At 53.5% G+C, this 132654-nt stretch overlaps 10 protein-coding genes and 1 non-coding gene across 27 annotated transcripts; 7 read left to right on the forward strand and 4 right to left on the reverse strand.

Annotated features, from left to right (window-relative positions):
* Nucleotides 1–601: 601 nt before the first annotated feature.
* Nucleotides 602–6819, reverse strand: BEST2 (bestrophin 2). Its single transcript, XM_030821867.1, has 9 exons — nucleotides 6668–6819; nucleotides 6026–6120; nucleotides 4307–4540; nucleotides 4061–4215; nucleotides 3636–3713; nucleotides 3327–3479; nucleotides 3159–3239; nucleotides 2799–2953; nucleotides 602–1410 (listed from the first exon to the last, which is right to left on the reverse strand). The coding sequence occupies exons 1-9, from the start codon at nucleotides 6817–6819 to the stop codon at nucleotides 984–986; spliced, it is 1530 nt and encodes a 509-aa protein (XP_030677727.1). The 3' UTR covers nucleotides 602–983.
* A 4282-nt stretch (nucleotides 6820–11101) lies between these two features.
* Nucleotides 11102–22306, reverse strand: GET3 (guided entry of tail-anchored proteins factor 3, ATPase). Its single transcript, XM_030820718.1, has 8 exons — nucleotides 22221–22306; nucleotides 21748–21955; nucleotides 20754–20901; nucleotides 14202–14350; nucleotides 13969–14119; nucleotides 12118–12225; nucleotides 11830–12027; nucleotides 11102–11451 (listed from the first exon to the last, which is right to left on the reverse strand). Exons 2-8 carry the CDS (start codon nucleotides 21906–21908, stop codon nucleotides 11320–11322), a joined length of 1047 nt encoding a protein of 348 aa, XP_030676578.1. The 5' UTR covers nucleotides 21909–21955; nucleotides 22221–22306; the 3' UTR covers nucleotides 11102–11319.
* Nucleotides 22307–24958: 2652 nt separating this feature from the next.
* TRIR (telomerase RNA component interacting RNase) lies at nucleotides 24959–29394 on the forward strand. The gene is made up of 3 exons (XM_030820719.1): nucleotides 24959–25416; nucleotides 28612–28689; nucleotides 28965–29394. Exons 1-3 carry the CDS (start codon nucleotides 25072–25074, stop codon nucleotides 29070–29072), a joined length of 531 nt encoding a protein of 176 aa, XP_030676579.1. The 5' UTR covers nucleotides 24959–25071; the 3' UTR covers nucleotides 29073–29394.
* Nucleotides 29395–36635: 7241 nt separating this feature from the next.
* TNPO2 (transportin 2) lies at nucleotides 36636–61006 on the forward strand. Of its 9 annotated transcripts, none has more exons than XM_030820724.1 (26): nucleotides 36636–36878; nucleotides 37281–37397; nucleotides 39635–39746; nucleotides 41282–41357; nucleotides 41441–41590; nucleotides 44875–44981; nucleotides 45069–45202; nucleotides 45283–45364; nucleotides 45438–45560; nucleotides 45668–45786; nucleotides 48696–48756; nucleotides 48848–49013; nucleotides 49530–49682; nucleotides 53566–53791; nucleotides 53995–54166; nucleotides 54594–54680; nucleotides 54763–54870; nucleotides 54963–55121; nucleotides 56390–56477; nucleotides 56665–56763; nucleotides 57282–57377; nucleotides 58030–58135; nucleotides 58356–58455; nucleotides 58535–58609; nucleotides 58754–58881; nucleotides 58964–61006. In XM_030820724.1, exons 1-25 carry the CDS (start codon nucleotides 36844–36846, stop codon nucleotides 58859–58861), a joined length of 2859 nt encoding a protein of 952 aa, XP_030676584.1. In that variant the 5' UTR covers nucleotides 36636–36843; the 3' UTR covers nucleotides 58862–58881; nucleotides 58964–61006. The 9 variants fall into 9 exon arrangements, with proteins under 9 accessions (XP_030676584.1, XP_030676585.1, XP_030676580.1 ...); XM_030820725.1 differs by having other exon boundaries at nucleotides 58060–58135; XM_030820720.1 differs by lacking the exon at nucleotides 36636–36878 and having other exon boundaries at nucleotides 37039–37397.
* On the forward strand, nucleotides 53843–53912 carry LOC115837145. The gene has a single exon (XR_004032177.1). It is a non-coding gene; the product is annotated as a small nucleolar RNA SNORD41 (small nucleolar RNA).
* A 3068-nt stretch (nucleotides 61007–64074) lies between the features above and the next one.
* FBXW9 (F-box and WD repeat domain containing 9) lies at nucleotides 64075–72533 on the forward strand. Of its 3 annotated transcripts, XM_003275585.4 has the most exons (10): nucleotides 64075–64540; nucleotides 65797–65936; nucleotides 66014–66142; nucleotides 69618–69730; nucleotides 69815–69906; nucleotides 71332–71480; nucleotides 71568–71681; nucleotides 71814–71903; nucleotides 72007–72072; nucleotides 72154–72533. In XM_003275585.4, exons 1-10 carry the CDS (start codon nucleotides 64132–64134, stop codon nucleotides 72226–72228), a joined length of 1377 nt encoding a protein of 458 aa, XP_003275633.1. In that variant the 5' UTR covers nucleotides 64075–64131; the 3' UTR covers nucleotides 72229–72533. The 3 variants fall into 3 exon arrangements, with proteins under 3 accessions (XP_003275633.1, XP_030676590.1, XP_030676591.1); XM_030820730.1 differs by lacking the exon at nucleotides 71814–71903; XM_030820731.1 differs by lacking the exon at nucleotides 66014–66142.
* Nucleotides 72534–72854: 321 nt separating this feature from the next.
* GNG14 (G protein subunit gamma 14) lies at nucleotides 72855–74072 on the reverse strand. Its single transcript, XM_030820733.1, is given in 2 exon segments — nucleotides 72855–73203; nucleotides 73206–74072. Coding segments are annotated over 2 exon segments (321 nt in total). The 5' UTR covers nucleotides 73408–74072; the 3' UTR covers nucleotides 72855–73084.
* A 5102-nt stretch (nucleotides 74073–79174) lies between these two features.
* Nucleotides 79175–85925, forward strand: DHPS (deoxyhypusine synthase). Of its 4 annotated transcripts, none has more exons than XM_012509479.2 (9): nucleotides 79175–79504; nucleotides 80431–80595; nucleotides 80830–80951; nucleotides 81033–81129; nucleotides 81208–81294; nucleotides 84231–84336; nucleotides 84416–84519; nucleotides 85503–85628; nucleotides 85711–85925. In XM_012509479.2, the coding sequence occupies exons 1-9, from the start codon at nucleotides 79298–79300 to the stop codon at nucleotides 85804–85806; spliced, it is 1110 nt and encodes a 369-aa protein (XP_012364933.2). In that variant the 5' UTR covers nucleotides 79175–79297; the 3' UTR covers nucleotides 85807–85925. The 4 variants fall into 4 exon arrangements, with proteins under 4 accessions (XP_012364933.2, XP_030676596.1, XP_030676594.1 ...); XM_030820736.1 differs by having other exon boundaries at nucleotides 85567–85628; nucleotides 85711–85852; XM_030820735.1 differs by having other exon boundaries at nucleotides 79185–79504; nucleotides 80431–80560.
* Nucleotides 85812–91658, reverse strand: WDR83 (WD repeat domain 83). Of its 2 annotated transcripts, none has more exons than XM_003275583.1 (9): nucleotides 91474–91658; nucleotides 91270–91390; nucleotides 91082–91187; nucleotides 90744–90792; nucleotides 90534–90660; nucleotides 88754–88821; nucleotides 88552–88660; nucleotides 88353–88467; nucleotides 85812–86121 (listed from the first exon to the last, which is right to left on the reverse strand). In XM_003275583.1, exons 1-9 carry the CDS (start codon nucleotides 91574–91576, stop codon nucleotides 85972–85974), a joined length of 948 nt encoding a protein of 315 aa, XP_003275631.1. In that variant the 5' UTR covers nucleotides 91577–91658; the 3' UTR covers nucleotides 85812–85971. The 2 variants fall into 2 exon arrangements, with proteins under 2 accessions (XP_003275631.1, XP_030676597.1); XM_030820737.1 differs by having other exon boundaries at nucleotides 85939–86054.
* Nucleotides 91659–91731: 73 nt separating this feature from the next.
* Nucleotides 91732–93294, forward strand: WDR83OS (WD repeat domain 83 opposite strand). Its single transcript, XM_003275586.3, has 4 exons — nucleotides 91732–92013; nucleotides 92134–92239; nucleotides 92748–92845; nucleotides 92940–93294. The coding sequence occupies exons 1-4, from the start codon at nucleotides 91964–91966 to the stop codon at nucleotides 93004–93006; spliced, it is 321 nt and encodes a 106-aa protein (XP_003275634.1). The 5' UTR covers nucleotides 91732–91963; the 3' UTR covers nucleotides 93007–93294.
* A 1266-nt stretch (nucleotides 93295–94560) lies between these two features.
* MAN2B1 (mannosidase alpha class 2B member 1) lies at nucleotides 94561–115035 on the forward strand. Of its 3 annotated transcripts, none has more exons than XM_030820739.1 (24): nucleotides 94561–94798; nucleotides 95537–95639; nucleotides 95818–95991; nucleotides 96360–96553; nucleotides 97503–97635; nucleotides 97877–98022; nucleotides 100596–100712; nucleotides 103100–103185; nucleotides 103269–103389; nucleotides 103472–103550; nucleotides 104049–104158; nucleotides 104549–104656; nucleotides 104917–105033; nucleotides 105723–105908; nucleotides 108793–108890; nucleotides 108983–109100; nucleotides 111346–111464; nucleotides 111556–111657; nucleotides 112136–112223; nucleotides 112348–112428; nucleotides 113162–113389; nucleotides 113974–114129; nucleotides 114237–114339; nucleotides 114814–115035. In XM_030820739.1, the coding sequence occupies exons 1-24, from the start codon at nucleotides 94637–94639 to the stop codon at nucleotides 114924–114926; spliced, it is 3042 nt and encodes a 1013-aa protein (XP_030676599.1). In that variant the 5' UTR covers nucleotides 94561–94636; the 3' UTR covers nucleotides 114927–115035. The 3 variants fall into 3 exon arrangements, with proteins under 3 accessions (XP_030676599.1, XP_030676600.1, XP_030676601.1); XM_030820740.1 differs by having other exon boundaries at nucleotides 103103–103185; XM_030820741.1 differs by lacking the exons at nucleotides 108793–108890; nucleotides 108983–109100.
* Nucleotides 115036–132654: the final 17619 nt, after the last annotated feature.

The following is a 132654-nucleotide window of genomic DNA, read 5'->3' on the forward strand; positions in this document are numbered from 1 at the left end:
GTGTGCACCTGTAATCCCAGTTGCTTGGGGGCTGAGGCACAAGAATCCCTTGAACCAGGGAGGTGGAGGTTGCAGTGACCCAAGATCGTGGCACTGCACTCCAGCCTGGGTGATGAAGTGAGACTCTGTCTCAAAGAAAAAAAAAAAAACCTAGAATAAGCTGGGCATGGTGGTTGTGGTGGAGGAGGAGGAAGAGGAGAAGGAGGAGAAGGAAGAAGAAGAAACCTGCAGCTGGGCTTGGTGGCTCATGCCTGTAATCCCAGCACTTTGGGAGGCAGAGGCGGGTGGATCACCTGAATTCAAGAGTTCGAGACCAGCCTGGCCAACATGGTGAAACCCCCTCTCTACTAAAAATTAAAAAAAATTAGCTGAGTGTGGTGGTGAGTGCCTGTAATCCCAGATACTTGGGAGGCTGAGGCAGGAGAATTGCTTGGGCCTGGGAGGCAGAGGTTGCAGTGAGCAGAAATCACACCATTGCACTCCAGGCTGGGCAACAGAGAAAGACTCCGTCTCAAAAAAAAAAAAAAAAAACCTGCAAGAACTCCCAAATTTTACTTAGGACAATGGATAATGTCTGGCAGGAGAAATCAGACTAACAACGTTTGAGTAAAAATCACTAGCAATTTATTGAGCACCTACTGTATACCAAATGCTTTAATGCCATTCTTTCATCCTCATGACAACGCAATGAGGTAGTCAGTCACATCTTCACTTGAAGGAAAGAATTCAGGCAGGACACTGATGGAGACCTCTCAGGCAGTGGGGGTTGGGAAGTAGAGCTGGTGGTCAGGGCGGGCTGGTCCAAGAGTCTGGAAGAACTCCCGCCCCTAGCACAGCGCCAAACCCAGGCGGGCAGCGAGAGCTGGTCAAAAGTGTAGGTGGACTTTACAAAGGCACACGAGGCTTATGCAGACCGGGGACACCTGCCTGGGTGCCGTGCAGGGACCTGGTTCCCTGTCCTTAGGGGGCTGGGCTCTAAGATCTCAGGCCAGATTCTCCTCCTCCTCGCCAATAGGGCTGGGCAGCCAGGGTGGCGCCGGACCCCGGGGCCCCGGCATGGTCACGATGCTGAAGGGCTCGACAGGCCCAGGGAGGAGGGTAAGCGGTTCGTGACCCGCAGGGGGCGGGGGCTCGGGCTCAGGCAGGCCGGGGTCGAGCAGCGAGTCCCCGCAGCTGCACTCCGGGGCCGCGCCTTCGGGGACAACCGCGCATGAGCAGCTGGCCCCAGTAGACGCCTCCGACACGCAGCTGTTCTTGCGGAGTAGAAAGGACAGGCGCCGGCCCAGCGGGCCTCCCGCGGCCATGCCCGCGCCCGCCGGCAGGAGGCGCTGCAGGAAGTCGCCAGGCGCCTCGCCCATTGGTCCATCCAAGCCGTCCAGCCGCTGGAACTGCATGTCTTCTTTGGCCAGCCTGCAGGACCGACAGTGGGCCAGCGCTGCGGCCTCGCCTCTTGTTGACAGAGCAGGGTCCCAGGTGCGCTGATTTCCCTGACTCTACCCACCGCTTTGTCCCACTTATCCCCAAAGACCTTAACTCCTAAACCCAGAGCCTGGCCTCACCCTGTGTTTGCACTTCAACTTGGATCTTCAACCTCAGTCGTGGCTCAGCCCCATTTCCTTTTTTATTTTTATTTTATTTTATTTTATTATTTTTTGAGACGGAGTCTCGTTCTGTTGCCCAGGCTGGAGTGCAGTGGCGCGATCTCGGCTCACCACAACCTTCGCCTCCCGAGTTCAAGTGATTCTCCTGTCTTAGCCTCCTGAGTACCTGAGACTACACATGCGTGCCACCACACCGGCTAATTTTTGTATTTTTAGTAGAGATGGGGTTTCACTATGTTGGCCAGGCTAGTCTCTAACCCCTGACCTCGTGATCCGCCCACCTTGGCCTCTCAAAGTGCTGGGATTACAGACGTGAGCCACCGCACCTGGCCTATTTTTATTTTTTGAAATGGAGTTTTACTCTTGTGGCCCAGGCTGGAGTGCAATGGCGCAATCTCGGCTCACTGCAACCTCTGCCTCCCAGGTTCAAGTGATTCTCCTGCCTCAGCCTCCCGATTAGCTGGGATTACAGGCGTGAGCCACCAAGCCCGGCCAATTTTGTATTTTTAGTAGAGACAGGGTTTCACTATGTTGGCCAGGCTGGTCTCGAACTCCTGACCTCAAGTGATCCACCTGCCTTGGCCTCCCAAAGTGCTGGGATTACAGGTGTAAGCCACCATGCCTGGCCTTTATTTTCATTTTTTAAGAGACAGGCTCTTGCTCTGTTGCCCGGGCCAGAGTGCAGTGGTGTCATTATGGCTCACTGCAGCCTTGAACTCTTCAGCTCAAGCAATCCTCCCACCTCAGCCTCCTGAATAGCTGGGACTACAGGCGTGCACCACCACGCTTGGCTAATTTTTTATTTTTAGTAGAGACAGGGGTCTCACTATGTTGCCCAGGCTGGTCTGAACTCCTGGGCTCACTCAGAGGATCCTCCTGCCTCAGCCTCCCAAAGTACTGGGATTACAGGCGTGAGCCACTGCTCCTGGCCTCAGCCCTCACCTCCTTTGGAATCACCTCTGACCCATCTGATCCTCGCTGACCTCAGCCCTTAGCTCTGTCTCCAGTCAGTGGCCCAGTCTCAGACCTTGACCTTGTCCCCTGACTCCTATCTTAGCTTCTGCCCTTATCACAGTCCTGAGACTTTAGCTCTTATCCCCATCTCTAGAACTGATTCCTCTTAACCTTTTCAATCAGATATGCCCCACAGAGCCATAAGCCCTGTCCCAAGCGGCCCTGCCCACCCAACTGGCTCACGTGATGTCAAAGGTGGAGCCCTGGAAGGAAGGCTGCCGCAGCTGGAAGACAGTAGCCGCTGTGTATGGGGCGCGAGCCTCGGCTGCATCCCAGTACAAGTCCTTCTCTAGCACAGCCAGGTCATCGTACATCTCATCCACTGCCAGCATGGACACCTACGGGTGCAAACACACAGGGTAAAGTGGGGGCAGGGCAACCCACCGGGGCCACAGGGTGGACCCCTTCAGGTGGGTGGGGACCACAGAGGGAAGGATGGTTGGGGCGAGACCTGGCAAGACTTGGCAGGGGTGGGACCAGAATCCTGTTGGGCACTCCAGGATGATCACCACCTGGAAGTCTCACCTGGAACCTGAGTCTCACCTGGAAGTTTCTATCGATCAGAAAGTTGGTCTCAAAGTCATCATCGTCCTCTCCGAAGGGGTTGATGAGCTGCTCAGCTACCTGAGAGGAGAAGGAGGAGTTAGGTGGAAACTTGGGAACCCCATGCCTGCCACACCCACGAAATTCCAGCCTGGATCACCCACCTACCTTGAGCCAGCCAGCGTAGAAGAAGAACTGCAAGAGGGTGAAGATGGGCACACACAGGTCTAGGTCATGGTCTTTGTAACCCTGAGCCGGGTCCAGGAACTGGCGACCAATGAGGCAAGCCAGGAAGTAGCTGTACAGTGCGATCGTCACCACCTGGGCAGGGTGGGGCAGGGCTCAGGGGGGTCTTTGAGGGCCAAGGCTAGGATTGGGCATCATTATGATGGGGGTCTTAGCTAGTTCTCGGTTTCCCCTTGGAAACCAGGCATCAGGGCCACTGACACCGAATATAAAGAGGCACGATGGGGTTACCTGGGTGTAGACGAGGGGTACGCTAATCCAGTCATAGTGAAAAAGCATTCCACATTTGCCCCGAAAAACATTCAGCTCCTGGGGGTGGATACAGGTCATGAGGAGGCCTGAATGGTGAGCTCACACAGGGATATTAAGTGTAGGTACATGGGATGGAGGTGGGTGGCCACCTGGTGGGAATTGGGAGTGTTCTTTGGGGGTTCCAGGGAGCATATTCTGTGGTGAGTGTGCACCTGGATGAGGGACCATGCACCCAGGGGCTGCCCCTCAAGGGCGTTGGAATCAGCCCCTTGGAGGTAAGAGTGCACCTGGTGAGGGTATTTGAAATCGGCCTCGTGGGGGTGCTTGGAGGGCCGCCGTTAACACAGCTCCAGGGGTACAATTTCCCTGGTATGCTATATGAATGACCTCCTGGTTGGGCCCACCTCAAGCAGCAGCTTAAGGGCGCTGTTGTCGCGGATGCGGCCTTCGCGTCGGGCCTGCGCCGCCAGGTTGGAGAACCAGACGCAGGGCACCCAGTACTTGTTGTAGGACGAGTTCAGGTTTTCAAACTTCTTGCGCTCCTCGCGGGTCATAAACCCTGGAGGAAAGGGGTCAGGGATAGCTCGCCCCTTCCCCCCCTCCACCCGGTCCTTGCCCGGTCTCTGCCCTGCCTCTGGCCGAGTACTCACCAGCCTCCACCACGTGGTCTATAGTGGGGAAGCGCTTGAACACCGCAGTGCTGACGGAGCGCAGGATGAGCACGGCCGAGAGCCCTGCGTAGCGCATGAGTGTGCGCCGGTAGAGGCGGCCGCGGTCGTCGCGTCCGTGCACGGTGCCCGCCACCACGCACATGAGCGCGTCGGGCAGCGGCATGCATAGGTACTGGCTCCACCAGCGGTTCACCACCAGCGTCACATAAAAGCCTGCAGGGGAGCGGTGAATGGGGGCTCAGTGGGGACACCAGGGCCAGAGGTTTGGGGGCCCAGGTTGTGGGAGAGGGGGCAACATAAGGTCTGCATCAGGGAAACCCGAGCGTGCTGGCCAACCTGACCACGTTTGGGCTGGGAACTTGGGGGTCCAGCCCTGAGGTCAGAAAGGACAGTTGCCGGGCGCGGTGGCTCACGCCTGTAATCCCAGCTCCTTGGGAGGCCGAGGAGGGTGGATCATGAGGTCAGGAGTTTGAGACCAGCCTGACCAGCATGGTGAAACTCCGTCTCTACTAAAAATACAAAAATTAGCCGGGCGCGGTGGCTCACGCTTGTAATCCCAGCACTTTGGGAGGCCGAGGCGGGCGGATCACGAGGTCAGGAGATCGAGACCACGGTGAAACCCCGTCTCTACTGAAAAATACAAAAAATTAGCCAGGCGTGGTGGCGGGCGCCTGTAGTCCCAGCTACTCGGAGAGGCTGAGGCAGGAGAATGGCGTGAACCCGGAGGCGGAGCTTGCAGTGAGCGGAGATTGCGCCACTGCACTCCAGCCTGGGCGACAGAGCGAGACTCTGTCTCAAAACAAAACAAAACAAAAAAACAAAAATTAGCTGGGCATGGTGGCGCACCTGTAGTCTCAGCTATTCGGGAGGCTGAGGCAGGAGAATCACTTGAACCCGGGAGGCAGAGGTTGCAGTGAGCTGAGATCGCACCATTGCACTCCAGCCTGGGCGACACAGCGAGACTCCATCTCAAAAAAAAAAAAAAAAAAAAAGGCAGAGCAGCCCTTTGGGTCACTGGCTACTTGGGAGTCACCTCAGATGTGACATTGGGATCCCAGTATGGGGATAGAGGCACAGAGCCCATGTTAGGGGCACGTGGACAGACTGTTGCTTGCTGTGAAGGCATAGGGACCTAAAACAAGGGGAGAGGGGCCTGGTTGTGGGGGTGTACATCAGGGACACCTGGTCAGGTTTGTCACAATAGCCACACCTGGCCCCTGAGCCAAGAACTTCTGAAGGGGTTGGGGACAGGGTCTACATCAGGGAGCCTTGGGCAGGCCGGGGTCACATGTGGTCACTAGGGGTCCAGGACTTGTCAGAGAAATGCCCCCAGGCTGGAATTGAGAGGATGGAGTCCCATGGGGTCCTTGGAGGGTTACGGGTTTGTCCCCCCTAGTAACACAACAGACACTGGTGAGAATCCCCAGGGTGACCGGGAATAAGCCTTGTGTGTGAGATGGAGTGTTCCTGGGGGCACCTCAGGGGGCACTGTGACCCCAGGTGACACCCCAGGTCTCAGAGTGTAGGGGCACATCTGGCATCTTCATGATATGGATCCAAAAATGGGGGGGCAGTGCTGTCGGGGTTGGATTTGGGGGAGGAGTCTCAGAGGGGCAGGAATGGGGGCTCCTCAAAAGGCATGAGTGGATATGGGTTTCTCAGGGACATGGGAATGGGGGACTTGGGGTTGGACCGCACCAAGCACGAAGGAGACAGGGATGAGGCTGGCATACTGGTCACAGTAAATCACAAGCTTCTCGAAGTAGCGCTTCTGCCCTTCGGTCAGCACAAAGCTGCGGGATAGAGATGAGGGGTCACAGGTCACAGGGGTGACTCCCTCCCCAGCTTCAGATCTCTCTTGCTGTGCCCCTCACCCTGGCTTCTTTTATAATAGCTGCCCCCAGCTGGACGCTGTGAGTCACTCCTGTAATCCCAGCACTTTGGGAGGCCAAGGCAGAAGGATCACTTGAGGTCAGAAGTTTGAGACCAGCCTGGCCAACATGGTGAAACCCCGTCTCTACTAAAAATACAAAAAAATTAGCCAGGCATGGTGGCTGGCACCCATAATCCCAGCAACTCAGGAGGCTGAGGCAGGAGAATCGCTTGAACCCGGGAGGCAGAGGTTGCAGTGAGACGAGCTTATGCCACTGCACTCCAGCCTGGGTGACAGAGTGAGACTCCATCTCAATTCAAAAAATATAGATATAGATACTTATATATATCTATATTTTTATATATAACATTATATATATATGTGTGTGTATGTATATATATATATATATATATATGAAACAGCTGCCCCCCCTTCCCTAGAACATGAGAACCCCGGGGCAGCCTCACCGGTAGGCAGCACTCAGCACCATGTAGAACCCGAGGAAGCAGAGCAGCTCTCGCCACAGGAGTTTGTAGATGCTCCCACGCCACAGCAGCAGCAGCTGCGAGAAGCCACCGAAGCGGGCGTTCGCCACTCGGGCTGTGTAGGTGACGGTCATTGTGGCACCTGGCAGGTATGGCCAAGGGAGAGTGGGTGGCCCGGGTGGGGGCCGCGGGTAGGGGCGGAGAGGTGCGGGGATAACTGAGCACAGGGATTCCACTCATGTTCCAGCCAGCCACCCCTTCAGTCCTGACGCTTGCCTGAGTTGCCTTCTCCTCCCAGCTTTACTCAGTCTAGTCCAGCCCCCAGTGACCCTCCCTGACCTGCGTCTCAGGCTGTCCCCTTCCCTGGACTCCTGGCCACAGGCTCTAGTACCTGCCGTCCCCCACGACCAAGACCCTTGAGTCCCTGCAGTCAGCTCCCGAGTCACCCTCTGCCCGATCCCCTTCACCTAGAGGCCACCTGTAGCATCCCCCATTTCACAAGTCACCAGTGTCTGAGTTTCTAGGTTCTCAAGGCTCCACCTCCCCCAAATTCTCTCTCTCAGCCCCTGTTTCTGGCTCCCCCTTCTCCACTTCCCCAGCTCCCAGTCTTGACCCATTCCGCTCCCTGCACTCCCTCTGAAGCCCTGTCCCTAAGCCTCCAGGTCCCCTAGCCCCTCTGCCCCAGCCTGTGCACCTTCCGCTTAATGGCCCTGGCTCCCCCCACTCCCTTTTCCTCCCGGATCCGCCTTGACCTTTCGTCTCTCCATTCCCCTCCAGCCTTCCAAGCCCTCCACTCCCCGCCCTGGGAGGACTCCGGATGCATTCCTGCCCGCAGGTTCTCTCTTCCCTCAGGGCCCCCTATTTCCCCAAGCCTGGGCTCATCTCACCTGTGTTGAAGGTGGCCGGTGCAGGGACCCACAGGGACAGGGATGGAATGGGCGGGTGGCTTTGGCGTTGGGTGGGACTGGGGAGTGGGCGTGCCCCCCTTTCCTGGTCCTCCTCCCTTGGCTGGGCTGCAGCTTCAGAACTTTGTTTGGAGTCCCACAAGTTTGTTACCTGGCACTGGGGGTGAAATCCGCCTTGTCCTCTCTTGCCCCTCCCTGTTCCCCTCCCAGTTGCTCACTGGCAGGTCCTAGGGATCTGGAACCCAGAGGTTGGGGGAGGAGGCAGGGACGGTCTTTTTCCCAGTCCCAGAAACACACACACTGCTCAGTGAGGCTCCACAGTCACCTGTAATCACCCAGTGTCACAGAGATGCACACAGAAACACACATCATAGTCCCAGAAACAAATCTAGCTGCTCTTAAGACAGCCTTAGCCAGGCACGATGGCTCACGCTCGTAATTTTAGCACTTTGGGAGGCTTAGGTGGGAGGATCACTTGAGCCAGGAGTTCGAGACCAGCCTGGGCAATATAGTGAGATTCCCCATCTCTATTGAAAAAACAAAAAGACAGCCTCACATAACTATGGTGACCCAGAGGAGCAGTACACACTGTCACAGAACCTTCCAGAGTCACACAAGACACACCTACCTCGACGCCCCCTGCCCCCATCACGCATATATAAGGCAGGTGGACCCTGACATCCTAGGCTCTCCTCTCTCACACACACAGTGCTCCCAACGGTCTGAATTCCCTCATGATCACACCATGTAACAAAGACACCCACACAACCAGCCAAGCGCCAGACCCCACCCAGACCTCAGAATGCCTTCACACACACAGTCATACACCACTGCAAGGAGGTTTTATTCCCGATCTCCCCTGTGCAAAGATGCACCCATGATCACACACCAAATGCAAAAACCCTTTCCTCAGTGCGGTGGCACACAATCCCAGGCTCAGAGCGGGGCCTGAGGTTCACCAATCTTGCAAAGACACACACAACAGCCAACCCTCTCTCAAGGGTCCCCTAGCTATCACCGCTGGTGAAACTCACCAGCATTTGTACACCAATATGTGAGGCCAACTCCCTTTCCAACACTCCCTCCCGGCGGCAGGCCCACACACACACACACACACAGGTCTCAGATACTCTCAGCATTGCCACGAACACACAAGCTTGGGGACACAAAACCTTGTCCTGCATTTGGCATGGATTCTGGGCAGATGTTCATTCTTCAAAGACACACCTGTAAAGGGGACACTCCCAGCCTGGTACAAACAGTACCCGCTCCCCCTCCACTGCCCAGCCTGGAGGACATTAACACACAGATTGGTGTAGGAGGGGCGGAGGTTCAGGGGTCAAACCCTGGGATGGGCATCCTAGAGTGCTCAGGAGCCCCTCGTGCATTCTGCATAGCCCCGCCCGAGGTTCCAAGCCCAGCAGGCTGGGACGCTGTGTTCCCAGACTGGCAGATGTTCACCCTGCCCGGGGTAATTAGGAACCCGCCTGGGCTGGTCACCCTGTGACCCATGCCTTCGCTGTCCAGCTGCCGGACAGCCCATAAATGGGGGCAAGGGGGCAGCTGGGGCGGTGCCGTCAGCTGCGGAACCTGGCAAGGCGGTGGCAGGCTCCGTGCTGATGAGCTCAGTTCTCGATGAGCAGCCCCCACTCCCTAGGAAGTGTCCTTGCATTCACTGAAGCCAGCTCCTCCTTTTCATCCTCCCTCCCCCAGCTCACCCGCATCCCCACACACTTCCAACTGCTGAATTCCCGCAGGGGCTGGGGGCAGGCTTCCTGGGCTATTTGATAGGCTTACTAATTGTGACAACGAAAAATAACAAACATTTCTTGGGGTTTCCTGTCTGGTGCCGGTATAAACTCCTTGCGTGTTTCATCTCGTGGAATCCTTACAGGCATGCTAAGTTGGTCAGCTTACTATCCAAGTAGGGAAACTGAGGCTCCAATGTCACATCTCATCTTGTTCGTAGCACAGCTGGGATTTGGATCTTGGCAGTTTGGCGCAGAGCCGGCTGTACCATCGTGTTTGTTTACACATGCCACCCCCACAGGCCCACACCTGCTTGTGCACACCCCAGGGAGTTAAGAGTGACAAGCCTAGGCTCCTGGTGGGGTTCCCCTTACACACACACCCTGGCACACCCAGACTCTGGGTGTCCACGGTCTGAACACTTTTTTTTTTTTGAGACTGGGTCTCATTCTATTGCCCAGGCTGGAGTGCAAAGGCGCGATCTGGGCTCAGTGTAACCTCCGCCTCCCAGGTTCAAGTGATTCTCCTGCCTCAGCCTCCCAAGTAGCTGGGATTATAGGTGGGCACCACCACGCCTGGCTAATTTTTGTATTTTTAGTAGAGAGTAGTTGGAGGCTGGCCTCCAACTCCTGACCTCGTGATCCACCTGCCTCGGCCTCCCAAAGTGCTGGGATTACATGCATGAGCCACCATGCCCAGACCTGAACACCACTTTTGTTTTTTGAGACAGGGTCTTACTCTGTCTCGGCTCACTGCAACCTCTGCCTCTGGGGTTCAAGTGATTCTCCCACCTAAGCCTCCAGAGCAGCTGGGACTACAGGCACCCCAACATCACGCCCGACTAATTTTTGTATTTTAAGTAGATAGAGACAAGGTTTCACCATGTTGGCCAGGCTGGTCTTGAACTCCTGGCCTCAAGTGATCCACCCACCTCGGCCTCCCAAAGTGCTGGGATTACAGGTGTGAGCCACTGCGCCCGGCCTGAACACCACTTTGACTCATGTGTGTCCTCAGGAACCCCCTTTCTGTCCCCCCTAGCCAGCTCTGGCTTGGAACTTGTAAACTCTCAAGGTCATGCCCCATCCTGAGTCTCCCAAGTGGGGACAACAATAGCAGACCAGGCAGTGGCAGAGGGAGGAGCGAAGGGCAGGGGATAAGGGGGTCCACTAGGTGCCTTCTAGGCCTGTGTGCCCACAGCCTGAGACCGCTCTGGAGTCAGGATGAGACTTCAGGAGCCCCTCCAGCCAGAGTCCTCTGTCACCCTGCCCACTAACCAGCCCCCATGCTGCAGCCCTTTGCTGGGAGGGGCTGATGCCATCCCATGGGGGCAGGAATTGGGGGGTGAAGACTGTTAATCCCCAGTCTGGCAGGCCTGGCCTCTCCCCAGGGCGCTCACTAATTCCCAAACCAAACAGCAGGCAGCGCCGGGCCCACTGCCGGCCTAATCCACTCCCCACCAGCCTGGGCTGGCCAAGGGGCCTCCCAGTTCCCACACTCTGAGCCTCCAAGGAAGTGGGCAAATGCCTCTGTCTTCCATTCCAGGCTTCACAGGCCCAGCAGGGACACCTTAACCCACACAGAATGAGACAAAGGTATCTCTCACCCAAGACACCCTCCTTCCAAAGTTGCCACAGTAAACACGCATCTCCATTAGGTCTCTGTTGTGAATGGGCCCCTCTAGATGTGACACTTCTGTCCAGTGCACAACCTGTACAACTGTACATAAAGGTGCTTACCCTCACCTCCCATTGTCAACAATACAGCAGTTTAAGATCATTTTATTGAAGAGCAAGAGGTGGGAGAGGTAGAGGGCAACTACAGCTCCCCACCAGCCCCACCAGGGGGAATGGACCCCTCCCTGCCTCCTGCCCAAGTGGCTCCCCCTGTATTATGGGGGGACTTTGTGCAAACTCTGCCCCGAGGGGGTGGGGAGGGTGGAGGGTGAGTGTGAAATGGCAGTGGTTGGGGCTGGCAGCTGTGCTACTGGGCACTGGGGGGCTTGTAGGGCTCCAGGAGGAGGGCTGAGAAGGTGTTGACCTTGTCTGCCCCCCGCACCTCATGGGGTAACAGCGGCAGCTTCACGATGTGGAAGTCTTCATACAGGTCCTCCATCTGCAGCCAGGGCAGAGGGTAGAAGGCAGTGGTCAGGGGGCAGGAAGGCAGAAACAGAGTGTGGATCAATAGAAGGGGTAAAGCTAGGAAGCTTCCAGGGTCAGGGAGAGAATACAGGGCAGGAGCTTAAGATGTCATAAGTGGGAGTTGGGTCACTATGGTCAGAGATCACTGGGCTAGACCCCCTGCTCTCCAGGGTCACAGGGACCTAGGCCAGGCAAGCCACAGTCCTCTACGGCCGGAATAAGGGTGAAGGATGTGAAATGTGGGGGCAAAGGGCAGGAGGCTAGAGCAGAGGGCCAGAAGGTGGGACAAAAGATCAGGGAATAAAGGGGCAGAGGTGCCTCTGCTGAGCCAGTGCTGGGTGGGTGGGCACACCTGGTCCAGATACTTGGCCTGGATCTTGTGGCGGGCCTCACACATCTTGCAGGGCTTCTCGGGGTCAGGGAAGACGAGCTGGTTGACAATGATATTGTGCGTGTCGATCTTGCACTTGGCCAGCTCCTGGATCAGCCTCTCTGTCTCATACAGGGACAGGAACTCAGCAATGCATACGCAGATGAAAGTTGTCTGCTCCTACAGGGCACGAGAGAGGACAGTGAGGGGCGGGGTCTGCCCCCATCCTCAGCCCCCAGGCCTCTCACTGCCAGCTAGACCACCACTCACAGGGTCCTTGAACTGTTCGCTGACTGAGCGGATGACGGGTAGCGTCTCCTCTAGCTTGGAGGCCAGCTGGTCTGCGTTCATGTCCCCCAGGCCCAGCATGTTGCACATCTGCAGGGGGGATGTGGGAGGGCTCATAGTTTACCTGGGGCTCCTTAAACCTCCTGGGTTGGGGTTTCACTAAACACCCGAGGGATGACTCCTGATATCTCCCAGTGGTTAAAGGCTCAGGCCCATGAGCAGATTCCTGGGGTTGGTCAAATACTAGCTTTGCCATTTTTCTTTTCTTTTTTTTTTTTTGAAATGGAGTCTCACTCTGTTGCCCAGGCTGGAGTACAATGGCGTGATTTTGGCTCACTGCAACCTCCGCCTCCTGGGTTCAAGCGATTCTCCTGCCTCAGCCTCCCGAGTAGCTGGGATTACAGGCGTGCGCCACCATAACCGGCTAATTTTTGTATTTTTAGTACAGGTGGGGTTTCACCATTTTGGCCAGGCTGGCCTTGAACTCCTGACCTCAGGCAATCCACCCGCCTTGCGAAGTCCTAGGATTACAGGCGTGAGCCACCGCGGCTGGCCTCAGCTTTGCCATTTCTTTTTTTTTTTTTTTTTTTTTTTTTTTTTTTGAGACGGAGTCTCGCTCTATCGCCCAGGCTGGAGTGCAATGGCGCAATCTCGGCTCACTGCAAGCTCCGCCTCCCGGGTTCACGCCATTCTCCTGCCTCAGCCTCTCCGAGTAGCTGGGACTACAGGCGCCCGCCACCACGCCCGGCTAATTTTTTGTATTTTTAGTAGAGACGGGGTTTCACTGTGGTCTCGATCTCCTGACCTTGTGATCCGCCCGCCTCGGCCTCCCAAAGTGCTGGGATTACAAGCGTGAGCCACCGCGCCCGGCCCTCAGCTTTGCCATTTCTAGGGAACCATAGCTAAGGGGCTTGACCTCCCGGAGCCTCAGTTTCCCCATCTCTAAACTTTACCTCCCAGACTTGTTGTACCAGATGAACTGATGCATATAATGTGCTCAGAATAGTGTCTGGCACACAGTAAGTGCTCAGTGTTACCACCTGAGGCACAGGTCCCCACAGGGGACACACACACACCCACACATGTACATACACCATGGTGGGTGGTGCTGGTGGTGTGCAGCACTGTGGGGGCTTTAGGGTTGTCATCATAATAATAACCCATGGGCGCTGGGCACAGTGGCTCATGCCTGTAATCCCAGCACTCTGGGAGGTCGAGGTGGGTGTACTGCTTGAGGCCAGGAGTTCAAGACCAGCCTGGGCAACATGGCAAAACTCTATTTCTACAAAAAATACAAAAATTAGCTGGGCATGGTGGTACACGTCTGTAGTCCCAGCTACTTGGGAGGCGGAGGCACGAGAATCACTTGAACCCAGGAGGTGGAGGTTGCAATGAGCCGAGATCACACCACTGCACTCCAGCCTGGGTGACAGAGCGAGACTCCATCTAATAATAATAATAATAACCCATGGGGCATTCTCATGATCTCCATTTGCAAGACAAGGAAGGTGAGGCCCAGAGAGGTGAAGTGATTTGCTTGAGGTCACACAGCAGTTGGGTCACATGGTGAGTGTAGAGGGTTTGAAGGCAGGTTGCCTGGTTCTGGAATGTGCTTTCTGGCTCTGTCTAGGGTATTTAGTGGGCAGGGGCAGGGATACTGAGTCCTGCCTGTGGGGGAGGAAAGAGAGCTCCGTCCCATCCCCTCCAGGGAGAAGTCCAGAGAGAGAAGGGGTGGGAAGGGAATTGTTAGTGCGCATTTGAGGGTCTGGGGGCCCGGGCCTACTCCCACTCCCGGCTGCCTGGATGGTACAGGTGGGGGCCCCCGCCGCCTGCCTGTGAGATGAAAGGGCTGATCTGGTTCTTGATCTGCATAAGCCGGCCCAGGCCCCGCTCCACGATGGTGGGGAAGTTGAGCAGCCTCAGTGTGTGGCCCGTGGGTGCCGTGTCAAATACCACCACCGAGAAGTTCATGCCCTTCACCAGCCTGAGGGGAGACAGGGGTCAGCCCTCTGTGTCTGCTCTTCCCCTTCCCCAGGCAGCCCCCACCCCTGCTGGCTGGGCCTGACCTCATGACCTCGGCATAGCTCATGGCCTCATCGATGCCGGGAAATGCGCTCATGGCCTCCTGCATCATCTTCTTGCCCATGCTCAGCATGTTGTCCTCCTCGAAGAACTCGTCAGGCAGCTCCGCCACGCCCAGGCTGGGGTCAATCTCCTAGGGGCCAAAGGGATGAGACTGAGGTTGCTGCTACTGCTGGGGGAGCCTTCCTACCTGGGCACAGGGCCAGGGGGAGCCTGTGGCGGGCTCTGACCACAGGCATTTCATTAGGTCACGGCTGGGGGGACCCTGAGGTAGCACTTAGGGTTTTGTATGGTTGCATAAAGGGTCAAAAACAAGGGGAAAATTGCAAGCTGTGCCCAGGGCCCTCAAAAGGAAGCTGAAACCCACCGCGGGCCATTTATACTGCTACTCCCCACTTGCAACCTGCCACTTGCAACCCCAGATACTCCCATGACTGGGCCATGACCTCCTTCAGGTCATTCATCCCTCCACTGAGAGATTCCTTGACCACCCTAAATAACAGCACAGATCCACCGACACCCCCTGCCCTGCCTTCCTTTCTCCTTAAGGTTTAGCCCTTAGGAGCTGGGCAGGATAGCTCACGCCTGTAGTCCCAGGTACTCAGGAGAATGAGATGGGAGGATCGCTTGAGCTCAAGAGTTGGACACAGCCTGGGCAATATAGCAAGACCTATCTGAAAACAAAAATTAGCCCTTCCTCACATCCCTCATGATTCCCTTATCATGTTTATCATCTGTCTCCATAGCAGGAACGTCTGCCCCTCAAGGGTAGGGGTTTTACCATCTAACTCACTGCTGTGTCCTCAGCACTTAGCATGAACAGTGCCTGGCACAGAGATCGTCAACACATATGGAGAATCCAGCCAGGCGCAGTAGCTCATGCCTGTAATTCCAGCCCTTAGGGAAGCGGAGGTGAGCAGATCACCTGAGGTCGGGAGTTCGAGGCCAGCCTGGCCAACGTGGTGAAACCCCATCTCTACTAAAGATACAAAAATTAGCCATGCTTAGTGGCGGGTGCCTATAATCCTAGCCACTCTGGAGGTTGAGGCAGGGGAATCTCTTGAACCGGGGAGGCAGAGGTTACAGTGAGCCGAGATCACGCCATTGCACTCCAGCCTGGGTGACAGAGCGAGACTCTGTCTCAAAAAACAAACAAAAGAAAACAAAACAAAACACAAACATATATATAGAATCTATGAAGGGATGGCCATGGCTGGGGTCCCTGGCCAGTCTCAGACTCAATGCCTCCCTCTTTTTTTTTTTTTTTTTCCCTGAGATGGAGTTTTGATCTTATTGCCTAGGCTGCAGTGCAGTGGCGCAATCTCAGCTCACCACAACCTCTGCCTTCTGAGTTCAAGCGATTCTCCTGCCTCAGCCTCCCGGATAGCCGAGACTACAGGCATGCCCCACCATGCCTGGCTAATTTTTTATTTTTATTTTTATTTTTTGAGATGGAGTCCCGCTGTGTCACCCAGGCTGGACTGCAGTGAGTAGCTGGGACTATAGGCGCCTGCTACCACACCCGGCTAATTTTTTGTATTTTTAGTAGAGAGGGGGTTTCACTGTGTTAGCCAGGATGGTCTCCATCTCCTGACCTCGTGATCCACCCACCTCGGCCTCCCAAAGTGCTGGGATTACAGGCGTGAGCCACTGCGCCCGGCCATGCCCGGCTAATTTTTGGTATTTTTGTATTTTTTTTTTTTTTTTTTTGAGACGGAGTTTTGCTCTTGTTGTCCGGGCTGGACAATGGCGTGATCTTGGCTCACCACAACCTCCACCTCCCGCGTTCAAGTGATTCTCCTGCCTCAGACTCCTGAGTAGCTGGGATTACAGGCATGCACCACCACCCCAGCTAATTTTGTATTTTTAGTAGAGACGGGGTTTCTCTATGTTGGTCAGGCTGGTCTTCAACTCCCAACCTCAGGTGATCTGCCCACCTCAACCTCCCAAAGTGCTGGGATTACAGGTATGAGCCACCACGCCCGGCCAATGCCTCCCTCTTTATCTTCCTCCTTTGTCACCTCTTCTTGGTGACTTCATGGGTCCCATGGGCAAATACCCAACTCGCAGGCCTTAGGGGTCATTCCCTGTTGGGGAGCTTGCCCACTCATCACCGCAACCTCTTCTTATGCTTCATGTGTTCTAAGCCTCTTTGGACTACTTCATCCCCTCACCTGGCTCCTGTAAACTGTCAGTGTTCCTCTTGGCTGGCACACTTATCCAGCCCAGCCTCCACAGGTTCCCTCTGCAAACACTCCCTTTCCCCCTGCTGTTGGCAAAATTCCCCACTCTGGTTACTTCCAGCTTTTTTTTTTCTTTCTTTTAGAGATAGCGTCTTGGCTGGGCACGGTAGCTCACACTTGTAATCCCAGCATATTAGGAGACCAAGCCGGGCAGATCATTTGAGGTCAGGAGATTGAAAACAGCCCGGCCAACATGTTGAAACCCTGTCTCTACTAAAAAAAAATACAGGCCAGGTGCGGTGGCTCACGCCTGTAATCTCAGCACTTTGGGAGGCCGAAGCGGGTGGATCGCGAGGTCAGGAGATCGAGACCATCCTGGCTAACATGGTGAAACCCCGTCTCTACTAAAAATACTAAAAATTAGCCAGGCGTGGTAGCATGCACCTGTAGTCCCAGGTACTCGGGAGGCTGAGGCAGGAGAATCACTTGAAATTGGGAGGGAGAGGTTTCAGTGAACCGAAATTGCGCCACTGCACTCCATCCTGGGCGACAGAGTAAGACTCTGTCTCAAAACAAACAAACAAACAAACAAAAAACTCCAAAAACAAAAATTAGCTGGATGTGGTGGCGGGCGCCTGTAATCACAGCCACTTGGGAGGCTGAGGCGGGAGAATCGCTTAAACTCAGGAGGTGGAGGTTGCAGTGAGCTGAGATCACACCACTGCACTCCAGCCTGGGTGACAGAGTGAAACTCAGTCTCAAAAAAAAAAAAAAGATAGCATCTCATACATAGCTCATTGCAGCCTCAAACTCTTAGGCTCAAATGATCCTCCTGCCTCAACCTACCGACTTACTGGGACTATGGGCACACATCACCATGCCCAACTAATTTTGTTTGTTTTTTATAGAGAAACGGTCTCCCTTTGTTGCCCAGGCTGGTCTTGAACTCCTGACCTCAAGTGATCCTCTTGTCTCAGTCTCTGCAAGCACTGAAATTACAGGTATGGCTTTCTAGCTCTTTAGTATCACTGCACTTGAGGGCCAAACACTCCTGAAGAGTATTCCCATCTTGCTCTCCACCCTTTTGGAGACGGAGTCTCGCTCTGTCACCCAGGTTGGAGTGCAGTGGCGGGATCTCGGCTCACTGCAACCTCCGCCTCCCAGGTTCAAGCAATTCTTTGCCTCAGCCTCCCGAGTATCTGGGTTTACAGGCGCCTACCACCAGGCCTAGCTAATTTTTTTTTTTTGAGATGGAGTCTTGCTCTGTCTCCCAGGCTGGAGTGCAGTGGTATGATCTCGGCTCACTGCAACCTCTGCCTCCCAGGTTCAAGCAATTCTCCTGCCTCAGCCTCCCGTGTAGCTGGGACTACAGGTGCCGGCCACCACGCAAGGCTAATTTTTGTATTTTTAGTAGAGACGGGGTTTCACCATATTGGTCAGGCTGGTCTCGAACTCCCGACCTCAGGTGATCTGCCCGCCTCAGCCTCCCAAAGTGCTGGGATTACAGGCGTGAGCCACTGCGCCTGGCTTATTTTTTTTTTTTTTTTTGAGATGGAGTCTTGCTCTGTCACCCAGGCTGGAGTGCAGTGGCGTGATCTAGGCTCACTGCAAGCTCCACCTCCCACGTTCACGCCATTCTCCTGCCTCAGCCTCCCGAATAACTGGGATTAAAGGCACCCGCCACCACGCCCGGCTAACTTTTTGTATTTTTAGTAGAGACGGGGTTTCACCGTTAGCCAGGCTGGTCTCAATCTCCTGACCTCGTGATCTGCCCGCCTCGGCCTCCCAAAGTGCTGGGATTACAGGCGTGAGCCACCCTGCCCAGCTAATTTTTGTATTTTTAGTAGAGATGGAGTTTCACCATCTTGGCCAGGCTGGTCTTTAACTCCTGACCTTGTGATCCACCCGCCTCAGCCTCCCGAAGTGCTGGGATTACAGGCATGAGCCACCATGCCTGGCCCTTGCTCCCCTCTTCTGAACACAAATCTCCAATGGGCACTTGACGATCCAGACAATTCTGGTTCCCCATGCTACCTTAAGAAGCGTTTATGTGGCATTTTCTCCCTCCTCAAACTTCTATCCCATTCACTGCTGAGACCCTTGCCTGTTCCTTGGTGAGAAAGAGAAGCCATTGCCTGCCAACACCCTCATCTCTGCCCGGGAAGTGCCCCAATTCCTCCTGTTTCCCTCCCAGTCCCTGACCCTGGCAGCGCCCAAGTTCTGGGTCTGTATGCTGGATAGAGCTCATCCCACCTGAGGACTGTCCTCTGCCAGCATCCTCACTCTGCAGCATCTCTTTATTTTATTTTTATTTATTATTTTTTGTGGAGTCTCGCTGTGTCGTTCAGGCTGTAAAGCAGTGGCACGATCTCGGCTCACTGCAAGCTCCGCCTCCCAGGTTCACACCATTCTCCTGCCTCAGCCTCCCGAGTAGCTGGGACTACAGGTGCCCGCCACCACGCCTGGCTAATTTTTTTGTATTTTTAGTAGAGACGAGGTTTCACCGTGTTAGCCAAGATGGTCTCAATCTCCTGACCTTGTGATCTGCCTGCCTCAGCCTCCCAAAGTGCTGGGATTACAGATGTGGGCCACCGTGCCTGGCCTTTATTTTTTTTTTTTTTGAGACGGAGTCTTGCTCTGTCACCCAGGCTGGAGTGCAGTGGCACGATCTCAGCTCACTGCAAACTCTGCCTCTCGGGTTCACGCCATTCTCCTGCCTCAGCCTCCTGAGCAGCTGGGACCAAAGGCGCCTGCCACCACGCCCGGCTAATTTTTTTTGTATTTTTAGTAGAGATGCAGTTGCACCGTGTTAGCCAGGATGGTCTCAATCTCCTGACTTTGTGATCCACCCACCTCGGCCTCCCAAAGTGCTGGGATGACAGGAGTGAGCCACCGCGCCCAGCCTATTTTTTTTTTTTTTTTTTTGAGACGTGGGAAAACCTCGTCTCTACTAAAAATACAAAAATTAGCCGGGCATGGAGGTAGGCACCTGTAATCCCAGCTACTCCAGAGGCTGAGGCAGGAGAATCTCTGCTTCCTGGGTTCTAGTGATTCTCCTACCTTAGCCTCCTGAGTAGCTGGTATTACAGGCACCTGCCACCATGCCCAGCTGATTGTTTTATATTTTTAGTAGAGATGGGGTTTCACCATGTTGGCCAGGCTGGTGTCGAACTCCTGACCTCAAGTGATCCACCCACCTTGGCTTCTCAAAGTGCTAGGATTACAGGAGTGGGCCACCATGCCCAGCCCTCACACAGCTTTAAATGCCACCCTTGGGACAGTGACTTCCAAATCAATGCCAACCTCCTCTGGGCTCCAGACTCACATAAACAAGCTATTGTCATGATATTTCCACTTGGATTTCCAGTGGGCAACTCAGATTCACTGTGGACAAAATGAAATTCTTTATTTGTTCATTCTAAACCTACTCCTTTCCTCGTTTTCCCCATCCCAGTTGCTTAGAGAGACAAGAAAGACATGTAATCAATTTATTTCTTTCTCTCACCCAAGTAATCTTACTGGTTTACTTCCAAAATACATCCCTGGTGTGATGTGGTGGCTCATGCCTGTAATCCCAGCACTGTAGGAGGCCGAGGTTGTCAGATCACTTGAGGTCAGGAGTTTGAGACCAGCCTGGCCAACATGGTGAAAACCTGTCTCTACTAAAAATAACAAAATTAACAGGCAGTGGTGGCGCAAGCCTGCAATGCCAGCTACGCGGGAGGCTGAGGCAGGAGCATTGCTTGAACCTGGGAGGCGGAGGTTGCAGTGAGCCTAGATCGGGTCACTGCACTCCAGCCTGGGAGACAGAGGAGTCTTGAGTGTCTAAAAAAAAAAAAACAAACTCAAATCTGACTACTTCTCCCCCAACATTCTGCCTCCACCAGAGTCCAGGATGTTGTCATCTCTCAACTGGTTACATCCCCAATCTCCTTGTTAGTTTCCCTGCTTCTACCCTGACAATTAAATCTCCACCTGGCCGTCAGAGGGTACTTTTCAAACAAGAATTTGGCCACGACATTGCCCTGCTTAAAACAAACAGCTTCCCGTTAATAACCTGGAGACAATGCCAAACTTCTTAGCGTGGCCGATAAGGTCCCACACCATGTGGCTCTGATTGGTCTCTCCAACTTCTCCTTCCCCTACCCTGGCTCACTAAGCTTTAGGCACTCTGGTGTGCTTCCTGCTTTGCAATTCCTCACTGGTTCCCTTGTGAGTATGTTGAGGAAGGAGTGAAACAGGAGAGACACAGGATATAGAGTGGATAGGACACGGTGGCTGCTGGTGTGTGTGCACAAGAAAGGCTGGAAGAGGCTTTTCCCAGAAGTGGGGGCTAAGCCCTGCTCCACTCACCATAGCAAAGAGGTTGTCATAGCCTTTGACCTTGGTAGGCACCTTTGAGAACTTCTGGTCAAAAGCATCTGAGATGTTGTGAGCTGGGTCTGTGGAGATGATCAGAACACTCTCACGCCCCTTGGAGAGCTGGACTGCCAGGCTGCAACTGAGTAAAGGAAAAGTCAAAAGATAGGGGATGAGGGGATGGGCTCTGTTCCCTGGGTCTGCAAGGGGAGTGGTAGGTTCCCTGGAGCAGGTGACCCGGATCAGCAGGGGCCTTGAGAGGAGAGTATGGGTTACGGTGGGATTGAGCCTCAGTCCCTACAAAGGAACCCTCTCTGATTTATCTACTGACCCCTCTATGTGGACTAGAGAGGTAAGGTTCCGCTGACTGAGTCTGTCTGGCCTAGTGCCTGCTTCTTCTTTGCTGGGCACACAGTGGCATGGCCCAGCTGTCCAGCGAGCATAGCTTGACTCCGTGCCCCCTTCCTTAATAAGCTAAGGGGTCCCCCGCATTCCCTGGTAAGCACAGGATGGTTCAGTCCGCTTGTCCAGGATAATCTGCCCCACGGACACCTCCTGCCCGTAGCTGCCTGGGACAGTCTGATCATGTGCCCTCTCCCTCGCTTTCCACCCTCACTCTCGCCTTGGGCATAAAACACCAAGGTTCACCAAACTAGGATTGCTTGTTCTGGTGCCGCCCTCCCCCACAACTCTGGATTCACTCAGGTACGGTCCAGCTGATGGGGACATCCAAGTGCTTCCCCGTCCCCCGGGCGCTGAGTTCACTGTGGTTCGGCACTTGAGCCCCAACACGGATGGTCCAACTCAGAGGGTGCTAGGGCTGCATTGAGGTCTTTCTCATTTGCTTCAGGTAACTTCCAGAGAGTGAAACCCAAAGACCCCCGCCAGCCCCCATGCCCCGGTCGTGGTGGAAAAGCCGGTCCTTGGCCTCCCCTTCGCCCAGTGGTATATCCTACACGCCTCCTGGCTCCCGCCGCAGCCTCCTTACCTGCAGGTGGTCTTGCCCACACCACCCTTGCCCCCGACGAAGATCCACTTCAGGCTGCGCTGCTCGATGATGTTGCTAAGTGTAGGCTCCAGCGGCTCCACATCAGGCGCATCTTCGAACTCCTCCGCCTCAACCCCCCACCCGGCCACCCCTGCCGCCATTTTGGAACTGGCTCACGTGATCCAGCGGAGCGCACCATACGAAGCACCTACAGGGGAAATTCTCTATCACATTCCTATCGAAGCTAGGAGCATGAGTTAATTTCCTCATTACTTGCCTTTTAGAAGAAATTTAAATTACATTTTCACTATTCTTTGCTTCCAGGGTTCACTTTGTCAACCTCTGGTCTATAATTTTCCAAGGGTTCCCCCTACCTAGGCCTACCATCGGTACGGTCTAGGCTACTCCCCTTCACTGATTGGGCCCTAGGTCTAGCAGCTCTCCTTTCATTGGCTATGTCTTTTCTTATTTACACCAATCACTCTTATGTTCCGGTAGCGCCAACCTCTCCTTAGCAACCAGCCAAACACCCAGTCCATGCCCTTTCAGTGAGGTTAGAGTCCTGGTCCTCCTTGGCCTGACTCCATAGGCTCAACTTTATGTCCATCATTTTCCCTCCATTCTTCACGTTAGGTCCCAACCTCACCTCAGGTCCGCCCCCTCTGTTATTCAATAGGCTGTGAGCCACTTGGCTCTTGCCGCAAACCAATCATAGACGAATTGACTCGGTTGGTGATAAGTCCCCGGGCTGGTAGTGGCTTAGAGTGGGCGACTCCACAGAGTCTTGTCCTGTACGCCCTGATCTCCCATGCCTAGCAAGCACCGTGCCTGCAATTGCGCTCCGTTTCGTAGAAGGGACCCTAATTCCTAAAAGCCTCCTTGTATTTCAAGAGAAGACTCCAGTATACCATATTTCATGTTTGAACCTCTGTCCTAGAGCAGGAACGGAAGCTGGGTTCCAAGCCCTTGATGGAGACCCCAGCCCATGACACTTAACTTTAGAGGGAGACTAGAGACTAGAAATAACCCCGACTTCATCTGAATACTACAGCTCATAAAATAAGCTGATTCTCGGGCCGGGCGCGGTGGCTCACGCCTGTAATCCTACCACTTTGGGAGGCCGAGGCGGGTGGATCACCTGAGGTCAAGAGTTCGGGACCAGCCTTGCCAAGATGGTGAAACCCCGTCTCTGCTAAAAATACAAAAATTAGCCGGGCGTGGTGGCACGCGCCTGTAATCCCAGCTACTCAGGAGGCTGAAGCAGGAGAATCGCTTGAACCTGGAGGGCAGTGGTTGCAGCGAGCTGAGATTGCGCCACTTCACTCCACTGCGGCCTGGGTGAAAGAGTGAAACTCCGTCTCTAAATAAATAAATAAATAAATATATAAATAAAATAGGCTGGGCGCGTTGGCTCACGCCTGTAATCCCAGCACTTTGGGAGGCCAAGGCGGGCAGATCACGAGGTCAGGAATTCGAGATCAGGTTGAGGCAGAAGAATCGCTTGAAGTCGGGAGGCGGAGGTTGCAGTGAGCCGAGATCACGCCACTGCACTCCAGCCTGGGCGACAGAGCGAGACTCCGTCTCAAAAAATAAAATAAAATAAAGTAATAATAACAATAATACAATAAAAAAGTAAGCTGATTCTCAGACGGGGACCTCAGTTCCACAGAGCCAGCTGTGTCCCCATGTAGGCCTGGATACCTACCCTGGCCTATCTTTGACCAAAGCACATCCATGTACCTTACAGGGAGGCAGGGTTCTACTGTATATCAAAGTGTGTATACTGTGGAAATCTTTAAATTAGACTTTAGAGTCCATTTCCATGGGGATAGCAGGAGAGGAACAGAGGTGACATCACAGTAGCTCTACATACAAGCAGCAGAGACCCATGACAGAAATGAGCAACATGTCCCAACTGTCATGCTCGACCCATATTTACTTCAGTAGGGATAGCATCATGTTTAAGAGGCCAAAGAAGAGAACTAGAGCCAGTGAATAAGACATAGGATTTATTGAGGGTACTTACATGCATGCTTTATCCCAGAGATGGGTACCCAACCCAAAGATACCCCTATTTCTACTTGGGGGGCCCAGACTAGACATGCTCTCTATTCCCCAGTTAGGGACTCAAGTTCCCAGGTGTCAGCTGAGCACACAGCCCCAAATGAGGTCCTTCCCCTCATAGAGATTATTCTTGATGTCGTCAGACGGGGATTCTAGCCCTGGAAAGCGAATCTGTTCCTAGCCCCAAGTGAAACCAACTCCAGAAAGCAAGCTACAGCCCCAGTCTCAGACGACAGTCTCATTCTCCAGGAGCCCCTGTCTGGGGAACACCAGCCCGAGTACTGCTGAATTTTGAAAACCCGAGAGGCAGGGCTCGGTGGCTCATGCCTGTAATCCCAGCACTTTGGGAGGCTGAGGTAAGAGGACTGCTGGAGCCTAGGAGTTTGAGAACAGCCCGGACAACATGACAAAACCCCATCTCCACAAATATAAATAAATAAATAAAATTAAATTAGCCAGGCGTAGTGGCGCACGCCTGTATTCCCAGCTACTCGGGAGGCTGTGGTGGGAGGATCACCTCAGCCCTGAGAGGTCGAGGCTGAAGTAAGCCGTGATCATGCCTTTGCACTCCAGCCTCGGAGACGGAGTGTGACTCTGTCTCCAAAACAAGACAAAAAACCAAAAACCAAAAACCAAAACAGCAAGACTGGGCCCGATGGCTCACGCCTGTAATCCCAACACGTTGGGAGGGGAGGCCAAGGCAGGAGGATCACTTGAGGCCAGGAGTTCGAGGCCAGGAGTTCGAGGCCAGCCTGGGCAATATAGCCAGGCGCCCGTCTCTAATTTTTAAAAAACAAGGCCGGGCGCCGTGGCTCACGCCTGTAATCCCAGCAGTTTGGAAGGCCGAGGCGGGCGGATCACCTGAGGTCGGGAGATCACCAGCCTGACCAACGTGGAGAAATCCCGTCTCACTACTTGGGAGGCTGAGGCAGGAGAATCGCTTGAACCTGGGAGGTGAAGGTTGCGGTGAGCCGAGATCGCGCCATTGCACTCCAGCCTGGGAAACAAGAGCGAAACTCGGGTCTCAAAAAAAAAGAAAAAAAAAAAAACAACCAAACAAAAAAACCCGCGAGACGGGGGCTCCTCCCTCTAGCCCCGCCTCTTCAGGTTGGTTCCCTCATTCGCCCCGCCCCCGCTGCGGACGCTGGGGGGCCGGACCGCTCTTCCCGGCATGCATTGTTCGGGACCAGGCGAGTCGGGCGCCAAGCGCGGGGCCGGAGCCGCCTTCCCGGAGTCCTTTGCGCGGCACCTGGCGACAAAATGGCTGCCCGACGGAGACGGGCGGAGCCTCCGGGCCGGGAGGCGCCGGGCCCCGCGGGCGTTGGCGGTGGCGGGAGTCGTTGGGCTGAGTCGGGACCGGGGACGTCGCCCGAGAGCGGCGACGAGGAAGTGTCGGGCGCGGGTTCGAGCCCGGTGTCGGGCGGCGTGAACTTGTTCGCCAACGACGGCAGCTTCCTGGAGCTGTTCAAGCGGAAGATGGAGGAGGAGCAGCGGCAGCGGCAGGAGGAGCCGCCCCCGGGTCCGCAGCGACCCGACCAGTCGGCTGCCGCCGCTGGCCCCGGGGATCCGAAGAGGAAGGGCGGTCCAGGCTCCACACTTAGCTTCGTAAGGAGCCGTGGGGGTGGGGGCGGGCGCCACGGCCTGTCCTGGCAGCGGGAGTCGGGGCCCGTGAAGGGGGTTCGGGACCGAGGTCCACTTTCCGTTCTGAATGAGGGGCCCGTCCGGGTCACCCGCTGAGAATGTGGAACTTGGATTCCCGACAACTGGGGTCTGGGGGCGGGAGTGGGGACTCCAGCAGCCTGCCCCTGGGAACTGGGAGCTGAGGAATTGCCTTGGAATCAGCACTGTGGAGAATGAGGAAACGTGGATGTCAGGATTCCTGTTTGAGTGGTACCCGGACCTTGGGTCATGGGACCACCACTAATTGTGAGGAAAGGGAGTAAATTTAAGTCTGGACTCTGAGCTATATGCGTTAGACTCAGACCACGTACTGTGTAAGGACAATTACTTACCTAGGATAATTGCTTGACTTCCTTGTATCTTATTCGACCAACCTCCATTTATTGAGCAATTTACCTCGTGCTAGGCATTGTGCTAGGTGCTGGTATGCAGTGGTGAGCTTGCAGACAAGATCGCTGCTTTCCTGGAGCATCTGGGTTTGCCTACCCTCATTTTCCCTAGTTGCAAAAATAGACATCATCGCATCTCTTGATGTGGTGAGGGTTTTATGAGGTGATCCTGGGAAAGTGGTTAGCACAGAGCCTGTCTTCCAGGAAGGGCTAAACTGGTGGTTCTCAATTGGGGCAGTTCCCTCCACCCCCACGTTTGGCAAAGTCTGGAGACATTTTTGGTTGTCAGAACTGCGGGAGGGGGTGCTAGTGACATCTATGGGTAGAGGCCAGGGATGCTGCTCAACTTCCTACCATGCGTGGGGCAGCGCCCTCCCACCCCCAAACAAAGAATAATCTAGCTCAAAATGTTATTAGTGCCAGGTTGAGAAACTCTGGATTAAGTAAATAGGGCATATATTGATTTTTGGCTCTGAGCTTGCCATGTCTGTGGTGCTAAGATCAAGTCCCTGTAGCGTGGAGGAAAAAGTTGACTTGAGAATAACAAGACTGGGGGCTCTAGTTCTGGATCCAGCATGTGATTTTGGGCAAGTGATCTAACCTCTGCAAGCCTCAGTTTCTTCATTTGTTAAAAATGGGCGTGGATTGGGTGCAGCGGCTCACACCTGTAATTCCAACATTTTGGGAGGTCGAGGTGGCTGGATCGCTTAAGCCCAGGAGTTGGAGACCAGCCTGGACAATATGGCAAAAACGCATCTCTACAAAAAAAATTTTTTAAAATTAGCTGGGCATGGTGCCACACATGCCTGGAGCTCCAGCTACCCAGGAGGCTGAGACAGGAGGATCGCTTGAGCCCAGGAGATTCAGGCTGCAGTGAGCCGTGATTGCACCACTGCGCTAGCCTGTATGACAGAACAAGAAAGTATCTTAAAAAAAAAGAAAATCGGTGTGAAATAATCCCAGCAGGCCAGGCTCTGTGGCTCATGCCTGTAATCCCAGCACTTTGGGAGGCCGAGGCGGGCAGATCACGTGAGGTCAGGGGTTTGAGACCAGCCTGGCCAACATGGTGAAAGCCTGACTCTACTAAAAATACAAAAATTAGCAAGGCATGGTGGTGCATACCTGTAATCACAGCTACTCGGGAGGCTGAGGCAGGAGAATCACTTGAACCTGGGAGGTGGAGGTTGCAGTGAGCCAAGATCGTGCCACTGCACTCCAGCCTGGACAGTAAGACTCTGTCTCCAAAAAAAAAAAAAAGGAAATAGTCCCAGCAGCACAGGTTACTGAATGCCTGATTGTCTGTGAAGTCTGCTGGAGCACAGGAAGCCCTCAATCAATGGGAGAAGGTGGGATACAGGATGAAAGGCTAGAGAAAGACTTTCTTTGAGGAAAGGGTAAGGAAGGAAAAGCGTCAGGACCAGGGTTGGTTTGACACCTGCGAGTGGAATCCCTTCATGAATGGGAATAGCAGTCGTCGTTGCATCTTTTTCATTTGTTCATTGAGGAGCCATTTTGGCTGCACCCTCAAAGAGGCCATGCCAGGCTAGGCACAGGGAAGGCAATGTTGTTTGGTGTCTAAGGATGTTGTCCAGAGGCTTCGACCCACCTGACCCTGAATCAGCTCCATTGTTTGTTGTTAGCATGACCTCTCCTTCTGAAAGACTTTCCTCATCTATGAAAAGGGGGTGGTTCTTTTTTCGTTTTTTTTTTTTTTTGAGACAGAGTCTCGCTTTTGTTGCCCAGGCTGGAGTGCATTGGTGCAACCTCAGCTTACTGCAACCTCCTTCTCCCGGGTTCAAGCAATTCTTCTGCCTCAGCCTCCCGAGTAGCTGGGATTACAGGTGCCTACCACCAGTCCCGGCTAATTTTTTGTATTTTTAGTAGAGATGGGGTTTCACCATGTTGGCCAGGCTGGTCCCGAACTCCTGACCTCAGGTGATCTACCCGATTCCACCTCCCAAAGTGCTGGGATTACAGGCCTGAGCCACCGCGCCTGGTCAAAAAGGGGGTGGTTCTAACTTTCATCTTAGGGTAGCTGTGAAAATGAAAGGAGATGGCCAGGCGCGGCGGCTCACACCTGTAATCCCAGCACTTTGGGAGGCCGAGGCGGGCGGATCACAAGGTCAGGAGATCAAGACCATCCTGGCTAACACAGTGAAACCCTGTCTCTACTAAAAAATACAAAAAATTAGCTGGACGTGGTGGCGGGCACCTGTAGTCCCAGCTACTCGGGAGGCTGAGGCAGGAGAATGGCGTGAACCCGGGAGGCGGAGCTTGCAGTGAGCCGAGATCGCACCACTGCACTCCAGCCTGGGCGACAGAGCGAGACTCCGTCTCAAAAAAAAAAAAAAAAAAAATGAAAGGAGATGATACATCCACAGCACTTGGCACAGGGCTTGGCATACAGTATGTGCTCAATAAAGGGAGCTGTTGCCACCTCTTGTGGTCCCTGCTAGGGAGGATGAGGCCTTGGCGTGGAAAGTGAGAACACAGCTGGTCCCTACTGAGGTGGGCACTCTTCTTGCTCCTTGGGAGGGCACCGCCGGCCCAGGGCAGGCGCTGAGTCGCGTGTGCTCCTCTCTGATTGCTGCGCAGGTCGGCCGGCTGGCGGAGCTGGGCGCGGCGTCAGGACGGGCCACCAGGCCGGGCTAGGAAGGTGTAGTGGGCCTCAGCGCCGCCAAGGGCGGTCCCGGCTCCTGTAACCGTTGCAGTCTTCTGTCCCTTCACCCAGGTGGGCAAACGCAGAGGCGGGAACAAACTAGCCCTCAAGACGGGAATAGTAGCCAAGAAGCAGAAGACGGAGGATGAGGTGAGCCGGCTTGGTGCAGGGGGTCCACCCTCATTGCCTTTCCCTTCCAGCTTTTGCGCCCAGCCTTCTCCCTCCCTGTCTGGTATCCAGGCCTTTGATGAATGTGCCTGGCAGGGTAGGAGGGCTGTCAATGGGTCCCCAGATAACTTGACTTTACAATCTTTAGCTCAAACCCAGAGTCTTCCGGGTGACACTTGGAATGGGTCACCTGTCTCAGGGCAGTCCTGACCCTGGTTCCTGGCACCCCCCTCCTAACCCGTATCCCCCTTCCACAGGTATTAACAAGTAAAGGTGACGCGTGGGCCAAGTACATGGCAGAAGTGAAAAAGTACAAAGCTCACCAGTGCGGTGACGATGATAAAACTCGGCCCCTGGTGAAATGACCCCCCCGCCCCCGCCTGCCCATGGCCTGGGACTCTCTGCGATGTACATAACTATTTAATGCAGCGGCGGCGGCGGCAGCCTTCCCCGAGAGGACTTAAAAGCAGAAGGAAACCGAGATGCTTCCCGCAGCCGTGGACGATTCTCCAGGACTCTTTTTTTACCTTGAGCACTTGCCTCATGAGACTTCATAGAACAGTGGTTTACTGTCCCCCCGTTCTCACCTCCTCATTCTCTCTGGCTCTTTCTGTCTTCCTCTTCTCACCCTCCTCCCTTCCCTTAGCCATCACTTCTGGGAAGTAAAGAACTTGACTTAGTGCCGGAGCTGTGTGCTTGGTTTGTCTTCTTTGCGCTGTCGGACCTAAGTCTTCCCCCCATTGCTGGCATTGTACCTGTCAAAGCCTGGGCCTGGCCCAGTAAGGAGTGGGATATGGAAAGGGTAGGAAGGACAGGGGCACATCCCCTCCTGTAAGCCTGGACTTTCCCCAAGACCTATCTCCCCTCACTGCTGCATCCCTACCATGCCACCTTAGGCTCACTTTCTCTTCACAGTTCCATTTTGGCTTGGCCAAAGCTGTTGCATTGTGCATTCAGCAGACACTTAGGAGCATCTATAATGTGCCAGGGCTCTTCGAGGCTCCGGACCACAGCTGGGAACACACAGACCACACCCTCCCTGCCCTTACAGAAGGAGACAGACAAACAAAAAGGGGAAGCCCTTTTGCAGCTAGGGAGGAGGGGGGTATGTCTTTTAGGTGACATTTGATTAGAGTCCTGAGGGAGGTGAGGCAGAGTCCCAGGCAGAGGAAACAGCCAGGTCGGAGAGGGCTTGGGCCTGATGGGGGCCTCATAAGTGAGGAGGATGGCTGGATGGATTATGGGGGAGAGAATTCAGGATTTTTTTTTTTTTTTTTTTTTTTTGGAGATGGTCTCGCTCTGTCGCCCAGGCTAGAGTGCAGTGCTACAATCACAGCTCACTGCCTCACTGCAGCCTCAACTTCCTGGCCTCCTCCCACCTCAGCCCCGCAAGTAGCAGGGACCACAGGTTCACACCACCATGCTCTGCTAGTTTTTTAATTTTTTTGTAGAGATGGGGTCTCCCTATGTTGCCCAGGCTGGTCTCCAACTCCTAGGCTCAAGTGACCCTCTCACCTCGGCCTCCTAAAGTGCTAGGATTACCAGTATGAGCCATTCCCGGCCCAGGATTTTATTCTTTTTTTTTTTTCTTTTTTTTTTTGAGACAGAGTCTTGTCTCTGTCACCCAGGCTGAAGTGCAGTGACACAATCTCGGCTCACTGCAACATCCACCTCCTGGGTTCAAGCCATTCTCCTGCCTCAGCCTCCCGAGTAGCTGGGATTACAGGTGCCTGCCACCATGCCTGGCTAATTTTGTATTAGTAGAGACAGGGTTTCACCATGTTGGCCAGGCTGGTCTCGAACTCCTGACCTGAGGTGATCCACCTCGGCCTCCCAAAGTGCTGGGATTACAGGCCTGAGCCACCGCGTCATGCCCGGGATTTTATTCTTAAGTGAGGAGAAGGCTTTGGGGAGTATTTGAGGTAGCAACATGATACGTTTTATATCTTCAGGGGATCCCTCTGGTTCCTGTGGGGAATAGACTGAAGGGGGCTGAGGGTAGAACCTGGGAGACTGAGGAGGGGAGTGGAGGGGACTGCATCTTGGCAGCAGAGGAGGTGAGGAGTGCTGATAGCTGGATTCCATGGGGCTGTGTGCTCCACTGGGGGAAAGGCCACTCAATCCTCTAGCTACTTGAAGCCCTTCCAGGGAGGCTGGAGTCTGTCCCTTCCATATGCATACACCCTCAAGAGAAAGAGGTTGGCCGGGCGCAGTGGCTAACACCTGTAATCCCAGCACTTTGGGAAGCCGAGGCGGGTGGATCACGAGGTCAGGAGATCGAGACCATCCTGGCTAACACGGTGAAATCCCTTCTCTACTAAAAATACAAAAAAATTAGCCGGGCGTGGTGGCGGGCGCCTGTAGTCCCAGCTACTTGGGAGGCTGAGGCAGGAGAATGGCATGAACCTGGGAGGCAGAGCTTGCAGTGAGCCGAGATTGCGCCACTGCACTCTAGCCTGGGTGACAGAGACAGACTCCCTCTCAAAAAAAAAAGAAAATTTTTTTTTTTTTAAAAGAGAGGGTGAGGAGGTTCTCTGTCCAACCTTACAGAACATGATCATTGGCACAGACCTAGCCCTTCCATGCCCTCCTCTGGCTCCACTGCGCATCCTGTTGGAACCAGAAGCTGCCTGGCTCCACCTGTTCACCAAACCCACACAGGTTTTAAGATGCCCTTGCCTCCCAACTCCTCAAACCTGCTGGACCTGGAGCAACGTTGGGGGGTCTCCAGCTATAGGCTCACCCCAGTCTTCCCAGGCAGGAATGGCAGCAGCTGAGCACCCTTGGCACTCCTACCCAGCTTAGGGCTGGGCCCTCTTCCACTTTTTTTTTTTTTTTTTTGAGATAAAGTCTCCCTCTGTTGCCTAGGCTGGAGTGCAGTGGTGAGATTACAGCTCACTGCAGCCTTAACCTCCTGGGCTGAAGCGATCCTCCCACCTCAGCCTCCTGGGTGAGGTCTACAGGCATGTGCCATCAGACACAGCTCATTTTTTTTTGTATTTTTTGTAGAGAAGAAGTCTCGCCATGTTGCTCAGGCTGGTTGGGAACTCCTGGGCTCAAACCATCTTCCCGCCTTGGCCTCCCAAAGTGCTGGGATTACAGGTGTGAACCACTGCACCCAGCCCCCTCCTTCCACTTTTTTTTTTTTTTTTTGAGACAGAGGCACACTGCCCCCAGGCTGGAGTGCAATGGCACGATCTCGGCTCACTGCAACCTCCGCCTCCCAGGTTTAAGCAATTCTTCTGCCTCAGCTTCCCAAGTAGCTGGGACTACATGAGTGTGCCACCCTACCTGGCTAATTTTTATCTTTTTGGTAGAGCCGGGGTTTCCTGACCTCAAGTGATCTGCGGCCTCAGGGATTACTGGCATGAGCCACTGTGCCTGGCTCTTCCTTCCACTTTCAATCAAAAGAGGACCAAGACTCAAGAGAAACACGGCCTCAGCAAGTAGAGGGTGGAAGGCAGAGGGCTGTGGTCCTGGAGTGGGCTGAGGTGGGCTCACCCCTGTACACCACAGGCTCTCAGATTTTGCCAGATGCAGTCTGTGCAAGTTGGGGTGGAGCACTGACTCATATAACAAATGATGAGCATCTGCTATGTGAAGTCAGCTACCCAAACAGACAAAAACCCCGCCCTGCCAAGAATGGTGGCTCACATCTGTAATCCCAGTGACTGGGGAGGTCGAGACACAGGTGGATCACTTGAGCCCAGGAGTTCAAGAGCAGCCTCGACAACATAGCAAGACCTTTCTTGCTACAAAAAATAAAAGTTGGCTGGGCGCGGTGGCTCACGCCTGTAATCTCAGCACTTTGGGAGGCCGAGGCAGGAGGATCACTTGAGGCCAGGAGTTCGAGACCAGCCTGGCCAATGTGGTGCAACCCTGTCTCTACTAAAAATACAAAAAAGCCGGGCGTGGTGGCGCACACCTGTAATACTAGCTATTCAGGAGGCTGAGGCAGGAGAGTCTCCTGAATCTGAGAAGTCAAAGGTTGCAGTGAGCCGAGATTGTGCCACTATACTTCAGCCTGGGCAACAAAGTGAGATTCCGTCTCAAAAAAAAAAAAAAAAAACAAAAAACAGTCTAGCCGTCGTGGTGGCTCACGCCTATAATCCTAGCACTTTGGGAGGCCAAGGTGGGCAGATCACGAGGTCAGGAGTTCAAGATCAGCCTGACCAACATGGTGAAACTCTGTCTCTACTAAAAATACAAAAATTAGCTAGGGGTGGTGGCGCACGCCTGTAATCCCAGCTACTTGGGAGGCTGAGGCAGGAGAATCACTTGAACTGGGGATAAGGAGGTTGCAGTGACTACACTCCAGCCTGGGCAACAGAGTGAGACTCCGTCTCAAAAAATTAAAAAAAAAAAAAAAAGAATAGGATAACTTTTCTCTTTCACTTCCTGCTAACACACAATAAGGTTTTTCTGCTTTAGTTTGCACATGGGCTGAAAGGTCTCTCCCTCCTACTTTGGGGATGCTAAGCTAGCCCAGGTGTGACTTTGGCCTTGGGGATGGAGTATGGGGGAGGGAACACAGGAAGCTAATGGAGCCATCCCTACCTCCTCCTCCCCCAAAGCCACCAGCAGAGACTGGATCTTTAAAAAGCAACAGAAGCCTGGGAAGTAGGTCGCCCTGCAGCATCTCAGCCTCTATTCTAGTGTCAAGAGGCAGGAGAGACTGAAAGCCCAGGCACATCCCTTTACAGTACTTACCCGCTCTGACCTGAGAAAAGTCTGAAGAGGGAGGAGAATCAAATCCAGGTTTTGGTGAGTCACACAGCCCTGGCTTCAAACTATTCTAGTGCCTGTTGACTGTGTGATCTTGGGTAAGTCACTAAGCCTTTCTGTACTTCAGGTTCTTCATCTATCATATAGGGGTAAAATAAAGAAGCATCTCTAGAGTCAAGTTCTAAAGTAAGGGCAATATTCATAGAATCTAACCTTGCCATTGTTTAAAACAGCTAGTGCTAGGCCGGGCGCGGTGGCTCACGCTTGTAATCCCAGCACTTTGGGAGGCCGAGGCAGGCGGATCACGAGGTCAGGAGATCGAGACCATGGTGAAACCCCGTCTCTACTAAAAATACAAAAAAATTAGCCGGGCGTGGTGGTGGGCGCCTGTAGTCCCAGCTACTCGGAGAGGCTGAGGCAGGAGAATGGAGTGAACCCGGGAGGCGGAGCTTGCAGTGAGCCGAGATTGCGCCACTGCACTCCAGCCTGGGCGACAGAGCGAGACTCCATCTCAAAAAAAAATAAAAATAAAAATAAAAAAAATAAAACAGCTAGTGCTTTCCAGGGTGAAGAAGTTGGCTTGCGTTTGGGGACTGTGTTAAGTCAGTTAAAGTGCTGACCTTTGAACTCGGGGGACAGTGTGATGAGAGGCTTGGGCAGGGAGGCTGTTGTAAATTGAGAACACGTTTGTCTCGCATTTCAGATTCTTGGTTGGACACCAATTCTTTTTTTTTTTTGAGACGGAGTCTCGCTCTGTCGCCTAGGCTGGAGTGCAGTGGCGCAATCTTGGCTCACTGCAAGCTGCGCCTCCTGGGTTCACGCCATTCTCCTGCCCCAGCCTCCCGAGTAGCTGGGACTACAGGCGCTGGCCACCATGCCTGGCTATTTTTTTTTGTATTTTTAGTAGAGACGGGGTTTCACCATGTTAGCCAGGATGGTTTCGATCTCCTGACCTCATGATCTGCCCGCCTTGGCCTCCCAAAGTGCTGGGATTACAGGTGTGAGCGTGAGCCACCGTGCCCGGCTGGTTGGACACCAATTCTGTGAGTTTCTTTTGGTACAGAGAGCTTCTAATTGAACTGAGGTAAGTTTGCCAGGCATAGGGCTGTTGTGAGATTTGCATGAGATAACATTTGGTCTTTTTTTTTTTTTTGAGACAGAGTCTTGCTCTGTCGCCCAGGCTGGAGTGAAGTGGCGTGATCTTGGCTCACTGCAACCTCCGCCTCCCGTGTTCAAGTGATTCTCCTGCCTCAGCCTCCTGAGTAGCTGGGATTATAAGTGCAGGCCACCACTCCTGGCTAATTTTTTGTATTTTTAGTAGAGACAGGGTTTCACCGTGTTAGCCAGGAGATGGTCTCAATCTCCTGACCTCGTGATCTGCCCTCAGCCTTCCAAAGTGCTGAGATTACAGGCATGAGCCACCGCACCCAGTGTTAATGAGACAACATTTGGAAACAGCTTGACATGCAGTAGGTGCTTAAGAAATAGGAAAAAAGGCCGGGCGTGGTGGCTCACGCCTGTAATACCAGTACTTGGGGAGGCCAAGGCAGGTGGATCACCTGATGTCGGGAGTTGGAGACCAGCCTGACCAACATGGAGAAACCCCGTCTCTACTAAAAATACAAAATTAGCAGGGCGTGGTGGCGCATAACTGTAATCCCAGCTACTTGGGAGGCTGAGGCAGGAGAATAGCTTGAACCCAGGAGGCAGAGGTTGTGGTGAGCCGAAATTGCACCATTGCACTCCAGCCTGGCAACGAGAGCAAAATTCCATCTCAAAATAAAAAAAAAAAAAAAAGGAAAAAAGGCCGGGCGCGGTGGCTCACGCCTGTAATCCCAGCACTTTGGGAGCCAAGGCGGGTGGATCACAAGGTCAGGAGCTCGAGATCAGCCTGGCCAATATGGTGAAACCCTGTCTCTACTAAAAATACAAAAATTAGCTGGGCATGGTGGCGGGCGCCTGTAGTCCCAGGTACTCGGGAGGCTGAGGCAGAATAGCTTGAATCCCGGAGGTGGAGGTTGCAATGAGCTGAGATCCCACAATTGCACTGCAGCCTTGGCGACAGAGCGAGATAATGTCTCAAAAAAAAAAAAAAAAAGAAAGAAATAGGAAAACACTGGGCCGGGCACAGTGGCTCACGCCTGTAATCCCAGCACTTTGGGAGGTCGAGGCGGGTGGATCACCTGAGGTCAGGAGTTCAAGACCAGCCTGGCCAACATGGCAAAACCCCATCTCTACTAAAGCAGGCGCCTGTAATTCCAGCTACTCGGAAGGCTGAGGCAGGAGAATCGCTTGAACCCGGAGGCGGAGGTTGCAGTGAGCCGAGATTGAGCCATTGCACTCCAGGCGGGACAATAAGAGCAAGACACCGTCTCAAAAAACAAACAAACAAACAAAAAAACAAAAAACAAAAAAAGCCAGGCGCGGTGGCTCACGCCTGTAATCCCAACACTTTGGGAGGCCAAGGCGGGCTGATCATGAGGTCAAGAAATCAAGACCATCCTGGTCAACATTGTGAAACCCCATCTCTATTAAAAAAAAAAAAAAATTAGCCGGGCGTGGTGGCGCATGCATGTAATACCAGCTACTCGGGAGGCTGAGGCAGGAGAATCGCTTGAACCCGGGAGGCGGAGGTTACAATGAGCTGAGATCGCGCCACTGCACTTCAGCCTTGCAACAGAGCAAGACTCCGTCTCAAAAACAAAACAAAACAAAACAAACAAAAAGAAATAGAAAAACAAAAACAACAAAAAAACGAAAACCCAAAACCTTGTCCTGATTCAGCACTCAAATTCACCAGCTGGAGAGGAAGAAAAAATTCCGTGACCACACAAGGGCCAACAATGTGGACCACACGTGCAGCAGGGGCTACTTTGTTCTGCCCCAAGGCTTGCGGAGGGCCGCTGAAAATTTGCCATATTATATGAAGGGGGTGAACCTTAACAAATTGTCTCCTGCATCCCAAACTCACTCCCCATCTGATCTTTATCTGGGGCAGCCCCCAAATTTGACCAGAAAGCTCTTATCGTTCACACCCGCCCCAGGAACCCCCAAATCCAGCCCCAGCTCCCCAGTCTCACTCTCCTGCTCCCCATGCACCTCGGTTGGTCTAGAGACCCTCCTGCCAATTTGATTCTCAGCCAAAACCCCAGAGCGCGGCGACCCTGGCGCGTGGCAGGACGGGATTTGTAGTTCCAGGGCTTATCGGAGGGTGGGGGAGAGGGAGGCCTTTACGCATGCGTTGGTGGCGGCTTTCTGCACGTGTTTCTCAGCCCAGGTTTCAGTCCAGCGGAACTGGCTACCTCGGAATCCCAACTGCTCCTTTAGGGTGTCTTCCGCGATTCTCCGAGTGGAGTTAGGCGCCTGCCGACACTTCCCTAACCTTGGAGGCCCAGTACTTGCTTTTCATGAATGAACGGAGCCGGGACTGACTTTGCCTACGGCGAGTGGGTTGAGATAGCTGTTCCCCTCCTTCAGGCAGGGGCAAAAATTGACCTGTGCCTCTCACCAGGGTCAAAAAGTTCCTCAGGGAAGGGTGGGTTGTTCTTTGGGATTAGAGCTGATGAATTCATTAAATATCGGCTTAGGGAGGGGCTGAATACAGTGAAAGAACAGCCTTGAGCCTTGGAGGGTAAAGCCACGTTTTTAAGGAACAATTTAGAGCTGGCCAGGTCGTGCTTAACTTGGATGATCTCTAATCGCGCGAACTGCTCTTATACCCATTTGACAAGTGGGGAAACTGAGGCTTCAAGTGGCAGGAGGTCTCCCACTTTGTTATCAGCAGGGCAGGGAGGGGAAACCAAGACGTTCCAGGTCTCCAGCTCTTTACCATCTGCTCCTCTCTCAAGAGAAGGAAAAACGGTGCCCTACTGTCTTCAGACGTCGCAAGGATCAAGAAGATTTCTTTCTTCATTACCCTGCCCTTGCCAGAATTTCCTGCGCTGTTCCACCTCGTTCAACTTCAGGTAGGGAAAGGGATTAGGCGTGGTTCAAAGTTTATTTTATTAGTTCATTTCGTTTTATTCAAAAATTTATATCCTTGTGGCTTTTTCATCTCCTTGTAAAAACTATCAAACAGTACTGCAAAAAGTGGCAGAGGCTTCTGTAGGAACCCGGCTTGTCTCAGGCACTTACTTTGTCCTGCTTTCTTTCCTTTGTCTCTGGGGTATAAAGACCACGCTCAGCTCTTTCCTTGCGCACACACAGCGTACTCCTCCCAAGTACCTCTGGATGGGGGAAGGGAGGCATATTTCAATTTTTAGTGGAGGAAGGTGACAAGGAGGGCGCTGGCTCTGGCCGAGGGGTTCCTGGATCCATCACACACAGGAAGTCCCCACGCGCTACCAAACTCCTGGCTCCAGCTAGACAGCTTGCGGTCAGGTCAGTGTAAGATGCTGGGAAAACGAGACACTGGGAGGACCGGCTGGCTAGAGAGGCCAACGAAACGGCAACTCTGGTCACGTGACCGGGCCTTGTCTCAGCCCGGGTTTCCCAAGTGCCAGAGCACGTGTGAAGGTTGAACCTTCCGATTGGCTCGGCGGGACCAGTTTGAACGGAGTACGGGAGCCGCGGCGGCTCACCTACGGCCGCGTTTTTCTTTTTTTCTTTTTTTTTTTTTTTTTTTTTTTTTTTAATTCTCTCTCTTTGGCTCCCTCCTTCCGCGCGAGTCTCTGGAGAAGCCGCAGCGCGAGTTGCCGCCGCTGCTGCCCGGGGCCGGGTAAGTGGGCCTCACTCAGAGCCCGACCCTCTTGGCCCCGGCTTGCGTCGACCCCCGCCGGGCACCGGGCCTGCGCCGCGCGCGGCCCGGGCGTCGGGGCCGCGCCCGACCGGGAAAGGCCGGGAACCCGGTTGGGCCCGATCCTCCTCGCAGCTAGAACGGGCCGGGCGGGGGAGGGGGGAACCGAGCAGAGCTTAGGGGGTGGGGCCTCGCAGCCAGGCCATGTCGGGGCTCCGCAAGAGGGCCAGTGGGACTGCTGGGGTCGGGCTGGAGGGGATCTGATTGGGGGAAGCGTCTGGGGACTGCTTGGGGCCTGATTGGGGGACGTCGCGAGAATCGGGTGTGTGTAGGGGCATGTTTCGGTGGGGCTTGGTTGGGTCTGATTGGGGGAGGCCGCACTGAAAAGTTGAGCGGGGAGGGGGGAGGGGAGCTCGTTGGGTCCTGACAGGGAGGGGCGTCAGACTTCGGCCTAGAGGGTTTTCCTGGATCTGACTTCGAGGCGTTGCTGGGATCCGTTGAGGGGAATGCCCCGGGGGGTGTTCACCCAGGTCGAACTGGGGGAGGCTGCAAGGATCGGACCAGGGGGTTACTGACACGAGGTGGTGGGAGGCTCGGCCGAAATTGACTGGGAGAGGCAACAGAGATCCGTCAGCAAGGGTTACTGCTGACAGGGTCGGAGGGGATTTCAGGGAGAGGCTTGGCCAGACCTGATTGGGGAAGGCGACTGGGATCCGTCCGGGGGCTCCTATAGTGGGTTGGCCGGGCTTGGCTGGCTCTCATTCGAAGAGGCAGCAGAGACCTATCTGGGGACTGCTTTGGGCCTGATTAAGGGGAATCCTTAGAATTTGGCTAGGCCACAGAGGAGGACATCTGGCATCCACTGAGCTTGAAGGGCAGGAACAGGGGACAGGAGAGATCAGGACGGTCGTCTTGGGACGGTGCATCTGGGGAAGCTAAGAAATTGGACTAGGGCAGGAGGCCTCTGGGATCTGGCAGAGGTTAAGGGCCGAGTGTCGGGGGAAGGGGACTCTTCAGGGACTGTGCCTGCAAGGAAGAGACCACGGGGGCCGGGGCGCTATCACGGTCTGGGGCGGGGCCCGTGGATGTGGAAGCGGCTGGGTCCTCGCCCAGCCGCTGCGAGGGAGGTGGAAGCCTTCGGGCTCGGAGCCAGGGTCGGCGGCATGGGCCACCCTGGGACGAGGGCTCTCCGCTGGGTCCCATGAGGATCCGCCGGGCCCCGCCGCCGCCGCCGCCTGTGGCCCGTTTCCACATCCCCCCTCCCGCGCTCCCGAGCCCGCGACTGCGCGGCCGAGGATGGCGCAGCTGGCGGGGACCCCGCACTTGGGCGGGCGTGGATCGGAGGCCTCCGCCTGTCCGCCGAGGGCGTTCCCGTCGTCATGCGGCCACCGCGGCCTCAGGGGCTCCACCTGGGTCTCACACGGAGCCCCAGAGACCCAGCGCTGACCCCGGCCCCTACCCCCGCAGCTTGCCTTGCGCCATGGACTGGCAGCCAGACGAGCAGGGCCTGCAGCAGGTCCTGCAGCTGCTCAAAGACTCACAGTCGCCCAACACAGCCACTCAGCGCATCGTGCAGGATGTATCCTTCCTTCCTTCCGGGGCTAGGGGAACCGGGTAGGTGTGTGCAGTTTCCAAAGGCCAGAGAGAGAAAGAGAGGGACTGACTCCCCTAGTCCCCAGATTTTTTCTGCTGTGCGGAGGATCTGCCCTGGACAGAGAAGGATTACAATTCCTGGGTCCCATTTCCAGAGCTGCGGGGATTGTTATGGAAAATGATGAAAATTCCTAATGCTCATCGAACGCTAGCATCTACTCCATTAATTACTAAAGTAGGCCCTGGCCCAATGGGGTGGCTCATGCCTGTAATCGGAGCACTTTGGTAGGCCAAGGCAGGTAGATTGCTTAAGCCCAGGAGTTTGAGACCAGACTGGGCAATATAGGCAGACCCCATCTCTACAAAAAATACAAAAAATAGCTGGATGTAGTGGCATGCACATGTAGTCCCAGCTACTTGGGAGGATGGCTAGAGCCCAGGAGGTAGAGGTTGTGGTGATCTGAGATTGTGCCACTGTACTCCAGCCACCCTGGGCGACAGAGTCAGACCTTGTCTCAAAGAAAAGATATATAGGCCAGACGCGGTGGCTCACGCCTGTAATCCCAGCACTTTGGGAGGCCGAGGCAGACAGATCCCCTGAGGTCAGGAGTTTTGAGACCAGCCTGGCTAACATGGAGAAACCCTGTCTCTACTAAAAATACAAAAATTAAGCCAGGTGTGGTGGCAGAAGCCTGTAATCTCAGCTAATCGGGAGGCTGAGGCAGGAGAATCGCTTGAACCTGGGAGGCAGAGGTTGCAGTGAGCCGAGATCGTGCCACTGCACTCCAGCCTAAGTGACACAGTGAGACTCTGTCTGAAAATAAATAAATAAATAAATAAATATTTAAACCATGAGCATGATTCACCCTGAAATTTGGATTCCCTCTTTAAGAAAAAAAAAAAAAGGCACCATGGCCTGTTAGTGGGGAGAGCTGACTAGTAGCTGCCACTTTAAGAGGAGCAGGATTCTCCTTCCCTCTCCTGCTCTGGCTGGGTCTTCAGGAGTGGATGGTAAACTCAGACATTTCCACCCAACTCCTTGTATGATTTTTTTTTTTTTTTGAGATGGAGTCTTGCTCTGTCGCCCAGACTGGAGTGCAGAGGCGCAATCTTGGCTCACTGCAACCTTCACCTGCTGGGTTCAAGCAATTCTGCCTCAGCCTCCCAAGTAGCTGGGAATAGAGGCATTCACACATCATGCCCGGATAATTTTTTTGTATGTTTAGTAGAGATGGGGTTTCACCACGCTGGCCAGGCTAGTCTCGAACTCCTGACCTTGTGATCTGCTCGCTTTGGCCTTCCAAAAAGTGCTGGGATTACAGGCGTGAGCCACCGCGCTTGGCCCCTTATATGAATTTGATGTGTCTGAGGTGCTCTGTGTCATTGTGGGCTTATTAGGGAGCGGGATCCCCCAGGAGCTGGCAGCCTGGTCCCAGTGGTCAGAGATAGTGTCAGGTAGGTAGTGAGGGGGCCTGGCTGGGGGAAGGCCTCTGTCTTCCAAGTTCCTTAACAGCCTGGCAGAAACTCAAACAACTCAATCAGTTTCCTGACTTCAACAACTACCTGATTTTCGTCCTGACCAGACTCAAGTCAGAAGGTACGCCCTCTGCTCCCTTCCATGCGATCGGGAACCTGCTTTCTCCCCCGTGGGCCCCTGAACCTCAGCCTTCCTCCTCCCAGATGAGCCAACGCGCTCTCTCAGTGGCCTCATCCTCAAGAACAACGTGAAGGCGCACTATCAGAGCTTCCCACCCCCTGTGGCAGACTTCATCAAACAGGAGTGTCTCAACAACATTGGCGACGCCTCCTCGCTCATCCGAGCCACCATTGGTGAGAGGGGCAGCGGGGGTTGGCCTCTGAGGACACACTGAACTCTCACTTCTCAGCATGTTAAGTGTAGTGCTTCATGGAATGCTCCGGCACCCTCTATGGTAGTACTATTACTATTGCCATTTGATAGATGAGGAAGCTGAGGCGCTGAGCTATTAAGGGACCTGTCTGGGTAAGCAGCAGAAGTTAGAAACAGCTGAGGCAGTGCAGGGCCACGCTCTGGAACCACTCCCTCCTGAAACAGTCCTTCTTGCCTCTGAGACAGTCATGGAACATCTAGAATTTTGTGTTCGGCCTTGGGCTGAGTGCTAAGGGTATAGCAGTTAAAATAATGCAGGTATTCATGTTTCAGGTGCAACGGAATTAGGTTTTCGGCAGAGCCTTTTCTGACTCTTGGAAGGTGGCCTGAGGAAGTTACAGAAAGATGACTAAGAATTGGCCGGGCGCAGTGGCTCACGCCTGTAATCCCAGCAACTTTGGGAGGCCGGGGTAGGCAAATCACCAGAGGTTGAGTTCAATACCAGCCTAGCCAACATGGTGAAACTCCGTCTCTACTTAAAATACAAAAACTTAGCTGGCCAGGCACGGTGGCTCACGCCTGTAATCCCAGCATTTTGGGAGGCCGAGGTGGGCGGATCACAAGGTCAGGAAATCGAGACCATCCTGGCCAACATAGTGAAACCCCATCTCTACTAAAAATACAAAAAATTAGCTGGGCGTGGTGGCACGCGCCTGTGGTCCCAGCTACTCAGGAGGCTGAGGCAGGAGAATCACCTGAACGCAGGAGTTGGAGGTTACAGTGAGGCGAGATGGTGCCCTGCACTCCAGCCTGGCAATACAGCGTGACTCTGTCTCAAAAAAAAAAAAAAATTAGCTAGGCGTGGTGGTGAACATCTATAATCCCAGCTACTCAGGAGGCTGAGGCAGGAGAATTGCTTGAACCCAGGAGGCAGAGGTTGCAGTGAGCCGAGACTGCGACACTACACTCCAGCCTGGGCAACAGAGCAAGACTCCGTCTCAAAAAAAATAAATAAAATAAAAACAAAAAAATACTTTTGGCTGGGTGCGGTAACTCACGCCTATAGTCCTAGCACTTTGGGAGGCCAAGGCAGGCGGATCACTTGAGATCAGGAGTTGGAGACTAGCCTGGCCTACATGGTGAAACTCCGTTTCTACTGAAAATACAAAAAATTAGTTGGGAATTACAGCTGGTGGGCACCTGTAATCCCAGGTACTCGAGAGGCTGAGACAGGAGAATCGCTTGAGCCTAGGAGGCAGAGGTTGCAGTGAGCTAAGATAATGCCACTGTACTCCATCCTGGGCAACAGACTGAGATACCATCTCAAAAATAAAAAGTAACTTTTAGTCCTGCAAAAACCCCCTCCGAGGCCAGCAGGAGGATCTGGACTTCCTGAGCTCATTCTATGTGCCAGGCTCTTCGCTAAGTCGTCGAAACTTACTGATCCAGGCTGAGCGCAGTGGCTCACGCCTCTAATCCCAGCACCTTGGGAGGCTGAGGCGGGTGGATCACCTGAGGTCAGGAGTTTGAGACCTGGCCAACATGGTGAAACTCTATCTCTACTAAAAATAAAAAAATTTGCTGAGTGTGGCAGCGGGTGCCTGTAATCCCAGCTGTTTCGGAGGCTGAGGCAGGAGAATTACCTGAACTCCGCAGGTGGAGGTTGCAGTGAGCCAAGATTGCACCACTGCACTCCAGCCTGGACTACAGAGTGAGACTCCATCTCAAAAAAAAAAAAAAAAAAAAGAGAAAAAGAAACCTACTGATAACCTTAGTTAGGAGGCTGGTTTTCTTTATCTCTTCTGAGGGCTGGAAGCACTGAGGCACACAGAGTGAGGGGATATGGCTAAGGTTCCACAGTCCTCACTGTGTACCTACCCACTCAGCACCTTTCTCTCATTGACAGTTTCCACCCTTGGGAAACACTGCCATCTCGTGGCAGCAAATACCATCTCTGCACTTAACAGAACCCATATCCAGCTCTGTCACCAGATATGTGCACTGTCCTGGCACCTCAGATGCCTGCTGTATGTAACTCCTGGATGTCTAATAGGCAGTGCAAGCATCCCTGCCACTTTCCTGCCCTTACCTCCTTTCCCTCTCTCATCATGCCTGTCCTTAACGCCAGACCTTTGCACCACAGAGTCCCCTGCCTCAGATGCCCTTTCCCCAGAAACCTGGATGATTCCTCCCTCGCCTCCTTCACCTCCTTCAGGTCTTGGCTCAGATATCAAGGTGTCACCTCAACGAGGCCTGCTCTGGCCACCCAATTTAAAGTTGCTACCTTCACTTACAGCCGTTTTTCACCATCTTTTCTGCTGTATTTCCCCCCTTAGTCCTTGGCATGTGGCCCCTCCCAGTTGTTTGTTTTTGTTTTGTTTTTGAAATGGAGTCTTGCTCCGTCCCAGGCTGGAGTGCTGTGGCGTGATCTCTGCTCACTGCAACCTCTGCCTCCCGGGTTCAAGTGATTCTCCTGCCTCAGCCTCCCGAGTAGCTGGGATTACTGGTGCCCCCCACCACACTCAGCTAAGTTTTGTATTTTTAGTAGAGATGGGGTTTCACCATGTTGGCCAGGCTGGTCTTGAACTCCCGACCTCAAGTGATCCACCCACCTTGGTCCCCCAAAGTGCTGGGATTACAGGCATGAGCCGCCCATGCACGGCTCCTCCCAGTTTTTTTTGCTAATTTATCTTTACTTCATAGCTTGCTTCCAGCTCCCAAGGGTGAGGATTTTCTGTTTTGCTCTGTGCTGTGCCTCAGGGCCTGGAACAGAGTTGACTCACAGTAAAGCTCAGGGTACTTACTGAGTCAAGGAGTACCCTTCTACCTATGTCAAGGCCAGGAGCGGTGGCACACGCCTGTAATCTCAGTGCTTTTGGAGGCCGAGGCAGGAGGATTGCTTGAGGCCAGGAGTTTTAGTTCAGCCTGGGCAACATAGTGAGATCCCATCTCTACAAACAATTTTAAAAATTAGTTGGGCATGGTGGCATGTGCCTGCAGTCCCAGCTACTTAGGAGGCTGAGGCGGGAAGATGGCTTGAGGCCAGGAGTTTGAGGCTGCTATGGACTATTGATTGTGCCACAGCAATCCAGCCTGGGCAACAGAGCTAACTCTATCTCTTAAAAAAAAAAAAAAGGAGGGGGGATGTGGAGGGCATGCATGGGCTAGGGAACAGAAAGGCAGCACTGGGGGTGCCCAGTGGGAGGGGGAGGTACTGGGCAGCCCCCGCCCAGCCTCAGGCAGCGTCCTTTCCCGGCCGCCCCAGGCATTCTCATCACCACCATCGCTTCCAAGGGTGAGCTGCAGATGTGGCCCGAACTGCTGCCCCAGCTCTGCAACCTGCTTAATTCGGAGGATTACAACACTTGTGAGGTAGGCAAGAAGCCATGGATGGCCAGAGCGGGTATTGGGGGACTGGGACCACCACCCACCTTTGTCTCTCTGCCCCTCTGCACTCAGGGAGCCTTTGGAGCCCTGCAGAAGATCTGCGAAGACTCATCAGAGCTTCTGGACAGTGACGCCCTCAACAGGCCCCTCAACATCATGATCCCCAAGTTCCTGCAGTTCTTCAAGCACTGCAGTCCCAAGATCCGGTGGGTGCAGCTCCCTGGGGGCTTCCAGGGAGCCTGGAGTGGGCAGGGTCAGGGTGACCCATGTGTCTGCTCCCCCCCAGGTCCCATGCCATCGCCTGCGTGAACCAGTTCATCATGGACCGGGCCCAGGCACTGATGGACAATATTGACACCTTCATCGAGGTGGGCCGCTGGGCTGGGGGTGGGCAGGGAGAGGACTGAGGGCCCCTACAGCTGACCCTGTTCCTCCCTGCAGCACCTATTTGCCCTGGCCGTGGATGATGACCCCGAGGTGCGGAAGAATGTGTGCCGCGCCCTGGTGATGCTTCTGGAAGTGCGGATCGACAGGCTCATCCCCCACATGCACAGCATCATCCAGGTGTGCATGGTCGAGGCCAGCCCAGGCGGGCAGGCAGGGGGCCGGTGGCAGGGGTCAGGGAGCCACCCCCAGCCAGGCCAGGCCTCAGCTTTTCCCCCCTACCACAGTACATGCTGCAGAGGACCCAGGACCATGATGAGAATGTTGCCCTTGAGGCCTGTGAGTTCTGGCTGACGCTGGCCGAGCAGCCCATCTGCAAGGAAGTCCTGGCCTCCCATCTGGTCCAGTGAGTGCTGCTGCTGCCCACTGTCCCACCCCAGCTTCGACCTCTTGCTATGCCTCTGCCTTCCCTTCTGGTCACCTGCTGTGCTTCTCTCAGTCCACATCCTTGTCAGTTTACTTCAGTATATATTTATGTGTAAGTGGTAAGAATGCCACTTTTTGAAGACTTCAAAGTTAGGTAACTGATAAGTGGAAAGAAATGAAAAATCAATGGCCACACGTGGTGGCTGATGCCTGTAATCCTAGCACTTTGGGAGGCCAAGGCGGGCAGATCACGAGGTCAGGAGATCGAGACCATCCTGGCCAGCATGGTGAAACCCCGTTTCTACTAAAAATACGAAAAATTAGCTGGGCATGGTGGCCTGCTCCTGTAGTCCCAGCTGCCCAGGAGGGTGAGGCAGGAGAATTGCTTGAACCCGGGAGGCTGAGGTTGCAGTGAGCCAAGGTCGCACCACTGCACTCCAGCCTGGGTGACAGAGCAAGACTCCATCTCAAAAAAAAAAAAAAGGAAATGACAAATCAACAAAGGCTTCAGGTATGGCTGTATCCAGGAGCTCAAAGGATGTGAAAGGCATCTGTGTGGTCTCAGATCTGCTTCCCTTCTATTGGCTTCATTCTTAGGCACAACCTTCCCTGCGGGTAGTGCTGTAGCCTTCTGTGCCCTTCCAGCTTAGGAACTTCAGAGTAAAGAAAAGTGTTTCCAACAAAAGTCCTAAAACTGACCCTCCTTGACAAACTTGGACTGCTTGCCTCTCTCCAAATCGTTTTTTCCCTTTTTATTTTGAGATAAGGTTTTGCTCTGTCATCCAGGCTGGAGTGGAGTGGCATAATCATGGCTCACTGCCGCCTTGACCTCCCAGCTGAAGCAATCCTCCTACCTCAGCCTCCCAAGTAGCTGGGATTACAGGCACATCCCACCACACCCAGCTAATCTTTTCTAAGTTTTAGTAGAGATGAGGTCTTGCTAAGTTGCCCGGGCTGGTCTCGAACCCCTGGCCTCAAGCAGTACTCCTGTCTTGGTCTCCTAAAGTGTTGAGATTACAGGTGCAAGCCACTGCACCCAGCCCCCAAGTCATTATTATTATTATTTTTAAATTTTTGTTTTTGAGACGGAGTCTCACTCTGCTGCCCAGGCTGGAGTGCAGTGGCACAATCTTGGCTCACTGCAACCTCCGCCTCTCGAGTTCAAGGGATTCTCCTGCCTCAGCCTCCTGAGTAGCTGGGATTATAGGTGCCTGCCACCATGCTCAGCTAATTTTTGCATTTTTAGTAGAGACAGGGTTTCACCATGTTGGTTAGGCTGGTGTTGAACTCCTGAGATCGTGATCCACCTGCCTCGGCCTCCCAAAGTGCTGGGATTACAGAACCACCGCGCCTGGCCTTATTTTATGTATTTATTTATTTATTTGAGACACAGAGTCTCACTCTGTCGCCCAGGCTGGAGTGCAGTGGCACGATCTTGGCTCACTGCAACCTCCACCTCCTGGATTCAAGTGATTCTCCTGCCTCAGCCTCCCAAGTAGCTGGGATTACAGATGCGTGCCACCACGCTGGGCTAATTTTTTATTTTAATTTTAATTTTTATTTATTTATTTATTTGGAGATGAAGTCTTGCTCTGTCACCCAGGCTGGAGTACAGTGGCGCCATCTGCGCTTACTGCAACCTCCACCTCCCAGGTTCAAGCGATTCTCCTGCCTCAGCCTCCCGAGTAGCTGAGACTACAGGCGAGCGCCACCAAGCCCAGCTGATTTTTTGTATTTTTAGTAGAGACGTGATTTCGCTGTGTTAGCCAGGATGGTCTTGATCTCCTGACCTTGTGATCCGCCTGTCTCAGCCTACCAAAGTGCTGGGATTACAGGCGTGAGCCACCGTGCCAGGCCAATTTTTTTTATTTTTAGTAGAGACGGGTTTTCACCATGTTGGCCAGGCTGGTCTTGAACTCCTGACCTTGTGTTCCGCCCACTTTGGCCTCCCAAAGTGCTAGGATTACAGGCGTGAGTCACCGTGCCCAGCATATTGTTTGTTTGTTTATTTATTTATTTATTTATTTATCATTCATTCATTCATTAGAGGTGAGGTCTCACTATATTGTCCCGATTGGTCTCAAACTTACGGGCTCAGGCAATCCTCCCGCATTGGTCTCCCAAAGTGCTATAATGACAGGTGTCAGTCCCCGTGCCCGGCCCCAAATTATTATTGATAACAGTCTAGGGCTGGGCGGACGGCTCCTGGGGAATAACGAGACCTAGATGAGCAGGTAATGGAGGCTCTGTCACTTACAACTCTGGGCTGCAGCTGAGGGGCTGGCTGCCCAGTCTGTTTGCTCCCCTACCCTGGCTAGTCTCTGCCCTATCTCAGGAAAGTGGCCAGGAATAGGACCGCACGTCCCTGCCTTAATGTTGTGCTAGGGACCAGGCACCGTACCAAGAATTTCAGTGTATTCAGGGGTCTGTAATTCACTGAGTGGCCAGGCCTGGGTCAAGAGCTTTCCTGCAGGCTGAGTGCCATGACTCATGCCTGTAATCCTAGTACTTTGGGAGGCTGAGGCAGGAGGATTGCATGAGCCCAGGAGTGTGAGGCTGTGGTGAGCTGTGATCGCACCAGTGCACTCTAGCCTGGGTGATAGGGTTAGACCCTGCTTCTAAAAAAAAAAAAAAAACCTTTCTGTGGAGGTAGGAGTGGTATCATTTATATCCTAATCATAGCGGCAGAGACTAGATTCCAGTAATTCCCCAGAGGGAAATGGATCGATTTGTACCTAGCAGTACCATCATGCTCTGCAGGGTCTGCTCTGTGGCTGATTGGGGGGCTGGTCACTCTGTTGACACCTGTTTGCCTCCTCCCCAAGCTGTGCCTCCCCCCAGCTTTTGCCACGGCCCCTGCATCCCCATAAACAGCCCCTCTCTGTGCAGGTTGATCCCCATCTTGGTGAATGGGATGAAGTACTCGGAAATTGACATCATTCTGCTCAAGGTCAGGCAGGGCCCACCCAGCATGGGTGGGCATGGGCGTGGGTGTCATGGCTGTGGTCCCCAAAGTACTTAACAGTCTGCCTGTCCCCCAGGGGGATGTGGAGGAGGATGAGGCTGTCCCCGACAGTGAGCAGGACATCAAGCCACGCTTCCACAAGTCACGCACAGTCACACTGCCCCACGAGGCTGAGCGGCCTGATGGCTCTGAGGACGCGGAGGATGACGATGATGATGATGCTCTGTCCGACTGGAATTTGAGTGTGTGCCCCTGCCTTGGGGTGGGGTTGGGGTGGCAAGCCCTGGACTACCTCTTGGGAGGTGACTAGAAGCTGAGGCAGAAGCTGATTAGTAGCTGATCATGGCCGGGCGCAGTGGCTCACGCCTGTAATCCCAGCACTTTGGAAGGCTTGAGGTGGGCGGATCACGAGGTCAGGAGATTGAGACCATCCTGGCTAACACAGTGAAACCCCATTTCTACTAAAAATACAAAAAATTAGCCGGGCGCGGTGGCGGGTGCCTGTAGTCCCAGCTACTCGGGAGGCTGAGGCAGGAGAATGGCATGAACCCGGGAGGCGGAGCTTGCAGTGAGCCGAGATAGCGCCACTGCACTCCAGCCTGGGTGAAAGAGTGAGACTGTCTCAAAAAAACAAAAAAAAAAGAAGCTGATCGTGAAGATTCTGATCATGGTCTCTGATCCGGGGAGTGCAGTCAAGGAGGGTCGGCCACCTGCCTGAGGGGCCGCCCTGAGCCTCCCCATTGTCCCCCCTTCCACAGGGAAGTGCTCAGCGGCTGCACTGGACGTCCTCGCCAATGTCTTCCGGGAGGAACTGCTGCCCCACCTACTTCCGCTACTCAAAGGCCTCCTCTTCCACCCCGAGTGGGTGGTCAAGGAGTCGGGCATCCTGGTGCTGGGCGCCATTGCTGAGGGTGAGTGCACTTGATCTCTGAGCCCTGTGCTGGCATGAGACTGTAGGGCTGGCGCACATTACTGGCCACACCAATGCCTCAGCTCTCCCTGGAGGCCTACTCACCCCACTCCAAACAGCTCTGAGATTTCAATTCTCCCCTTGGTTTTTCGGCCTGAAAGGAACCCCTGGAGCCCCACAGTGCAAGGCCTCTTGTTCATTCTCGCAGGCAGGCAGTTCTTTGATGTTGTAAGCGTAATTACAGCAACAATGATAATAACAGCAGGCAAAGCTGCATGCTTGCCTTGTGTACTTACGTAGACAAACATCCTTGGCCCTCACCACCACCTGATGAGGTGGGTGCTGGATCCCAGTCTCAAAGATGGGGAAACTGAGGTACAGAAAGATTGATGCCACTTCCTTACAATCACCCAGGGTGTGTCTGGGCCTTAAACCTGTTCCTGGCTGCCAGGCTGGCCTGCCAGAGTCAGTAGTAACCCATGGTAGGTGGTGTTTCATCAAATTCAACCTGGTGTCCTGTAATTGGTGGGGTTTTCAGGCTCCCATGGTCCCGATGGGACACAAAACTTGTTATAGGAGGGCTTTGTGAGTCCGTTGGAGGCATGATATACCATTGCCTCAGCATCCAGACCTGTGCCAAAAATTTCAGGCATGGTAGCAAAAACCCTTAACCTTGTAAGCTTTGAAAGTTTGTCTAAAATTTGTCTAGTTACTGTGGTGCATGCCTGTAATCCCAGCTACTCAGGAGGCTGAAGCAGGACGACTGCTTTAGCCCAGGAGTCTGAGACCAGCCTGGGCAACGTAGGGAAACCCTCTTTCTACAAAAAAATTTTTAAAAAGGCCAGGTGTGGTGGCTCATGCCTGTAATCCTAGCACTTTGGGAGGCTGAGGCAGGCAGATTGTTTGAACCAGGGTGTTCAAGACCAGCCTGGGCAATATAGTGAGACCTCATGTCTACCCAAAACAAAAATAAAAACAAAAAAACCTGATAAAATTAGCCGGCATGGTGGTAAGTGCCTGTAGTCCCAACTAATTGGGAGGCTGAGGTGAGAGGTCCAGGCTGCAGTGAGCCATGATTGCGCCACTGCATTCCAGCATGGAGAACAGAGTGAGACCCTGTCTCAAAAAAAAATTGTCTAAAGAAATGTTTTGACATGTAATATGTGTTTAATGTATCTCATGTTAATAGGGTATATATCACACAATACGCTTACATATGTTAATAGATTACATAAGCTGTGTTATTTATTTATTTATTTATTTATTTATTTATTTATTTATTTGAGACTGAGTCTTGCTTTCTTGCCAGGCTGGGGTGCAGTGGCATGATCTCGGCTCACTGCAACCTCCGCCTCCCAGATTCAAGTGATTCTCCTGCCTCAGCCTCCCGAGTAGCTGGGACTACAGGTGCATGCCACCACGCCCAGCTAATTTTTTTGTATTTTTAGTAGAGACAGGATTTCACCACATTGGCCAGGATGGTCTCGATCTCCTGACCTCATGATCTGCCTGCCTTGGCCTCCCAAAGTGCTGGGATTACAGATGTGAGCCATCTTGCCCAGCCAGCCACCGCGCCTGGCCTCTTTTTTTTTTTTTTTTTTTTTTTGTTGAGATTGAGTCTGGCTCTTATCGCCCAGGCTGGAGTGCAGTGGTGTGATCTCGGCTCACTGCAACAACATTCTGCCTCCTGGGTTCAAGCGATTCTCCTGCCTCAGCCTCCAGAGTAGCTTGAGATTACAGGAATCCGCCACCAGGCCTGGCTAATTTCTTTCTTTTTTTTTTTTGAGACGGAGTTTTGCTCTTACTGTCCAGGCTGGAGTGCAATGGTTGCAATCTTGACTCACTGCAACCTCTGCCTCCCCGGTTCAAGAGATTCTCCTACCTCAGCCTCCCAAGTAGTTGGAATTACAGGTGTCCACCACCACACCCGGTGGATTTTTTGTATTTTTAGCAGAGATAGGGTTTCTTTCACCATGTTGATCAAGCTGGTTTCGAACTCCTGACCTCAGGTGATCCATCCACCTCAGCTTCCCAGAGTGCTGGGATTATAGGCGTGAGCCACCGCACCTGGCCTGTATTACATGTTTATGGTAAAAAGATCTATAGGAGTTGAACTCAAACTGGTAAACATAGATCTTGTGTCTTGGATTATTGGGGGATATGCTATTATCTTTGTTCTCTTTAAATAAAAGAGCAGTGTTCGTGATCTTTTAAAAAAAACAAACAAACAAAAAAAACGCTGGTGTGGTGGCTCGAGCATGTAATCCCAGCACTCTGGGAGGCCAAGGTGGGTGGATCACCTCACGTCAGGGGTTCAGGACCAGCATGGCCAACATGGCAAAACCCCATCTCTGTTAAAAATACAAAAATTAGCCAGGCGTGGTGGCACATACCTGTAGTCCTAGCTATTGGGAGGCTGAGGCACGAGAATCACTTGAACCTGGGAGGCAGAGGTTGCAGTGAGTGGAGATCACACCACTGCACTCCTCCTTGGGGGACAGAGCGAGGCTCTGTCTCAAAGAAAACATTAAAAAATTTTTTAAAATGGCTGGGCACAGTGGCTTATGCCTGTAATTCCAGCACTTTGGGAGGCCGAGGCGGGTGAATCAACTAAGGTCAGGAGTTCGAGACCAGCCTGGCTAACACGGTGAAACCTCATCTATACTAAAAGTATGAAAAATTAGCCACGCATGGTGGCCCACGCCTGTAGTCCCAGCTACTCGGGAGGTTGAGGCAGGAAAATTGCTTGAATCAGGGAGGTGGAGGTTGCAGTGAGCCATGATTGTGCAACTGTGCTTCAGCTTGGGCAATAGAGCAAGACTCCGTCTCAAAAAATAATAATAAATTAAAAATTAAACAAAAATAAGGAGAAATAGAAAAATTACAAACGGCTGGACACCTATAATCGCAGCACTCTGGGATCTGGGAGGCTGAGGGGCGATCACCTGAGGTCGGGATTTTAAGACCAGTTTAGCCAACACGGTGAAACCCCGTTTCTACTAAAATACAAAAATTAGTCGGGTATGGTGGTGGGCGCTTGTAATCCCAGCTACTTGGGAGGCTGAGGCAGGAAATCACTTGAATGTGGGAGGCAGAGGCTGCAGTGAGCCCAGATCACGCCACTGCAGTCTAACCTGGGCGACAGAGCAAGACTCCATCTCAAAAAAAAAAAAACAAAAAAAAACTCACAAACGTCTTAAGAACTGTTTCAAATGCAAGGTGCTTTTATTCCATTTGGGTCACTGCTGCCCCATAAAACCCCACTCACTATGTAACGGAACCAATTTTGAATTAATGCATGAATTCAATTAACACATGAATTAATGCATGAATTGAATTAGCGCGATAACACGGGGCTCTTTGGCTGGGCGTGGTGGCTCACACCTGTAATCCCAGCACTTTGGGAGGCCAGGGCGGGTGGATCACGAGGTCAGGGGACTGAGACCATCCTGGTCAACGTGGTAAAACCCCATCTCTACTAAAAATATAAAAAATTCTCCGGGCATTGTGGCAAGGGCCTGTAATCCCAGCTACTCGGGAGGCTGAGGCAGGAGAATGGTTTGAACCAGGAGGTGAAGGTTGCGGTGAGCCATGATCATACCACTGTGCCCCAGCCTGGGCGACAGAGTGAGACTCTGCCTCAAAAAAAAAAAATAAAGATAACCCGGGGCTTTGGGATGAGAGGCTTCTGCTGTTTCCCCTCCTGTGCCTGCCTTTACCTGGCTCTGTGAAATGAGTCTGGGCCAGTGATTTAACCTCTAAGCCTCAGTTTCTGTATATGTTGTGTGCGGCTGACTCTTCTCTCCATAGGGTAAGTGTGGCTGGGCCCAGCTTGTTCCTGGGGCCCAATCAAACTGCCCCCTCTTGGTTCCCTTTCCTTGTAGGCTGCATGCAGGGCATGGTGCCCTACCTGCCCGAGCTGATCCCGCACCTGATCCAGTGCCTGTCGGATAAGAAGGCCTTGGTCCGCTCCATCGCCTGCTGGACGCTGAGCCGCTATGCCCACTGGGTAGTCAGCCAGCCACCCGACATGCATCTCAAGCCCCTGATGACAGAGCTGCTCAAACGCATCCTGGATGGCAACAAGAGGGTACAGGAGGCGGCCTGCAGGTGACCCTGGACCCCTGATCCCACAGCCCCTACTCTCCCCTGGCCACCCTCTGGGAAGTGATGACACCTGTGACCGTTGATGTGGAACTGATTTCTCTCGTATTCGTACTGGCTGATCCTGAATTGCCTTCCCCGACTGCCCATGGCCCAGTGTCACCTGCCATGGTCCACTGAGCCCCCCGTCTCATCCTCCCTCCCGCCAGTGCTTTCGCCACCCTGGAGGAAGAAGCCTGCACGGAGCTGGTGCCCTACCTCAGCTACATCCTGGACACCCTTGTCTTTGCCTTTGGGAAATACCAGCACAAGAACCTGCTCATCCTCTACGACGCCATTGGCACCCTGGCCGACTCTGTAGGCCACCACCTCAACCAGCCGGTGAGACCCCAGAGCGGTCCCGCCTTCTGATCCCCGTGCCCCTGGGCATCCAGTGACCTGGTGGCAACCCCGTGTTGCACGCCAGGGACGTGGCCGTGACCTCGACAGGCAGACAGACAGACCCAGCCCCGCCCTCGCCCTGCTCCCCGTCTAGTGGGGGAGAAAGACAGTTATGAGACAGCGTGGTAAGTGCTGTGCTTCGGGAACCAGGAGGTGGTGACCCAGGCTCCCAGGGGGGTGGGGTGGGGAGGGCAGTGCTTGGACAGGTGAGAAGAATGAAGGCCTCGAGGTCTGGCCGGATGGCAGGCCTTTCAGGGTCCCATCAGCCGCAGTGAGGCGCTCAGGCCTCACCACTCGGGCAACAGGTGCCTGAGTCACAGTGTGCCACCCTGACCCAGGGAGCGCCAATTTCGTGCTCCCTCTCCAGGAATACATCCAGAAGCTGATGCCCCCACTGATCCAGAAGTGGAATGAGCTCAAGGACGAAGACAAGGACCTCTTCCCCCTGCTGGAGGTGAGTGGGCTCCTGCCCCTCACCCGAAGCCCATCCTGCCCACCCCGCCTGAGTTCTCCCCACCTGCCTTCCTCCCTGCCAGTGTCTGTCATCGGTGGCCACCGCCCTGCAGAGTGGCTTCCTGCCTTACTGTGAGCCCGTCTACCAGCGCTGCGTCACCCTTGTGCAGAAGACACTGGCTCAGGCCATGGTGAGCACCCCTAGGCCCGTCACCTGTGCTTCTGCATTGGCCTGCCTCGGGCCTGCTCCACTCACCCGTGCCCCATCCCCATCTGTGTCTAGATGTACACCCAGCACCCCGAGCAGTATGAGGCTCCCGACAAGGACTTCATGATTGTAGCACTGGATCTGCTCAGCGGCCTGGCCGAGGGCCTGGGTGGTCACGTGGAGCAGCTGGTGGCCCGCAGCAACATCATGACATTGCTGTTCCAGTGCATGCAGGTGGGTGGGGACCTGGACAGTGATGACACCCAGCAGCCTGCGTGGGCTGCCCCGGCGGGAGTCAGGACCTGGTTGTGCCCAAAGGAAATCAGGGAAAAGGCGCCGTTCTAATTATTTTAAAGAGTAATCCTGGAGGCCAAGGCAGGAGGATTGCTTGAGCCCGGGAGTTTGAGACCAGCCTGGGCAACACGGTGAAATCCCGTCTGTACTAAAAATACAAAAATTAGCCAGGCGTGGTGGCGGGCACCTGTAATCCCAGCTACATGGGAGGCTGAGGCAGGAGAATTGCTTGAACCCAGGAGACGGAGGTTGCAGCGAGCTGAGATCATGCCACTGCACTCCAGCCTGGGCAATAAACTGAGACTTTGTCTTCAAAAAAAAAAAAGAAAGAAAGAAAGAAGGAAAGAAAATAGAAAACATGAAAGCCCAAGTCCCTGCCCCAGCACAGTTGGCTGGGTTCTACATCCCAAGATTCAAGCAACCTCAGATTGAGAATACTCAGAGGAAAAATTACGTCTGTACTGAACGCATACAGACATTTGTTCTTGTTATTATTCCCTAAACAATACAGTATAACAACTATTCCCATATTGTTGACATTGTATTAATGATTTAGAGATGATGCTAAGTGTACAGGAGAATGTGCATAGGTGCATATGCAAACACTATGCCCCCCCCGCACTGCCCCCCACCTTTTTTTTGCGACAGAGTCTCACTCAGTCACCCAGGCTGGAGTGCAATGGTGTGATCTTGGCTCACTGCAACCTTCACCTCCAGGGTTCAAGCAGTTCTCCTGCCTCAGCCTCTCAAGAAGCTGGGACTACAAGCGTGTCCCACTATGCCTGGCTAATTTTATTGTATTTTTAGTAAAGACAGGGTTTTGCCGTGTTGGTCAGGCTGGTCTCAAACTCCTGACCTCAAGTGATCTGCCTGCCTCGGCCTGCCGAAGTGCTGGAGATTACAGGCGTGAGCCACTGCGCCTGGCCCTAACACTATGCCACTTTATATCAAGGACTTGCACATCCGTGGATTTTGATATCTGCGGGGACCTGGAAAGAATCCCCCACGGACACTGAGGGATGACCGTTGGGGCACTGCCATCTCCCATTTGCAGATGTCGGCTGGAGACTAGGGAGGTTAAGGAACAGCTGGGAGCCCTAGAACTGGAAAGCGGCAGAGGCTGGACATGCAGCAGGGACTGTGTCCCCTGAGCTGTCCTGGTTAGGAGGAGGGGAGCCTAGCCACACTGATCTTTCTTGAATCCCCAGGATTCGATGCCTGAGGTCCGGCAGAGCTCCTTTGCCCTCCTGGGAGACCTCACCAAAGCCTGCTTCATCCATGTCAAGCCCTGTATCGGTACGACATTCGCCTTGTCCCTAACCCATGACCCCAGCCCCAGCCTCAAGTGATGGAGAGCAATACCCGGGGATGACTGTGACCACACTGGGATGTATTCGTACTGTCTGATGGGGCCTGCTGGACTAGGTCCTGCAGCTTACCCTGGCTGGCCCTGCTTCTCAGCACCCCTGTTTCTTCCCACCAGCCGAGTTCATGCCCATTCTGGGCACCAACCTGAACCCAGAGTTCATCTCCGTCTGCAACAACGCCACCTGGGCCATTGGTGAAATCTGCATGCAGATGGGTGAGTGCCTGCAAGTGGCAACATGCGCCCCCCCCCCCCGCCCCCGCATTAGCGTGTTCTTAACCTGGGGGCGGTAGCCTAGCTCTGACTGACAGCTTCCTTCAAGGGAAGTCTCTGGGGGGTCGTCAGGGGTGGATCCAAGCAGAAAGGTCATTTGTGATTGGCTTCTCCAAAGAGGAGGGATAGGATGGCTGTTCTGATTGGACCGTTTTGTGTAGTTGGCTAAAACTCATTCGGATTGGTTGGGTGACTTTGGCTTTTTTTCTTTTGACTTGGGCAGCGTGTTGTCACCTTAGCGACTCCAGGGAAGCCTCTGATGTTTGGAGGGTGTGGGTCTGTCCCTGGTTGGCCAGGGATTCTGGGTGGGGATTAGCCGGAGGAGGTCTTTCGTTTCCTCACTGGTAGTGGTTGGCCAGTCTTTAGTTGGAACTGGGGTGAGTAGTGAGTGAGGGAGGCGGCCCCCTGGCCCCCTGTGGGTGGCGGGGGCTGTGCAGAGCTCTGATTGGGTGCTCCCCCAGGGGCAGAGATGCAGCCTTATGTGCAGATGGTCCTCAACAACCTGGTGGAGATCATTAACCGACCCAACACACCCAAGACACTGCTGGAAAACACAGGTGGGCACCTGGCCCGGCTGCTGCCTGCACCCCTGCCCGCCTTCTGGAGGTGGGGTTCTGGGCTGGGAAGGGCATCAGAAAGGGCCTTGTCAAGGAACCAAGGAGGGTGTCTGGAAGTACCTGGAAGGGGGCACTGGGAGAAGCCCCAAGAAAGATGCAGCCTCAGGCTGGGTGCAGTGGCTCATGCCTGTAATCTCAGCACTTTGGGAGGCAGACCACCTGAGGTCAGGAGTTCGAGACCAGCCTGGCCAACATGGGGAAACCCCATCTCTACTAAAAAATACAAAAATTAGCCGGGGGTAGTGGCACGTGCCTGCAATCCCAGTTACTCGGGAGGCTGAGGCAGGTTGCACTGAACCAAGATCATGCCACTGCACTCCAGCCTGGGCAACAGAGCAAGACTCCATCTCAAAAACAAAACAAAACAAAAAACAAAAAGGAAAGAAAGAAAAGGAAAGGGAAAGGAAAGAAAAATAAATGCAGAGAGACCTGGGAAGAGACTCAGGTGTGATGAGGAGGACCCCTGGCTGGGCCAAGCTTGGGGGACCAGGGTGGCTGCAGTAGCCATTCCCTTGGGGCTCATGGGGCGGGGCTTGGTGCCTCGTGCCAGAGGCCCCGCCACGTACCGTCCCGGGGCCACTCGGGGTTGCAGGTCGCCTGACGAGTCCCTCTGCCATTCCAGCCATCACCATCGGCCGCTTGGGCTACGTGTGCCCCCAGGAGGTGGCACCCATGCTGCAGCAGTTCATCCGGCCTTGGTGTGTGTCCACGTGTCAAGCCTGCTGTGTGGTGGGCGGGACGGGCCCAACCCCCTCCCTCGCCTGTGCACTTCCAGCCCCATTTGCCTACTGACTCCCTGCCCCGCCCCACCACCACAGATGCATGTCCCAGGCCCACTCACTGATACCCAGTGACCCAGCCTTCCACAGATGCATGCCCTGCCTGCCCTCTGACCTCCAGCTGCTCACCTTCCCACAGGTGCACGTCCCTCAGGAACATCAGGGACAATGAGGAGAAGGACTCAGCCTTCCGCGGCATCTGCATGATGATTGGTGTCAACCCAGGGGGCGTTGTGCAGGTTGGGGCAGCTGGGCTCTGAGGGCAGGTGCGGGCGCTGGGCTCGGGCGGCCCCTCACCTGGGATCCGTCACATTTCAGGACTTTATTTTCTTCTGCGATGCTGTAGCCTCCTGGGTGAGCCCGAAGGATGACCTTCGGGACATGTTTTATAAGGTGAGGCTCTGACTGGGCCCTGATCTAGTTCCGGGAGCAGGCAGGGGTGAGACCATCTGGTAACAATGGGGCCTGGGGATGGGGGAAGAGGCGCACTCCCCTTGTTCTGCCCCTGCCTACCCCTCACCACCACCCTCCGCACAGATTCTCCACGGCTTCAAAGACCAAGTTGGGGAAGATAACTGGCAGCAGTTCTCTGAGCAATTCCCGCCGCTGCTCAAGGAGAGGCTGGCGGCTTTCTACGGGGTCTAGGTGATCGTGGAGACTGCCAGGTGAGGAGACTGCAGCTGGCAAGTCAGCACTGTCTTGGGGGCCGAAAGGTCCCAGGCCATGACCTTCCTCCTCCCCCTGCAGGTTTCTGTCTGCGTCGTCATTGGAGGGATTACTGGGGAGTGCGCTGCATCCAGAAGTCGCTGTGCCCTGGTTGAGGGGGGTTAGGGAGGAGTGAGTGGGACTCAAATCCAGATGCCTTCCCCGTCCGTCCGTCCGTCCGTCCGTCCGTCCACCTGCCCTCCTGGCAGGTGGGTGGGGCCACCATGCTCATCCTACAAACGGGGAGGTGGGGGGGACTTCTGGTGGGCAAGGGCCCCTGGGCTCTAATAGGATCATCTCTGGCAGCCCACTTGGGCCAGCTACATGGGAGGGAGGAATCTACACAGCTGACCGAATCTGGCTTCGGATGAGGTGAGGGAGGAGCAGGTCAGGAGGGGGGCCCTTGTAGGGACGCGTACACTCACACAGACACACATGGCCACACGCATGTGCAGGTGCCATAACCGGCGAGGCTGGGCCAGCCGCTCCACCATTTCCCCGACTGCATGGAGACAGTAGAATTAGTGAACCCCTGAGTTAACCCGTAAGGCCTTCCGTGTAACCTGCATCTAGAGTTTAAGAAGCTTCTGCTGTTTTGCTGGAATTGGCGGTGACTGGGGAGGGCTGGGTGGGTGGGGGGCCTCAGGCGGGATCTCGGGGCGGGGGGAGAAAGATGGTGACCTTGGGAGTCGCCCTGTCAGCACGCACATGCTTGGGACCCGCTCCACACACTCCTTCCAGCTTTGTTGCAGCCTCAGCTGGTGTGTCTCCGTCCTTGTCCTAGCCTGGCTCGCAGGGTGAGAACCACTGGAGTGGCTGGGGCTGGCCAGAGGTCACCCTTTCTCCTTCCTGTGTGCTCCAGTGGCTTTTGAAGACACTGGGTTGGGACCTTTTTCCTGAAGAGAGCTGGGTGTAGCCAGAGCTACTGGCACCTACCCCTAGCATCTCTCTCTGTAAGCAGCTTCAGGGGCAGTCCGTTTCTCTGTGCTTCTGAAAGCCCCCTTCTCACGTTTCAGGCCGGAGTTTTAACTCAAGGGCCGGGGCAGGGGCATTTGTTTGATGATGACAGAGGACACAGGTTTATGCTTTGCCAGCAAAAAGGAAAACCAAGGCTTGGTGGAAGGGAAAGGTGGTGTGTCTCCTGTGCCCTACTGCATCTCCCTGGGACTTCCTGCTCATCATAGTACCCAGTGAGCCCAGAGATCCTACTAGACTGGGTCAGCAATTCTAGAGAACCTTCCGGAATAGTCTGGGAACATGGTCAAGGTGGGAGGGGCTCCCCTAGAGAGGGTGGGGGTGTAGTTACTTCCCAGTTGGCCAGAAAACTGGGCCCTGCAGACCCCCTTAGCATTTTTTCCCTTTTTTTCCTTCCCTGCTTTCTACTTCTTTGGGGAGCCCCTTGTGTTTTGGAGTTTGACTGGAGTCTTGCATCCTGGGGCCTGCTCCATCCATCCCTCCTCGGCGCCATACCCTCCATCCATGCCCTGTGTCTTTCCATAGTCAGGGTCAGTCCCTGCCTCTATTCCAAGGGGCACTCAGTACACATTCCATAAATTAGCTGGGTGTCCCTGCACGCCCACCCCATGAAACTCGAGCAGGTCTCTGGAAGCCATTTGTTTAAAAAAAAAAAAAAAAAAAAAAAAGTTTTAAAAATACCTTTTAATTTTCTGGTAATTCCAGTTCTTTGGAGCATCCTCTGCTGGGTCTTGGGGTGTGTGGATGGATTGGCTGTCTGATGGGATTGGTAACCCCTCACTACTCAAGATGGGGGATACAAACACCTTCAGGGAAGGGGAGCCTGGTTCTTCTCATTTTCCTTTTTTTTTAAAAATATTTAATTTTTTAATTTATTTTTGGTTATTTTTTGCACAATGAAGTTTCAGCTTCTCAACCTTCTCCCCTACCCAGGGCTGTGGACCCAGACTGGCCTTGAGCCACAGTCCCTCTTTCCCTCCTCACCCTCTTCCCCCTGCGGGCTCCCGGGTCTGTCCATTTGTTACTGTGCTGTGCTGGGGATTGGCGCCGAGGTGGCGTGAGATTCCACTTGTGTAGAACTTTGTTGAGTAAAGATCAGTTTCTTGTGAACTCCTTAGTCTGTGGCTTCCTGTGTCCTTGGCTTTGGTAATGAAGAAATGTGGGGGGGCACTGGGGATACTTGAGAGTGGGAACATAGATGAATGTGAAAGATGGAAGATTAAATTTGTAACATATATGAAATGTGCAGCTCATTCTCTGGGACTTCAACTAAGGGTGAGCCATTAGTGTCACAGCCCAGGTTCAAGATGCCCCTCTGCCGTAGTTTAAACTGAGTGGTAAGGGGTGAGGCCTTGCCGCACTCTTATCATCAGCTGACCCTGGGTCAAGGTTTTCCTAGAAGGCTCAGCCCAGCCCTAGGCCTGAGGGTAATTTAATTAATATTAGTTACAATTACTCAGGCAAATGAGAAGTAGTTTCAGCTGTGGGAGAAAAACCCACAATCTTCAGAATAAAATGTTTTTTTTTTTTTTTTTGAGACCAGGTCTTGCTCTGTCACCCAGGCTGGAGTGCAGTGGCACAATCATGGCTCAGTGCAGCCTCAACCTCTCTGGCTCAAGCAATCCTCCCGCCTCAGCCACCCAAGTAGCTGGGACTACAGGTGCATGCCACCATGCTGGCTAATTTTTTTATTTTTTGCAGAGGGGATTTTCGGTATGTTGCCGAGGCTGGTCTTCAACTCCTGGGCTCAAGCAATCCACCTGCTTTAGCCTCCCAAAGTGCTGGGATTACAGGTGTGGGCCACCGCCCCCAGCCAGAATAAAATCTTATTGCAACCCTGGTGTGGCCCAAAGATCAACGTGGGAAAGTTAAAAAATACTGACACACATCCAATATTCAACAAATAAGGCCTGCATTCTAGTGAGAGGATAGACTATAAAAAGTGGAACTGTGCTAAGTCCTATAGAGAAAAACAGGAAGGCAGAGAGAATGGTGGGGGAAACAGTTGAAATCTTATGTAGGGTGACCTGTAAAGGCCACACTGAGAAGACGATGTTTGAACAGAGCCATGTAGAGAAGAGTGTCAAGTAGAGGAAACAGCAAGGACTGCTCAGATGACCTACATGGATTGGTTAGCTGCCTGGCTCAAAAGAGGCTTTCAGTAAATACCTGCAGTTTTTTTGTTTGAGACAGAGTTTTGCTCTTGTTGCCCAAGCTGGAGTGCAATGGTGCCATCTCAGCTCAATGCAACCTCCGCCTCCCAGGCTCAAGTGGTTCTCCTGCCTCAGCCTCTCGAGCAGCTGAGATTACAGGTGCCTGCCACCACGCCCGGCCAATTCTTTGTATTTTTAGTAGAGACGGGGTTTCACCATGTTGGCCAGGCTGGTCTTGAACTCCTGACCTCAGGTGATTAACCCACTTTGCCTCTCAAAGTGGTGGGATTACATGCCTGAGCCACCGCACCCAGCCAACATGCTGTTTTAAGTGTGATGTTAGTTAGGCCAGGCGCGGTGGCTCACGCCTGTAATCCCATCACTTCAGGAGGCTCACGCGGGCGGATCACGAGGTCAGGAGTTTGAGACCAGCCTGGCCAACATAGTGCGACCCCGTCTCTACTAAAAAAATACAAAAATTAGACGGGTGTGGTGGCGCGTGCCTGTATTCCCAGCTACTCTGGAGGCTGAGGCAGGAGAATCGCTTGAACCCGGGAGGCGGAGGTTGCAGCCAGCCGAGATCGCGCCACTGCACACCAGCCAGGGCGACAGTGTGAGACTTAGTCTCAAAAAAAAAAAGTGATGTTATTAAAAGTAACTTTCTGCCGGGCGCAGTGGCTCATGCCTGTGATCCCAGCACTTTGGGAGGCCGAGGCGGGTGGATCACAAGGTCAGGAGATTCAGACCATCCTGGCTAATATGGTGAAACCTGTCCCTACTGAAAATACAAAAATTAGTTCAGCTGGGCGCGGTGGCTCACGCCTGTAATTCCAGCTCTCAGGGAGGCAGAGGCGGGAGGATAGCTTGAGCCCAGGAGTTTGAGACCTGCCTGGGCAATATAGCAAGACCCCGTTCTCCACGAAAAGGAAGACAAAAAAATAATAAGCATAAAAATTAGTTCGGCGTGGTGGCGTAGTCACTTCTGTAGTCCCAGCTACTCGGCAGGCTGAGGGGCAGGAGAATCGCTTGAACCCGGGAGGCGGAGGTTGCGGTCAGCTGAGATCACGCCACTGCACTCCAGCCTGGGCGACACAGTGAGACTCCGTCTCAAAAAAAAGAAAAAGGTAGCTTTCCACCAGGCGCGGTGGTTCACGCCTGTAATCCTAGTACTTCGGGAGACCAAGTGGGGGGCGGATGGCTTGAGCTCAGGAGTTCGAGAACAGCCTGGACAACGTAGTGAAACCCTGTCTTTACAAAAGAATACAAAAATTAGCCGGGTGTGGTGGTGCGCGCCTGGAGTCCCAGCTACTTGGGGGGCCGAGGCGGAGGATCACTTGCGCCCAGGAAGCGGAGGTTGCAATGAGCCAAGCACTCCACTTGGAGGACTGCACTGCTGTCCTCCAAGGTTGGGTTGGGGAATGGGGTCTGGAGAGGTACTTCTGAGGCCCCAGTTCCTTTCTCAAAAAAAAAAAAAGTAAATAAAAGTCACTTAACTGAGGCCTCTGCAGTGTAACTGCATATTTCAGGCTCTGGGAAAAGAGGCAAGAGTTCCAATCGCTACTCCTTAAACTCGGAAAGGGGCCTTTGGGTTTCTAAGCTCAGTGTCACATATAACAGATGCCTTCGTTAAAGCAGTGTTTATTTTATGTCTAATTTAAAGAGACAGGGTCTCACTATGTTGCGCAGGTTGGAGTACAGTGGCGTAATTACGGCTCACTGCAGTCTCGAACTCCTGGACTCAAGGGATCCTACCCCTTCACCTTCCTGAGTGGCTGGAACTACAGGCGGGCGCCACCCCGCCTGGCTTGGGTTTCGTTTTTAGCTAGAGTTGGCTGGCTCTCGGTATCGGCACGACAAGAGATGCTAGTTTAAAAAGCGCAGAAACAGGAACCTGCATTTTCCAGCCTAAGGCCGACGCAGTTGCAGGAGACCCCGTAAGCGGGCCATGTTCTGTATTAAGTCAGTGTCTGACTTCGTTCGCTCGCTTCCGGTGGGCGCAGAAACGTCATCAGACAGCGCCGGAAGTGCCCTCGTGCTGCCTAGGAGACAAGACGCGAGGCCGGCAGCGCCCACCCGGTCGCCATGGAACTTTCCCTAGGGCCTTGCGATGAATCCCGCTCCTGGGACGATGACTCGGACCCAGAGTCAGAGACAGACCCAGACGCGCAGGCCGAGGCCTACGTGGCCCGCGTTCTCAGTCCGCCAAAATCCGGGCTGGCGTTCTCGCGCCCCTCGCAGCTATCCACGCCCGCCGCGTCCCCGAGCGCTTCGGAGCCTCGGGCCGCGTCCAAGGTTTCGGCCGTAAGCGAGCCGGGCCTTCTGAGCCTTCCCCCGGAGCTGCTGCTCGAAATCTGCTCCTACCTGGACGCCCGCCTCGTGCTTCACGTCCTGTCGCGGGTGTGCCACGCGCTGCGCGACCTCGTGTCTGACCATGTCACCTGGAGGCTACGCGCGCTGCGCCGCGTACGCGCGCCCTACCCAGTGGTGGAAGGTGCGCGCACTCGGGGGCCGGGGGCGCCCGCCCAGGTCAGGCTTGGGGCGGGCAAGAGGTACATGGGGTGTTCCGGATACAGCCTCTGGTGCAGGCTTCATGGCTGTCCTGGCTCAAGCTGGAGGCTGAGGTAGTTACTGGTGGTGCCGAAGCCCCTGAGGATCTCTTGGTGGACCACGAGGCAGTCAGGCACTTGGGGTCCTGAGGCTGTGAAACCCCAACATGGGGCTGTGGTCCCTGGACGACTCAGGATCCAAATATCCTCAGTCTTGGGGTCTTGTGGTATTAAGCCCCTGACCCCTGACTGGGGATTGACACAAGGACTTGAAGTCTTAGGCTCTGGAGTTTATGCTGGGGCTCAAAGTGAGCCCAAGGATCCTCAGGTTCTGAGTCCAGCTTAGAAGCTGAGACAGCAACTGTTGATGTCAGAACTCCTGAGCCCTAGAGCCTTGACCCAGTTAGGGGTGAGACAGTGGCTCTTGGCCCTGAGTTGATTGGTTCCTGAGGGAAGACAGTTTTGGACCTTTGAATCGATATTGTTGATCCTGAGATATTGTTGATTCTGATAGAGCTGGATCCTCAGGCCCTTAAGCCAAGATGTATTACAGCTTGATACCCTTATCCTGGAAGCTTTGATTCTGCTTCCAGGTTAAGATAATCAAACACTCAACCTTAGAGTGGAATCAGGATCACTCCAGGATCAGTGATTCTCAAGGTGTTGCCATCCAACCCCCTAGGTCAGACTCTCCGAAACAGCTTAATAAACATAGATGCTTGGACCCCGTCCATACCACTGAATCTGCATCTGGGGCTTGCATTCTGCATCTTGACAAGGCTCCCCAGTTTCCAGATACTGTTTGAGAAACAGCCCCCTTGGTCTGGTTCAGATGGCTGAGGCAGGGTTAGTAATGAGGTCCCAGCTTCTATGCGGAGCCTGAGGTCAGACCTCAACATCCTGAGACTGCTCTGCCCTGAGTTTGGGTTTGGGGATGGCGCCTGGAGAGGTAGTTCTGAGACCCCAGTTCCCAATTTCTGGAAATTGGAGTGAGTAGTCCTAGACCTGCCTGGCAAATGGGCAGGCAGGTGGTCCCAAGACCAGAACCTGGGTCAGCTTGGGGCGGGTGTAGGGATCTCCATGGGGTTCTGTCCAAGTCTGGTGTAAGGTGGGCTCCCTGGAAGCCAGGGTTGGGCTTGGCCAACTGGCATGGGTGCTAGGGTCCCTGCCCACCGGGCACCCTACTCGTGGTAACCCACAGAGAAGAACTTTGACTGGCCGGCAGCCTGCATTGCGCTGGAGCAGCACCTGTCCCGCTGGGCAGAGGATGGGCGCTGGGTCGAATACTTCTGCCTGGCCGACGGGCACGTGGCTTCCGTTGACTCAGTGCTGCTGCTCCAGGTGAGACGGGGTCTGTGGGGGGCCAGGCAGGGGTGGGCCAGGGTTGCCCTGACAACATCACCTTGCTCCCTTTCCAGGGTGGGTCACTCTGTCTGTCGGGCTCCCGAGATCGCAATGTCAACTTGTGGGACCTGCGGCAGCTGGGGACGGAGTCCAACCAGGTTCTGGTCAAGACCTTAGGCACTAAGCGAAATAGTACCCATAAGGTGAGGCACTAAGCGAAATAGTACCCATAAGGTGAGGGGTCAGGTGGGGATAGGAGGTGTGAGGCCTCAGTAGGGCATCTTGGTTAAGGCCCCAAGTTTTGGTACAGGACCGCATAGATTTGAATCTGACTTTTCTATCCTTGGTGTGACTTTGAGTGAGATGTGTGACTTCTCTGTGCCTCAGTTTCTACTTCTGTCCAGTGGGTGATTAGGATGAGGATGAAGGAGATGCATTATGCATTAATGTGGACATGTATTAAGCTCAGGCTTTTTTTTTTTTTTTTTTTTGAGACGGAGTCTCGTTCTGTCACCCAGGCTGGAGTGCAGTGGCATGATCTCAGCTCACTGCAACCTCCGCTTCCCGGGTTCAAGCGATTTTCCTGCCTCAGCCTCCCGAGTAGCTGGGACTACAGGTGCATGCCACCACACCTGGCTAATTTTTTTTTTTTTTTTTTTTTTTTGAGATTGAGTCTCACTCTGTTGCTAGGCTGGAGTGTAGTGGTGCAATCTCGGCTCACTGCAACCTCTGCCTCCCAGGTTTAAGCACTTCTCCTGCCTCAGCCTCCTGAGTAGCTAGGACCACAGGTGCCCACCACCACGCCCAGCTAATTTTTGTATTTTTAGTAGAGATGGGATTTCACCATGTTGGCCAGGATGGTCTCGATCTCAGACCTCGTGGTCTGCCCGCCTCAGCCTCCCAAAGTGCTGGGATTACAGGCATGAGTCACCCGGCCTTTTTTTTTTTTTTTTGTGAGACGGAGTCTCGCTCTGTCACCCAGGCTGGAGTGCAGTGGCGCAATCTCGGCTCACTGCAAGCTCCGCCTCCCGGGTTCACGCCATTCTCCTGCCTCAGCCTGTCCAAGGAGGTGGGACTACAGGCGCCCGCCACCACGCCCGGCTAATTTTTTGTATTTTTAGTAGAGACGGGGTTTCACCGTGGTCTCGATCTCCTGACCTCGTGATCCGCCCGCCTCGGCCTCCCAAAGTGCTGGGATTACAAGCGTGAGCCACCGCGCCCGGCCACCCGGCCTTTATTTATTTATATTTTTATTGAGACAGAGTCTCACTCTGTCACCCAGGCTGGAGTGCAATGGCATGATCTCGGCAACCTCTGCCTCCGGGATTCAAGTGATTCTCCTGCCTCAGCCTCCCAAGTAGCTGGGATTACAGGTGCCTGCCACCATGCCCAGCTAATTTTTTTTTTAAATGGAATCTCACTCTGTTGCTCAGGCTGTAGTGCAGTGGCTCAATCTCAGCTCACTGCAACCTCGCCTCTTGAGTAGCTGGAATTATAGGCACGTGCCACCGTGCCCAGCTAATTTTTTTTGTGTGTGTATATATGTATATATATATATATATACATATATACACACATATATATAGTTATTTATATTTATATTTATATATATTTTTTCTTTAGTAGAGACGAGGTTTCGCCATGTTGGCCAGGCTGGTCTCAAACTCCTGGCCTCAAGTGATCTGCCTGCCTCAGCCTCCCAAAGTGCTAGGATTACAGGCATGAGCCATGGTGCCCGGCCAAGCTCAGGCTTTGACACACAGTAGGTGCTCAAAAGATGTCAGGTACACCTTGAGAGGCCCAGTGCAAAGCAGTTATGAGACTGCCCTTGGAGATCAGCCAACTCTGAGCATGACTGTCATCTCATGAGAAGTGGCTGTGGAGGAGCATCTCCACCAGTTGCTAAGGTGGTCAGGCTGGTGGCTGAGAGCTTGGGCTTGGGGCCAGGATGCTGGGTTCAAATTCTCACTGGGCTGCTTCCTGGCTGTGTGACCTTGAGTGAGAAACTCAGCCTCTCTGGGTCCCAGTTTCCCCATTTGTAAAATGAGATACATGATAGTGCCCTCCTCAGCGGGATTGGTGGGCAGTAAGTCAGCATTCACCACCCTGTGCATATTAGCTCCTGAGGCAAGGGATGTTTTCTGCCCAATTTGCTGATGAATGAACTGAGGGAGGTGATATGGTTTGCCAAGTCACAAAGTAGAGGCCACACTCTTAATCACTTGTCATGTGGCTTCAAACCACCACTGGTGCTGAGTCTCTGCAGAACTTGACTTAGAAATGTTATTGGGCCAGGGTGCAGTTAGTTGCTCAGGCCTGTAATCCTAACACTTTGGGAGGCCGAGGCAGGAGGATTGCTGAACCCAGGAGTTCGAGACCAGCCTGGGCAACAAGGGAGACCCTGACTCTACAAAAAGTACCAAATAATTAGCCGGGCATGGTGGGCAGGCACCTGTAGTCCCAGCTACTCGGGAGGCTGAGGCAGGAGAATGGCGTGAACCCAGGAGGCGGAGCTTGCAGTGAGCCTAGATCACGCCACTGCACTCCAGCCTGGGCGACAGAGCAAGACTCCGTCTCAAAAAAAAAAAAAAAAAAAAAAAGACTGGGTGCGGTGGCTCACGCCTGCAATCCCAGCACTTCCAGAGGCCGAGGAGGCGGATCACCTGAGGTCGGGAGTTTGAGACCAGCCTGACCAACATGGAGAAAGCCTGGCTCTACTAAAAATACAAAATTAGCTGGGCGCGGTGGCACATGCCTGTAATCCCAGCTACTAGGGAGGCTGAGGCAGGAGAATTGCTTGAACTCGGGAGGCGGAGGTTGCAGTAGGCCGATATCGTGCCATTGCACTCCAGCCTGGGAAACGAGCAAAACTCCATCTCAAAAAAAAAAAAAAAAAAAAAAAAAATTAGCAGAGCGTAGTGGCATGCGCCTGTAGTCCCAGCTCTTTGGGAAGCTGTAGTACAAGGAACGCTTGAGCCTGGGATGTGGAGGCTGCAGTAAGCCATGATCGCACCACTGCATTCACGCCCGGGTGATACAGCAAGACCTTGTCTCAAAAAAAAAAAAAGAGTTCCTGGCCAAGGCACAGTGGCACACGCCTGTAATCCCAGCACTTTGGGAGGCTGAGGCAGACGGATCACCTAAGGTCAAGAGTTTGAGACCAGCCTGGCCAACATGGTGAAACCTGGTCTCTACTAATAATACAAAAATTAGCGGGGCGTGGTGGCACAAGCATGTAATCCCAGCTACTAGAGAGGCTGAGGCAGGAGAATCACTTGAACACGGGAGGCAGAGGTTGCAGTGAGCCAAGATCAAGCCACTGCACTCCAGCCTGGATGACAAGAGTGAAACTGCATCTCCAAAAAAAAAAAAGTTTCTGGCGGGGGTGTACCTTTCCTGGACTCTGAAGTCAGGCTGACCCATGGACACAAACTTTAATCTGTACTCAACTTGAACTTGCTCTGGGTTCATCTGTGCAGTGGGGGTGATCACCTGGAGCCAGAGTTGGGTGTTGCACTTACTGCAGCATCTATCACAGTGGGCATTGGGGAGGAAGAGCTATGTGGCTTTGGGTGAGTCTCTTGACCTCTCTGAGCCTTACCTGCAAAAACAGAACGATCCTAGTCTGGGATCCCCATGGGCTGTGGCAGGTGTGTGACTGCTGCTCCTGTCCTGCAGGGCTGGGTGTGGTCACTGGCAGCACAGGACCACCGCGTGTGCTCCGGCTCCTGGGACAGCACAGTGAAGCTCTGGGACATGGCAGCGGATGGGCAGCAGTTCGGTGAGATAAAGTGTGTGGGGGCCTGGGCAGGGGGCCTGCGGGGATAGGACCCTGTCTGGCCACAGCCAAAGCCCTGTGGTCTGTGTGTCCCTAGGGCCAGCTCAGCTGTGCTGTGCCTCTCCTACCTGCCTGACATCCTGGTGACTGGCACCTATGACAAGAAGGTGGCCATCTACGACCCCAGAGGTGGGCCAAGAGTCCTGGGGCCCAGGTTGGGAGATGTCATGTTGGAGAAGGAGACGCTGGGGCTTCACAGCCTGGCTGGGGTCATAGTCACATAGTCACATAACCAAATACTCACCACTCAGAGTGGCCATGCTGTGCTGGTACAATACAGGCAACTTGGGCAGTGGGTGCAGATGAAGCTTGGGCAGCCCTGGGGGCAGGTTAGAATCCTGGCTGTCCCACTTCCTAGCTGTGTGACCTCCAGACAAGCTTAAACCTCGGTTTCCCCATCTGTGAAATCCAGATAATAATACCACAGCAGCCCCATGGGGTTAATGGGGGAAGATGATAATAGCAACAGTGGTGGTTTAACTATGTCTTTTTATGCTGGATGTGGTGGTGCCCACCTGTAGTCCCAGCTACTCCAGAGGCTGAGGCAGGAGGATTGCTTGAGCCTAGGAATTTGGGTCCAACTTGGGCAACATAGTGAGACCCCATCTCTAAATGAAAATTAATTAAAAATATATAAATAAATTCATTTACATAAGCACCTAGAAGGAACACTTCCTGGAACATAAGTATTTTCTGTTATTTATGGATTCATTTTTCTTTTTTTCTTCTTTTTCTTTTTTGAGACGGAGTCTCACTGTTGCCCAGGCCGGAGTGCAGTGGTGTGATCTCAGTTCACCGCAACCTCCACCTCCACCTCCTGGGTTCAGGGACTCTCCTTCCTCGCCTTTCGATTACCTGGGATTACAGGCGCCTGCCACCATGCCCGGCTAATTTTTGAATTTTTAGTAGAGACGAGGTTTCACCATGTTGGCCAGGCTGGTCATGAACTCCTGACCTCAGGTGATCCACCCACCCCAGCTTCCCAAAGTGCAGGGATTACAGATGTGAGCCACCGCGCCCGGCCATTTTTCTTTTTTTTAAATAGAGAACGAGGTCTTGCCATGTTGCCCAAGGTGATCTTGAACTCCTGGGCTCAGATGATCTGCCCGTATCAGCCTCCCAGAGTTCTGAGATTACAGGTGTGAGCCACTGTGCCTGGCCTATTTATTCATTCTACTTTTGTTAATTGAAGGGCCAGTGTACCTTGTCCAGGCAGAGCTGGAGCGGGGCTGCGGGATAGAGGCATGTTTCAGGCCAACCTGAGGGTGGATGCAAGACTGAGACCACCTTGGTCAGCTCTGTGCTAATAACAGTAGATGGGATCCGAGGAGGGATATGGGATGTGGACGGGGATGGGCAGAGGCCTGGGGTTCCTGTGGAAGCCTGGATTTACCTGAGGTGGGAGAAGAGAGATGGGTCACTCTGTGGGGTGGGGGAATGAGCAGATCGAGGGTTTTGCCAGACAGGATGGAGACCTGGGATGCTCCCGTGGGCTGGGCGGGGGGCCTTCGAGGGGCTCTGATATCCCTCCTCCCCGGCCCATCACCCATGAAGCTGGCCCAGCCCTGTTGAAGCGCCAGCAACTACACTCCAGACCCGTGCTGACCCTGCTGGCGGATGACCGGCACATCATCTCAGGCAGCGAGGACCACACCCTGGTGGTGGTGGACCGCCGAGCCAACAGCGTCCTGCAGCGTCTGCAGGTGGGCCCTCCCCAGGGGTCTGGAGGGATGGGGACTGTTGCAGGCTCAGCCCGGCCTGAGCTGTCCTGTCCCTTGTCCCTCTTATAGCTGGACTCCTACCTGCTCTGCATGTCCTACCAGGAACCCCAACTCTGGGCTGGTGACAACCAGGGCCTGCTGCACGTCTTCGCCAACCGCAACGGCTGCTTCCAGCTTATCCGGGTCTGCTGGAGCTCCTGCCCCTGACTGTCCCTCCCCCTGGGCTTCCTTCCTACCCCTGAGCCCTTGGTGGTGTGGGGGAGGGTGGGCCTTCGGAGAGCCTCGCCTGAGTGTTGCCTGATCCCCCTCCTGCAGTCCTTTGATGTGGGCCACAGCTTTCCCATCACTGGGATCCAGTACTCAGTGGGAGCCTTGTACACCACATCCACTGACAAGACCATCCGGGTGAGGCTCCTGCCCAGCCCCCACCCCAGGACAGTCCCTGCCCCTCCCCTACCTCCATCAGCCAGGGGCACACCTCTTGACTTTGCCCATTGCCCCTCACTAGGTGCACGTGCCCACAGACCCACCAAGGACCATCTGCACCCGAAGGCATGACAATGTGCTCAGTAGGGTAAGGTCCTGCCCCATGTGCCCTGCCCAGCTGGCCAGAGCACCATCGTCCCTGACTCCTCATGTTCCTCCCCATTCCCAGGTCTGTGCTCAGGGCAACCTGGTGGTGGCCGGCTCTGGGGACCTGTCGCTAGAGGTCTGGAGGCTGCAGGCCTGAGCAGGTGGATGTGGATGTGGATACTGCCTGCTGGAGGCTGGGCTTCCTTCTCTGTTCTTGGGGGACCATCCCCAATGTTGGTGCTGCCTCCACCCTCGCCCTGTGGGCCTAGGGCACAAGGAGTCCCGGCCACATTCAGATGAGGGTCCTGGCCTGGGCCTATGCCCGGGGGAAGGGTGAAATTGGGGTTCAGGCCCACCCAGGGGGCTGCTCCCCACTCTTGGGCCCTGGTTTTGTTATGATTTGGATGCCCTGCTCTCAGGTGAGAGCGAAGGAGAAATAAACCTGACACGTTGGTGCTTGGGCCTGGAGTGTGAGTGTGGTTTGCCTGCTGGGGCTCTGCCTGTGCCTGCTTGGGGCTGGGGGGCTGTGGGCCTGCGTGGGAGTGACTGGGAGAGAGAGCAAGTCTGGGCTGGGGGGTGCGTGTCAGCTGTTGCTGTGCATTTGTTTGAAGAGGGAGAGTCCTGAGGATCATGGGCACCTGTGTCTATGATGTCACGTGTGTGTGTGATGTGGCGCGTGTGGTGTATAGATTATGACTCAAATCCTGGCCATTTGTCTGCATGGTGGGAAGGGGTACCTGCTCAGGGTATCCCATGGGTGCTGGGGAGGGCAAGAGGAATGGCGTGCTGTCCGTCCAGGTCTCCAGGGTGTGTGTGTGCTGCTATGGCTGTGACCCCAGGGGCAGGCCAGGGAGGGAGGGAGGCTGGGCCAGTTATGCACCTGGCCCCTGCAAGCCCAAAGTCCCACTGGTCTCCCATCTCAGCCAGGCTCAGCCATGCCCTAAGAAGTATTCACTTCATGTTTATTGAGGCCCCCTGGTTTGCCCAGGCCACAGGGTGGCATTGTCCTGGGTTCATAGGATGGCATAGGGCTTCTTCTCCTTGAAGGGGTTGGTGGCTGCCAGGATGCCCACAAGGAAGGGGTCCCTCTTGGCCTGCTCCGTGCAGAACTGCAGCACATCGGTGGCCATCTTGGACACCTGCAGACCAACTGGGTCAGCCAGACCAGACCCAGGCATGCACCTGTCCCCTGGCCCATGTGTTCCCACCTCTTCCCGCCTCCTGCACTGGCCCCGACCCTCACCTTCACTCGGTCGATGCCTGCCTCCATCTGGAGCTGCTCCACTGCCCAGAGGGCCTGCCCAGTGTCACTGTTGATGGCCACCTTGCTGGACATCTGGGTAAAGTGGGCAGGCTGTGGGCAGCAGGCCCAACCTCAGTTCCCTAGGGGGAGCCTAGGCCTGCCCGAGGGTTCCTGCACCTCCTCCTATGTTCTTTGGGGGCTGCAGGATGAGGGTGGCTGCTCCTGGACCCATCAGGCCCACACACCTCGGCTAAGGGCTCCGGCCCAAGCCATGTCTGGCTGCCTGGTCCTCTGGTGGCCACCCTGCTGTGGCTCCCTCCCCAACCCAGCCTGTCCTCTCCAACTCCCTTTTCTCCCTCTGCTACCCCTGCAAAGACTTTGAAGCCAGGACTCTCATGGAGTGAAATGTCACCAGCTGCAGCAGCAGCAGCTGCCTCGGCTGAGGGGGTCCCTGCCCCAGGAGGCTCTGTGGCTACCCTGGTGTCACGTGTTACCTGGGTCCCTGTGGGCTAGGTGCCTTGGCTGGCGGAGTGAGGAGGCCCTGGCCTCCCCCTTACCTGCTGGATCTCCTGCTAACTATTCCCAACACATCTGCTTTGTCAGCCTCTGCCATCTCCAACATGCAGCCTTGCCTCTCCTCCTCTCGCCATTGCTCAGGCCCAAATCTCCAATGCCTCCATTCTCCATTCTTTTTTTTTTTTTTTTTTTTTTTTGAGAGAGAGTCTTGCTCTGTCACCCAGGCTGGAGTGCAGTGGTGCGATCTCAGCTCACTTTCAACCTTCACCTCCTGGGCTCAAGTGATTCTCCTGCCTCAGCCTCCTGAGTAGCTGGGATTACAGGCATATGCCACCACACCCAGCTAATTTTTTTTTTTTTTTTTTTTTTTTTTGAGATGGTATTTCGCTCTTGTTGCCCAGGCTAGAGTGCAATGGCGCTATTTCGGCTCACTGCAACCTCTGCCTTCTGGGTTCAAGCGATTCTCCTGCCTCAGCCTCTCGAGTAGCTGGGATTACAGGCATGTGCCACCACACTCGGCTAATTTTTTGTATTTTTAGTAGAGGCGAGGTTTCACCATGTTGGTCAGGCTGCTTTTGAACTCCCGATCTCAGGTGATCCACTTGCCTCGGCCTCCCAAAGTGCTGGGATTACAGGCATGAGCCACTGCGCCCAGCCACACCTGGCTAATTTTTGTATTTTTAGTGGAGAAGGGGTTTCACCATGTTGGCCAGGCTGGTCTCGAACTCCTGACCTCAAGTGATCCATCTGCTTCGGCCTCCCAAAGTGCTGGGATTACAGGTGTGAGCCATTGTGCCTGGCCTTTTCTTTTTTTAAGCCCAGGTTCTCGCTCTGTCGTCCAGGCTGGAGTGCAATGGTACAATCATAGCTCACTGTAACTTCAAACTCCTGGGCCCAAGTGATCCTCTCACCTCAGCCTCCTGATTAGCTAGAATTATAGGCGTGAGCCACCGTGCCCTGCTAATTTATGTTTTTAACTTTTTGTAGAGATGGTTCTTACTATGTTGCCCAGGCTGGTCTTAAACTGGCCTCAAACGATCCTCTTGCCTTGGCCTTCCAAAGGAATTATAGGCATAAGCCACTGAGCCCTGCCCCACCTGAGATTCTAATATGTGCCCAGCACTGTGCAAAACCCAAATTAGCAATGAAACAAGACAAAACCTTGCCCTCATGGAGCTGCCTTTCTAGTCAGGCAGGGATGGACAACAGAAAATGTACTCAGTGAAAGAGTATACATGTGAAAGGGAATATGAAAGAAGAATAAAGTAAAGGGGAGAGGAGTGGTCAGGGCAGGCCTCTCAGAGGAGGTGACATTTGAACTTAGGCCCAAAGGAGGAGAAGGAACTGAGAAATGGGGTGTTCTAGGCAGGAGGAGCAGCAGGTACATGACTCCTTGGACAAAAAAGAGCTTGGTGGGTTCCAGGATACCAAAGAGGTCCATGTAGCTGGAGAGGAGAGAGGGAGGGAGGGTCAGCATGGTGGGAGATGGGAGCAGGGAGGTTGAGAGGTGCCTTTTAAGGCCACTGTGAAAAGCTTGGATGTTACTTCCAGGGGGAAGCTACCATGAGGAGGTTTTAACAGTGACGTGTTTGATTTATGGTTAAAGAGCTGTGGCATGCGCCTGTAGTCACAGCTACTGGGGAGGCTGAAGTGGGAGGATCACTTGAGGCCAGGAGGTCGAAGCTGCAGTGAGGTGTGATTGTCCCATTGCACTCCAGCCCTGGTGACAGAGTGAGACCCTGCACCAAAGAAAAAAAAAGCTCTCTGATTTTAGCTGTTAGGTGGGAGATGGGTTGGAGGAGACCAAAGCCAGCTTGTAGGCTATGGGGATAAAGAAAATACCTGGATTTCGGACCTACTTTATAGGTAGAGGTTGGCAGACATGCTGAGAAGGATGGATGTGGGGTGTGAGAAAAGGGGAGACAGCAAGCTCCACTCCTCATTTTAAATTTTTATTTATTTATTTTTGAGACGGAGTTTTGCTCTGTCACCCAGGCTGGAGTGCAGTAGTGCCATCTCGGCTCACTGCAACCTCCACCTCCCGGGTTCAAGTGATTCTCCTGCCTCAGCCTCCTGAGTAGCTGGGATTACGGGTGTGCGCCACCACACCCGGCTAATTTTTGTATTTTTTAGTAGAAACGGTGATTCGCCATGTTGGGCAGGCTGGTATCTAACTCCTAACCTCAGGTGATCCACCCGCCTTGGCATCCCAAAGTGCTGGGATTACAGGTGTGAGCCACCGCGCCCAGCCCCAATCCTTATTTTTCAGTCTAGTGGATGAGTGGAGGGTGGGGCCGTTTGCTGAGATGCAGAAAGATCAGGGATAGGTAGAGAGGAAACTGAGGGGGCAACTTTGAGATCCAAGTGAGGACGTCAAGGAGGATGTCTGTCTTCTCCAACAAGGTAGGCTCATTCCAGCCTCATGGCTTTTGCTGTTCTGTCTTCCCATGTGCAGGGAATGGCCTCCCTGCATCTTCACATATGGGGATTTTCTCAGCCTTCTGGCTTTGGCTCAAATCTCACCTCCTTGGCGTCCTTCACCCGTCCCTCCAATTAAAATCCTGAACTTTTCCATCTAAAGACTCAAATCATCCTGTTTAAATCCTGATTGCGCTGGGCGCAGTGGCTCACACCTGTAATCCCAGCACTTTGGGAGGCCGAGGCAGGCGGATCACAAGGTCAGGAGATTGAGACCAGCCTGACCAACATAGTGAAACCCCATCTCTACTAAAAATACAAGAATTAGCCGGGTGTGATGGCGCATGCCTGTAATCCCAGCTACTCAGGAGGCTGAGGCAGGAGAATCGCTTGAAAACGGGAGACAGAAGTTGCGGTGAGTTGAGATCATGCCATTGCACTCAAGGCACTCACCACTGTTCTTAACTTTCTATCTTCCTAGATTGTGGGCTCCAGTAGGGCAGGGTCCACATCTTGGTCTTGTTCACTACTAAATCCTTAGTGCCTAGCACAGAGCCCACCATAGAGAATAGATTACATGAATTGTAGAGTGAGTGAATAATCCTGTTGGCCATATGCACTGTTAGGAGGGTGCGTTTGAGATATGGACAACACCGAGGGTCTCACAGTCTTGCAGGAGGGAAAGAGACGTCAGCCCTGGGTCCCAGAAGAGGCCACTGACCCAGTGGAAGTGCAGGGAAGGCTTTCCAGAGGAGGTGGAGATGACAGCTGCAGCTATAAGGGAAGGAAGAACAGAGCGTTATGCAGTATGTGAAGGCTTTGGAGACTTGTGAGGGCACGAACTGGGCTCATTATCCCATTAGACAAAAGTGGCCGAGGAAGGCTGAAACTGTATCTAACTCTGCCTGGTGACAAATCCTGTCCATGGGTGACGCTTAAGAAGTGACCCTCATAAAAAAATTAGCTGGGCACGGTGGTGCACACCTGTAGTCCCAGCTAGTCGGGATGCTGCGGTGGGAGGATGACCTGAGTCCGGGAGTCAGAGGTTGCAGTGGGCCGAGATGGCACCACAGCACTCCAGCGTGGCGACAGAGTGAGACCCTATCAAAAAACAACAGCAGTCCGGGTGCGGTGGCTCACGCCTGTAATCCCAGCACTTTGGGAGGCCAAGGCGGGCGGATCACGAGGTCAGGAGATCGAGACCAGCCTGGCTAACACGGTGAAACCCCGTCTCTACTAAAAATACAAAAAATTAGCCGGGCGTGGTGGCCGGCGCCTGTAGTCCCAGCTACCCTGGAGGCTGAGGCAGGAGAATGGCGTGAACCTGGCAGGTGGAGGTTGCAGTGAGCCGAGATCGTGCGACTGCACTCCAGCCTGGGCGACAGCGCAAGACTCTATCTAAAACAAACAAAAAAACACAAAAACAGCAACAACAACAAGAACAACAACAAAACCATCCTCCCCTCTCGAGGGGACAGAACAAACGAATGGGCGAGTGCTGGGCAAAGCAGTGGGTCTCCAGCAGGCGGCATTAAAATAGGAATCTTGGCCAGGGGCGGTGGCTCACGCCTGTAATCCCAGCACTTTGGCAGGCCGAGGCGGGTGGATCACCTGAGGTCAGAACCAGCCTCGCCAACACAGTGAAATGCCATCTCTACTAAAAATACAAAAATTAGCCAGGTGTGGTGGTGGGTGCCTGTAATCCCAGCAACTTGGGAGGCTGAGGCAGGAGAATCGCTTGAACCAGGGGGGCAGAGGTTGCAATGAGTCGAGATTGCACCACCGCACTCCAGCCTGCCCAACAAGAGCATAACTGTCTCAAAAATAAATAAATAATAAAAATAAAAAAGAATCTTCACTCATGGGAAGTTGAGAACACATGAAAAGGAGTAAAGGCTGGGCGCAGTGGCTCACGCCTGTAATCCCAGCACTTTGGGAGGCTGAGGCGGGCGGATCACCTGAGGTCGGAAGTTTGAGACCAGCCTGACCAACAAGGAGAAACTCCGCTTGTACTAAAAATACAAAATTAGCCGGGCGTGGTGGTGCATGCCAGTAGTCCCAGCTACTCGGGAGGCTGAGGCAGAAGAATCGCTTGAACCCAGAATGTGGAGGTTGCGGTGAGCTGAGATCGCGCAATTGCACTCCGGCCTGGGCAACAAGAGTGAAACCTTGTATCAAAAAAAAAAAAAAAAAAAAGAGAGACTGGGTGCGGTGGCTCACGCCTGTAATCGCAGCACTTTGGGAGGCTGAGGCGGGCGGATCACGAGGTCAGGAGATCGAGACCATCCTGGCTAACACGGTGAAACCCCGTCTCTACTAAAAATACAAAAAATTAGCCGAGAGTGGTGGCCAGCGCCTGTAGTCCCAGCTACTCTGGAGGCTGAGGCAGGAGAATGGCGTAAACCCGGGGGGCGGAGCTTGCAGTGAGCCGAGATCGCGCCACTGCACTCTAGCCTGGGCTACAGCGAGACTCCGTCTCAAAAAAAAAAAAAAGAAAAGACCTAAAGGCGCCGGGCGCGGTGGCTCGCGCTTGTAATCCCAGCACTTTGGGAGACCGAGGCAGGCGGATCACGAGGTCAGGACATCGAGACCACGGTGAAACCCCGTCTCTACTAAAAATACAAAAAAATTAGGCCGGGCGTGGTGGCGGGCGCCTGTAGTCCCAGCTACTCCGGAGGCTGAGGCAGGAGAATGGCATGAACCCGGGAGGCGGAGCTTGCAGTGAGCCGAGATCGCGCCACTGCACTCTAGCCTGGGTGACAGAGCGAGACTCCGTCTCAAAAAAAAAAAAAAGAAAAAGAAAAAAAGAAAAGGCCCAAAGGCTCCTCGAGGCTTCCGTATTACGGAACACACGCGCAAAGATGGCGGCAACCTGGTTTATAGGCCCTTAAATGGTCACGTGATGAACCAACTTCCGGTCTTTCTCCCAAAGCGTTTTTCCTACTTCCTGTGCTCTTGCAGAGACGCGTGCGTCTGGGTTTAACGCGTTTCTGGGCCGTCGTAAGCCCGGCTTAGGGGCAGCTCTGACTCGAGAGCTGGCTACAGGCTCATGGAAGGTTCCCTGGAACGGGAGGCGCCAGCGGCGGCGTTGGCCGCCGTGCTAAAGCACAGTTCGACTTTGCCGCCCGAAAGCACCCAGGTCCGGGGCTACGACTTCAACCGCGGTGTGAATTACCGCGCACTGCTGGAAGCCTTCGGCACCACTGGCTTCCAGGCAACCAACTTCGGGCGCGCTGTACAGCAAGTCAATGCCATGGTGAGGACGGGGGTGGGACTTCTAGGGACGCGGAGGGGCGTGGCTTGTAGAACCAGTGAGGTACTAGACGGGGGCAGCGTTTCCAGTGGAGGGGATGTGCCTTTTATTTGAGCAGCCCAATAGTTGGAGGAAGGCGGGACCTATTCTGGGCGGGAGTTTCTGTCCTGGGAAGGGGATTTTGCACTCTAGTAGTTACATGCTAGTACAGTAACCTGAGGAGGCAAGGACTGATTCTCGGTGTGGGGGCGGGTTCTAGGTAAATTTAAAGCTTTCTGGAATGGGCGGAGCCTGGGGCAAGACGAGGGAGGATATGGGAGGAGGAGCCTAAGTCTGGGCGGTTGTTGAATTTAGATTTGCTTTTCCCAGCGGGGAAGGGACGGAATCTGAAAGGAGATGCTCTCTGATTCCTAAAAGGGTGGGGGCTGGCTGGGTGCGGTGGCGCATGCCTATAATCCCAGCATTTTGGGAAGCCGAGGCGGGTGGATCACGAGATCAGGAGTTCGAGACAAGCCTGGCCAACATGGTGAAACCCTGTCTCTACTAAAATGCAAAAAATCAGCCTGGCATGGTGGTGCGCGCCTGTAGTCCCAGTTACTCGGGAGGCTGAGGCAGGAGAATCGCTTGAACCCGGGAGGTGGAGGTTGCAGTGAGCCAAGATCGCGCCATTGCACTCTAGCCTGGGTAACAAGAGTGAAACTCCGTCCAAAAAAAAAAAAGGGTGGGGGCAAATCCTGAACGCGTGTCCTAAGATCTGGTCTGGGAAGGGGCAGAGTTTACACAGGAGATGTTCCTTGGTCCCCTGTAGAACTGGTCCTGTATCCCTGAGTGTGCAGGGCCTGGGGTGAAATCTGTTTCTGGAGCCCACCTGGAGTCCTGAGTCTGAGACTGAAGGCCAGTGCTTAACTCGACTTGGCCCTTACTCCCAGATCGAGAAGAAGCTGGAACCGCTGTCACAGGATGAAGACCAGCACGCGGACCTGACCCAGAGCCGCCGCCCACTTACCGGCTGCACCATTTTCCTGGGATATACATCCAACCTCATCAGTTCAGGCATCCGTGAGACCATTCGCTACCTTGTGCAGCACAACATGGTGGGGACCTGGTGGGGCCGTGGCCTTGGCCTCTGGGTCAATGGGCGATGCAGTTATTGATCGTTTGAGATGGGGAGATAGGGGTCTGTTATAAGCAGAGGAATAGAATCAAGTTTTGTTTTGTAGCAGAGCTCCCTCATAAGAGTCACTGGACAAGGATGAGGTTAGAAGTCCTGCCCAGAATGAGGGCTGGGGCTTCCTTCTTGGGCCAACTTCACTGCCTTGTGGCTGCAGGTGGATGTATTGGTGACCACAGCTGGCGGCGTGGAGGAAGACCTCATCAAGTGCCTGGCGCCCACATACTTGGGCGAGTTTAGCCTCAGGGGGAAGGAGCTCCGGGAGAACGGGATCAATAGGTGAGAACTCTGAGTGGTGTTGGGCAGGGGAGCTGGACCAAGGGTCCTGGGGCCTGATGCCTACATGCCTCCTGTCCTCAGGATCGGAAACCTGCTGGTGCCCAATGACAATTACTGCAAGTTTGAGGACTGGCTGATGCCCATTCTGGACCAGATGGTGCTGGAGCAGAACACAGAGGTGGGGCTGGGGCAACCTGGAGGGGCCAGTCCAGTGGGAGTCGGGGAGGCATGGCCTGAAGCTCACATCCTCTCCTAGGGTGTCAAGTGGACGCCTTCTAAGATGATCGCCCGGCTAGGCAAGGAGATCAACAACCCAGAGTCCGTGTATTACTGGGCCCAGAAGGTGAGGACCTAAGCGGGAGCAGAGTAGCTAGACTTTGGCATGTGTTAACTTATTTCATCTTTCCAGCCTCCTGGGGATTCACTACTGTTATTCTTAGCATCCTCACTCTTAGATGAGGAGATAGGCATGGTAATTTTTTTCTTTTTGAGACAGGATTTTGCTCTGTCACCTAGGCTGGAGTGCAGTGGTGCGATCACAGCTCACTGCAGCCTCAACCTCCTGGGGCCAGGCAGTCCTCCTACCTCAGCCTCTCGAGTAGCTGGGACCACAGGCACATGCCACCATGCCAGCTAATTTTAAAAATGTTTTGTAGAGATGGGGGGTCTCCCTATGTTTCACAGGCTGGTCTTGAACTCCTGGCATCAGGCAGTCCTCCCACCTTGGCCTCCCAAACTGCTGGGATTACAGGCGTGAGCCACTGCACCCGGCCAGGCTAGGTAATTTTGTCTGAAGTCACACAGATAACTGGTAGGGCCTCAGCATCCTTATGCTCCTCCCAGACTATCTCTAGAACAGTAGGGGCAGCACTTAGCAACTCCACTGGGGCCTGGCTCAGGGTCCCACACTCCCAGACGCTATAAAATAAGAGCTACCCACTCCCTTTAATTAGAGAATCAGAACCTGAAAAAAAAAAGAAAGCTACGTACTCTTATTTACTTATTTATTTTTTTGAGACAGAATCTTGCTCTGTTGCCCAGACTGGAGTGCAATGGTATGATTTCAGCTCACTGCACCCTCCGCCTCCCGGGTTCAAGTGATTCTCCCGCCTCAGCCTCCTGAGTAGCTGGGACTACAGGCACCCACCATCATGCCCGACTAATTTTTGTACAGATGGGGTTTCACCATGTTGGCCAGGCTGGTCTCGAACTCCTGACCTCAAGTGATCCACCCACCTTGGCCTCCTAAAGTGCCGGGATTACAGGTGTGAGCCACCACACCCAGCCTACTTACTCTTTCTTTTTTACGAGACAGGGTCTCATTCTGTTGCCCAGGCTGGAGTGCAATGGCACAATAATGGCTCACTGCCGTCTTGAGCTTCTGGGCTCAATCGATTCTTCTGCCTCAGCCTGCTGAGTAGCTGGAACTACAGGTGCGTGCCATCATGCCTGGCTAATTGTTTTTGTAGAGATGGGAACTCACCATGTTGCACAATCTGGCTTTTTTTTTTGAGATGGAGTTTCACTCTTGTTGCTCAGGCTGGAGTCCAATGGTGCGATCTTGGCTCACAGCAACCTCTACCTCCTGGGTTCAAGCGATTCTCTTGCCTCAGGAAGTTCCCAAGTAGCTGGGATTATAGACATGTGCCACCATGCCTGGCTAATTTTGTATTTTTAGTAGAGACATGGTTTCTCCATGTTGGTCAGGCTGGTCTCGAGCTCCTGACCTCAGATGACCCACCCGCCTCGGCCTCCCAAAGTGCTAGGATTACAAGCGTGAGCCACCACGCCCGGCCACAAGCTGGCTCTTTTTTTTTTTTTTTTTTTTTTTTTTTTTGAGACGGAGTCTTGCTCTGTGCCCCAGGCTGGAGTGCAGTGGCGCGATCTCGGCTCACTGCAAGCTCCGCCTCCCGGGTTCACGCCATTCTCCTGCCTCAGCCTCCCCAGTAGCTGGGACTACAGGCGCCCGCCAACACACCCGGCTAATTTTTTGTATTTTTAGTAGAGACAGGGTTTCACTGTGTTAGCCAGGATGGTCTCGATCTCCTGACCTCGTGATCCGCCCGCCTCGGCCTCCCAAAGTGCTGGGATTACAGGCTTGAGCCACCGCGCCCGGCCTAAGCTGGCTCTTTAAAAAAGAGATAGAGTCGGTCCGGGCGCGGTGGCTCACGCTTGTAATCCCAGCACTTTGGGAGGCCGAGGCGGGCGGATCATGAGGTCAGGAGATCGAGACCACGGTGAAACCCCGTCTCTACTAAAAATACAAAAAAAATTAGCCGGGTGTGGTGGTGGGCGCCTGTAGTCCCAGCTACTCGGAGAGGCTGAGGCAGGAGAATGGCGTGAACCCAGGAGGCGGAGCTTGCAGTGAGCCGAGATTGCACCACTGCACTCCAGCCTGAGCCACAGAGTGAGACTCCGTCTCAAAAAAAAAAAAAAAAAGAGGGCCAGGCACGGTGGCTGATGCTTGTAATCCCAGTACTTCGGGGGCCAAGGCAGGTGGATCACCTGAAGTCAGGAGTTTGAGACCAGCCTGTCCAACATGGTGAAACCCCGTCTCTACTAAAAAACAAGGCTGGGCGCGGTGGCTCACGCTTGTAATCCCAGCACTTTGGGAGGCCGAGGCGGGCGGATCACGAGGTCAGGAGATGAAGACCACGATGAAACCCTGTCTCTACTAAAAACACAAAAAAATTAGCTGGGCATGGTGGCGGGCGCCTGTAGTCCCAGCTACTCGGAGAGGCTGAGGCAGGAGAATGGCATGAACCCGGGAGGCGGAGCTTGCAGTGAGCCGAGATTGCGCCACTGCACTCCAGCCTGGGCGACAGAGCGAGACTCCATCTCAAAAAAAAAGAAAAAAAACAAAATGCAAAATTAGCTGGGTGTGGTGGCACACGCCTGTAATCCTAGCTACTTGGGAGGCTGAAGCAGGAGAATCACTGGAACCCAGGAGGCAGAGGTTGCAGTGAGCTGAGATTGTGCCATTGCACTCCAGCCTGGGCAATGAGTGAAACTCCGTCTCAGGAAAAAAAAAGAGAGAGAGAGAGAGAAACAGCTCAGCAAGCTAAGAATAGGCTGGTTCTTTATGTGCCGGGCACTATCCTAAGTGTTTTCTGTGGGTTTTCTCATATAGGCCTCATCTGTGAGGTGTTTCTGTTATGCTTACAATTGAGGAAACAGTCCTAGAGAAATTAGGCACCCCGTCCACAGTCAGATAGTGATGTAGCCAGCACAGGGACGAGGCTCTGAGCTCCAGCCACTGTCCTGTCATGTTCTCTGCAGAACCACATCCCTGTGTTTAGTCCCGCACTTACAGACGGCTCGCTGGGTGACATGATCTTCTTCCATTCCTACAAGAACCCGGGCCTGGTCCTGGACATCGTTGAGGGTGAGGTGCTAGGGCCACAGAGGAGAGGGGAAGGAGGGCCGGCTGAGTCCAAGGCCTGACTTCGGCCCTCTTCCCCCAGACCTCAGGCTCATCAACACACAGGCCATCTTTGCCAAGTGCACTGGGATGATCATTCTGGGCGGGGGCGTGGTCAAGCACCACATCGCCAATGCCAACCTCATGGTGAGTGGGGGTGACGCTTTGGCCCACTGTGCAGATGTGCTGTGTACTAGGCCTATGCCATGTGCTGGGGAGACAGCATGAACTAGACAGGCCAGGATCCCTGCTTCCCTGGGACTGATGTTCTAGTAGGGGAGATAGCAAACAAGTGACATCCATGTCAGGGGGCAGTCATTGCTACGGAGAATACTAGATGATGGGATGAGAAGAGAAAGGGGTGCTGTCCAACGAGGGGTTTGGAAGGAGGCTTCTGGAAGCGTGAGTTGGGAGCAGGGGTTTGGGGAGGCATCTCCCAGGAGCCATGTGGTTGTCTCCCATGTCAGGAGTTTCTGCTGCTGTGCTAGGATTGAGCTTCTGGATCGCAAAGTTCCCAGGACAGGGAACAGCCCTTGCAAAGACTCTGGGGTGCCTGAAGTAATCCAGGAACAGCTGGGTACCTGGTGAGGGGAAAGTGGAGTGGTGAGGGCCAGGAGGTGATGCAGGGAGGTGCCACAGGGAGCCTGCTGGGCCCTGTGGACTGAGGCGGGGCTTTGACTTTTGCACTGAGGGAGGTGGGAGAGGACTTGACTCCGGTTTCCATGCTCCCCCTGGTGGCCATGTGGTGAACAGATGGTGGCAGGTGAGTGAGCACTCCAGTCCAGGACAGTGGTGACCATGCAGGGATCAGGGTGGGCCCCGTGGAGGCGGGCGGTGGTTGGATTTGGAGGGCTTCTGAAGATAGAGTTGCTGGCAGCTCCTGCCTTGCAGATGGGGCAGGGTTGTTGACACCTGGCTGTTGGGTCTGGGGAAACACGGCCATCGTTGCCCAGCAGCTCTAGTGACCCCAGACATTGACATGGGCCCTGTCTGGGAGCAAGGGTCTGCGAAGGGCTTTCTTCATCTGGGACACACCTCTCAGCTTGTTTGGCTATGGTGTCCTCCCTCTGTGTCTGTCTGTCTCCTGTGACTGGTTGACTGGGCCCTTGGTGCCCCTCTCCTCCCCACAGCGGAACGGGGCCGACTACGCTATCTACATCAACACAGCCCAGGAGTTTGATGGCTCTGACTCAGGTGCCCGACCAGACGAGGCTGTCTCCTGGGGCAAGATCCGGGTGGATGCACAGCCCGTCAAGGTAAGGGCTGGCTGGGTGGGGCACAGGGTCTCTGGGACGATGGGCGTGGGTCCCATGGCTTAACCAGGTTCCCCCCACCCAGGTCTATGCTGACGCCTCCCTGGTCTTCCCCCTGCTTGTGGCTGAAACCTTTGCCCAGAAGATGGATGCCTTCATGCATGAGAAGAACGAGGACTGAGCGGCTGCGGTCCCAGGAAGGTCTTACCCCGTCCTCTATTTATTAATTTGCAGACCCAGCCCCTCCCCTACTTTTTGGTCTGCCATGTGTCTAGAATAAGATGGTCTCTGAAGTCCTTCTGCGTCTGTGTCTCGGTCCTTGGTCCTGGTGGTGGGTCCCCTGTCTTCAGCCTGCTCCATCCTCTGCCTCATAGGCCTCCTCCCGCCAGCACTGGATGCTGCCTCCCATGGCGGTCAGCAGGCAGGGCTCTGTGGGGTGGTAGGCCAGCGACTGCACCACACCGCGACCCACAGGCAAGGCCAGAGCCAGGGCACCCTGTGGAGCGAGGGGTAGGGAGTGGTTTTCTGTGGCTGGGCTGTCCCCTGGTTCCTGAGGTCCCTGGGCACCCCCCATCTCAGTCCTGCCTGAAGCCCTCAGTCACCTCTCCCCTGACCTTCAGCCACCTGCCTCTAATTGCCTCCTGGACACTGCAAAGTTAATCTACCCCAGACTGAGCCCCTCAGTAGCTCCGTCCTACCAGGTGTTCAGGCTGCAAGTCTTGGGAGCCTCTTATTTATTTTTTAAAATAACAGAGATGGGGGCTTACCATGTTGCCCAGGCTGGTCTCGAACTCCTGGCCTCAAGTGATCCTCCTGCCTTGGCCTCCCAAAGTGCTAGGATTACAGGTGTGAGCCACCACGCCTGGCTTTGGGAGTCTTTTCTTTTCTTTTTCTTTTTTTTTTTTTTTTTTTTTGAGATGGAGTCTCGCTCTGTTGACAGGCTGGAGTGCAGTGGTGCGATCTCGGCTCACTGCAACCTCTGACTCCTTAGTTCAAGGGATTCTCCTGCCTCAGCCTCCCGAGTAGCTGGGATTACAGGCACGCACCACCATGCCCAGCTAATCTTTGTATTTTTAGTACAGACGGGGTTTCACCATGTTGGCCAGGATGATCTCTATCTCCTGACCTCGTGATCCACCCCCCTCTGCCTCCCAAAGTGCTGGGATTACAGGTGTGAGCCACTGCGCCTGGCCAGGAGTCTTTTTCTTGTACCACACGTTCCTCTATCAGTCATTCCTTTTGGCTCTGCTTCTAGACTGTGTCCAGAGACCGCTGATTTTCTGCCACTACCATGCTTGGAGCATGCCTTGCTCGCAGCTTGCCCGTTCCCTGCCACCAGCTGGGCTCCATCCTGTCCGCTTGGCAGCCCCAATGATCCCCACTTTCCCTGGTCACAACACAATGTAAACAGTTCCTCAAGCAAGTCATGGTTCCTCTTTCCACCTTGAAAATGTCCCTTGATGTGCCTGCCCTCCCAAGGCAACTTCTGTTCTACTGGGCCCGTAAGAAATAGGTGGAACATTCTTGCTATCTTAGCTCCTAAAGCAAGAGCTTGTCCACCAAGCCTCCAGGGCTCCCCCTGTTCCCTCCATCCTCTTATGGGCCTTAGTTCCCCTGACCAAGCCCAGCGCTGATGTCTCCTTTGCCAAGATTCCCCTAGCTCTGACCCCACTACACCAGGATGGTCTATTTCTGGCCTGACTCCCCACCAGGCTGGGACATGTAAAGGACAGGGCTCAGGGCTTGAAACCATGCACAGGGATGCTAAGATGTAGCTCCAGTTTCTTGAATGACTACAGCCCTGTCTCACCCAAGGTTAGACATGGCCATCAGCTCCCCCTTGCCCAGGGGTCAATGGCAGTTGCTCGGCCTGGCATCTGCGGCCCAGCCTGACCCGGATCTTGCCCCAGCTGCCACCACCCTGAAGCCTTTGTTTCCTGACTGATGCATGCGCAGGCCACACCTCTACACCTTAACATATGCTGTTCCCTTTGCCTGGAATGCCCTTCCTGCCTCATCTTCTCTCTAGCCCAAGTTGGGCACGGTGGCTCAGGCCTGTAATCCCAGCACTTTGAGAGGCCGAGGTGGGTGGATCACTTGAGGTCAGGAGTTTGAGACCAGCTTGGCCAACGTGGTGAAACCCCGTCTCTACTAAAAATACAAAAATTAGCCAGGTGTGGTGGTGGGGGCCTGTAAACCCAGCTACTCGGGAGGCTGAGACATGAGAATCACCTGAACCCTGGGGGGCAGAGGTTGCAGTGAGCTGAGATGGCGCCACCACATTCCAGCCTGGGCAACAGCGTGAGACTCCATCTCAAAAAAAGAAAAAAGGGCCGGGCGTGGTGGCTCACGCCTGTAATCCCAGCACTTTGGAAGGCCGAGGTGGGTGGATCATGAGGTCAGGAGTTCAAGACCAGCCTGACCAACATGGTGAAACCCCGTCTCTACTAAAAATACAAAAATTAGCTGGGCGTGGTGGCACGCACCTATAATCCCAACTACTCAGGAGGCTGAGGCAGGAAGGAGAATCGCTTGAATTTGGGAGGCGGAGTTTACAGTGAGCCAAGATTGCGCCACTACATTCTACCCTGGGCAACAAAGCAAGACTCACCTCAAAAAAAAAAAAAAAGATCCTAGCCTTCAGGCCCTGGGGTGACTGAGGTAAGGACAGGGCTGAGATGGGGCAGGCACCTAGGTATGAAGTAGGGCTGGGCTGGGGCACCTCACCTCCACCAGGTCCCAGAAGAACACCTTCCCGTCCTCAGAGCAGCTGACCACATGTGTGTCACGCTCGCTCAGGCAGCAGTCCAGCTTGTATTCCTGGTTCTTATGGCCCTTGTACCTAAGGGCGGACAGGATCGGGGGCTTGGTCCTCTCCAGGGGTGGGAGAGGAGGGAAGGGGATCCCCATGACCACAAGGACTCACTCGCCCAGCAGCTCCCCTGTGTCTTTGTCCAGGAGGCGTAACGTGGAGTCCAGGCTGGACACCAGGGTGCACTGCCCGTCCCGGCTGAAGCAGGTGCAGGTGATGGGGCCTTGGGAGGGGGGGGGGTAGGTGAGTGAGAGTGGGATGCCCCTGGCTGGCCCCCCATCTTCCCTGCCTGTCCCACATCCCCGGCCACACTCACTGCCCACATAGTCTGAGAAGAGCTGCCCCATCCTCAGGTCATAGCGTCTCACGCGGCCGTCCACGGAGCTGCAGGAGAGGGTAGATCCAGCGGGAGCCTTGCCTAGGCTCCATGGCTCCAGGCAGCCCTGTGCCTTCCCAGCCCGCTGGGCCTGCTCTTCCAGTGCACAGGAGTGGAATTCTGAAGCTCTGGCCTTGACACTCAGGCCCAGGGCCAGTTACATCCTACTCCATCGTTTCCAAGACCCACACCCCCTTTCCAAACCCTTGGAGTCCTTCCGATTCCCCCTTTTCTTTCTTTCTTGTTTTTTTGAGACAGAGTTTTGCTTTTGTTGCCCAGGCTGGAGTGCAATGGCGTGATCTTGGCTCACCGCAACCTCTGCCTCCCGGGTTCAAGCGATTCTCCTGCCTCAGCCTCCCGAGTAGATGGGAATACAGGCATGCGCCACCATGCCCGGCTAATTTTGTATTTTTAGTAGAGACGGGGTTTCTCCATGTTGGTCAGGCTGGTCTCGAACTCCCGACCTCAGGTGATCCGCCCGCCTCAGCCTCCCAAAGTGCTGGGATTACGGGTGTGAGCCATCTCACCTGGCCCAATTCCCCCTTTTCCTGCATTCTTCGGCTCCTCCTCCTCAGTCCCACCACTCAGTCCCACCACTTTCCCCACTACCCAGCACCAGCATCTAGACTGTTCTGGTCTCCTTGCACCCCCACAGCCACCAGAGGGAGCACTTTTCAAAGTACAGTTGACCCATGAACAACACGGTTTGAACTGAACGCGTCCACTTATATGTGGATTTTCTTCTGCCTCTATCAGCCCTGAGACACCAAGATCAATCCCTCCTCTTCCTCCTCCTCTGCCTTCTCAGTGTGAAGATCTTTATGATGATCTCTTCACTTTCACTTAATGAATAGAAAATATATTTTTTCGGCGGGCGCGGTGGCTCACGCCTGTAATTTGAGCACTTTGGGAGGCTGAGGCGGGTGGATCAAGAGGTCAAGCGATGGAGACCCTCCTGGCCAACATGGCGAAACCCCGTCTCTACTAAAAATACAAAAATTAGCCGGGTGTGGTGGCGTCTGCCTGTAGTCCCAGCTAATTTTTTGTATTTTTAGTAGAGACGGGGTTTCACCATGTTAGCCAGAATGGTCTCGATCTCCTGACCTCATGATCCACCCGCCCCAGCCTCCCAAAGTGCTGGGATTACAGGCATGAGCCACCGCACCCAGCCTATTTTTATTTATTTTTAAAAATCATTTTATTTTATCTTTTTTTTTGAGATGGAGTCTCACTCTGTCGCCCAGGCTGGAGTGCAGTGGCACAATCTCGGCTCACTGCAACCTCCAATTCCCAGGTTCAGGCGATTCTCCTGCTTCCGCCTCCCGAGTAGGTGGGATTACAGGCTCCCGTCACCACACCCGGCTAATTTTTCTATTTTTAGTAGAGACGGGGTTTCACCGTGTTGGCCAGGCTGGTCTCAAACTCCTGACCTCAAGTGATCTGCCCACCTCGGCCTCCCAAAGTGCTGGGATTACAGGTGTGAGCCACTGTGCCTGGCCAGATTATTATTATTTTTTAGACAGTCTCACTTTCACCCAGCATGGAGTGCAGTGGTGCTTCGAACTCTTGGACTCTGATCCTTCCACCTCAGCCTCCCAAGTAGCTGGGACTACAGCTGTGTGCCACTGTGCCCAGCTGAAAGTAGGTTCTAATCTGAGCATGGGGGCAGCTATGATTCCCAGTAGCACCTGGGGTGAGACCAGGTCCTGGCTCCACTCACCCTGCCAGGACCTCGTGGTCTGACACCTTCACGCTGGACACGCCATCTCTGGCCTCGTCCAGCGTCTGCACTGGCTCAGGCCTCCGTGAGCGGCAATCCCAACAGCGGATACTGGAATCAATAGAGCCTGTGAGGCCAGCATGATGGTGAGGTCAGGTTTGGAGGGGGAGGGCAGCACCCTGGGCCCCCCTGCTTAGGCCCCAGACTCACCGGACAGGATAACTGTGGCCTCTTCATTAAACTGCACCGTGTTCACCTTCTGAGAAAGTTATTGCCACTCAGAGGAGGCTGGACTTCGGAGGATTGGGATAAAGGCAGGGTTCCCAGTGTCAGTTAAAGCAAGGGCAAAGGCTAGGAGAAGGGGAGGTGAAAGGTTTTGGGGGAACAGCAAGGATAGGGGTTGGTGACTGCCTAGCCTGGCATGCGGAGCGGGGGGATCGTCATCTGGGGAAGGGATCCTTACGGTGTAATGGGGGTGGCCTTGTCACCACTTATGCGCTAATACGGGTCCCCTCCGCTCGAATGAGGGTCTCCAGGCTTTCACTCACCCCTGCGTGGCCCCGGAATTTGCGCACGACCTGCCCTGATGCCACATCCCACAGAACCACCGCCTTGTCCCCGCCGCCGGAGCAGAGATTGCTGTTGTCAAAGGAGCTGGAGTACAGGAGGAGGAAGATCAGCATCGACCTCGGATCCCAGCCTCAGCGCTCCCATCCCAGCCTGGTCCCCGGCTCACCCGGCCGCATCTAGCACCTCGTAGCCGTGGCCGCTATACGTCCGCAGCAGCGTCCCCCGAAGCGGGTTCCACAGCTTCAGGGTCTTGTCACTGCCGCACGTCAGGCAGTAATTGCCATCCACTGGGGAACACCAGGCGGGGGTTACTGGGCCGCCGACCTCAGGAGGCGGGAGGAGGACCCGGAATGAAGACGAAGGCGCTCACCATTAAATCGTACGGCTCGTACCGCCCCTTGCCCGCAGTCCAGCGTCTTCAACCGTTTCTGCGGCAGCTCCGGAGGCCGCGGCTTTGGCTCAGGGAAAGCCATGCTCCCATGACCCCTTCCTCGCAGCCTTAAATCGGTCTGTACGGAAGATTCCGCGCCTTCGAAACCCACGTTTGGGTGTAACCTTATTATTGTTCTTCCTGACCTACTTCCTGTTTATCACTTTCGGGTTCATCATTTTGGCATTTGGGTGATCGGGTTGGAACTATTGAAGCCCGCTTTCAGGTTCTTTTCCCCATTTCCCCTTTGCAAGGAAGATTTCTGGCTTCTCCGAAATCTCCGTTCTCTGGGTAGGGGGAGTCCAAGCCTCTGTTACGAGGAACGGAAGTGCGAGGGCCTCGAGTGTTACTCCAAAATCCGCCCTCAGCTTGCACGCCGGAAGCTTCAATTCCTGCAGCGGAAGAGGCGTGACCTGGCCTTCGACTCGCTATGTCTACTAACAATATGTCGGACCCACGGAGGCCGAACAAAGTGCTGAGGTGAGGACCCCAGCGTCGTGGCCACGGGTTCGGGTTGTGGGTGTGGATCGGGGCCCTGGGAAGCGCCTGTCTATCCCGGGGGCACGACCTGAGCGCCCCTGACCCTCGAGCCTGTCGCAGGTACAAGCCCCCGCCGAGCGAATGTAACCCGGCCTTGGACGACCCGACGCCGGACTACATGAACCTGCTGGGCATGATCTTCAGCATGTGCGGCCTTATGCTTAAGGTGGGCGGGGTTGAGCTTCTATGGGTGTAGCTGGACCTGAGAACGAGGCCCAGGGGCGGGTTTGGAATGAAGCCGGCGTCTTGTCTTTGCTGATGGGGCGGGACCTGAGATCGGCCGGGAGTGGGGCTGGGATGACGCTGGGCCAAGAAAGCCCCAGTCTTTGGTGAAGTCAAGGATTCGGGTCAGGGTGGGGTTGTGGCAGATTGGTCTGCGGGTGGGGCCAGGCTTTGAAGCAACTTGGAGAGGACTCGTGGAAAAAGGGCAGGGTCTTAAGCATGTGGGATGTCAGAGTCTCTCTTGGCCCTGAGAGACGCAGGCCAGACAGTAGAACTAGAAACCATGTATCTGGAGTATGCCATGAGCAGGTGGGACTGAGGAGTTCCAGGGGGGCAAGGTCCCAGCTGCATTGGATGGAATCAGTGGGCATGAACTGGTGTCTGGAAAGGTGGCTTCGGGGACTCATTGTTATGCCTTTCACTGACCTGCCCACCCACCTACCTTTCCCCAGCTGAAGTGGTGTGCTTGGGTCGCTGTCTACTGCTCCTTCATCAGCTTTGCCAACTCTCGGAGCTCGGAGGACACGAAGCAAATGATGAGTAGCTTCATGTGAGACTTGGCCTACAGAACAAGTGACTCTTGAGTAAGGGGTGGGGGGACCCCAGCCTGCCCATCCTAGACTGACAACTCTCTCCTGTCTCAGGCTGTCCATCTCTGCCGTGGTGATGTCCTATCTGCAGAATCCTCAGCCCATGACGCCCCCATGGTGATATCAGCCTAGAAGGGTCACATTTTGGACCCTGTCTATCCACTAGGCCTGGGCTTTGGCTGCTCAACCTGCTGCCCTCCGCTGCCATCCTGGACTTCCCCGAATGAGGCTGTCTCAGTGCCCCCAGCTGGATGGAGGGAACCTGGCCCTTTCCTAGGGAACACCCTAGGCCTACCCCTCCTGCCTCCCTTCCCCTGCCTGCTGCTGGGCGAGATGCTGTCCATGTTTTTAGGGGTATTCATTTGCTTTCTCGTTGAAACTTGTTAATAATAAAGTTTTTCACTCTGGCTGTCAGCCTCTTCTGTTCATTGGGGTGTTCCTCCTAGCTGGCAGGAAGGGCTCTAGCCCCATAGGCCTGGCGTGGGGCCCCAGTCTGGAGGCTTCTGGCTGTTCACTTGCTTACTTCATAAACCTTGTGTCTTAAGTCAGATGCTAGGGACAAGACAGTGACTTCTGCCCTCTGGCAACTCACCAGATGGCCTGCTGACCTAGATAATCTGGGCTTTGGTTTCCTTTTTTTTTTTTTTTCTTTTTAAGAAAAAAAGAAAACGGCCTTGATCTGTCATGCAGGCTGAGTGCAGTGGCACAATCTATGCTCACTGCAGCCTCAAACTCCTGGGCTCAAGCAATCCTCCCACCTCAGCCTGCCACGTAACTGGGACCACAAATGTATGCTACCATGCCCAGTTAATTTTTGTTTTTTTTTTGAGACAGAGTTTCGCTCTTGTTGCCCATGCTGGAGTGCAATGGCATGATCTTGATCTTGGCTCACTGCAACCTCCGCCTCCCAGGTTCAAGTGATTCTCCTGCTTCAGTCTCCCAAGTAGCTGGGATTACAGGCATGTGCCACCATGCCCAGCTAATTTTTGTATTTTTACATTTTGTGTAAAATTACACATTTTGTGTTTTCAAACCCGTTTCTACAAAACAACCCATGTTGCCCAGGCTGGTCTCAAACTCCCAGGCCCAAGTGATCCACCAGCCTGGTCCTCCCAAAGTGCTGGGATTGCAGGCTTGAGCCACTGCGCCTGGCCTGGGCTTTGTTTTCTTATCAGAGAATGAACTGGTAGGAATTGGGAAAGGCATGAGAGACTCGGGGTCCTTCCCCACTTGTCAGACCCTCTTTTCTCTTTGGAACACCCAGGGATCTTTCTCAACCAGGCTGGATCCCATCCCCAGTACTCCAAGGGTATTTACCCAACGTCCCAATCCCCACAGTATAGGACTCTTCATCAAATCCTCCTCTTAGGCAAGCTAGGTCCTTCCAGGATCCTAACACTGAAGGTCCATGGGACACCCTGGATTCTCATGGACACACTACACCGGCTAGGAAAACCTGGCCCCTTTAGGAAAAGCACTTCTGCTCCTACTGGCATTAACAGGCATTCCAAGACTTTTCATAGCCCGTGAGACGCCAATGTCACCTTTAGTCCAACCAGTGCCCTAAGGGTGGCATTTTCCTACCTTCCTATAACGACCCCCGGGATTGCCCAGGGTTACAGCCTCTGTCCCGTGAGCCGCCAGACCCTGGCCCCGCCCCCGTCCCCCCAATTGGCCCGGCCGGGTCTGGGGGCGGGGCGTTTGCCCGGCCTTTCCAGGGCCCGGGAACCCCAGGAGGAAGCTGCTGAGCCATGGGCGCCTACGCGCGGGCTTCGGGGGTCTGCGCTCGCGGCTGCCTGGATGCAGCAGGCCCCTGGACCATCTCCCGCGCCCTGCGGCCACCGCTCGCGCCTCTCTGCTTTTTCCTTTTGTTGTTGCTGGCGGCTCCCGGTGCTCGGGCCGGGGGATACGAGGTGAGTGGGGCCTCCAAGCGGAAACGTACAGTAGGCAGAGTGAAACCCCGAATACAGTCTAGAGGTGTGGGTGGGTCTGTCCTGTGGGTGTCTAGTGAATGGATAATGATATGACAGTGGGGTCTGAGTGCGTGCTTTGTGTCATTGCGAGGTCTGGCTGTGCGCATCTGAGTATAGGACTGTGTCTGATTGTACCTGCCTCCGTGTCTCCGGGATGCTTGCCTAGACTTTGTCTGCACTTAACTGTGGGATTGGAGGGGCAGGAGGTGGCAGGGGGTGAGCAGTGTATGTGTGGCGGGAGGTGCTGGCGGAGAGCTGGGACTCTGGAGTCTGCCTGAAATTCCAGCCTAGCTCTTACACTTCCTGAGTGTGTGACGTTGGGCAAGTCACCTATCCTCTCTGAGCCTCAGTGCCTTCATTTGGAAACTGGGGATAACATCGCCCCACCTCCCAGGGTGGCCGTCTGCTGTTGGCAAATGCTGAACAAACATCAGCTCCTTCTATTATTATTTTCCCAGAGTGTGAATGAGAGCTGCCCTGTGGGATTGTGCAAAGTGGGAGTTGTATCTATGAGCACAACTATGTATGTGTGTGTCCTGCCTGGGAGGGCCTGGCCTCCTCTGCACATAGGCGAGATCAGGCCTCTCTGAGTCACTCACCTCCAGATTAAGACTTACTCTGCAGCCCCCGACCTCCGGGGTTATTGACAAGGTATGTGTGTTTGGGGTCCCTGTGCAGACATGCCCCACAGTGCAGCCGAACATGCTGAACGTACACCTGGTGCCTCACACACATGATGACGTAGGCTGGCTCAAAACCGTGGACCAGTACTTTTATGGAAGTGAGTAGAGGATGGGGACTGGTCCCTGGGATCCCCATGGTCCCGGTAATCCCTTCTGGGTCCTGGACATTAGGGTGGGGCCAGTGTCACCCTAATATCCAGGGCTTGGGCTCCTGTGTCTAGGAATAACCCCCTTGGCTCTGCTGTGCCCTGAGAGCCTTATCCCTGTTATCCACAGTCAAGAATGACATCCAGCACGCCGGTGTGCAGTACATCCTGGACTCGGTCATCTCTGCCTTGCTGGCAGATCCCACCCGTCGCTTCATTTACGTGGAGATTGCCTTCTTCTCCCGTTGGTGGCACCAGCAGACAAATGCCACACAGGAAGTCGTGCGAGACCTTGTGCGCCAGGGTGAGCCTGCCCCAAGGAAGTGAAAAGAGGAAGCCCAGCCCAGCTTCTGCTTCTGCATCTCTGGTTTCTGAGATTTTATCATGCCATCTGCAAACTGTACAACATGCGTGTCGCTCCGCCTGCCTGGACTCTCCATTTGGAGAACTCCTATACATCCCACAAGGCCCCACCTGCAGTGCATCCTCTGGAAAGCCTGCCATGCAGGCGGGCCTCTTTCCCATATCTGGGAACTATGGCCTGGGAGCGACCCCTCTTGTCCTTCCGCCAGAAATGAGTACACAGGCAGGCTTTCACATTCCCAGTATCAGCCACCCTGCTCCCACTCCTGGCTCTGACCGCTGACCCTGACCTTGCCTGTCCTGGCACAGGGCGCCTGGAGTTCGCCAACGGTGGCTGGGTGATGAACGATGAGGCAACCACCCACTACGGTGCCATCGTGGACCAGATGACACTCGGGCTGCGCTTTCTGGAGGACACATTTGGCAATGACGGGCGACCCCGTGTGGCCTGGCACATTGACCCCTTCGGCCACTCTCGGGAGCAGGCCTCGCTCTTTGCGCAGGTGCGACCCGGGACCTCTCTTGGGCCCACTCCTTCACTCACTCTGGCTCCTCCCTCGCCCACTCAAACCCCGCCCCCTCCCTGCAATCTCACAAAGACCTGCCCCTTGAGTGAGCCGTAAGGCCAGTGGCTTTTGAGCTCTGGCCTCAGCTGGCTATGCCCAGCCCCAGGCTGACCCAGCTCCAGCTGGCTCCGCCCTCTCCCCTAATAGGCCCCTCTTGGTGTTCTGGCCCCACCTACTAGCTAGGATCCTGGCTCCTCCCTAAACTGGGTGGCAAGTGGATGCCTAGGCTGCCTTAAAAACAGCTTCATTACCTGTGCTCAGACCCTATCCATCCTCAGGCTATGGAAGGGGGAACCTCATTCCTGGAGTCAGGCCTGCTCTGAGCTTTGACAGCGCTGGGGAGGTGAACCTGGGTTCTGATGTTGGACCTGCCCTCTCCCTGCTAGCCCAGGGTGGTGAGTTCTGAAACTTCCCCAAGCTTGGAAATAAGCTGGAGGCCTCTCTGTTTGAGCCCTACGTGTTTTTGTTTTGTTTATTGTTTTTTGTTTTTGTTTGAGACAGAGTCTTGCTCTGTCATCCTGGCTGGAGTGCAGTGGTGCAATCCTAGCTCACTGTAGCTTCAATCTCCCGGATTCAAGCGATTCTCCTGTCTCAGCCTCCCTAGTAGATGAGACTGCAAGAGCGCACCACCACGCCTGGCTAATTTTTAATTTTTTTGTAGAGACAGTCTGCCTGTGTTGTGCAGGCTGGTCTCAAAAACTCCTGGATTTAAGTGATCCTCCTGCTTTGGCCTCCCAGAAGGCTGGGATCACAGGCAAGAACCATCACACCGACCTAGCGCTGCTTTTTAACCTGTGCTCTGACCTGCCCCTCCCAAGCAGAGGGGAGTTTGGTGGTGAGAGGGCTGGGCACTAATTCACACTGCCTTTTCCTCCCTCATCCCCAGATGGGCTTTGATGGCTTCTTCTTTGGGCGCCTTGATTATCAAGATAAGTGGGTACGGATGCAGAAGCTGGAGATGGAGCAGGTGTGGCGGGCCAGCGCCAGCCTGAAGCCCCCGACCGCGGACCTCTTCACTGGTGAGGGGGCTTGGTGAGGGCAGGGCCAGCCATGGTGCCACACACTCAGAAGGGTCCTGGGTTTGATATCTGCTTTGCTGTCACTGTCCTGCAATTCCTATAGTCTGGGAATAAAGGCCCTGCATTTCCTTTTGCATTGGGACACAAATTCTGAAGCCCATCCTGGGTGGGACATGGCCGGCTTTCAAACCAGGGCAGGTCTGGGTGATGGGCCACCCCTTGAACCTGGTGTGACCTGCAGGTGTGCTTCCCAATGGTTACAACCCGCCAAGGAATCTGTGCTGGGATGTGCTGTGTGTCGATCAGCCAGTGGTGGAGGACCCCCGCAGCCCCGAGTACAACGCCAAGGAGCTGGTCGATTACTTCCTAAATGTGGCCACTGCCCAGGTAACCCTGGTGTCCAGAACCTTCGAGTCCAGTATATACAATGCAATGAGCCCCTTCCATGGTACAGGCATCCCCTAACACGTTCTCCTTATTTTTAATTTTTTTGAGACAGAGTCTTACTCTGTCACCCAGGCTGGAGTGCGGTGGTGTGATCTCGGCTCACTGCAACCTCCGCCTCCTGGGTTCAAACAAGCACATCCAGCTAATTTTTGTATTTTTGCACTGGGGTGTCATCATGTTGGCCAGGCTGGTCTTGAACTCCTGACCTCAAGTGATCCACGTGCTTTGGCCTCCCAAAGTGCTGGGATTACAGGCGTGAGCCACCATGCCTCTTTATTTTTAATTTATTTTTAATTAATTCATTTTTTTCGACATGGAGTCTTGCTCTGTCACCCAGGCTGGAGAGCAGATCTCAGCTTACTGCAACCTTCAACTCTTGCCTTCAAGCGATTCTCCCACCTCAGCCTCCCGAGTAGCTGGGACTCCAGGCGCGCACCACCACATCCAGCTAATTTTTTGTATTTTTAGTAGAGATGGTGTTTCACCATGTTGTCCAGGCTGGTCCCAAACTCCTGAGTTCAAGTGATCCGCCTGCCTTGGCCTCCCAAAGTGCTGGGATTACAGGCATGAGCCACCGCACCTGGCCTCTATTTTTAACATTTTTATTTATTATTTATTTTTTTTTTTTTGAGACAGAGTCTTGCTCTGTCACCCAGGCTGGAGTGCAGTGGCATGATCTCAGCTCACTGCAACCTCTGCCTCCCGGGTTCAAGCCATTCTCCTGCCTCAGCCTCCTGAGAAGCTGGGATTACAGGCACCTGCCACCACGCCCAGCTAATTTTTGTATTTTTAGTAGACAGGGTTTCGTCATGTTGGCCAGGCTGGTCTTGAATTCCTGACCTCAGGTGATCTGCCCGCCTCAGCCTCCCAAAGTGCTGGGATTACAGGTGTGGGCCACTGTGCCCAGTCTATTTTTAACATTTTTATTGAGAATTCCTTTTTAATTTTTTTTAGACTCACTCTGTCGCCCAGGCTGCAGTGCAGTGGCACGATCTCGGCTCACTGCAACCTCCACCTACTGGGTTCAAGTGATTCTTCTGCCTCAGCCTCCCGAGTAGCTGGGATTACAGGTGCCCACCACCATACCCGGCTAAGTTTTATGTCTTTTTAGTAGAAAGGGGGTTTCACCATATTGGCCAGGCTGGTCTCGAACTCCTAACCTTTTGATCCACCAGCCTCAGCCTCCCAAAGTGCTGGGATTACAGGCGTGAGCCACCGCGCCCAGCCTTTAACATTTTTATAATTAAAAAAATTATTTTTTCACAGAGATAAGGTCTCACCATGTGGCCCAGGCTGGTCTCAAACTTCTGAACTCAAGTGATCCTCCTGCCTTGGCCTCCCAAAGTGCTAGGATTATAGGTGTGAGCCACCATGCCTGGCATAACACGTTCTCCTTAAAACATTTTTTTTCCTTTCTTTAAAAATTGATGGCCGGGCATGGTGGCTCATGCCTGTAATCCCAGCACTTTGAGAGGCCGAGATGGGCAGATCATCTGAAGTCAGGAGTTTGAGACCAGCCTAGCCAACATGACGAAACCCTGTCTCTACTAAAAATACAAAAATTAGCCAGGTGTGGTGGCACACGCCTGTAATCCCAGCTACTTGGGAGGCTAAGGCAAGAGAGTCGCTTGAACCTGGGAGGTGGAGGTTGCAGTGAGCCGAGATCATGTCACTGCACTCTAGCTTGGGCAACAGAGTGAACCTCTGTCTCAAAAAAAAAAAATTGTTTTAGATTAATTTTTTTTTTTCTTGAGACAGGGTCTTGCTATGTGGCCCAGGTTGGTCTTAAACTCCTAAACTCAAGCGATCCTCCTGCCTCAGTCTCCTGAGTAGCTGGGATTACAGGTGTGAGCCCCTGTAATCATGTTCTCATGCCCCTTGGAGGAAGATGCTATTCTATTCACCATCACGATATCCCCCTCCTGGATTTATGTGCATTCCTCATTAGAAGAGATATCATAGGCCGGGTGCAGTGGCTCACGCTTGTAATCCCAGCACTTCGGGAGGCTGAGGCGGGCGGATCACGAGGTCAGGAGATCGAGACCACGGTGAAACCCTGTCTCTACTAAAAAAATACAAAAAAATTAGCCGGGCGTGGTGGCGGGCGCCTGTAGTCCCAGCTACTCGGAGAGGCTGAGTGAGGCAGGAGAATGGCGTGAACCTGGGAGGCGGAGCTTGCAATGAGCCGAGATTGCGCCACTGCACTCCGGCCTGGGCGACACCGCAAGACTCCGTCTCAAAAAAAAAAAAAAAAAAGAGAGATAGCATAGGCTGGGCAAGAGATAGCATGGCATGGTGTGGTGCCTGGATGCCCTCTTCTAGGTAGTGGGTCCAAGAGAACTGCTCAACAACCAGTGGCTACTTTTATCTGTGTCCCCACGCTCCCATGTGCCATACCCCCACCCATGCCTGTATGTGCACCCAACATCCTTGACCCCATATACATCAAAACACAACTATACACAGGGATGGCCCAGGATTCTCTGGCCTCAGGACTCCCCTCTTGCCTGCAGGGCCGGTATTACCGCACCAACCACATTGTGATGACCATGGGCTCGGACTTCCAATATGAGAATGCCAACATGTGGTTCAAGAACCTTGACAAGCTCATCCGGCTGGTAAATGCGCAGGTCAGTGTGCCTACCCTGTGGTACCCTTTTGCACATGTGCGCTTGCATCCGGGGGCCTTGGGTCATGTGCATAGCTCTCAGTGCTGTCTTTGTTTTCTATTGTTCTATTGTGGCCATTCTATAACAAATGACCACACACTTAGCAGCTCAAAACAACAGAAATACATTGTCTTACAGTTCGGTAGGTAAGAAGTCCAGCATGAGGCCGGGCGCGATGGCTCACGTCTGTAACCCCAGCACTTTGGGAGGCCAAGCCGGGCGGATCATGAGGTCAGGGATTCGAGACCAGCCTGACCAGCATGGTGAAACCCTGTCTCTACTAAAAATACAAAAATTAGCTGGGTGTGATGGTGCACGCCTGTAATCCCAGCTACTCGGGAGCCTGAGGCAGGGGAATCACTTGAATCCGGGAGGCAGAGGTTGCAGTGAGCCGAGATCATACCACTGCACTCCAGCCTGGGCCACAGAGAGACTCTGTCTCAAAAAAAAAAAAAAAAAAAAAAAAGTCCAGCCTGAGTCTCACCAGGCTATAATCAAGGTGTTGGCAAGGCTGTGTTCTTTCTGCAGTCTCTAGGAGAGAATATAGTTTCCTTGCTTTTTCCAACATCTAGAAGTTGCCCACATTCAAAGTCTTGGCTCCATCTTCAAAGCCAACCACATAGCATCTTTCTGACCCTGTTTCTGTAATCACATCCCTTTCTCTCATTCTCACCTCTTCTGCCTCCCTCTTCTACATTTTTATTTATTTATTTATTTATTTACTTACTTACTTAGAGATGGAGTCTCGCTCTGTCGCCCAGGCTGGAGTGCAGTGGCGTGCTCTCGGCTCACTGCAACCTCCACCTCCCGGGTTCAAGCGATTCTTCTGCCTCAGCCTCCCAAGTAGCTGGGATTACAGGCATGTGCCACCAACCCTGGCTAATTTTTGTATTTTTAGTAGAGGCAGGGTTTCACTATGTTGGCCAGGCTGGTCTCAAACTCCTGCCCTCAAGTGATCTGCCTGCCTGGGCCTCCCAAAGTGCTGGGATTGTAATCTGAGGTGGGCGGATCACTTGAAGACAGGAGTTGGAGACCAGCCTGCCCAACATGGTGAAACCTTGTCTCTACTAAAAATACAACAAATTAGGTGGGTGTGGTGGCACTCATCTGTAAGACCAGCCACTCCGCTGGCTGAGGCAGGAGAATCGCTGGAACCTGGGAGGCAGAGGTTGCAGCGAGCCGAGATCGTGCCACTCTACTCCAGCCTGGGCGACAGAGTGAGACTCAGTCTCAAAAAAAAAAAAAAAAAAAAGTTTATTGAGCACCTACTGTGTACACTGGGGACACAGCACGTGCAAAACAAACATCCTTTTTCTCACATAGATCACTTTCTTGTTCCTCCACCTTGCTCAGGTGAAAGTGCACCTCCATTCATTATAAAAATTGTGTCTAGGCCGGGCACGGTGGCTCATGCCTGTAATCCCAGCACTTTGGGAGGCCGAGGCGGGTGGATCATGAGGTCAGGAGATCGAGACCATCCTGGCTAACATGGTGAAACTCCGTCTCTACTAAAAAATGCAAAAAATTAGCCAGGCGTGGTGGCAGGCACCTGTAGTTCCAGGTACTCATGAGGCTGAGGCTGGAGAATGGCATGAACCTGAGAGGTAGAGCTTGCAGTGAGCCGAGATTGAGCCACTGCACTCCAGCCTGGGCGACAAAGCGAGACTCCGTCTCAAAAAAAAAAAAAAGTTGTGTTTTTTGGTAACAATCTGATGGTCCTGCAAAACGATTATTCCTGCCCTATAATCTCACACTGAGTTTTTCCACAAAAGTATTTTTTTTTTTTTTTTTTTTTGAGACAGAGTCTTGTCGCACAGGCTGGAGTGCAGTGGCGCGATCTCGGCTCACTGCAGGCTCCGCCCCCTGGGGTTGACGCCATTCTCCTGCCTCAGCCTCCAGAGTAGCTGGGACTACAGGCGCCCGCCACCTCGCCCGGCTAATTTTTTGTATTTTTAGTAGAGATGGGGTTTCACCGTGTTAGCCAGGATGGTCTCCATCTCCTGAGCTCGTGATCTGCCCGCCTCAGCCTCCCAAAGTGCTGGGATTACAGGCGTAAGCCACCGCGCCCGGTCTCCACAAAAGTTTTTAATAATGAAGTTAGAATTATTGTAAAAGTTTAGTAAAATTTCAGGTTTATTCTTGCATCTCTGAAATCCTTTTAAAAAAGGCTAGTGGTCATGTTTGACTTCAGCCAAAATTCATTTTCACACCCGACCATTGGCTTGCACGCCAAATATGTATTTAGAGAAACTGAACCTACGGGATGCATGAATGTGCACACATATGTGGAAGTGTGGGCCCCCAGGAAGGTGCGGACTCCCGAGGGCTCACTCTGTCGCCTCCCCCAGCAGCAGGCAAAAGGAAGCAGTGTCCATGTTCTCTACTCCACCCCCGCTTGTTACCTCTGGGAGCTGAACAAGGCCAACCTCACCTGGTATTTGGGGAAACTGGGGAGCTTGGGGGGGTTGGCATGCCCCGTGGGTCACGACCCTGCCCTCAATGCCCCTGCCGCTGTAGGTCAGTGAAACATGATGACTTCTTCCCTTACGCGGATGGCCCCCACCAGTTCTGGACCGGTTACTTTTCCAGTCGGCCGGCCCTCAAACGCTACGAGCGCCTCAGCTACAACTTCCTGCAGGTGGGTAGGAGCTGGGCTAGAGGGGGCATGCACCCCTGAGGCCCGACAGGCTGGGCGCCCCAACATACCCCTCTGCCTCCAGGTGTGCAACCAGCTGGAGGCACTGGTGGGCCTGGCGGCCAACGTGGGACCCTATGGCTCAGGAGACAGTGCAGCCCTCAGTAAGTGTCGGGCCCAAGAGGGGAAAAGGTTTGCGGCTGAAGCTGGAAACCACCCCTAGGCCGCCCCCCTCGAGTTTCTTCTTTTTTTTTTTTTTTGAGACGGAGTCTCGAATCTGTCTCCCAGGCTGGAGTGCAGTGGCGCGATCTCGGCTCACTGCAAGCTCCACCTCCCGCGTTCACGCCATTCTCCTGCTTCAGCCTCCCGAGTAGTGGGACTACAGGCGCCTGCCACCACGCTCGGCTAATTTTTTGTATTTTTAGTAGAGACGGGGTTTCACCGTGTTAGCCAGGATGGTCTCGATCTCCTGACCTCGTGATCCGCCCGCCTTGGCCTCCCAAAGTGCTGGGATGACAGGCGTGAGCCACCGCGCCCGGCCGTCCTCGAGTTCCTTCTTAAAGCCTCTAAGAATCCTGACCGCCAGCACCGGACCTTTCGTTTCCCCTTGGGGTCTGAGCTGAGTCCCACAGAACCTCACCGGACTCATTGTCTATGAGCAGATGAGGCGATGGCTGTGCTCCAGCATCACGACGCCGTCAGCGGCACCTCCCGCCAGCACGTGGCCAACGACTACGCGCGCCAGCTTGCTGCAGGCTGGGGGCCTTGCGAGGTGCGCGGGGCGAGACTTGGGAGACACGGGGGTGGAGACAGGAAGGGGCGGGGCCAAGGCCTGAGAAAGGGGACAGAGACGGGTGTGAGGCGTAGCCGAGAGCCGTGTGGCGGGGCTAGAAGGGCTCGTGGGGGCGGGGCTTGTAGGAGGCGGGGAAAGATACAGGAACGGGGCGGGGCTTTGGAGGGGAAAAGGAGGCGGAGAGTGGGCAAAGAGGAGGCGGAGACAGCTATGGGGTGTAGTCAAGGGCAGCAGGGTGGGGTTAGAAGGGCTTTTGGTGCGAGTCTTGAGGGAGGCGGGACAGAGACCGGAACGGGGCGGGGCCTGAGGAGAGGGGAGGAGTCAGGCCTGGCGTCCAGAACCCACCGATCCCTTTGCGCTCTTCCGCAGGTTCTTCTGAGCAACGCGCTGGCGCGGCTCAGAGGCTTCAAAGATCACTTCACCTTTTGCCGACAGCTAAACATCAGCATCTGCCCGCTCAGCCAGACGGCGGCGCGCGTGAGCCGGGACGGGAGGGGTGGATCTAGGTCAGACGGGCTTTAGAGGGGGTAGTTGGAAAATGTTTTTGGAGGACTATACAGGAGTGAAATTACGTGGGCTGCGAAGCTGGGTCAGGACAGAGAACAACGCATCTCGAGGGGGCTTGGCCTTAAGTGCCGTGACCACACCAGGACCACCCAGGGGCGTTTCTGTGCAAAGTGGGTGGGTTTGGTGAAGGCCGGCTGTGACCCATGCCCTCTCTGACCCTCCCTCCCCAGTTCCAGGTCATCGTTTATAATCCCCTGGGGCGGAAGGTGAATTGGATGGTACGGCTGCCGGTCAGCGAAGGCGTTTTCGTTGTGAAGGACCCCAATGGCAGGACAGTGCCCAGCGATGTGAGCCCAGACAACGAATATTTCCCCGCTGGAACTCCTCCCCCAATGGGCATTTCCTCATCGCCCCCATGGATAGCGCCTGCCTCCATGAATATTTCCCACTCATGCGTATCTCTTCCCCCCTCTTGTATCTTCACCCTCTGCCCCTTAATATCAGTCTCCCCTTAGGAACATCTGCCTCCTGTGAGTGGTCCTCCCTTTTTTATTTTTTTTTGAGACGGAATCTCGCTCTGTCACCCAGGCTGGAGTGCAGTGGCGCTATCTCGGCTCACTTCAAACTCCGCCTCCTGTATTACAGGCATGAGCCACCGTGCCTGGCTAGTCCTCCATTTTAATACCCCGCTTCCCCAGGAAAATTTATTGCTGTTTATGGACATCTCCTTCATTCCAGAAAACGTCCTCCCCCAAACCTCTTCCTCCCCAGAGAACCTGCCTCAAGGGTTTCTTACCCTACTTCCTCCTTCACTATCCCGACTCCGTAGTCTCTCCGCCCTCTCAGTGGGGTTTTTTCCACCTGGTGAATCTTCTCTGCAATCATTTCCTTGGAATCTGACTGTCCCCCCACCACACACACCTCCATTTCCTTTCCCCATCTCAGGACTCTTTTCATTCCTTGAGTTTTTTGTCTCCATGCATGTATAGCTTTCCATGGGTACTCTTGACTCAGTTTCCCTCCTCCTTTATCCGAGGTGGTGATATTTCCCAGCTCAGACAGCCAGGTGCACCCTCCGGAGCTGCTGTTCTCAGCCTCACTGCCCGCCCTGGGCTTCAGCACCTATTCAGTAGCCCAGGTGCCTCGCTGGAAGCCCCAGGCCCGTGCACCACAGCCCATCCCCAGGAGATCCTGGTCCCCTGCTTTAACCATCGAAAATGAGGTGAGACCCCATTTCAATCCCCTTTCCTGCTCCTGTGACAAATTTGAAGTGTCATGGTGAGCTGTGTGGACTCTGGGTCAGCAGGTCCCTAGGCTCATGACCTCCTGTCACAACTCCCCTCATTGTGTGTCCTTGAGCAAGTGACCTTTGTGTAAGCCTCAGTGTCTTTTCCTGGGACTGTTATGAGGACCCAGTGTGATCATGGGTGACACTTGACAGATATGTCAGAGCTGGTGGCAGGTGGTGGTTTGCAATTTTGGCAGGGACATTTCAGGGAAGGTGTTCCCGATAAAGGTGACATTTAAGATATGACCTGAGGGAGGGAGCCATGTGGCTATTTGGAGGAAGAGAGATCCAGATGGGGAGAGAATAACAGGCACAAAAGCCTTCAAGCAGGAGAGTGTGCAGAATTCCAGGAGCCACAAGGAGCTCAGTGTGGCTGAAGCAGGGTGAACAGGTGACAGGTCAGACCTTGAGAGCCTTGAGGACCAACAGGAAGACTTTGTCTTTTGCCAGTCGTTGTTTCTCATGTGTCTAATCCTGGCTCTTTGGGAGGCTGAAGCGGGAGGATCACTTGAGCCCAGGAGTTGTCCCAGCTAATTGGGAGGCCCAGATGGGAGGTTTGTTTGAGCTGGGGAGTTCGAGGTTGCAGTGAGCAATGATTGTCCCACTGTACTCCATCCTGGCAACAGAGTGAAACCCTGTCTGAAAAGAATAATAGTAAAATAGGACGGGCATGGTGGATTATACCTGTAATTCTAGCACCACGGGAGGCTGAGGTGGGTGGATCTACTGAGATCAGGAGTTTGAGACCAGCTTGGGCAACATGGTGAAACCCAGTCTCTACAAAATATACAAAAAATTAGCTGGGTGTCGTGGTACATGTCTGTAATCCCAGCTACTTGGGGGCTGAGGAAGGAGGATTGCTTGAGCCCAGGTTGCAGAGGTTGCAGTGAGCCGAGATCGTGCCACTGCACTCCAGCCTGGGTGACAAAGTGAGACCCTGTCTCAATAAAATAAAATAAAAGAAGTTCTGCAGTAGGACTGTTCATGTTCGGAAGAAAACATCTTTTTTATATTTTTATTAAAATAAAATGAAAGAAAAGAAGTTAAAACATTCCCACAGGCCCCTAAAAGTCTTGTGAGTTCTGGCATTGTGGTTCACACATCAGATGCCCAAGTTGGCCCTGGTCCGCAGCAGAGGAGGGCTTTGATGAGACTTAGGGTATCACAGGTGTGCTCTGGCTGTTGTGGGGAACAGATTGTAGGCAGCCAGTGTGGAAGTGCAGGGACCTGGAAGGGGTTGACTGCACTAGCCCTGGAAGGCCCTGGTAAGAGGTGGCGAGATTGAAAATAAGGTTGGGGGGGCCGGACGCGGTGGCTCACGCCTGTAATCCCAGCACTTTAGGAGGCTGAGGCAGGCAGATCACGAGGTCAGGAGATCGAGACCATCCTGGCTAACACGGTGAAACCCTGTCTCTACTAAAAATACAAAAAAATTAGCCGGGCATGGTGGTGGGCATCTGTAGTCCCAGTTACTCAGGAGGCTGAGGCAGAAGAATGGTGTGAACCCGGGAGGAAGAGCTTGCGGTGACCCGAGATGGCGCCACTGCATTCCAGCCTGGGCAACAGAGCGAGACTCCATCTCAAAAAAAAAAGAAAAAAAAGAAAAGCCTGGGGTGGGCACGTTGGCTCATGCCTGTAATCCCAGGACTTTGGAGGCGGGCAGGTCACCTGAGGTCAGGAGTTTGAGATCAGCCTGGCCATCATAGTGAAACCTCTTTGTCTGTACCAAAAATACAAAAATTAACTGGGCGTGGTGGTACATGCTTGTAGTCCCAGCTACTCAGGAGGGAGAGGCAGGAGAATCGCTTGAACCCAGGAGGTGGAGGTTGCAGTGAGCCGAGATCATGCCACTGCACTCCAGCCTGGAGCAAGACTCTGTCTCAAAACAAACAAAAAAAGAAAATCAGGTTGAATGGCTGGGTGTGGCACACTGCTTGAGCCCAGGAGTTGGAGACTAGCCCCAGGCAACATAGTGGGACCCCCATCTCTAGAAAACAAATTTAAATTTTTTTTTTTTTTTTAATTTAGTAGAGATGGAGTTTCACCATGTTGGCCAGGTTGGTATCAAACTCCTCACCTCAGGTTATCCACCCAACTCAGTCTCCCAAAGTTCTGGGATTACAGGTGTGAGCCACCGTGCTTGGCCCTAAAAAGAATTTTAATTGAAAAAAAAAAGGGGGCCGGGCGCGTTGGCTCATGCCTGTAATCCCAGCACTTTGGGAGGCTGAGGCGGGTGGATCATGAGGTCAGGAGTTCGAGACCAGTCTGGCCAATATGGTGAAACCCTGTCTCTAATAAAAATACAAAAATTAGCCAGGCATGGTGGCATGCGCCTGTAATCCCAGCTACCCAGGAGTCTGAGGCAGGGGAATTGCTGGAACCTGGGGGCAGAGGCTGTAGTGAGCTGAGATTGCACCCCTGCACTCCAGCCTGGGCGACAGAGCAAGTCTCTGTCTCAAAACAACAAAAAAAAATCCGGCTGGGCATGGTGTAGGATTACATGCCTGTAATCCTAGTACTTTGGGAGGCCAAGGTGAGCAGATCACTTGAGGTCAGGGGTTTGAGGCGAAACCCCGTCTCTACTAAATATGAAAATTAGCCAGGCGGGGTGGTGGGCGCCTGTAATCCCAGCTACTTGGGTAGCTGAGGCACTTGAACCCAGGAGGTGGGGGTTGCAGTGAGCCAAGATTGCACCACTGTACTCTAGCCTGGGCTACAGAGTGAGACTCAGTCTCAAAAAAAAAAAAAAAAAAAAAAAAAAAAAATTAAAAAACACACGCACACACACAAACCCACCTGTGGACCCTTTTCTGCCCAGCACATCCGGGCAACGTTTGATCCTGACACAGGGCTGTTGATGGAGATTATGAACATGAATCAGCAACTCCTGCTGCCTGTTCGCCAGACCTTCTTCTGGTAAGGGAAGATCACCAGGCCTGAGGGTGGGGTGGTGGTGCTCAGCATGGAGCTAGGGCCCCTTACCTAACTCTCACCTGCCCCAACCCCAGGTACAACGCAAGTATAGGTGACAATGAAAGTGACCAGGCCTCAGGTGCCTACATCTTCAGACCCAACCAACAGAAACCACTGCCTGTGAGCCGCTGGGCTCAGATCCACCTGGTGAAGGTCAGGGACTAGGAATGATGAGTGGGCAGTTGGGAATGGGGGAGTTATGGAGCCCAGGAGGGTGGTGGGCCATGTGTAGAGTGAGGGTAGGGGAGGATTTACTTTTCCTTCAGATCAGTGGGCTAAGACCCACAGATCTGCAGGGGGAATATTTGAGGGTCCTTCCATAGAGTTGATATTCATGGCTGGTTGTATGAGAGTCTCCCCGTAGGACACATCATACAAAGCCATTCACATCTGCTGTGGACATTTACATACTTAGTGTTGGAAATTGGGGGTGGGGCGTTCCCACTTGGCCCATGAATCAGGAGAGCCAAATATCACTGCTTGAAGAATTCACCAAAGTCTATATAGTAAGAGGAGCTTCTATCTGGAGTGGATATTTGAGAGTCCACCCTTGGATTGATTGGGTTTGGGCGAGTCTCAGGGTGAATGCCTGTGGGTGCATCTGTCTAGGAACAGTGGTTTCCCAGGGCCTCTCATTGATGTTTGACTTTCATAGATGACAAAACTCACATTTGTCCACATTCAAGAGCCTCGCATTTCATGTGAGTCCCTTTGAGATGAATGTCTGCATATCTGTATATAGTTTTGCCTGTTCTAATAGAGTTAGCCAAATTAACTGTGACTAGAATAAGAGAAGAATATTTTCTTCTAACAAAAAGTCTGGCTGTTAGTCCCAGAGAAGGTGGGGTGGTTCCGTAATCACCCAGGACCTCCTCTTCTTTTTTTTTTTTTTTTTTTTTTGAGACGGAGTCTTGCTCGGTTGCCCAGGCTGGAGTGCAGTGGCGCAATCTCGGCTCACTGCAAGCTCCGCCTCCCGGGTTCACGCCATTCTCCTGCCTCAGCCTCTCTGAGTAGCTGGGACTAAAGGCACCCGCCACCATGCCCGGCTAATTTTTTTGTATTTTTAGTAGAGACGGGGTTTCACCGTGGTCTCGATCTCCTGACCTCGTGATCCACCCGCCTTGGCCTCCCAAAGTGCTGGGATTACAAGCGTGAGCCACCGCACCTGGCCTGGGACCTCCTCTTCTATCTCATTGCTCTGCCTTCCCCAATATTCAGTTTCCACCTCATGGTCCAAGATGGCTGCTGAAGCTCCAGCCGCCACATCTGTGTTTGAGTCAGTAGCAGAGGGAGAGGGGCCAGGAACATTGTTGACACCACGTGGATCACTTTCTATGGGGCAAACTGTGGTCACTCAGCTACTGATAGCCTCAGGGAAGACTGGACAATATAGTCTTTATCCCAGGTAGCCATGTGCCAAGCTAGAATCCTGTTCTATGGGGCAATGGTTAACAAGAGGCATTTATGCCACACTCAGGAGTGATGTGGCAAGCCGGGTGCAGTGGCTCATGCCTGTAATCCCAGCACTTTGGGAGACTGAAGCAGGAGGATCACTTGAGCATAGGAGTTCAAGACCAGGTGGGAGCATTTGCTGATCAGGTGCCTACATGGTGATGCCCTGTCTCAAAAAAAAAAAAAAAAAAAAAAGAGGCCGGGTGTAGTGGCTCATGCCTGTAATCCCAGCACTTTGCGAGGCCGAGGCAGGCGGACCATCTGAGGTCAGGAGTTCGAGACAAGTCTGGCCAACATGGATAGAAACCTCATCTCTACTAAAAATATAAAAATTAGCCGGGGGTGGTGGCAGGTACCTGCAATCCCTCTACTCGGGAGGCTGAGGCAGGAGAATTGCTTGAACCCAGGAGGCGGAGGTTGCAGTGAGGTGAGATTGTGCCACTGCACTCCATCCTGGGCAACAAGAGCAAAACTCTGTCTCAAAAAAAAAAAAGAAAAAAGAATTATGTGGGCCAGGCGCGATGGCTCACGCCTGTAATCCCAGCACTTTGGGAGGCCGAGGCGGGTGGATCACGAGGTCAGGAGATCAAGACCATCCTCGCTAACACGGTGAAAACCTGTCTGTACTAAAAATACAAAAAATTAGCCGAGCGTGGTGGCAGGTGCCTGTAGTCCCAGCTACTTGGGAGGCTGAGGCAGGAGAATGGCGTGAACCCAGGAGGCGGAGCTTGCAGTGAGCTGAGATCGCACCGCTGCACTCCCGCCTGGGCGAAAGAGCAAGACTCCGTCTCAAAAAAAAAAAAAAAAAAAAGAATTATGTGGCAGTGACTGAAGGTTGACCTTGATGTAGGCCTTAATGGGGTTTATGGCCAGGGTTGGGGGACATTTGTAGGACTCACCTCTGCTCGGGTACAGACTGACACCCACCTCACCCGTGTGCCCGCAGACGCCCTTGGTGCAGGAGGTGCACCAGAACTTCTCAGCCTGGTGTTCCCAGGTGGTTCGCCTGTACCCGGGACAGCAGCACCTGGAGCTAGAGTGGTCGGTGGGGCCGATACCTGTGGGGTGAGTGGCACAGGCTGGGAGAGGGGTGTGGAAGCAAAGGCAGAGTGGGGTTTATCCAAGGCTCACAACCTTGCCATCCCATTGGGTACAGCGACACCTGGGGGAAGGAGGTCATCAGCCGTTTTGACACACCGCTGGAGACAAAGGGATGCTTCTACACAGACAGCAATGGCCGGGAGATCCTGGAGAGGAGGTTGGGGGTGACTGAGAACACTGAGGGGGTGGTCTGTGGTGTGTTGGGGCCCAGGGTTGGTGGCGGAATTTGCTGATTACATGAGTGTGGGAGACAGAGGATGAAGGAAGGGTGAAGAGTGGGGGAGCCAGGCCGGGTGCAGTGGCTCACGCCTGTAATCCCAACACTTTGGGAGGCCGAGGTGGGCGGATCACGAGGTCAGGAGATCGAGACCATCCAGGCTAACATGGTGAAACCCCGTCTCTACTAAAAATACAAAAAACTCAGCCAGGTGTGGTGGCGGGCACCTGTAGTCCCAGCTACTCGGGAGGCTGAGGCAGGAGAATGGCGTGAACCTGGGAGGCGGAGCAGTGAGCCGAGATCACGCCACTGCACTCCAGCCTGGGTGACAGAGCGAGACTCCATCTCAAAAAAAAAAAAAAAAAAAAAGAGTGGGGGAGCCAGATCCCAAGCCTGACCAGCTCACCCCCAACCCCAGGCGAGATTATCGACCCACCTGGAAACTGAACCAGACAGAGCCTGTGGCAGGAAACTACTATCCAGTCAACACCCGGATTTACATCACGGTAGCTCTCCCCCACCCTGCACCTCCCCACCTCGATAGAAAGGGAATCACCCCTTATCTGCAGCATCTCAAAGCTGCCTGGGGTTGGGGTTGACTGCCCTCCACTTTTACCCTTCAACCCCCAGGATGGAAACATGCAGCTGACTGTGCTGACTGACCGCTCCCAGGGGGGCAGCAGCCTGAGAGATGGCTCGCTGGAGCTCATGGTGAGTGGGTCAGAGCCCCATCCAAGCCAGGGTCCTCCCAACCCGGCCCCCTGCTGGACCTTGAAGGCTGTTTCTAGCCCAGTTCTCTGCTTTCGGGCCCCACTAAGCTGAGGACTCCGTTTCTTTCTTTTCTTTTCTTTGAGACGGAGTTTTGCTCTTATTGTCCAAGCTGGAGTGCAATAGTCCTATCTCAGCTCACTGCAACCTCTGCCTCCTGGGTTCAAGCGATTCTCCTCCCTCAGCCTTCCGAGTAGCTGGGAGTACAGGCACACACCATCATGCCTGGCTAATTTTGGTATTTTTAGTAGAGATGGGGTTTCACCATGTTGGCCAGGCTGGTCTCAAACTCCTGACCTCAGGTGATCCACCCACCTCGGCCTCCCAAAGTGCTGGGATTACAGGCGTGAACCACCGCGCCCGGCCAAGGACTCCATTTCTGTGTGCAACGTTTCCTCTCCGTTTTTCTCCATTTCCTACCCAGGCTCCCTCCAGTCTCTGGCGTGCCATATCCAGGCCCCCCTGTTAGGCACTTACCTCCTTCCGGCCTGGTTCGCATGCCTACTTGGATCCTACCTCTGCTGGGGTTGCCCTACCAGACCCTCACCTTCATCCTCATCCGTTCCTCCCACCCTTTAATTTCTCTTGACATTCCCACACGCCCTTACCCAGTTTCTGGCCCAAGGACACCCACAAACCCACGACTCTCACCCGCTCCTGGCCACTCTCCCCCCAGGTGCACAGAAGGCTGTTGAAGGACGATGGACGCGGAGTATCGGAGCCACTAATGGAGAACGGGTCGGGGGCGTGGGTGCGAGGGCGCCACCTGGTGCTGCTGGACACAGCCCAGGCTGCAGCCGCTGGGCACCGGCTCCTGGCTGAGCAAGAGGTCCTGGCCCCTCAGGTGGTGCTGGCCCAGGGTGGCGGCGCGGCCTACAATCTCGGGGCTCCTCCGCGCACGCAGGTGAGGGGCAGCGGGGTAGGCAGAGAGGACCGGAATGAAGTCTACCAGGGAGCCGGGTTTGGGTGCGGATTTTCCTAGGCTCAGCGGGGATCCATTTGGCCATAATTAGCCCCAAACCCTCGGGCCAGCCCCATCCCCTGGGCAGTCCCCGCCCAGTGCCAGCCCAGTCCCAACCTCCCTGGACTGTGTAGAGGCACAGCCCTAGCTCATGCCCCTAAACCACCAACTCACCTTCGGCCCCGCCCATTTCACTTTAGCCCCGCCCTCTCGCCCTCTCACCTCCCCCAGGCTCTGTCCCGCCTCACCCCGCCCCGCGGCTTCAGCCCCGCCGTAACTCCCAAAGTCTCAGGTCACATCAGTTCTGCTCCGTCGGGACTCGAACCCTAAGCTTGGGACTGACCCATTTCCCCATTGGCTCAGCCCTCCCTGTCATGGCCCTGGCCGCTCTTCTCGGCTGTGCCCTGCCAGTCTCTGGCGAAACCCCGCCCCTACAACCTAGCCCTGCCTCCTGACCTGGCTTGGCCCCGCCCTTCTCCACCCAGGCCCCGCCCCTCTCCAACTCAGCCCCGCCCTCTCTCCCGCAGTTCTCAGGGCTGCGCAGGGACCTGCCGCCCTCGGTGCACCTGCTCACGCTGGCCAGCTGGGGCCCCGAGATGGTGCTGCTGCGCTTGGAGCACCAGTTTGCCGTAGGAGAGGATTCCGGACGTAACCTGAGCGCCCCCGTTACCTTGAACTTGAGGGTAAGAAGGGCAGAATTGAGAAGGAGATCGGAGAGAGGCAAGAGAGAGGGAGAGAAGGGAAACCTGGCTTTGCCCCAACTCATCTGGGCCCATCCCCTTCCCCGCAGGACCTGTTCTCCACCTTCACCATCACCCGCCTGCAGGAGACCACGCTGGTGGCCAACCAGCTCCGAGAGGCAGCCTCCAGGCTCAAGTGGACAACAAACACAGGTGGGGCCCTGGTCAGGGGTAGGGAAGGGGTGGAGTCTTACCTGGGGCTGGCAGGTGGGGGCAATGTGTGAGGCATGGGATGTTGGCCAGGACCCAAAAAGGTCATGAGGGTATGGTGCAGAGTCCAGACCCAGGTTAGGGGCTTAAAGGATCTGAAATGGGTGCGGCAAACCAGGAATGCGTCTTGAGGTTTGTGGGTGGTGTTTAGTCCCAAGAACAAGATTTGAAAATCCCCATCCGTGTCTAGTTCTGGGAGGGTGTTCGTCACCTCTAGGGTCAGATTGAGGGTATGAGGACATTGGACCTGGGGGTGGTATTCAGGGCGGGGGAAGCAGGTTAAGAGTCTGGGATTGAGGCCCTGGAGACAGATTTGGGGATGTGCAGCTGTGTCTAGACCCAGGGGAGGAAGCATAGTGGGGTGAGTCAGAGGAAGTCTGCACCTTCTCACTCCTCCTTCCCCCTGCACCTCTCCAGGCCCCATACCCCACCAAACTCCCTACCAGCTGGATCCGGCCAACATCACGCTGGAACCCATGGAAATCCGCACTTTCCTGGCCTCAGTTCAATGGAAGGAGGTGGATGGTTAGGTCTGCTGGGATGGGCCCTCCAAGCCCAAGCCTCCTGCTCTGGGGGCAGACCAGACTCTCACTCTCCTCTTGGGGCTGCTGCCATTAAAATGCTACTATTAAGACTCAGGTCACTCTGTGGCTGAGTGTGGATTTTTTTTTGTCTGTTATTTGCTTGTTGGAGGGGGACAGAATTTATGACCCAGAGCCAGGTGTGGTGGCTTGCTCCTGTAATCCTAACAACTCTGGAGGCTGAGGAGGGAGAATCACTTGAGCCCAGGAGATCTAGACTAGCCTGGACCACAAAATGAGGCCCTGTCTGTACAAAAAATTTAAAAAATTAGCTGGGTGAAGTGTCTGTATTCCTGACTACTTGGGAGAATTGCTTGAGCACAGGAGGTCAAGGCTGCAGTAAGTGATAATCACACCACTGCACTCGAGCCTGGGCAAGAGAGCCAGATCCTACCTCTTTGTGTGTGTGGGGGGGGGACAGAGTTTCCCTCTATCGCCTAGGCTGGAGTGCAGTGGCGCAAGCTTGGCTCACTGCAACCTCTGCCTCCCGGGTTCTAGCGATTCTCTTACCTCAGCCTTCCGAGTAGCTGGGACTACAGGCACCCCCCATCATGCCTGGCTCATTTTTGTATTTTTAATAGAGATGGGGTTTCACCATGTTGGCTAGGCTGGCCTCAAACTCCTGACCTCAAGTGATCCACCTGCCTCTGCCTCCCAAAGTGCTGGGATTACAGGCATGAGCCACTGCAACCAGCCTGGATCCTATCTCTTGAAAAAAAAATTAAAAATTAGAAAATTGGCCGGGCGCGGTGGCTCATGCCTGTAATCCCAGCACTTTGGGAGGCCGAGGCGGGTGGATCACGAGGTCAGGAGATCGAGACCATCCTGGCTAACACGGTGAAACCCCATCTCTACTAAAAATACAAAAAATTAGCCGGGCGAGGTGGCAGGCGTCTGTAGTCCCAGCTACTCGGGAGGCTGAGGCAGGAGAATGGCGTGAACCCCGGGGGGCGGAGCCTGCAGTGAGCTGAGATCGCGCCACTGCACTCCAGCCTGGGTGAAAGAGCGAGACTCCATCTCAAAAAAAAAAAAAAATTAGAAAATTATCCAGATAGGATGGCGTGCATTTATAATCCCCAGCTACTACTCGGGAGGCTGAGGTGGGAGGATTGCTTGAGCCCAAAAGTTTGAGGCTACAGTGAACCATGATGGCTCCACCATACTCCAGCCTGGGTGACAGAGCAAGACCCTGTCTCTAGAAAAAAAAAGTAGGCAGGGCGTGGTGGCTCACACCTGTAATCCCAGCACTTCGGGAGGCTGAGTCACATGGATCACAAGGTCAAGAGATTGAGACCATCCTGGCCAACATGGTGAAACCCCTTCTCTACTAAAAATACAAAAATTAGCTGGGCATGGTGGCGCACACCTGTAGTCCCAGCTACTCAGGAGGCTGAGGCAGGAGAATCACTTGAACCTGGGAGGTGGAGGTTGCAGTGAGGTGAGACTGTGTCACCGCACTCCAGCCTGGTGACAGAGTGAGACTCTGTCTCAAAAAAATAAATAAATAAAAATAAAAAGTTTTTAAGTGTTCTGGGGTCAGTTTGCAAGCACCAATAGCATATGTTTCTTAGGCCCCCTCTGATGTGACAAGGACTGGCCCAGGGTGGACAGGGAAGCCCAGGGAGGGTGGTATCATGTTGGCCCTCTGATGTTTCCTCTGAGAACCCCTCCAATGGGCCAGTCAGCATGGGCCACCTAGGGATGCCAGGGTGGGGTGCCAGGGGACACTTTGCTGTGGTCCCACTTGAGGCATGGTCACCAGATGTGCTGTTTTTCTTTCTTTCTTTTTTTTTTTTTTTTTTTTTGAGACGGAGTCGCGCTCTGTCGCCCAGGCTGGAGTGCAGTGGTGCGATCTCGGCTCACTGCAAGCTCCGCCTCCCAGGTTCACGCCATTCTCCTGCCTCAGCTTCCCGAGTAGCTGGGATTACAGGCGCCTGCTACCACGCCCGGCTAATTTTTTGTATTTTTAGTAGAGACGGGGTTTCACTGTGTTAGCCAGAATGGTCTTGATCTCTTGACCCCGTGATCTGCCTGCCTTGGCCTCCCAAAGTGCTGGGATTACAGGCGTGACCCACCGCGCCCAGCCCAGATGTGCTCTTTTTCAGGTTTCCTTCTTGATGGAGGGCTGGGCCAGGTTGTGAGGCCTGAAAAGGGCTCCCTGCACCCATCTGCCATATTGGACCTGTTACTGGAGGTATCACCCCCACCAAAAATATTTCTAAGTCCCCTCCTATGGTAGTGACTGGCCTGGGCTGAGTAATAAGGACTGTGTAGTACTCTCCAGGCTCAGCCCTGGTCCCACGTGTGTCCCTGTTTTAACATGTGACCCCCACAAAAAATCTTTTATAAGTCCCTCTCCAGGAAGAGAGATTGGACCTGGCCAACCAGAGAGGCCTGGAGAGGGTGACCTGAGTTTGCCCACAGCCCCATGTGGGCTCCTTCATAGGAGGCTCTGAGTGCAAAGGTTCCTGTGTCCCAGCCAGTGGTAGGGACTGGTCGTAGCCAAAGAAGGAGGCCAGCAGAAGGATCACAGGTGGGCTGCCATCCTGCAGAGGCCTCTGATTGTGAGATGTGCCTCCAGGAAATATTTGTAAGTCCTTGGGGATGGGGTGGGGATAAGGAAACAGCTTAGGCCAGCTGGGAACCCTAGGGCAGAGCACCCCAGGCCTAGTTTTGGTCACACATGGGGCCTGGTTCCTGGATGTGCTCCTTGAAAATTTGTCTAAGTCACCCTCTAAAGACAGGGATTATTACAGGTGAGACAGAGAGTTGTCCTGCTGCATAGAATCTGGCCACAGGATGAACCCCCTGAAAACTTTAAAATGTCTCCTTCTGATTGAGACCATCCTGGCCAACATGGTGAAACCCCATCTCTACTAAATATACAAAAAATTAGCTGGGCATGGTGGCGGGTGCCTGTAGTCCCAGCTACTGAGGAGGCTGAGGCAGGAGAATGGCATGAACCCGGGATGGGAGACTGGGTCTCCCTCTATCACCCACGTTGGAGTGTGCTGGCCTGATCAAAACACACTGCAACCTCAGAATCCTGGGCTCAAGCAATCCTCCCATCTCAGCCTCCCAAACTGTTGGGATGACTTGCTTGAGCTGCCATGCCCAGCATCTCCCAAATTTTTCTAAGGCCGCCTGTAGAGGCTGGGAATCAGCACTGGCCATTTGGGGAATCCGTGGAGGGTGGCCCGGGCCCAGCAGGCTATCCTCTGACTGCTTTGGGCGGAGATACAAGTTGGAGTGAGACCCTGACCAGGTGGCATCTGGTGGGGTAGGGGAAGGTCCAGGTCCAGCGAAGTCTCACCGGTGGTCGGGCGCCACTTGGTGATCACTCTGATATCGTCCCTGGAGCTCGGTTGTCGCGTGTGAGGGACAAGATCCGGCCGGAGAGCCCAGGACAGTGTTCTAGGAGACCGAGGGAGATGGCAAGGTCTTCTTGGCCACCACACGCGGTACTGCATAACGGACTCTCCTGAGATAGTTACTGTGGGATCCGGGGGAGCCTGAGATCATTACTGCAGGATGGGAGTCCACGGTCTTTGAGAATCGCAGAAGAGTGGCGTATGAAGGTCTCTCTGCCCTTGGAGACCGACTGGTGCCGTCGCAGGTGAATGGGGTAGGGTGCCCTGGGCTCAGCCACTTTCTCATCTGATACCAGCTTGTTCACAGCATCACTGGATATATTTTCGTTCTTTTTTTTCTTTTCTTTTCTTTTTTTTTTTTTTTTTGAGATGGAGTCTCGGTCTGTCACCCAGGCTGGAGTGCAGTGGTGCTCACTGCAAGCTCCGCCTCCCGAGTAGCTGGGACTACAGGCGCGGCTAACTTTTTGTATTTTTAGTAGAGACGGGGTTTCACCATGTTAGCCAGGGTGTTCTTGATCTCCTGACCTCGTGATCCGCCCGCCTCGGCCTCCCAAAGTGCTGGGATTACAGGTGTGAGCCACCGCACCTGGCCTCTTTTTTTTTTTTTTTTTTTTTTTAAGACAGAGTCCCGCTCTATTGCCCAGGCTGGAGTGCAATGGCACGATCTCGGCTCACTGCAACCTCTGCCTCCTGGGTTCAAGTGATTCTCCTGCCTTAGCCTCCCGAGTAGCTAGGATTACAGGCCGTGCCACCACGCACGGATAATTTTTGTATTTTTAGTAGAGACGGGGTTTCACCATGTTGGCCAGGCTGGTCTCAAACTCCTGACCTCAAGTGATCTGTCTGCCTCGGCCTCCCAAACTGCTGGGATTACAGTCATGAGCCCACGCCCAGCCTACTGGAAAAGTTTTCTAGGTCCCCTTCCTGGGGCCAGGATCGCAGCCAGGGACCCCAGAGGGCGCACAGCTCCTGACCATTGACTCACATAAGGTACTGTCGCAGAAAGTGCGTTCTGAAATTTTTTCCAAAGCCCCTCTTAAGAAGGGACGCTGGCCCAGGCGTACAGGGGGGATGAAGGAGGGCACCCAGACCCCAGCTGCAGTTTCCATGGCGACCATTCATCGGACACCTTCAGAAAACGTCTGGAGGGATGACTCGGGCCAAACAGGGAGGGCTAGGGGTGGGCGACTTGGACTTGGTCACAGTCCTGTGCAGACGCATCTGAAGCACCTGCTGAAAACGTTGCCAATTCTGAGTGATAGGAGACAGGAATAGGGGCATGAAGAGAAGGACGGGGAGGGTAAAAGGAGGAGGATCACTGGGAGCCGCAGAAGCAGTGGCGGGGAAAGCGGGGGGAAGGGGAGGTAGAGGGATGGTTTTGATGGGAGAAGGAGGTTCTGAGTAGGATATTGTTGTGGCTTCATTCCCCTGTAGGCCTTCCCAAACTTTCCTTTTTTTTCTTTTCTCTTTCTTTTTCTTTCCCTCCCTCACTCCCTCCCTCCTTTCTTTCTTTCCCTTCTCTCCCTTCCTTCCATCCTGAATGTTCTTCTTCATTTTCTTTTGTCTTTTTTTAAGACAGACTTTCACTCTTGCGGTGTTGTTTTTGTTTTTTTTTTTGTTTGTTTGTTTGTTTTTTGGTGTTTTGTTTTGAGACAGAGTTTTACTCTTGTTGCCCAGGCTGGAGTGCAATGGCAGAATCTCGGCTCACTGCAACCTCCTCTTCCCTGGTTCAAGCGATTCTCCTACCTGAGCCTCCCGAGTAGCTGGGATTACAGGCATGCGCCACCACACTCGGCTAATTTTTGTATTTTTAGTAGAGACGGGTTTTATCCATGTTGGTCAGGCTGGTCTCGAACTCCCAATTTCAGGTGAGCTGCCCGCCTCGGCCTCCCAAAGTGCTGGGATTACAGGTACGAGCCGCTGCACCCGGCCTCTTTTTTCTTTTCTCTTTTTCCCTCCTTCCCTCCCTCCCTCCCTCCCTTCCTCCCTCCCTCCACCCTCCCTCTCCCTCTCTTTCATTTTTTTTGTTTGTTTTTGTTTTTTGTTTTATTTTTCCTGCGACCGAGTCTCGCTGTCACCCAGGCTGCTGTGCAATGATGCGATCATAGTGAACTGCAACATGGAACTCCAGGGCACATCTATCCTCCCGCCTCGGCCTCCCAAAGTGTTGAGGTGGTAGGCATGAGGCATCCAGCCGGGCTTCATTCACATTTTCTAAGTCTGCATATGGAGGCTGGGATCAGCCCTGGCCATTCAGGGAGTTCTGTGGAGGGTGCCCCGGGCCCACCAGGCCATCCTCTGACCGCTTTGGGCCGAGTGTATTACAGGTTCATGTGGGACCCGAACCAGACGGTGTAGGCTGGGGAAAGTGCCTGTATGGTGAGGTCCGGCGGGGGTTCGAGCGCCACCTAGGGTCAGTCTGATACCGTCCCCTGAGCTTGGCTGCCGCATGTATGGGAAGTGATCTGGCTGCAAACCGCAGGAGAGAGTTCCAGGAGGTCGCCGGCGATGACAGAGTCTTTTCGGCTATGACACGCGCCGCCCCTTCACGGGCTCTCCTGAGATCATTACTGCGTGTTGCGGGCGAGCAGTCTCTGAGAATCTCGCGGGCTGAATGTCGTATGGAGGTCCCCTCCGCCCGTGGAGACTGGCTGCTGCTGTCGCAGGTGAATGGGGTAGGGTGCCCTGAGCTTGGCTGCTTTCCCACCTAGTGCCTGCTTGCCCACAGCTTCACTGGCGTTTTCTAGGTCCCCCCGCTGGGGCCAGGATCACAGTCAGGAAGGTCCTCGGACTGCTGTGGGAAGGGCCCCACGTTCTGCCCACCGCCAGACTGGGCCTGGTAGTTGGATGAGTCCTGAAAACGCTTCTAAGCCCCCCTACACAGCTGGGGCCAGGCTGGCCCTGGAGGCTGGAGGGATTAAGCATTCCTGTGATCCTTTGTGGGCCCAGTTATATTTATCCATTGAACAAGTTTCCAAGACCTCCTGCAGGCTAGCTAGGGATACCTGAAGAAGGCTTCCTGGCTTGGCTGTGGTCACATGCAAGGGGCCTTTTTGATGAATACATTTGAACAAAAGTTTGCTTTTATTAGAAATGGTAGCCAGGTGCGGTGGCTCACTCCTGTAATCCTAACACTTTGGGAGGCCGAGGTGGGTGGATCTCTTGAGGTCATGAGTTCCAGACCAGCCTGGCCAACATGGTGAAACCTGTCTCTACTAAAAATTTTAAAAAAAAGGCCGGACCCGGTGGCTCACGCCTGTAATCCCAGCACTTTGGGAGGCTGAGGCAGGCGGATCACGAGGTCAGGATATCGAGACCATCCTGGCTAACATGGTGAAACCCCGTCTCTACTATAAATACAAAAAAACAGCCGGGTGTGTTGGCGGGTGCTTGTAGTCCCAGCTACTCGGGAGGCTGAGGCAGGAGAATGGCATGAACCCTGGAAGGGGAGCTTGCAGTGAGCCGAGATTGCGCCACGGCACTCCAGCCTGGGCGACAGAGCAAGACTGTCTCAAAAGCAAAAAACAAAACAAAACAAAACAAAAAAATTAGCCCAGCGTGGTGGTGGGCACCTGTAATTCCAGCTACTTAGGAGGTTGAGGCAGGAGAATCGCTCGAACCTGGGAGGCAGAGGTTGCAGTGAGCTGATTGCACCACTGCACTCCAGCCTGGATGACAGAGCAAGACTCAGTCTCAAAAAAGGATGGGGTCTTGCTATATTGCCCAGGCTGATCTTGAACTCCTGGGTTCAAGCGATATTACGCCTCGGCCTCCCAAAATGTTGGGATGACTTCCGTGAGCCACCGTTCCCTGCCTTCTCCACATTTTCTGCGTTGGCCTATGGAGGCCAGGACCAGCCTTGGCCATTCAGGGAGTTTTGTGGAGAGTGCCCCAGGTCCACCAAGGCAGCCTCTGATATCTTGGGGCCGAGGTACAGGTTAGAGTGAGACCTGGACAAGGTGGCCTCTGCTGAGGGCTGGGGTCCAATCCAGCGGGGTCTTGCCGGTGATTGGGCATTACCTGTTTGTTGGCGTTTATATTTTCTTTTTTTTTTTTTTTTTTTTTTGAGACGGAGTCTCGCTCTGTCGCCCAGGCTGGAGTGCAGTGGCGCAATCTCGGCTCACTGCAAGCTCCGCCTCCCGGGTTCACGCCATTCTCCTGCCTCAGCCTCTCCGAGTAGCTGGGACTACAGGCGCCCGCCACCACGCCCGGCTAATTTTTTTTTTTGTATTTTTAGTAGAGACGGGGTTTCACCGTGGTCTCGATCTCCTGACCTCGTGATCCGCCCGCCTCGGCCTCCCAAAGTGCTGGGATTACAAGCGTGAGCCACAGCGCCCGGCGGCGTTTATATTTTCTTTTCTTTTCTTTTCTTTTTTTTTTTTTTTGAGACGGAGTCTCGCTCTGTTGCCCAGGCTGGAGTGCAGTGGCGCCATCTTGGCTCCCTGCAAGCTCCGCCTCCCGGGTTTACGCCATTCTCCTGCCTCAGCCTCTTGAGTAGCTGGGACTACCGGCGCCCGTCACCACGCCCGGCTAAGTTTTTGTATTTTTAGTAGAGACGGGGTTTCACTGTGTTAGCCAGGATGGTCTCGATCTCCTGACCTCGTGGTACGCCTGCCTCGGTCTCCCAAAGTGCTGGGATTACAGGCGTGAGCCACCACGCCCGGCCTGGCGTTTATATTTTCTTCCTGGAGCTAGCCTGCTGCATAGGTGGGATAAGATTCTGCCATGGTGCTTAGAATCCAGTTCAGTTCCTGGAGGCCGGGGGCAATGGCAGAATCTTCTCTACAGGCGCCAGTTTGTAGACAGGCTCTCCTGAGATTGTCACTGCCGGACGGGGGTGAGTGATTTCTGAGAATTCTGAAGGCCTACTGGCCTTCCGCTTCTGAGGACCGCCTTGAGCGGTCGCACGTGACCGGGGTCGCCCTCCTGAGGACAGGATCGCAGCCAGGGAGGCCCAGGAAGGCACCTTGCTCCAACTCACGTGAGGCACCGTCGCTGAGAGTGAGTCCTGAAATCTTTTCCAACTCTGCCCACCCCCAAGTTTTTTTTTTGTTTGTTTGTTTTGTTTTGTTTTTTTGAGACAGTCTCGCTCTGTTGCCCAGGCTGGAGTGCGGTGGTGCGATCTCGGCTCACCTGCAACCTCTGTCTCCTGGGTTCAAGCGATTCTCCTGCCTCAGCCTCCCAAGTAGCTGGGATTACAGGCGCCCACCACCACGCCCGGCTAATTTTTGTATTTTTAGTACGGACGGGGTTTCTTCATGTTGGCCAGCTGCTCTGGAATTCCTGACCTCATGATCCACCCGCCTCGGCCTCTCAAAGTGCTGGGATTACAGGCGTGAGCCATCGCACCCAGCCCCAACTCTCCCTCTTAAGAGGACACGGGCTCAGGCTAACAAAGTGGCTTTTAGGATGCCACCTAAAGCTCAGCTGCGTATTCATCAGACACTTACAGAAAACCCTGGTGATATGGTTTGGCTCTGTGTCCCCAACCAAATCTCATGTTCAATTTTAATTTCTAATACCGGGAGAGGGACCTGCTGGGAGGTGATTAGATCATGGGGGCGGCTTTCCCCCTGCTGTTCTCGTGATAGTTCTCAGGAGATCTGATGGTTTAAGATGTGCGGCACTTCCCACTTCGCGCTCTCTCCTGATCCCTCCTGCTTCAAGTGAAGACTGACTCGAGCCCCAGTAGCCTTCCGCCTTGATAAAAGTTTCCTGAGGCCTCCCAGCCTTGCTTCCTGTACAGCCTGCAGAACTGTGAGTCAATTAAACCTCTTTTATTCGTGAATTACCCAGTCTCAGGTAGTTTTTTTCTTTTCTTTTCTTTTTTTTTTTTTTTGAGACGGAGTTTCACTCTTGTTGCCCAGGCTGGAGTGCAATGGCGTGATCCCCGCTCACTGCAACCTCTGCCTCCCAGGTTCAAGGGATTCTCCTGCCTGAGCCTCTTGAGTAGCTGGAATTACAGACGTGAGCCATGACGCCCGGCTAATTTTTTTATTATTAGTAGTAGAGATGGGGTTTCACCATGTTAGTCAGGCTGATCTCGAACTCCTGACCTCAGGTGATCCACCCGCCTCAGTCTCCCAGAGTGCTGTGATTACAGGCGTGAGCCATCGCGCCCGGCTCAGGTAGTTCTTTATAGCAGCGCGAGAATGGAGCAACACACTTGGGAAGGATCATGCAGGCTAAACAGGGAGGTCAGGGGAGGGCGACTTGCACCTGGTCACAGTCCTGCACAGGTGCATCTGAATCACCTGCTGGAAACGTTTCCAGTTCGGCGGGGCCGCACAGGGGCAAGAGGTGATAAAGTGGGGAAGAGGAGACAAAGTGGGGAAAGAGGGGAAAAGCGGGGATGAAGGCTGGAGGGGGCCAGGATGGGGCGGGGCAGGGTAGGTCTTGGGGAGGGTAAGACAAAGGGTAGGGATGGCCTTGATGGGACAAGGAGTTTATGATTAAAATGCCCTGATGGCTTCATTCCCCTGTGTGCCTTCCAAAAATATTTCTTCTTATCTCTCATTTTATTTTATTTTTACTTTTAAGAGACAAGGTTGACCGGGCACGGTGGCTCACGTCTGTAATCCCAGCACTTTGGGAGGCTGAGGCAGGTGGATCACCTGAGGTCAGGAGTTTGAGACCAGCCTGGCCAACATGGTGAAACCCCGTCTCTACTAAAAATATAAAAATTAGCCGGGTGCGGTGGCGGGCGCCTGTAATCCCAGCCACTCGGGAGGCTGAGGCAGGAGAATCGCTTGAACCTGGGGGCAGAAGTTGCAGTGAGCCGGGATCGCGCCACTGCACTCCAGCCTGGGCGACAGAGTGAGACTCCGTCTCAAAATAAAAAAGAAAAGAAAAGAAAAGAAAATAACATTACAGGGTTCCACCAGGCAGCACGCCCAGAGAGGAGCTGACTGCAAGGAGACAAAGGCTTTGTGGGGATTTTAGAGAATGGTGCTTTGGCCGGGCGCAGTGGCTCACGCCTGTAATCTCAGCACTTTGGGAGGCCGAGGCGGGCGGATCACAAGGTCAGGAGATCGAGACCATCCTGACTAACACGGTGAAACCCCATCTCTACTAAAAATATAAAAACAAAATTAGCCAGGCATGGTGGCGGGTGCCTATAGTCCTAGCTACTCAGGAGGCTGAGGCGGGAGAATGGCTTGTACCCAGGAGGCGGAGCTTGCAGTGAGCCAAGATCGCGCCACTGCACTTCAGCCTGGGTGACAGAGCGAGACTCCGTCTCAACAACAAAAAAAAAAAAGAAAAAGAAAATGAGGTTTGAAGTTCTGATAAATTGTAAGATGTCTCTCCCCCTCCTCTTTCTGGGCCCCTATTTGAATTGGCATATTTGAAACTCCAAGTTGCAGTAGGCTAACTTGCATTTTCTTTTCTCTCTCTTTTTTTTTTTTTTTTTTTTGAGACAGAGTCTTACTCTGTTGCTCAGGCTGGAGTGCAGTGGTGTGATCTCAGCTCACTTCAACCTCAGCCTCCCGGCTTCAAGCGAGTCTCATTCCTCAGCATCCCAAGTAGCTGTGATTACAGGCGTGCACCACCATCCCCAGCTAACTTTTTATTATATTTTATTTTTTTGAGTTGGAGTCTTGCTTTCTCGCCAAGCTGGAGTGCAGTGGCATGATGTCAGCTCACCACAACCTCTTCCTCCCGGGTTCAAGCAATTCTCCTGCCTCAGCCTCCCAAGTAGCTGGGACTACAGGTGTACACCACCACGCCCAGCTAATTTTTGTATTTTTAGTAGAGACGGGGTTTCAGCATGTTGGCCAGGATGGTCTTGAGCTCGTGATCCACCCACCTCAGCCTCCCTAAGTGCTGGGATTACAGGCATAAGCCACCGCGCCAGGCCCCCACCCAGCTAATTTTTGTATTTTTAGTAGAGACGGGCTTTTGCCACGTTGGCCGGGCTGGTCTCAAACTCCTGGGCTCCCGAAGTACTGGGATTACAAATGTGAGTCACTGCACCCAGCCAACTTGGGATTTTTTTGTATCAGCGAAGGGTTTGGTGATAGCTGGGCACAGGAAGATTGTGAGTTATTTGTGCAGGAGGGCTACCTGTCCTGGACTGTAAAGAGGCACATTTACAGCTTATCTGCCTTCTATTTTTGCTTTCCCCTGCTCAAGCCAGCCTGACTCCTTTTTCCCTAATTAGGACTCCACATACTTTATTGTCCCAAGTGTAAGAACAAGTACTCATCGATGTGAAGAGATTGAGATCATCCTGGCCAACATGGTGAAACCCTGTCTCTAATAAAAATACAAAACATTTGCTGGGCGTGGTGGCCTGCTCCTGTAGTCTCAGCTACTCAGGAGGCTGAGGCAGGAGAATGGCCTGAATCCGGGAGGCAGAGCTTGCAGTGAGCCGAGATTGCATCACAGCACTCCAGCCTGGGTGACAGAGCAAGACTCCGTCTCAAAAACAAAAAAAACAAAAAACAAAACAAAACAAAACAAAAAAACAAGTACTCATCAGTTCTGCCTTAGATCAAAGCAACCTTAATGTGGTACAAATTATAGGCTATGACACACATAGCATTCTTGCCTGTTTTGGAGGGTGGCTGACATGAACTCTGTCACCCAGGTCTGAGTGCAGTGGCATGATCATGGCTCACTGCAGGCTCCAACTCTTGGGCTCAAGCCATCCTCCCACCTCAGCCTCTGGAGTAGCTGGAATCACAGGTGTGCCCCACCACACCCAGCTAATTTTTTACTTTTGTAGAGATGGGGTCTCAGTTTTTTTTTTCCTTTTTTCTCCTTCCCTTCCTTCCTTCTCTCTCATATCTCTTGCTTTTCTTTCTTTCGTTCTTTTGCTTTCCTCTGTCCTTTTTTTTTTTTTTTTTGAGATGGAGTCTCGCTCTGTCACCCAGAGACTGGAGTGCAGTGGCACGATCTCGGATCACTGCAAGCTCCGCCTCCCAGGTTCACGCTATTCTCCTGTCTCAGCCTCCCAAGTAGCTGGGACTACAGGCGCCCGCCACCACGCCCAGCTATTTTTTTGTATTTTTAGTAGAGACGGGGTTTCACCATGTTAGCCAGGATGGGCTCGATCTCCTGACCTCGTGATCCACCCGCCTCGGCCTCCCAAAGTGCTGGGATTACAGGCATGAGCCACCGTGCCCGGCCTCTCTCTGTCTTTTCTTTTTTCAATACGACTGAGCCTCACCGTCACCCAGGTTGCTGTGCAGTGGTGCAATCACAGCTCACTGCCACGTGGAACTCCTGGGCACAAACCATCCTCCCACCTCAGCCTCCCAAAGTGTTGAGATGACAGGCTTGAGGCACCCAGTATGGCCTCATTCAAATTTTCTAAGTCTGCTTATGGAAGCATGCACCTGCAGTCCCAGCTACTTGGGAGGCTGAGGCAGGAGGATCACTCCCCAGAAGTCAAGGCGACAGTAAGCTATGATCGCACCACTGCAATCTAGCCTGGGTGATAGAGCAAGACCTCATCTCAAAAAAAAAAAAAAAAAATAGTTTGACAGGTGGTGGAACACACTAGAACTTCAAAACTTTGAGATTCTATAATTCTGATTTACGTGAGTTTGGGAAAGACCCTGTGCTCTCTCTGCCTACATTTTTTCATGTGTAAGATGGGAGGAATCCCAGCACTTTGGGAGGCTGAGGTGAGTGGATCACCTGAGGGTAGGAGTTGGAGACCAGCCTGACCAACATGGTGAAACCCTATCTCTACTAAAAATACAAATATTAGCTGGGCGTGGTGGCGCATGCCTGTAATCCCAGCTACTCGGGAGGCTGAGGCAGGAGAATTGCTTGAACCTAGGAGGCAGAGGTTTCAGTGAGCTGAGATCGTGCCATTGCACTCCAGCCTAGGCGACAGAGTGAGACTCTGTCTCAAATCAATCAATCAATCAATCAATCTATGAAACATTTATTTCTGGAATTTTCCACTAAGTATCTTTGGACTGTGTTTGACCATGAGTGACTAAAACCACAGAAAGCAAAACTTTGGATCAGAATTGACTACTGTATTACTGTAATTAATTCTGAATACAGGTGTGACCGTGGTGATTGCTGGCAATAGGGCACTGAAAATACCACTGTTAGGAAGAGAATTTTGGCCGGGTGCGGTGGCTCACGCCTGTAATCCCAGCACTTTGGAAGACAGAGGCGGGCGGATCACGAGGTCAGGAGATCGAGACCATCCTGGCTAACACAGTGAAACCCCGTCTCTACCAAAAATACAAAAAATTAGCCGGGCGTGTTGGCGGGCGCCTGTAGTCCCAGCTACTTGGGAGGCTGAGGCAGGAGAATGGCGTGAACCCGGGAGGCGGAGCTTGGAGTGAGCCGAGATTGTGCCACTGCACTCCAGCCTGGGCGACAGAGTGAGACTCCGTCTCAAAAAAAAAAAAAAAAAAAAAGGAAGAGAATTTTGTTTTATGACAAAATGCGTAAGTACAAGAATAAAAAACATCTAAGGGAAAAATACCAGAACTTTTATGCACATGCTAATATTGAGTCAGAATGTATCTTGACAAAATGACAAAGTTGATCTGAATATTCATAACTGTAATGGGATATTTTAATATAGCCTTTCAGGAAACAGGGAAGACAATACAATTATTTGTTTTTGAATTAATAGAGATGGGGTCTTACTATGTTTCCCAGGCTGGTCTCCAACTCCAGGCCTCAAGCAATCCTCCTACCTCAGCCTCCCAAATTGTTGGGATTACAGCCGTGAGCCACTGCGCCCAGATGATAATATTTGACAGTATACATGTTGTTTGGAAACAGTTAACAAAATATTTCTAAGAAACATCTAAGAAGCTTTTGCTTCAAACAAATAAAAAAATGCATTATTTTAGTTGCATACAACCAAACATAAATGAAAATAAACCGATGGAGAATATTCAGGAATAGTTGGAAACACCCACAATTTGTCCAATATGAGGAAGGTGATTATTCTCAAATGGAAGGATGGGGGAGAGTAGTCACTGTATAACGCAGTAGGAGAACAAACTCCCATGTATTTTTTTTTGACTGTTTCACTGTAGCTCTCATGGTGGAATCAGGAATACATAGTCTCTAGTGGCATTAACAGAACAAGAACCATACAAATTAAACCTCATAGAAACACAAGAGGGAAGACAGAACCTCAGAGAACACTGCCAACCATGACAGTCTGAATTAGATGCCCAGGCCACACACGAAGGCTAGAAGGAAAATCCAAACTGTACGTGGATCTTTGATGTGGAGCTTGTGGAGACAACTGTGGAAACCAACACATCTCTTTGAGAATGGAAGTCAAGCAGCTCAGGGTGTTTTCAGGATACTTTTGATTGGCAGAGAAAATAACCAGGAAAATGAGCAGGAAGCAGGCTGTCTGCCTGTATGGTGGGGTTCCAATACCTGACTAATGTCTTTTTCACTTCTGCCTGGCAAATCTCATGCAAGTGAGGCTATTAGTGAATTTCAACATGGATCTATAAAGGGAAAAGATTCTAGGAAATTTACCTGTGTCGACAGGTAGCAGGAGGGCCATGTCCATGTCTAGATTTTATTGTCTTATCACGGATGTCCTTCCTGAATTCAAACTCTACTATTCAAATCCCAGACAGAATTACAAAGAACAAAAGGTGAAAATAGTAATTCGCATAAGAATATATGATAAACTTCACATACTTACCAACTTATGCCAGATGTTTAATATAAAGGAAAATGGAATAAGGCTCTTCTAGCTGAAATTCATTTTATTTATTTATTTGAGATGGAGTCTCGTTCTGCTGCCCACGCTGGATTGCAGTGGTATGATCTCGGCTCACTGCAAGCTCCGCCTCCCGGGTTCACGCCATTCTCCTGCCTCAGCCTCCCGAGTAGCTGGGACTATAGGCGCCTGCCACCACACCCAGCTAATTTTTTGTATTTATAGTAGAGACGGGGTTTCTTTTTTTTTTTTTTTGAGACGGAGTCTGGAGTCTCACCCTGTCACCCAGGCTGGAGTGCATGGAGTGCAGTGGCACAATCTCGGCTCACTGCAAGCTCCGCCTCCCGGGTTCATGCCATTCTCCTGCCTCAGCCTCCCGAGCAGCTGGGACTACAGGCGCCTGCCACCACGCCCGGCTAATTTTTTGTATTTTTTAGTGGAGACGGGGTGTCACTGTGTTAGCCAGGATGGTCTCGATCTCCTGACCTCGTGATCCACCCACCTCGGCCTCCCAAAGTGCTGGGATTACAGGCGTGAGCCACTGCGCCCAGCCAAGATGGGGTTTCACCGTGTTAGCCAGGATGGTCTCGATCTCCTGACCTCGTGATCTGCCCGCCTTGGCCTCCCAAAGTGCTGGGATTACAGGTGTGAGCCACTGCGCCCGGCAAAAAATTTATTATGTTTTAATTTAATTTTTTTGATACGGAGTCTCATTCTGTTGTCCAGGCTGGAGTGCAGTGGCGTGATCTTGGCTCACTGCAACCTCTGACTTCCAGGTTCAAGGATTTCTCCTGCCTCAGCCTCCCAAGTAGCTGAAATTACAGGTGCCCTCTAACATGCCCAGCTAATTTTTGTATTTTTAGTAGAGATGGGATTTCACCATGTTGGCCAGGCTGGTCTCGAACTCCTGACCTCAAGTGATCTGCTTGCCTTGGTTTCCCAAAGTGCTGGAATTACAAAGGAGTGAGCCACCGTGTCTGGCCAAGAAATTTAATAAGTAGTTTTTTTGAAAAACAAGGTGAAATAAATATATAATGGGTAATATATGCACCACCTTCCACATGAGGCCAGTAGGAAAAATCCCAGTTACAGTGTGTCAGTATTCAACAACAATCTCTTTATTCAGAGAACTGAAAAACTATACACAAATTAAAACTAATTGTATATTAAAAATACACTTCTACAAACACTGGTCTTTAAAAGAAAAAAAAAATACACTTCAGGTCGGGTGCGGTGGCTCAAGTTTGTAATCCCAGCACTTTGGGAGGCCAAGGCAGTCGGATCACGAGGTCAGGAGATCGAGACCATCCTGGCTAACACGGTGAAACCCCATCTCTACTAAAAATACAAAAAAAATTAGCCAGGCATGGTGGCGGGCACCTGTAGTCCCAGCTACTGGGGAGGCTGCAGGAGAATGGCGTAATCCCGGGAGGCGGAGCTTGGAGTGAGCCGAGATCGCACCACTGCACTCCAGCCTGGGCAACAGAAGCAAGACTCTGTCTCAAAAAAACAAACAAACAAACAAAATACACTTCAATTTACTCATGAATCAAGACATCAAGAGAAAAGTTTTACTAACTGATTTAATGAGAAAACACAACCTTTTAAACTTTTGACTACTGCTTAAAGAGTACTTACAGAATCATCTCACTTCCAAGACTTCTTGGAAAAGTAGTAAGTTACAATTGATAATCCAGAGATGTACTTGAAGAATGAGCCAGTGATAAAAATTTTTTAACTTTTTTTGGTGTGTGGGATGGAGTCTTGCTCTGTTGCCCAGGCTGGAGTGCAGTTGCACAATCTCAGCTCACTGCAGCCTCCACCTCCGAGGTTCAAATGATTCTCCTGCCTCAGCCTCCCAAGTAGCTGGAATTACAGGTGCATGCCACCACGCTCAGGTAATTTTTGTATTTTTAGTAGAGATGGGGTTTTACCCTCTTGGCCAGGCTGGTCTCGAACTCCTGACCTCAGGTGATCTGCCTGCCTTGGCCTCCCAAAGTGTTGGGATTACAGGCATGAGCCACCATGCCTTGCCTTAACTTTTATATCATGTGTGATGAATTTGTATCATGTTGTGAATTTTCTGGAGCATTTTATAGGCAGAGATTGCTTAATCATGGGTATATGTTCTGAGAAACGTGTCGTAGGTGATTTCCTCATGGTACAAACATCACAAAGTGAACTTACACAAATCTAGATGGTATAGCTACAACACATCTAGACTATATGGTACAGTCTATTGCTACTAGGCTATAAACCATACAACATGTTATTGTACTGAGCACTGTAGGAAACTGTAACAAAATGTTAAGTATTTATGAGTCTAAACACAGAAAATACACACAGTAAACATGCAGTATAAAAGATAAGAAAGGATGTACCTGCATAGGACACTTACCATGAACAAACTTGCAGGACTAGAAGTTGCTCTGGGTGAGTCAGTGAGTGGTGAGTGAATGTGAAGGCCTAGGATGTTACTGTACACTAATGGAGAATTTATAAACACTGTACACTTGGACTCCACTACATTCATAAAAACATTTTTCCTCAATAATGAATAAACCTTAACTTACTATACATTATTTTCTTTATAAACTTATTTTTAAAAACTTTGTAGTAATTTAGCTTAAAACAC

Source organism: Nomascus leucogenys, chromosome 10 (genome assembly GCF_006542625.1).
Source record: "Nomascus leucogenys isolate Asia chromosome 10, Asia_NLE_v1, whole genome shotgun sequence".
NCBI lineage: Eukaryota > Metazoa > Chordata > Mammalia > Primates > Hylobatidae > Nomascus > Nomascus leucogenys.

Excerpts from the sequence above, each read along its gene's own strand:
- BEST2 (XM_030821867.1), bottom strand. The coding sequence starts at position 6,819 with ATGACCGTCACCTACACAGCCCGAGTGGCGAACGCCCGCTTCGGTGGC. Across the intron at positions 6,121-6,667 it reads GTGCTGAGTGCTGCCTACCG|CTTTGTGCTGACCGAAGGGC; the intron begins GTGAGGCTGCCC and ends TCTATCCCGCAG. Across the intron at positions 3,240-3,326 it reads TCTACGCTGGCTGGCTCAAG|GTAGCTGAGCAGCTCATCAA; the intron begins GTAGGTGGGTGA and ends TTCTCCTCTCAG.
- GET3 (XM_030820718.1), bottom strand. The coding sequence starts at position 21,908 with ATGGCGGCAGGGGTGGCCGGGTGGGGGGTTGAGGCGGAGGAGTTCGAA. Across the intron at positions 20,902-21,747 it reads GTGGGCAAGACCACCTGCAG|TTGCAGCCTGGCAGTCCAGC; the intron begins GTAAGGAGGCTG and ends TCCTTTACTCAG. Across the intron at positions 12,028-12,117 it reads GCGAACAGTTCAAGGACCCT|GAGCAGACAACTTTCATCTG; the intron begins GTGAGTGGTGGT and ends CGTGCCCTGTAG.
- TRIR (XM_030820719.1), top strand. The coding sequence starts at position 25,072 with ATGGCTGCCCGACGGAGACGGGCGGAGCCTCCGGGCCGGGAGGCGCCG. Across the intron at positions 25,417-28,611 it reads CAGGCTCCACACTTAGCTTC|GTGGGCAAACGCAGAGGCGG; the intron begins GTAAGGAGCCGT and ends CCCTTCACCCAG. Across the intron at positions 28,690-28,964 it reads AGCAGAAGACGGAGGATGAG|GTATTAACAAGTAAAGGTGA; the intron begins GTGAGCCGGCTT and ends CCCCTTCCACAG.
- TNPO2 (XM_030820720.1), top strand. The coding sequence starts at position 37,120 with ATGATCTCTAATCGCGCGAACTGCTCTTATACCCATTTGACAAGTGGG. Across the intron at positions 45,365-45,437 it reads ATATTGACACCTTCATCGAG|CACCTATTTGCCCTGGCCGT; the intron begins GTGGGCCGCTGG and ends TCCTCCCTGCAG. Across the intron at positions 56,478-56,664 it reads CCATGTCAAGCCCTGTATCG|CCGAGTTCATGCCCATTCTG; the intron begins GTACGACATTCG and ends TCTTCCCACCAG.
- FBXW9 (XM_003275585.4), top strand. The coding sequence starts at position 64,132 with ATGGAACTTTCCCTAGGGCCTTGCGATGAATCCCGCTCCTGGGACGAT. Across the intron at positions 69,731-69,814 it reads CAGCAGTTCGGTGAGATAAA|GGCCAGCTCAGCTGTGCTGT; the intron begins GTGTGTGGGGGC and ends GTGTGTCCCTAG. Across the intron at positions 72,073-72,153 it reads ATGACAATGTGCTCAGTAGG|GTCTGTGCTCAGGGCAACCT; the intron begins GTAAGGTCCTGC and ends CCCCATTCCCAG.
- DHPS (XM_012509479.2), top strand. The coding sequence starts at position 79,298 with ATGGAAGGTTCCCTGGAACGGGAGGCGCCAGCGGCGGCGTTGGCCGCC. Across the intron at positions 81,295-84,230 it reads TGTATTACTGGGCCCAGAAG|AACCACATCCCTGTGTTTAG; the intron begins GTGAGGACCTAA and ends TGTTCTCTGCAG. Across the intron at positions 84,337-84,415 it reads GGTCCTGGACATCGTTGAGG|ACCTCAGGCTCATCAACACA; the intron begins GTGAGGTGCTAG and ends CTCTTCCCCCAG.
- WDR83 (XM_003275583.1), bottom strand. The coding sequence starts at position 91,576 with ATGGCTTTCCCTGAGCCAAAGCCGCGGCCTCCGGAGCTGCCGCAGAAA. Across the intron at positions 88,661-88,753 it reads CTTCTCAGACTATGTGGGCA|GCCCCATCACCTGCACCTGC; the intron begins GTGAGTGTGGCC and ends CCCCCTCCCAAG. Across the intron at positions 86,122-88,352 it reads TCTTCTGGGACCTGGTGGAG|GGTGCCCTGGCTCTGGCCTT; the intron begins GTGAGGTGCCCC and ends CTCGCTCCACAG.
- WDR83OS (XM_003275586.3), top strand. The coding sequence starts at position 91,964 with ATGTCTACTAACAATATGTCGGACCCACGGAGGCCGAACAAAGTGCTG. Across the intron at positions 92,240-92,747 it reads TGTGCGGCCTTATGCTTAAG|CTGAAGTGGTGTGCTTGGGT; the intron begins GTGGGCGGGGTT and ends ACCTTTCCCCAG. Across the intron at positions 92,846-92,939 it reads CAAATGATGAGTAGCTTCAT|GCTGTCCATCTCTGCCGTGG; the intron begins GTGAGACTTGGC and ends CTCCTGTCTCAG.
- MAN2B1 (XM_030820739.1), top strand. The coding sequence starts at position 94,637 with ATGGGCGCCTACGCGCGGGCTTCGGGGGTCTGCGCTCGCGGCTGCCTG. Across the intron at positions 103,186-103,268 it reads AACAAGGCCAACCTCACCTG|GTCAGTGAAACATGATGACT; the intron begins GTATTTGGGGAA and ends CTGCCGCTGTAG. Across the intron at positions 108,891-108,982 it reads GTTCGCCAGACCTTCTTCTG|GTACAACGCAAGTATAGGTG; the intron begins GTAAGGGAAGAT and ends CCCCAACCCCAG.